Raw genomic sequence first — 114,535 nt, forward strand, 5'->3', positions numbered from 1 at the left:
CACATGAGCCAGTTCCTCAAAATAAATCTTTTATATCCCATTGGTTCTGTTTCTTTGGAGAACCTTGACTGATACAATCCATGTGCAGCCATAGGCACAAGCCCTGAGAGAGGAAACCAGAAGGATGGATTACAGAAAGTGGGGAGGGGAAATGTCCAGAGCTTGCAAAGCTTTGTCAACTCAAACAAGGTTTTTGGATCACATTTTAAAGTATCTAATTACATTCCAAGTGAAGCCACTGAAGCTTTCTGCAGAGGAGGAACATAATTACAAATGCAAGTTGAGAAGATAACTCTGCCAGCTCTACAGAAGAGAGACATGGAGTGGAAGTCCTGGCGGACACTTTCTGCGGCTGATATCTTTTCCTCCCTTACCTCTTACCACCAGAATTATAATTTAGTCTGGTGTCCATCTCTTCAAGGTGACTCAGGAAAAGTGGAATCACATTCCCAACTCCAAGGTTAAATTGATTGTCCAAGTCAGTACAATGGTCTCATTCTCCTTGTCAGTGATTGATTCCACTGTTGGCATGTGGACCAGTTCTCAGCAAGGAGTTTTGAGGGGAGGTCTATCACAGGAGACTTATGGGAAAGGTATTTTCACTTATAGGATTGCACTAGGGGACAATCTCTTCCTGTAGATATGGCCATGTCTGTGTATGAACATGCCTACAACACTGTCTAGCCATGTTCACCCATAAGGGTAGCAGCCTGAGAGTAAAGCCAGCAAACTAAGCATGAGCTGAAATGGTAAAGAACCTGGGTCTCTGGTGACAATGATGAGCCCCTGAGTCAACCAGCTCCCAAACTTGCTCACTTGCTGGCCTTCCTCCTTTGCAAGATAATGAATTTCTTTTAAACCAGTTTGCTTTGGGATATCTGTTTTTGCTTTCCATGACACCTTAAATATTTGGGGGGTTAGAACAGAAATAAGAGTCTAGTTAAGAGACTATTGGAGTGGTCAAGACAGAGATGATGATGCTTTGGATGGGGCTGGGAGTGACGAAAGGAAAGAAGTTGATGACTTAGGAGATATTCCAAAAGTAGAATCAACGGGGTGAAGAGTGGGTGGATGGAGGGATGGATAGATTAAATCCTTAGGAAAGGGCCGTCCATGTTAAGAATGACTGTCTTAGTCCATTTGGTGTGATCTAACAGAACTATTACATGCTGAGTGGCTTATAAACAATAGAAATTTATTTCTCATACTTGAGGAGGCTGGGAAGTCCAATTAATGGCACCAGAAGATTTGGTGAGTGGTGAAAGCCTGCTTCCTGATTCATAGGCAGCCAACTTTTTGCTGGATCCTCATGTGGTGAAAGGGGACACCAGAGCTCTTTGGGATTTTTTTTTTAATAAGGATACTAAATCCTTTAAAGAGAGCTCCAACCTCATGACCTAATTACCTCTCAAAGACTGCACCTCCAAATACCATCCCAATAGGAATTAGATATCACCGTATAAATTTTTGCAGGACACATTTAGCCTATGCTAATTTTAGGCTTAATATTACATTTGAAAATTTTTTGTGGACCAGAAATGATTGCACTTTAACTTCTGAGGTTCTCTTGCATCTACTTCATTGGCCAAAAATACTAACTCTGAGATAAAAGTTAAAAATAGTATCAGCACATACATTTCTTTGTTAATCTACGCCAGTGTCCAGAAGTCTAACTGGGAGTAGAAAGGACTGTGCAACCACTCTCAAGTGTTTCCTCAGAGCCAAGAGTGACCATTTCCAAAGAGCCAGAGTTTCTCGAACAAATAAACTTATCTTTTATTCTGAGGCCAACTTAAAGAGAAGCCTAGTAGAGGAGCTCCTTCTAGAAGTTGGTGGCTGAAGGTCATTTAGTGTAGGTGGGGCATCTTCACGGATGGTTTGGACAGGTTCGGGTATGTTTACAAGCATATGGATCCTGGCCCCTTCTTAGCCTTTGATTATATCTCGATCCTGGCAGGTGAGCCTGTCATATACTCAGTGAGGAGGGGACCACCTGAGGAAGCTCAGAGCACATTTGACATGTCCCCCAAAATGAATGGAACCACATTCAGCTTGTGTTGTTTCATAGGCAGATTTTCTGGCAGGTTTCCTGCAACAAAACGTTTTCATTGTGAAGTTTAGAATCATGATCTTCTCATCTAAGGAAAAAAAGAAAAAGCACAAATCTGGTCACAGGCAGGAAGCAGTTTTGCTTTGGCTCACTCTGTCTTGTGACTACTTTTTAGGTTGGTTAATGTTTTACTTTTTTGTAAAGCTGTACTAATATACATACCAAGGCTTTGATGGGGGAACCTTCCATCTGATAATAACAGGTGCAAGTTACTGTGAGGGCATTTTACAGCGGAATGCATAGCTCCCCTCGACCCTTTTACCCCCAAAATTTGTGTCCACTCAAAACCTCAGAATGCGACCTTATTTGGAAATAGGGTCTTTGCAGATAATAATTAGTTGAGATAAGGTCATACTGGATAGTCAAGGTTCTAAATCTAATGACTGGTGTTCTTATAAGAGGAGAAGACACAGAGAGAAGGCTGAGTGACTTTGGAGCAAAAATTAGAGCAATGGGTTTACAGGCCAAGGATGTTGGGAGTTACTGGAAGCTGGAGGAGGCAAGGAAGAGTCTTTAGAGGGAGTGTGGCCCTACCAAAGCCTTGATTTCCAAGTTTAGGCCCCCACTGTTGGAGAATGACTGTTGTTTAAACCACCAAGTTTGGGAAAATTTGTAAAGACAGACCCAGGAAATGAATACAGGCTTCAAAGTCTGAGCCGCAGACTCTCTGGAGGCCTGCACCTGTCACTTATTTCTTTCTCTCTGTTCAGGACTTAAGGATTTGACCTATTTTCCTTTGCTTTCCGCACCTGTTGTCACCCACTCACCTGCTCTCCCCCAAGCCTAGCAGCAGGGAGTGGGCGGGATACTCAGTTTGCCCAGCTCCCTATTTTCCTGCTGACAAGTTCATAGCCCTCTCTTTGTTTTCAGTGTTTTTAATTCTTTACTTCAGACAAATAGGCAACCACAGAATTAAAAATCCCGGGGAAATGACAATGTTTATAAAACTTGTTAAACCACAGCCCTGCTCTCTTGTTCCTGGATTTTTCTAGCACCTGCAATTAAACTGGCATTTGGGGATTATAGCTTTCTATTTGAAATAAAGACAAAATTTGAGTTTTATACATCTATATAGTTGTCAAGTATTTTTAAATTTTCCTAATATAAGCTGCACAAACTGGAAATACCAGTTTAAACTGCATTTTTAACCACCACCACAGGTTTGCATCCCGTGAACCCATCCCCCTCCTTATCTCAAACCAGGATTTTGGAAAAGCAAATCTGACAACTCTTTTCGTTTCTTTTTTTTAAGGATTTTATTTATTTATTTGACAGAGATCACAAGTAGGCAGAGAGACAGGCAGAGAGATAGGGGGAAGCAGGCTCCCCACTGAGCAGGGAGCCCGATGCAGGGCTTGATCCCAGAACCTTGAGATCATGACCTGAGCCAAAGGGAGAGGGTTTAACCCACTGAGCCACCCAGGTGCCCCGCAAATCTGACAACTCTTTTCTTAACTGCCTTCTGAGTTAGTCTCTGAGGAAGTAGGCTTATGTCTTTTTTATTCATTCTGGAGCATGGGGCTGACCAACTCCCTCCCTCTTTTCTTGCTGAGATGTGTCCTTCACTTCAGGAGCTCCTCTTCTCATTTGGCAGTTGTGATCATCACTGAAAAGGTCATGATGGCCCTTGGCTGACATCTGAGAACTTGATTTTAGGAGAGTTCCCACCATTCCTGGTAAAAGCGATTCACTGTATCCAAACTGCTTGCAGAAACAATATGGTTTATGCTGAACTCTTTCTTTGCTTTTAGGGATCTGGAGTTTTGATGGATGCTAGGCAGAAGGTACCTATATGAACAGCCCCAATAAAAACCCTGGGTCTGAGTCTCTCATGGGGTTTCCTCATAGATAATATTTCACAAATGTTGTCATGACTTATAGGTTAGAGAAGGTGTGAGGATCCTGTGTGATTCCACTGGGAGAGAGCTCTTGGAAGTGAGTGCCTGGTTTCCTCTACACTTCATCCCATGTAACTTTTTCCTTTCTTAATTCTGCTTTGTATCCTTTCACTATTATAAGTCACGATGAATATGATTATATACTAAGCCCTGTGAGTCCTTCTAGTGAATCATCAAACCGGGGGGTGCTCTTGGGAACCTCCAGCACAAATTATCTTGGTGATATTTGGAGAGCAGATATCAGTGCCATCAAAGAGGAGTTGGGGGTGATGGCTTCTACTACAAAATCCATTTACAGAATTCTTTTCAATACAATTTTACTCATTCATTCATTTGTTCATTAATTTCTGTAACTTTTGTCAAACACACTCTATGTTCTGGTCACTCTCCTAGTGGGAACTAGAGGAGGAGAGAGAGAACGATGGAGAAGAGAACAACACATTTCTCCTTGAAAGGGCTCACATCTTCGTGGTACCTTCAAATAGGGAAATAACCCAACTTCAGTAGGAGAGGATTCCATCAGAGTTCAGAGCAAGGGTTTGGGGAGAATGCAAGGCAGAGACATAATGATCTCTGTTTAGGAAACTAGGGATAGTATTCCAAAGGAATTGACATTAAACTAGAATTTAGATGCCAGGTAGATGTTAACCCAGTGAAGAAGAGGGTAAGGATATTCTAACAGCAAGGACAGACACAGAGACATGAAATATTCTAGATTCTAGAAAGAGGGAGAAGTTCAGGATGGCTCTAAGTGGGACGAGGTAAAAGATAAAGCTTATGTCAGAGGCTAGAGCCCAGTCTTTGGGAGGAATTACATGCCATAGTAAATTATTAGTTTGTGTTTTGACAAGCAATGGGATAGCATTAGAGATTAGTGACAATGATCAAAACTGTGATTCCAAAAGAACTTTCCATTGGTATCCCAAGGGAAGGGAGGCTGCATAATAGAGTGGCTTAAGAAGATGAAGCCAGACCACCTGTCTTCACTGTTAACTCTGCCACTTATGTGTGGGGACAGAGTACTTAACCTTTATATGCCTTAGTTTTTCCATGGGCAGAGAGGGGATAATAAGAATCCTTGCCTCTGTAAGTTGCCGTGAGGGTGCATATGTTAATAAACTCAAAGTACCTGGAACAGCAGCTGACTTTCAGTAAACTGTAGACTTCATTAATATTGCATTAAACCAGCATTTTATTTATACATAAGTTTTTGAGGACAGATTCTGCTTAAAGCAAGATCCAATATTAGTGTAAGATAAATTTTGAAAATGAAGGAAACTGGGAATTCAGTTTTCCTTAAATATACCTGTATTCTAATTACAACATGCACATGTAAATGTTGAAGTAGAGCAGAATACAAATCAAAGGGCTTATCTAGAAGATCTCTGTGTTTTCTCAATTTAACAATAGATTCCCCATGAAGCAGAAGTCCACTGCAGCTAGATCAACAAAGCCAAAAACAGATTATCAACCTGTGGCTATTATCAAATTGACTCCAACAGTAGTGTTCTCTGTTTTCTGCATTTACTGATTGCATAGCAGTTGAACCACAACCTTTAGAATCACATCTCATTAAAACTTTTGTCCTAGTCAAATAGTTCTTGTTTTTTTTTTCCCATTGCTGTAGAAACTTTGTATGCCCTAAAATAATTTTGAACATAATTTTTTGGTTAAAATAATTCAAATGGTGTGAAAGGTATACAGAAGTCGAAGCTCCAGAATTGCTTCTTTTTTTTTCCCCCTCAAAATTTCCATATAGAAAGAATTAGTATATTTGGGAGATTCTCCCAAGAGCCTAATAGCTATCACTATCACACTCAATTCTATCAAGATTCTTCTGGTGTGCTTGACTATTGTACTTGTTTCTTTTGGCTGTTGGCATTCCTTGGCTTCCCTGACTTGTGGCCACATCACTCCAGTCTGTGTCTCATCTTCACATCTGTTCCCTTTTGTCTTCTCTCTCAAACCTCCCTCTGTCTGTCATTGCATTTAAAGCCAACCAAGATAATCTAGGATAATCTAGGATAATCTCATCCCAAGATTCTTAACTTAATCACATTTGCAAAGATCTTTTTTTCAAATAAAATAATGTTCACAGGTTCCAGGGATTTGATGTGGGCATATCTTTTGGGGGAACCACCATTCAACCCACTAAAACTACCTTATTATGTAAGATAGCACATACCCATTCACACCACCATCATTCTGTATTCCTCACCCTGCATTGTCCTTTTTCCTTACATGTGTTATCATTTTATGTGCTAAATCCTCTTCATTATCTGTTATTGTTTATCTCCCCCATGAGAATGGAAGCTTCTTGAGAACAGAGATGTGTTCACTCCTCTCACTCTAGCACTAGGAGAACACCTGTCACATAGTAGGGGAATAAGTTTTGTTGAATGAATGAATGGAGAAACTAGGACATTTTGAATCTGTATTTGCTTAGTAAGTATGGTTTTCAACTGAGATTGGGGAGCCTTGAAGGAAAGAGGGTTGCTGATGGAGCCCAACCAGTAGCAACAAGCCACTCATGGTCCTGACACTTGTATAGAGAGAAAAGTAGATCTCCTGCCCACCCCAATCTCTAATTTCTCATTCCTTTTCCAGAGGCAAACATGGTTATCACTTTTCTGTGTACATTTATAAAAACATTCAATGCATGTATGTATACATGCTTAAGATTAATCTTCAACAGTATTTTAGAGTTATGTATTCTGTTCATTTATTAGAAGAATCAAACTTTTGTTTAAAATCCTTTAAGCTATTCTTAAAATACCTTTAAGCAGGAGCCTGTGTGGCTCAGTTGGTTAAGCGACCTTTGGCTCAGGTCATGGTCCCAGGGTCCTGGGATCCAGGCCCGCATCACGCTCGCTGCTCATGGAGAGCCTGCTTCTCCCTTTGCTTGCCACTCTGCTTACTTATACTCTCTCTTTCTCTGTCAAATAAATTAATTAATTTTAAAAATACCTTTAAGCAAAAGCTGTTATCCTTTTTGAGAGAGCTATGGACTCAATGAATTTCCAATTCAATCCAAGCTCTCCTCAGACCCACAAAGTCCAGCTTCATAAATGCCCTAAGTCTCTAATCTCATCTTTTGCTATTCTCCACCCTGGGTTCTAGCCAGAGAATGGAGGGGCAGTCAGAACCTTCAGCAAAAGGGTGAAAATCTCGCATGAGATTTGTAATGAAAGGCAACACAATAAAGACCTAGACTACCTTTTGAACACAGTGTCTTATTTCTCTCTCTCACCACCACCACTCACTCTGTTCTCTCTTTGGCGCCTAAATCACAACAGGCACTCCTCAGCGTCTTTGCTCAAGTTGCCTCTTATGCCAGGATTTCTCTTTCTCCCATTCTTTTCATAAACAGCTATTTCTCAGCCTCCAAGTCTCCTTCTAAATGTGATTTGTCCTTGAGGCACCGAGATGGCTCAATCAGTTGAGCATCTGCTTTCAGCTCAGGTTGTGATCCTGGGGTCCTGGGATTGAGCATCACATAGAGCTCAGTGAAGATTCTGCTTCTTCCTCTGCCCCTCTCCCTCACTCATGCACTCTCTCTCTCTCAAGTAAACTTAAAAAACCTTAAAAAAAAAAAAAACTAAACTAAATGTCATCTGCCCTGAGGGCCTTCCCTTTCATCCATTTGCCCAGCAAAAGAAAACAGCTGGATTGCTGAAGGAAATGTCAGAAATTTCAGGAGGAATTTTACTCCAGCCAAGTCTCTCCCCTACTCCTAGATTCTCTTTCTTAACGTCCTTTCCTGATCTTTGCCCCTCTTACATGAATTCATAGTAGTCTTCACATGGTACTTAGTGTACTGTATTGTAATTACTTGTTTATCTGCCCGTAAGTTCCATGTCCTTGTAATCTCCATAAGGGAAAGAACTTCGACCTCTGCGGAGTTCTGTGTGTTATTCTACATATTGCAGAATCTGAGGGAGTCATGGGATCCCCCCAAATTTGTAGACAGTTGGTCATAAATGCAAGTGGCCTGGGGGCCCCCTGAAATACGGCTGGCTTCTGAAGTGAGAGCAGGTTTACATAGGACTGACCCCTTAACTTATGGGTTCTGTGCTAACACTGGATGATTAGTGCCAGAATTGAACTGTAGTATGCCAGTTGGTGTAGGAGTATCTCTCCTGAATCATCTAAATGCTCCTTGCTTCAGGGTGTAAAAAACCTGAGGCTCCTAGCAAAGATTAGAAATACAGATTTTGGAAAAGTCTCCTTAGACAAAGGCCCATGAGATAGCAGCAATTATTCCTGCATTTTCTTATTAAAGGAGCATTATTTTAAAAGTAATGGCCACATTAGACATGGTGCATTTAGTCCTGTGTTAAGATGTCCTGAATACATAGATATTGTAGAATAAGTTTGTGGGAGTGGTGGCAAGTTTCATTTAAAGATCTTGCCTCTTCTAGACCCTGACTACTGATAAGAACAGATACTACACTTGATCTTAGCCAAAAGGCAGAGGGAATATTCCATGGAAACAAAACAAATATCTGTGAGAAACACTGAAGGTAGCAGAGCCCTCAAAACTGAGATGTTGACACAGGAACATATTTTACCATATTCATGTGAATTTTTAAAAGTCTGTTTTGACTTATTGATTTGATAATGCAGCCTGGCTTTACCAGTTAATTTTTAAGTTAGCTGTTTCACATATATTGAATGAGTCAACCTATAGTTCCAAGGTTTTGATAAGATAAAAGTCATTTAGCAAATAGTATCATATTATTTAGCAGATAGTATCATATTATATTTATATTTAGCAAAATATATTTATTATATATAATGTATAAGTTTATCTTTATATCTAGCAAAATATATTTGCTACATATATAAATATATAAATATATTTATATTTAGCAAATAGTATCATATTATGAGTTAAAAGATAAGGTACCTTGAAGTGAAAGAGTTACAGTGCAATTATTAATAATTGGATATGTTTTTAAAAGGCTTTTTGATATATTTTCCAGAAATTGAGAAAGTAAAAAACTCAAAGGAGAACCTGAATTAGGTATGTGATGATTAATCATAAAAATAATTTTTGGTAATCAGATAAAATACTCAGTGATCTTGGTACATATTTTGAAAGAAAGATCAAAGATTTGAGTGACATTGCTATTATAAAATGTTTCCCATATTCATCTATTTATTTCAACAGATTTTCTCAGCATTTATGTCTTTGAAAACTAAAACTGCAAATAGAACTGATACTGAATCCTGCCTTATCAAGCAATAAGTAAGAGTCCAGTACTAACATGTAAACTACTGACAAAAATATAGTACCATTTATCTCATTAAAGGATACATTTCCAATAAAATATGTCAAAGGAGGTTGTATTAGACTAACCCATTTACAGATAAAAATGCTAAACTTTAGGGAAAATACAAAAAGAATTATTTGAAGATACTGGAAAGCAACCAAAAGCAGGCAGGCAGTAATTGAAAGGATGGCTGTTCTTCGAAACATTGAAATACAGTAAGTATGATTTGTGCTCATACATCTTTTCATGGGGGTGGGGGAGGATTACTCAGTCTGTACTGTGAACAGCACCTGGAAGTCAATCAGAAAGCCACAGTCCTAATGGCTTAAGGTTAGAGTCTGGAGCTACCAGAACACCTAGAAATGGAGGAGGAAAATCCTGAAAAGGAAGGACTAACAGAAGGAGAGAACTCCAAAATCTACACACACACCCTACCCAAATCCTTGGTTGACTCCTGAACTCAGTGCATGAGGGAGACTCCAAGGAGCCCAGGCAAAAACAACATCAAGATTGTTGAAAGAAATGATCAAAAATTTCAGGTGGAATTTGACTCTGGATTACTTTACTACATACTAGAATATATCAACACTCATCAGAGGAAGAAAATTGAATCTAGAGGTTCCACAATATATCATCCACAAAATCTAATATACAATTTAAAAAATAACAAATACATTAAAAAGGGAAAATTTGACCCATAGGCAAGAAAAAAAGCAATCAATAGAAACTGACTCTAAGATAACTCAGATACAAGAATTAGCAAAGATTTTCAAACACTTTATATATACTCAAGGATTTAAAAATATATATAGTCATAATAAATTAACAGATGGAAAATGTTAACAGATTCATAGAAACTCTTAAAAAGAGTCAAATGAAAATTCTAGAACTGAAAAGCACAAAATTTGAAAATACACCCCCTGGGTGGGTTTAACAGTCAATTAGAAGTGGCTGAAGACTTGGCAAATTTAAAAACAGATTAAGAGAAATTATATAATCTGTAAAACAGAGATAAACTTCTTGAAAAAATTAATACAGCCCTATTGATCTTTATGACATTATCAAATAGTCTAACATATATATAATGAGAATCCCAGAATGTGACAGGAAAAAGTTTGAAAAAATAATGGCTGAAATTTTTCCAAATTTGTTGGAATACGTACACCTACAGATCCAAGAAACCCAAGCAAAACTCAAGCAATATATATATAGAGAGAGAGAGAGAAAGAGAGAGAGAGAAATTTATATCAAGAGAATCATGGTGAAATTATTGAAAAAGCAAGGATAAAGAAGAAATCTTAAAAGCATCTATAAAAAAATGACATAGTGGAACCTGGGTGGGTGGGTGGAGGGACACAATTCAGAAAAAATGAAGGGTAGAGGACAATGAAATTACCTTTTTAGACTTGAACTTGGAGGGGGAGCAGAGGGACAACATAATCCAGAATTCTTTATCTAGAGAAAGTTTATTTTTAAAGTGATGGTGAAATAAAAATAACTTCAGATAATTGAAAACTTAAAATTTATCACCAGCTGATGTCTATTACAAGAAATGCTTTTAAAAAAATTCTTCAGAGGAAATTTATACTAATTGGAAACTTGGGTCCTCAGAAAGGAATGAAGAGCACTTAGGGGGGAAAAAAAAAGAGCATTGAAAATGGCAAAATATAGGTAAATACAAAACAGTATAGGTTGTTTTCTTAATTTCTTTATAAGACATGTAATTGTTCAAGACAAAAATTATTGACTATATTTAAATATATATGGATCTAATATATGACAATAATAACATTAAGGATGGGAGATAAGTAGAACAACACTTTCTCAAGGTTTTCACATTTTACATCAGGTACTATGATATAAACTCTATGCACACTGAGATAATTTAAGGATGTATACAGTAAGTGCTAGAATAAGCACTCAAATTAATGTAAAGAGGTTTAGCAGAAGGCCAATAGAGGACTTAAGATGAAGTATGAAGAAATAATGATTAACCCAAAAGAAAGCAAGAAGGGACATACAGAAGAACAAAAAAAAAAAAGGATTAAACAGGGGTGCCTGGGTGGCTCAGTGGGTTAAGCCGCTGCCTTCAGCTCAGGTCATGATCTCAGGGTCCTGGGATCGAGTCCCGCATCGGGCTCTCTGCTCAGCAGGGAGCCTGCTTCCTCCTCTCTCCTCTGCCTGCCTCTCTGCCTGCCTCTCTGCCTACTTGTAATCTCTCTCTGTCAAATAAATAAAATCTTTAAAAAAAAAAAAAAAGGATTAAACATATAGAATATGGTTGCAAATGGCAGTAAATCTAAGTACAACTACAATATTACATTAAAAATAAGTAGACTAAAATCTCCAAATGAAAGCCAGAAATTATCAGACTAAATGTAAATAATAAAATCAAGATTTTATTACCAACTATAAGCTATTACAGGAGATGCATATTTACAAACATGCATACATAAAGATACAAATTGATTGAAAAGGGTGGAAAAAGATTTATCAGGCAAACAGTAAGCCTAAGAAAAGTGGAGTGGCTATATTACTATCAGACAATATGGACTTCAAGGCACAAGTATTACAAGAGATAAGGAGGGACAGTCCATTACAAAAGGAAGGAAGGAGGGAAGAATGAAAGGAAGGTAGGTAGGAAAGAAGGAAAGGATCAAATAAAATCATCAGGTAGAAATAAAAACCCAACTGAAGACATAAAGATCCTGTGTATGCACCTAATAACACAACTTCAAAATATATAAAGCAAAACTTCAACAAACTAAAAGAAGAAATAGACAAATGTACAATCATAGAATGTAACCCTCATCTCAATGAGTGATGGAACAACTAAATATAAAAATCCAAAAGGATAGGAGGACCTGGGTGGCTCAATCAGTCAAGCATCTGACTCTTGATTTTGGGTCGGTTTATGATCTCAGAGTCTGGGGATTGAGCCCCACGTGGGACTTGTGCTCAGCCTGAAGTCTGCCTGTCCCTCTCCCTCTGCTTCTCCCCCTGCTTTCCTCTCTCTCTCAAATAAATAAGTAAATTTTAAAAAAAATAAATATTTTTTAAAAACCCATAAAGGTATAACTGATGGGAATGACACTATCAATACTGAACTGATATTTATAGAAACAATAGTCAGTTACAGAGTCACTCACCTGCAGAATACACATTCTTCTTAAAGAGCACATAGACTGTTTACTAAGGCAGGTAACATGCTAGGGTATGAAATGTCTCAATAAATTTCAAAAAAGTTTGAAATCTTGATTTATCTTCTCTGGCCACAACAGAATTAAATTAGAAAAACACCTAAATATTTGGAAATTACACACACATTTCAAAGAAATGAGTCTAAGAAGAAACCATAAGGGAAATAAAAAAATATTTTGAAATGATGAAAATGAAAATACAAAATAACAAAAATTGTGAATGCAGATAAAGCAGGGCATAGAGGGAAAGGCATAGCTTTAAATACTTCTATTTTTAAAAAATGGAAAGGTCCGGAATCAATAATACACTCTTCTACTCGAGCAGTTGGCAAAACAAGAGGAATCAAATTCAAATTAAGTAGCAAGAAGGAAATAATAAAGCTCAAAAATCAATGAACTAGAAAACAAAAAATCAGTGGAACCAAAAGACGGCTTTTTAAAAAGATTTTTTTAAATGATAAAGTTCTCACTAGGCAGCCAGACCAGCTGGAGGGGACCATGGCCAACAGTGAACGCACCTTCATTGCCATCAAGCCTGATGGGTTGCAGTGCAGCCTTGTGGGAGAAATCATCAAGCGTTTTGAGCAAAAGGGATTCCGCCCCATTGCTATGAAATTAATTCAGACTTCTGAAGACCTTCTCAAGGAGCACTACATCGACCTGAAGGATCGTCCCTTCTTGGCTGGCTTGCTCAAGTACATGCAGTCATGGCCCGTGGTTGTCATAGTCTGGGAGGGCCTGAACGTGGTGAAGACAGGCCGAGTGATGCTTGGGGAGACCAACCCTCCAGACTCCAAGCTTGGGACCATTCGTGGGGACTTCTGCATCCAAGTTGGCAGGAACATTATCCACGGCAAAGACTCCGTGGAGAGTGCGGAGAAGGAGATTGGCTAATGGCTCCAGCCTGAAGAGCTGGTGTATTACAAGAGGTGTGCTCAGAGCTGGATCTACGAGTGACAGGAGAGGAGACCTCCATGCTTTGTTCATTCTGTTCCCTCTCCCTCCCCTGAGCAGGGGGCCAGGCTCTCACAAATCCACTTAATTTTGAGAACTTCCTTCTAACCTGGAGGGGATCTCCTGGAACTGGGTGTGCTCACTGTACAGTATTATGTGCTGCCGTCAGATTAAAATATTTCATCCCCTCTCCCCAAAAAAACTTCCAGCTAAATTAGTTGTGGGGAGGGGGGAGAGACAAAATACAAATAACCGAAGTCCAGAATGTCTGAACAAAAGACAAGGTCCCCACTCTCGTGGGCTTGTAGTAGGTGTAACAAATGTTAGTTACTGAAATAAAGGTGTAGGTATGGAGTGTTGTAAATTCTACGAAAGAATTCTGCAGTGTAGGATAGACTGACCTACGTTGGATGGGGGAGCCTCGGCGGACGTATATTAACGCCAACCCCAGCGCTCCTCAAGCGCACCCACTCCCACCTCGCAACTTCCCTCTCCCGCCGCGGCAGGTGACAGCCGCCTCACGCCCCGCCCACTACGCCCCCGCCCTTCCGCGCAGGCGCAGGGTTGGCGCGAGGTGGGGCGCGGCTGGCGACTGCGCGGGGACAACCGCCTGGCGGGCAGGGAGTCTGTGAGGTGTCCTGGACCCGCCACAGCGGCTGCAGTTCTCCGCGATGCCGAGGCCAGAGCCGGGCAGCTCGCCACTCTGAGCCGGTCTCAACACGGAAGGCACAGAGGGAGGCCATGGCGGAGTCCTCCGAGTCCGGGCGGCTGGCGTCGGAGGACGGCGGCGGGAGCTTGGAAGCGGAGGACGACGAGGAGCGGGAGCCGCTGCTGCCGCGGACCGCCTGGGCCCAGCCACCTAAGGGCGCCCCCGGGATCGCCGTCAGGCTCGTGGAGGCTGCCGGCCAGGAGGGCGCGGCCTCTCCTCGCGAGGCTGGAGACAAGGAACTGCTGCTCCGGTCTTGGGACGCGTCCAGCCGGCCCTCCCGGAGCGTGAGTGTCAGCCGGAGCTCGCCCACCCACCCCACCCGGAAACGCCCCCGAGGTGCAGGTGCGACCCGGCCCTTACACGACCCCGCAGCCCCCCTCCCGGTCCCCTGCCGTGAGCGCGTCGCCGCCCGGCCCCTGCAGGGTCCCATCTCTGTCCCACACCAGCACTTGCCTGGGAGGAAAGGCGGTCATTCAGACAACCTTCCCGTCCGGAGCACGGACCAGGGGGCCCGCCGGCAGCCGAAGCTTGGACCCCTTGCCTTTCTCTCCGCTCCCCGGTGTCCTCGCATCTTTCCCAGGGGGCATAGGCCACTTCACCTAAGGCCTGTAGTTGTCACTCTGATCCTGGGGGCCTCCCGCAAGAGTAAGCCTAAACTTTTGAAATCAGACACTGAGAAAAACTTAGCACGGTGAAATGACGTAAGTTGTTTGCTCAAGTTTGGACTTGAGGTTTGGCTTAAGAACCGTGAACTGTCAGGAAGGTTCCCCGAGTTGTGAATTTGCCAGGCAGATGGATGACAGCAGAGAGATGAACAGCAAGAAAATCTAGATGCCATCCGGACACATTTCAAAACTTTCTGGTTAATGTTATTGTGACGTTAGTCAGAGGGGGCAGAGGCAGTTGAATTTCTCTAGCTGTGATTTCTGTTGCAAAGTTTTCTTTCTGGAGCCCTTTCTGTTCTTACACTTCGAGGGGGAGGGGGGCACTTTTCCACTATTAAGTGGACCGGTAGCCTCAGATAGAAAAGAGGGTAATTGGTACGATGTTGAAGACCAGTAAAAAGTGTAGGCATGCTCTTGCAAGCATGGATATTCCTTGATAAAGTAAGTTTTTTGGCAAGTTGAGTCGAGTTAGGCTACTTTGATAGTAAAATAGGGTACATTTGTATGAATCATAGCTGAAGATGAGATGGGCTCGTTTGTAAAATTATGGTTACATCTATTTGTTGGCGGTTTGGGATGGTGTAAGTGAGATGAGGTGTGTACTGTGCCTGTAGTAGAAGTCTGTATGTGATGGCTTAAAGAAAAGCTACAGAAAATGCAGCTTTAATTAATACTGCTTGCTTATCCCTGAGTTTTTAGATTTTACATGTACTGCTACCACTACAATAATGGGGCTCCTACAATTTAAGGAATTTGGGATAGAATAGGTTATTCAAGTTGTAGTTGAGCTTACATTCAAACATCCTCTCAGGTAAATCGGAGAGGCCCCGGAGAACCAAACTTTCCCCTTCAGGTCTTTCATGAATAAAGCTTTAGCTAATTGCTCTGACATGCCAGGTCTGCTGTCATTACGTTAGCTAACAGGTGCATTGACCGTACAACACTGAACAGAACAAACATGATGATCACAAAGGGACCCACATTCACCTAGCTATGTAATTTGTTTCTGTATTACCTAGAATCCTTCTGTAAAGTAACTAAAATCTGTGTGGCTAGTTTGCTTTTTTTTCCTACCCTAAAGCTACCTGGGTAGCTAGATTTTAATGGAGCCTAAAAGAGTGTGGTTATTCTGTGTGGTTATTCTTGAGTGTGGTTATTCTATGAAAGTGAGGCTTTGTTTAAAAAAAAAAGAAGAAGAAAAAGTATTAAGTCTAGAAAAAGTAACAGTAGTATAGACTGTAGTACTCTGAATAAAGATGGGTAACTAAAGAGAATTCCTCCCGTTTTAAATGGTAATAATTTATATCACAGTTTACAGTTGGCTAAGATTTCTTTTTGTGTAGTTCATTAATTCTCACAACAGCACAACAAGTTGTTATTCACCCTCACCCATGTTATGAGGATTGAAAATGAATAATACTGTGATGACTAGTAGTAGGTCATAGAACTTCAGCGGTAAGCCGAAGTCAAGTATACAGGAAGTGGTAAAGCCAGAACTGAGCCTAGTTCTTTTTATGCCCTGCACTTTTTCCATTTTGCTGTAGATCCCGAGTATTATAAAGTAATTGTTACTTGTGGTTATTAATGGAAGTCTTATTTTTAATGGACTAAAAAATAGTTTTGAGTTGTAAAAAGTATTTTAAAAATTTCATACTAGTCTCCTAAAAAGTTTATGATTGAGTAATATAACTAGATTTTTAAGTTATTTTTTAATGAGTTATTTTAATAAGTTAATGGTAACTTCCTTTGCCCTTTACCACCCAACTTCCATGAAGCCACCTCTTTAGTTCTAAGCAATTCTTACCTTTAGGTTGATATTAACATGATTTATCTTATGCTTAAAGCATATACATTTATGCTTATCTATTTTTTTTAATGTAAATAGGAATTTTATGTACTTCAGCCAGTGGAAGAATGTCTGTAACCTTCACTTGAGCAAGACACTGACAGAGTCTGGAACCAGCATAAACACAGTGTTGGGTCAGTGTCAAAGTAGAAAGATTAGTGGCATTCCTTGTTGTAGTTGTCATTTTAATCAGTGAGTTGGAGAGTAATAAAGATGATAATAGTTAATACCTAGGTAGCAGTACGTGTAGGGCATAGTTCTATGTACTTCAGTTCCATTAATTCATACTAACCCCATGAAGTGTCTACTATATGTTAGTCTCATTTTAAGGAAGCACAGAGAGATGAAGTGACTTCTCAAGGTCCCAGTTAATACAAACCAGGAGCACTTAACAGTTTTTTTAGAGAGTCTACAATTAGGGAATGGTGTTAGAACACAAAGAACTACCAAAGGAAAAGGAAGTGTATATTTATAAGCCTTTTAACAATTCATGGTGCTTTATAAATGTTTGAACAAAATAGCATCATTTAAAGTAAGGAAGAGGGGCGCCTGGGTGGCTCAGTGGTTTAAGCCTCTGCCTTCAGCTCGGGTCGTGATCTCAGGGTCCTGGGGTTGAGCCCCGCGTCAGGCTCTCTGCTTGGCGGGGAGCCTGCTTCCCCCTCTCTCTCTGCCTGCCTCTCTGCCTGCTTGTGATTTCTCTCTCTCTGTCAAATAACTAAAAAAAAAAAAAAAAACCTTAAAGTAAGGAAGAAAGACGTGGGTGGGAAGTAAGGTAATGGAGGCTGGCATAAGAGTACACAAAATGCACATTGGATGCTTGGTGCAGGCAGCCCACAAATCTGATCTCTAAAGTTCCTGAGGAGCCAACTTGAGGGGAGCACAGTCAATGTGCCCATAAAGTTAAACCAGTTATTTGAGTCAAAACAGACCTGACAAAGGAAAATCTGTCATGTATCTTTTGGAGAAGAGACTACATGATGAATAGTATCTTTGTAATAAAAGTGATGAGTTTCGTAGGGGTATTTCTTAGAACGTCCCTGAAGCCCATTGTAATAGAAGAATTTCTAATGGATGGTGCTGTAAGTATTGCTGGATCTGTATTCTAGATGCTGATCATCTGGCTGAATTTAGAGGAAGGTGTTAGAAGAGTAGATGCCCTATGTGTCTTGACAGTCCTCCATAACTGACCTTTTGAAAGGTACTGATTGAGAAGCCACTTCTCTCTCTCAAGAGATTATTCTTCAACTAGTAATATGAAGACACCTATTTTTTGTTTTCCATTTATTGCTGAGATAAATCATTCTCAAATGCTTGAGTGCCTGCTGGGTGCCCGTGGGAACTGAGGCCTTGGGGAAACAGTGGTGACCAGATATCAGATGCGTGTTCAATTAGGAGCCTTGTCCCCACATAGCTTTTTAGCCTAATGGTGGAAACAGTCAATTAAAACAGTTTCAACAGCCAGTGTATTTGAATGGGGAAAACTGAGGGTTCCTTGAACTGTGTCCTGGATTTAGGGGCCAGGGAACACTTAGCAGAGGAAACAGTATCTAATTTGAGACCTGAAAAATGGCCCTGGAACTCCCAAGAGCAGGGTTCAGATCACCAAACCAGTAAGCTAACTACTTATCTTTTTAGAAACTATTCCGGTCATTGGGTAAGATAGAATTCCAACCCCTGAAGTGAGGAGGGGCTCATTTTGGTTTATTTATTAAAATGAGACCTTGATAATTACTACATGTAATTATATAAAAGGTTTATAAAATGAATTCTCTTATTCTGTTTTCAGTTTTGGTTACTACGAGGCCAGTGATAACTCTTAAGTGTGTTCAAGGGGATAGTTTGTTAATAAATAATTGTGAGATTTATCAAGGGCCTGCTAGGTACCAGGCACTGTTTTTAAGTGGTTAGAGTATACCAGAGAGCAAAACAACAGTCTCTGCCCTTCTGGAACTTAGGTCATTTTGTCCTAGTGCTACAAGTGAAGAGTTGGAGTTCAAGGATCAGTAAGAATTAGCCGTGGGAAGGAAGCTTGGAATATACATGGGGAATAGCATAGGCAAATGTTGAGAGGATGTGCTGGATATCTTTTGAAAAGTGAGGAGCTCAAATAGGACTGGAACTTGAATAGAAGATTGACACATCTTAGAGGAAACCAGAAGGGAGTACACAGAGGTAGAAGTGATACTTTCCTCAGAAAATTCTTTGATACACCAACAAATCAAAGCCTTATAGTTTATTTCTTGAGGGATAACAGTAATTTTACCTGAAAAAAAATTTTTTTTTTAAAGATTTTATTTATTTGACAGAGATCACAAGTAGGCAGAGAAGCAGGCAGAGAGAGGTGAGGGGAAGCAGGCTCCCTGCTGAGCAGAGAGCCCGATGAGGTGCTCCATCCCAGGACCCTGAGATCATGACATGAACTGAAAGCAGAGGCTTAACCCACTGATCCACGCAGGTGCCCCCCCAAAATTTCTTTTAATTAAAGAAAATGTGGCTAACCATGCCCCTCTACTATTAAAAATCAAAACAATGACTACAAACCTTCAAACCAAATCTCCTATAGCATGTACAACTTGAGGCAGCATAACTTTTGGAAGCATCCTCCAAGTTAAAGTAATTGCCAGATGTACATTTCAGAAAGTAAAATGAAGAAAGATTTATAATGTAATTGTGAGTTATGACTTAAAGAAAAATTATCTCCTAAAAAACAGTTTCTTTGATTTTAGAACAGTTGATATGTGGTCATTTTTTCTGGCTGATCATTTAGATGGTAAGACCAGTTGTCTTTTAAGTGTCATTCTAACAAGTGATGGTAAATCCATCTCAAAGAATGCCCATTTTCATGTGGGGAGATTATCTCATTTATCCAAAAGACGAGTGCTCAGTAAGGGACAAATTAAAGAGAAAGGGATTAAGAATATGCTGACTGATTTTATAGGAATGGTTCTACTTGATCTGATTTTGTTTGAAACGGAATTTTTAACTGTTCAGAGCATGCGCATGGGATCCATAAAAGCAACAAAGGTAGGTTTTATGATGAACTCATAAAGCTTAGCCCATAAAACAATTTGATAACATTTAGTCTGCACATAGTTTCCACAAGAACTGCTCAGGTATGGCATGGGACAGACCAAGAGTGGTCTAAGAGTTTAGCTAGCTCAGTATGTGTTAGTGGTATGACCAGATTCCTAAACAACTAATGTAATACTAGAATGCTTCTCATTTTGGTATACTGCTGAACACTGACAGGCATCTCTATTCTCTGCAATGGGTTTCTGGATTCTGAAGACAATATTTTAATGGGGCACATTGAACAACTGAGGCATGAAACAAGAGGGCAACTCACATGCTGGAAAGCCTGAAAACACTTCCATCTGGAAGGAGATGGAGAATAGAGGAGACTTAGGAGAGCATGAAATGATCTTCAGCTATTTGAAGGGCTACCCCTGGGAAGAAAGGAGTAAGTGGACTTTTGTTTTGCTCCAGATAGTAGGTCTAGGACATTCAGAGAAACCACAGGAGACTTACTTCGAGAAAAAGGAGGAGCTTATATTTTTTTCCATATAAGAGGAGCAAGTAAAAAGCAGTGATGTCTCCTTGAAAGCGTTGAAACAGTTGCCCAAAGAGCCCCCTTCTAGTGATATATTAAAAGAGTATACTGGTTGGGGCGCCTCGGTGGCTCAGTGGGTTAAAGCCTCTGCCTTTGGCTCTGGTAGTGGTCCCAGGGTCCTGGGATGGAGCCCTGCATCGGGCTCTCTGCTCAGCAAGCTTCCTCCTCTCTCTCTGCCTGCCTCTCTGCCTACTTGTGATCTCTCTCTCTGTCAAATAAATAAAAATCTTAAAAAAAAAAAAAAAAAAGGTATACTGGTGCTAGGAGCAGGGTTGAAATAAATAACTTTTCAAATTCTTTCTTATTAAGAGTCTTGGCCTAGAAGAAATACCATTTGACTAATGATAATTATTACTGGCATCTTCTAGCACATAAATAATACTTCATTTATTCCATTAAATATTTATTAACTACTCAGTAAATGCTGATCCCTTATCCAGGTACCAGGGATATACAGTGATTAAAGAGAAAGTTCCTCCATTCTTAATTATTTTCATGTGGTAAATGAGGATGATTATGAATTAGCATATCAATTGTATTGACATGACTAAAATACTTGGATTATTTATTCTTCTTTTAAGTAAGTTAAATATGTCCAATTGCCTTTTTTGTGGCATTTTTCTTACCACATACTTTTTAAAATAAATAAATAACAGTTTTATTTCTGCCTAAATTAAGGCAAATTTTAAGTTAAGGTAAGTTTATGTTTTGAATTTTCATAATGTTGAATGCATGTAATAGCATTTAAATACCTTCCAAAGTAAAGTATGAATAATTTTTGCCTTGTCTGTTGCTTTAAATGATAAATTGTTAATTCATTCTGCAAGTGTGTATTGAGTGCCTATTATGTTCCAGGAACTATACAAGTATAGTGAAAGAAATCCTTGTCTTTTTATAGCTCACAAAATAAATAAATAATTTGTTATGTATTATACATTATTCCAAGTCATAAGTGCTAAACAGGTCATTAAAGTGGAAGTTAGGGAGGATTGTATAGGGCCTTGGGGCCATTATAAGGATTGGACTTTTAGTGAGATAGGAAACCATTGGGCTGTTTTGTACAAAAGTAACATAATCTGACATCTTTTTTTAAAAAATATTTATTTATTTATTTGAGAGAGCGTGAGCACGAGCTGGGTGTGTGTGTGGGGGGGCGGTTTAGGACATAGGGAGAGGGAGAAGCAGACTCTCCATTGAGCAGGGGGCCCAACTGGGGCTTGATCTCAGGACCTTGAGATCATGACCTGAGCCAGAGGCAGGCGCTTAACCAACTGAGCCACCCAGGTTCCCCAGATCTGACATGATTTGAAAGAATTACTGCTATAGTTTCTCTGTCGAGTATAGAGAAGGCATGGGTAAAGACGGAGAGTGGTTAGGAGACTCATAATAATCCAGGTTAAGAGTTGATAGTCACTTGGAACACATTGAGGGGATGGAGATGGTTGGATTCTGGGTGTTTATGTAAGATAGAGTCATGCAAAGTGCTGATGGTTTAAATGTTGATGGTAAGAGTTTTAAGATGATGGATGATTCCAAGGTTTCTGGTCTGAGCAGCTGAAAGATTTGGAGTTGCCAGCAACTGAAATAGGGAAACTTGGGAGGAAAGCAGTCAGGAAGGGTGACAAAGATAAGAATTGAGTTTGGCGGAGTAAAGTTTGAGCTGTCCATTAAACATCCAAGTAGAGATATTGAGTATAGTAGTTTGGAGTTCAGGGCAGAAGTCCAGGCCCAAATATAAATTTGGGAGTTAATCAGTGCTGATGAAGAAGAGAAAAGGACCATGAACTGAATCTGAGGCATTGCAAAGTCAGTCTGTCAGGGAGATAAAAATGAGCCAGCAAAGAGACAAAAAGAGAAGCCAATGAAGTGGAAAAACCTGGTGAAGGGGAATCCTGGAAGACAAGTGAAGGAGGAGGGAGTGACCAACAAGGTCAAATGTTGGAATTGGGCAAGGAAGATGAGTTTTGAGGTTAGATTTAGCAATATGGATGACTGCATACCCCAACAAAAGCTTTATGAATGGAGTGGTTGGGACAGAAGCCTGATTTAAATGGGTTCAAGAGAAAATCGGGGAAGAAAAATTGGAGATGGAAAATATAAATAACTATAGAGACCATCAAGAAATGCAGAACATTGGGACGCCTGGGTGGCTTAGTTGGTTAAGCAGCTGCCTTCGGCTCAGGTCATGATCCCAGCGTCCTGGGATCGAGTCCCACATCGGGCTCCTTGCTCTGCAGGGAGCCTGCTTCTCCCTCTGCCTCTGCCTGCCATTCTGTCTGCCTGTGCTCGCTCTCTCCCTCTCTCTCTGATAAATAAATGGAATCTTGAAAAAAAAAAAAAAAAGAAATGCAGAACATCTAGGAGTAATGTGGGAGTTAGATTTAGGATGAGAAAAATTATAGCATGCTTTGCATGGTGATGGAAATGATCCAATAAAGAGGGAAATATTGATGCAGGGAAGAAATGCTGGAGAAATGCTCTGGACTCATCAGGAAGAGATAGGGTCCGGTACACAAAGTGGATGCTTAGACAGTTCATCTATAGTAACAGGTGGAAGGCAGAGGGTATCAGAACAGATGTGGTGCAGAGGGCTGATGATAGTTTTTTCTGACTGCATCTCTTAAGGCTCATCTGAGGGAGAGGAAGTGTTGAAAATTTGAGAAGAGAGGAGGATTTGAGAGTTGTCCAGAACAGTGGGAGAGACTGTGTACCTGGAGATGTGTTAGTTCAGGATGCTAGAACAAAATACCATAGACCGAGTGGTTTAAACAACAGACATTTATTTCTAACAGTTCTGGAGAATGGGAAGTCCAAGATGAGAGGGCTGTCTTCCTGGCTTGCAGAGAGCCACCTTCTCACTCTGTCCTCATGTGACACAGGGAGAGAGAGAGCATGCCCTTGGCACTAATCCTGCCCTGGCGGTCTTACTCTCATCACCTCACCTAAGTATAATTACCCTCCACAGACTCTATCTTCCAATATAATTCCATTGGGAGTTAGGGCTTCAACATATTTTGAGAGGACAGTCAGTCCATAACAGGAATGTAATATGCTTCCCAAGCATTATGAAGGGCCCTCCTGAAGTTTCTGGTGATGAATTTAAATTCAAGTGAGCTATCAGGCATTGTTGTTTGTGTTTGTCTAGTTGAGTTTAGCTGTCTGGGCCTAGGCATACTCAGCAGACAGTTCAGTTTAACCAGGACTGGGATTTTTCCAGGTGGCCATGATGAGGGGAGGGAGGAAAGGAAGAGTGGTTATGTGATGACTGACCATAATTTAAGCTGGCCAAGAAGGGAAATAAGGACACAAAGATTAGCGACAACATGGTAGATCAGTGTTTTGTATACCCTAGGGGGTTGGAAGAATTTTGGGGATTCAGGGTACCAGAGGGAATGAACTAGGAAGAGAGAAGTTACTTGAAATTGAAAGGTATGGAAAGATTGCAGGTATTAGTAATGACAGATCTGAGGTATGACTTTGCGGTTGGAAGCTGAGGTAGGCTGGAGCAAAACCACTGGAAGAGGAATTCAGAGTAATGAGGTATTGGTGTGATTATTTCAACAAATAGGGATTTTCTTTTTCATGTTCATTACTTGAAGTTTAAAGAGAAGTGGGGTTAGGGAGGAAAGAAGGAAGAATCCAAGAAACCCATATGATGCTTGATTACATTTTTTTCTGTACCTTAATGTCCTAATGCTAATAACCTAACCCAGTATTACAGGTCCCCATCATGAGCATTCTCATAGCTGAACTCTCATAGTCTGTATTAACATTAGTCGTTTTTTGTTTGTTTGCTTGTTTGTTTGTTTGTTTGTTTGTTTTAATGCGGTAATTGTTGGTTCTTCAGTATTGAATACATTCTTGGATGATCCTGAATTTGCTGATACTGTGTTGAAAGCAGAGCAAGCAGTAGAATTTGGAGTTTTTCCAGAAAGAATCTCTCAAGGTTCAAGTGGAAGTTACTTTGTGAAGGATCCTAAGAGGGTGAGAATTTCATAGATCTAGTATACATAACAGAAGTTTTGGAAAACACTAATTTAAATGTGAAATCATTGTGAGGTTCTGAAGATATTTTCCTAATCTGATTGCACCCTTTTCAAAAATAAAGGTTAGGTTTTTGTTGTTTTTAACTAAAGCACTCTATTATTTAGAAATAGAGCTCTTCATTTTAAGTCATAGTTTGCTGTCTTATTATTTTAATACATGATCTCAAGCATTTATGGAATACTCATATTCACAGCAAAAGATTTGTTGAGTTTATATTCATAAGTCCTAACTTTACAGTAACTATATTAGCCAAGCAGAGTAGAAATTTAAACTTTAAAAACATATTCAATGTAATTTCCAGATCTTTTTCAAAGGCTTATTTTGCCCAGAGGAAAATTTTTTCCCAGAGGAGCCTGGGCAATCTGAAAATTGAAGGCATTGGAATGTGACATAGTGAAATGAACCAAAGTATAATTCGAGGGCAGAAAAGAGAAGTTGATATGGGACTTTGTTCCACTTAGTCTAGAATTTTTCAGAAATCTATGTTATTATCTCTAAAAGCTTTCTAAATGATACATAGCCAGCAGTTCTTTTTTCAGGAGTAAGAAAGATTATGATTTCATCCTAATATTTTTTACAAAGATCAAAGTTGTATTTTAAAACATAGTCTTTTTTGAATTTTAAATGTATATGTAAGTCATGTCAATCTATCAACCTTTATTCTGAGTTTGATTTTGTAATTTGTTCTTGTTGACTTTTTTACTAGTGATTTAGACTTTATTGCATTATAAAGCAATTATATACTTAAAATTATAGTAAGGCTTTTAAATCTTGTCTAAGGATAATTCACCCTCTAATTTAATATGAATATATTTTATTAGACTGGTAATAAAGATTATAGACTTTAGACATCCATGAGCAATTTTTTTTAAAGGAGAGAATTTATTTAAAACTGATTCATTAAAAAAAATTGGAAAATGATTAGGGTAGGAGAATCTCACAGCATAGAGGTTCACATATAACTATCATTACCTTTGGATTTAGAGACTACTTTTTGTCATTGGATTTATTAGTTCATTTAACAAATGCTTGAATGCCTACTGCATACTGGGCACTGTTCTGAGTACTTGGAATATAGCCCTAACAAGCAGTCTCTGCCGTTATAGAAGGTACATCTAATGAGAAAGTAGATGATAAATAAACATATAATTTTGATAGTTAATAGATGCTGAAAGATAAAATCATTTCACCTAGAATAGTGGTTTTCAGATATTGTAAAATTGCTGTAACCCTTTCATAACTTGGAAGTCCAGTAATAAAACAGATAAAGTCAGAGTTGATCCAGTTAAGTGGCATGGGGTCTTAGAACCATACCCTCATCTCTACTCTCACCTTCCCTAGTATTTCTCAGAGCACATTTTGAAAACTACTAGCCCAAGGGATTATTGATTTTAGATTGTTGAATGAGAATGAATATAAAAATATAATTAAAACTGAACCTCTTAATATGTAAGAGTAACGCCCAAATCTGGTGGGAAGAAATACAAAAAGATTTCTCAAAATGCATTTTGTGGATTATTGTCTCTCTATATCAGAAGTCTAACAAAATTTCTACTTTTTTATATAGAAAACTATAGGTGTGTTTAAACCCAAATCAGAAGAGCCTTATGGTCAACTGAATCCAAAATGGACCAAATATGTTCATAAGGTCTGCTGCCCTTGCTGCTTTGGTAGAGGCTGCCTGCTTCCTAATCAGGGATACCTTTCTGAAGCTGGTGCCTCCCTTGTAGATGAAAAGCTTCATCTGGGCATTGTACCTAAAACAAAGGTAAAGGAGAAATTGTTTTTAATTATGTACTTCTAATTTATAGCCTATTTCTCTGTGAACACTTTAGTAATATTTCTAATGACAGCCTAAAGTTGAGCCTTTGGTTTGGTATCCAGAGTCATGAAAAACTAATTGATTCTAGTGGAAATCCACAAAGTGTCCAAGGGGAATATCCCACACTCATACAAGCTTAGATGGTGCTGACAAGGGGAAAAAGAACTAACAGTTTGAAAGCAGAAAAATATTGAGGTTCTAGAAATTCTCCTGAAGGTAGAGATAACTAATGCGCTCGAAAGACTGCTATTTTTTTTTTCTTTTTAGCCTTTATAAACTTTTACTTGAAGACTTCCTCACAATATTTGTTCCTAAATCTGCGGATGATTACTTTTTGCTTCCACCAGCCAGTTTTTGATTGTCTCTCCCAGAAATACATGCCATTTAATTGAGTTTGCAAAATCCCTAAGCCTTTCTCTTTTAGATTCTCTGAGGCATTTACTATAGGGTTAAACTCTGCTAATTAATGGTTTTAAAGTACATTTCACGTAGTATATGAGTAGAAATATTATAATGCCAATTCTAATAACCATTTTTCTAAAACTGTGTGTTTCTAGGTGGTTTGGCTTGTCAGTGAGACATTTAACTACAGTGCAATTGACCGTGCAAAATCTAGAGGCAAAAAGTATGCTTTAGAGAAAGTGCCTAAAGTAGGTAGAAAATTCCATCGGATAGGACTCCCTCCTAAGGTAAATGGGTAAATGATTGTGCTAAGTTTTATTTGGGGGGCAATTCAGCATGTATTAACTGAGCACTGTGTGCTGTAGGCTGCAGATATAATAGGAAGGAAAATGGGTTTTTCATCCTCAAAGAGCTTATAGTGAACAAACCATCTCAGTGCAATATGATAAGAGAGGATAAAGGATGGGTGTCTAACTTAGTTTGGACAGGGAGTGTTTCCAGGAGTTTGCACCTATAGCTTTATAAAGAACCAGGCCTGGGTTTTCCTCCCAGCTTCTCCACCAGTTAGCTCTGAGACCTAACTGTCCAAGTCCTACTTTCTAAGCCCTAGGCTCTATAAAATGGAGGTGAGAAAAACTACCTCCTGGGGCTGTGAGATTAAATGAAGAAATTCATGTCAAGTACTTGGTATGGTGCCCAGCACACAGTGTAGTAAGTTGTAGTAACTATGTGTACTGGCTACATACTAGATACCTTCTTTCTTACCACTGTAAAATAAAACGTCAGGAATGATTAGCAGCTAGCTAAGCAAGAGTGGGGACAGTAAATGGGAAAGCATTCTACAAGAACTTTGGGCTGTTTTTTGTTGTTGTTGTTGTTGTTTTTATTGTGATTTTGTTTTGTGGTTGCAATGCATTTGTCTAGATAAAAGAATCTGAAAAAAATTAATGGTTAACTTAAATTGTTTTTAAAATTGTACTCCAGGTATGCAGGAAGTTTGAAAATCTTTATAAGGCCTGTTATTCCTTTGATATGCTGAAATTAAGTGTAACTGAAGAAGGCTATTGTTTCCATGTTTATGACAACTAGGACTTAATTATAAGTGTTTTAAAGAAAACCTTTTAGAAGTAGTTAAAATTTCATGCCAACAACAAGAATATAATTTTAGGATAAGAAATAGATTTTCTTTATGGAAGTTTATATTTATGAGGCCAGCTAGGTGACCTGTAGGTCCTGTGCTGGAAATACATGTAGTAATTTTAGTGACATAAATGGATTTTATTTTATTTTATTTTTTTAAGATTTTATTTATTTGACAGAGAGAGAGAAATCACAAGTAGGCAGAGAGGCAGGCAGAGAAAGAGAGAGGAGGAAGCAGGCTCCCCGCGGAGCAGAGAGCCCGATGTGGGGCTTGATCCCACTACCCTGGGATCAGGGCCTGAGCCAAAGGCAGAGGCTTTAACGCACTGAGCCACCCAGGCGCCCCCAGAAATGCATTTTAAAGTGGACATATTTTCAAGGAAAGGGTTTTCTTAAAAACCACTGTAGAGTTTATGACTGATTGATAAGTTCTTTAAAATTTATGACAGGATCTGTAATCTGCAAAGTCAAAGAATGCATTCTTTTTTAAAAATAAATCTATATTCTGTATTTTGTAAAAAAAAAAAAAATCCTGAAGTATTTCATTAGTAAGATAAAATTGCACTGTTATTAAATGACCAGGATAGGTGTACTATTTGGCTTCCATAATTAAAGTCATTTTAAGGAATATTTTTAGAAAACAGCATTCTGAGTTGAGATTATCACCTTGAGAGGCATTTTTTTTTTAAATTATCCTAAAATAGTTTCTGTGCTCCTTAAAAACCTAGGGTTGAGCACTTTTAATTTGCTATGTATTCTTTGTATAATTATTTAAAATTAGTGTATAAAAATAGTTTTGATAAGTGTGGTTATATAAATTAGGGTTAACTTTTTTGTTTTTCTTACTATGTTTATAATAAAACATTTATGATAATACTGCTGAGAAGTTAAAAAAGTAATCCCTTTGTTCTTGTACTTTCTTTTCTAACTATAGTTCTTAAAATTATAGATTGGTTCCTTTCAGTTATTTGTTGAAGATTACAAGGAGGCTGATTATTGGCTTAGGAAATTTGAAGCTGACCCTTTGCCTGAGAATATTAGAAAAGAATTTCAGTCACAATTTGAAAGATTAGTTATTTTGGATTACATCATCAGAAACACAGGTACTGAAGCTCTCTTATTTGTTCACTCAGATCTTGTTAGCTTGCAAATTATTCAACTCTTTATTTTTTTTTAAGATTTTATTTATTTATTTGAGAGAGAGAGAAAGAGTACAAGCAGGGGGAGAGGGAGGAGCAGACTCCCACTGAACAGGGAGCTCCATGTGGAACTCAATCCCAGGACACTTAAAATCATGACCTGAGCCAAAGGCAACCACCCAACCAACTGAGCCACCCAGGTGCCCCTATATATTCAACTCTTGATGCAGAAGTCTTGAGGCCACTTTTTATCTACCTGCCTTGGAAAATGGAGATGTAGTACTGACTCCCCTGGGCAAAGTTAATCCTGTACTTGAGATCCTAACTCTTAGAAGGCTCCTGCTGAGGTGATAGAGGTCAGTTCCTGTCCCTACTGGGGAATTTCTGGGCAGTAGGACAAAGCCAGAAATGTTATCTGCATAATATGAATAATTAAAATTATTTGTGTAAATTACTTGAGATGCTTATTTTGACATTAGATAACTGTTAGTATAGTCTATAAATACATTAAACTCTAATTTTTTCTCTTCTAGAAGGGAGCCATGATGTAGATAATCTAAACAGTGGTTTCCAAATGTGGTTCCCTGGACCTTATTGGGTCAGCATTATATGGGGACTGATTATACATGCATCTTCTCAGAGGAGTGCACCCCAGCCCTACTAAAGCAGAAAATCTGCAAATGGAGGCCATCCGTCTGTTTTAGCATGTCCTTCAGATAATCTGATGCACTCTGAAGTTTGAGAACCCCTGATTCAAAATGTTTACTTATTTATTTTAGTTTCTGGAAAAGCATGATTATACTTTTCCAGAGTTACCTTCTTAATTAATGTGGTCCTGGATTAATGTTAAAATTGATGTAGAGACTAGAGTACTTCTATGTAGACATTAGGTGAGAAACTACCCAGAAATTTGCCTGGCAATAGAGGTAGATTTTTTTTCTTCCTTAGGTAGAGAAATTATTCTGGATTTTAACAACCTTGATTTAATAGTTTTTCGGGGGGGAGTTTAAGATTTTTTTTATTTATTTGAGAGAGAGGGAGAGAGCGGGCACTGAGCATGGGGGAGGAGCAGAGGCAGAGGGAGAAGCAGACTCTACACTAAGCTGAGATCCTGAAGTGGGGCTTGATCTCAGGACCATGAGATCATGACCTGAGCAGAAAGCAGACACTTAACTGACTGAGCCTCATAGGTGCCCCAATTTAATAGTTCTTAATAATAATTATATATATATCTCACAGAGTGGTTATAAGGATTTAATGAATTAGTACATGTCACATACTTAAAACAATCCCTGACACATAGTAAACTCTCAAAAAATGTTAGCTAACATTTGTAAGTATTTTTTAGTTTGTGTGTGTTAAATTGGAGCTCTTAATATGTAAACATATGCCACAGATAACTAGTCGAGGTCTTGAAAACCAAAAGGCAACTAGATTATTCCCTTTGATATTAAGCTATGATACCCATAAAAAATGAAGTAACAGGGATGACAGGGTGGCTCAGTGGGCTAAGCCTCTGCCTTCCGCTCAGGTCATGATCTCAGGGTCCTGGGATTGAGCCCCACATTGGACTCTCTGCTCGGCAGGGAGCCTGCTTCCTCCTCTCTTTCTGCCTGCCCCTCTGCCTACTTGTGATCTCTCTCTGTCAAATAAATAAATCTTTAAAAAAAAAAAAAGTAACAAATTTGTTTTCTTTTGAAAGACAGGGGAAATGATAATTGGTTAATCAAATATGAAAAGCAGAAACAGGGAAAGGAAATTAAGGTAAGGAAATTTTAAAATTCTACACATACACACAAAATTTCTATAAAAGATTCCTTAAATTTATGTTATCCTTCATTTCTTCATTTCCTTCACTTAGATCCTTGGTTTTATCTCCTTTTTCTGTCTTTCTCATCTTTTTTCTTTCTTTCCTCTGTTTACATTGTATTTTTAAAATTCTATTTTTCTAAATCTCTGTAGCTTTTTTTTTTTTTTTTAATGTTGTATTGGAATGGAAGAATGATACCAGCTGGGTACTTATTTTTTAGAACTTGGGAAATTTGTTGTAGAACCACTACATTTATTTTGCCTTTATGTAATAAAAATAAAGGCATCTGATATTTTTTGGTCAACATGTTTATATTTTAGTAATTCACTTCTTTTTGAGTCTTATGACTCAATAATGTGGATGAATCTCAAAATCCTGCAGAGTGAAAGAAGCTACACCCAAAGGGAACACACTGTCTGATTCCACTTACATGAAAACCTATAAAGTGCAAACTAATTCCTGGTGACAGAAAGCAGACCTGGTTGCCTGTGGGTGGGGCCGAGGGAGTGAGGGAGGGAGAGACTGCAAAGGACACCAGGAAACTTGGTGAAGGTTTCACATCTGCAAATGCTTATCAAATTGTACACTTTAGTATGTGAAGTTTATTGTGTGTAAATTATACCTCATAAAGTTGTAAATAGAAAAAAAGAAAAAGAAATGACAATTGTAACAGAAATGGGTTTAAAATACACACATAAATATATATATTCATAATAGTTTCTAAATATATTTTATTGGTATATCTTAAGCAAGTAGATTTTCTTGAAAACTTCATTCTTTTACTCTTAAGTATTTTGTGCACTTCCATTGAGTTAAGATACTTGATATAAACTAAAAGAAACAAACCAGACATATATCAAACAGACCTTCATGCTAATACTTTTAATTTTAAAGTTATCTTTTTCAACTTTTTGTTTTTATGCAGGCCACTTAATAATGGCAGCTGTTTATGTTTACGTAATGAGTATTCCTTAACATGAAAACCCTCTTGCTCTCAAGGTCTTTGTTTCAGCTATGGAAGACTGTAGAAGTTAGGAATGGCCTGCATTCTGTAATTAATAGTATCTTGAAGATTCCTTTTGCTAGACCTTAATTTATTTGGTTTTTGGGGAATTGTATTTAGAAACATTTTGTATTTGGACTAATTATTTCTAGGGGACCCTAGAAAAGATTAAGTTTTTAGTAAGGTAACTTTGTTAAGTTCTCTTAAAAATATCAATATTTTGCAAATGTCATACATTTAAGCAGTGCACCTAGCAATAAATTGTCTGAAACAACATACTTGTAAACCTTAATAGTTCTAGGCCCTCTTCCCCAAAGAGGAAAAAAAAGAAACCATTACTACCTAAATTATAATAACATTTAAAAAACAATGATTATAAAATCCTTACTGATTTATAAGACAGTTTCTCCCCTTTGAGGGTAAAAATTTTTATTTTCTGGCAACTTATTTTTTATTTTTATAGGCTCTTCAAATAAAATGTCATAAACCTCAGTAATTTTTTTAAATTAATTTAATGCTTGACCTTTTGGAAATATTCAAAAAAACTTATCAGTAGACCATCTTTTTCATCTTTAGGAAACGGATTGGATTGATGATAAAGAATCACTTATTAAAATAGCTGCAATTGATAATGGTCTGGCATTTCCCTTTAAGCATCCTGATGAATGGAGAGCATGTGAGTATTTAGAACCACCTATGGATTCTATAACTACCCTATTCCAGAATAGGAAGGCAGCAAAACTTATTGATATCAAAAAAGGAGAAGAAAACCTGGGTGAAGGATAACCATTGATTGGGGCTCTCTGTTCTAGAGGCTGGGGATGGAGAGACGTGTACTGCAAGGGTCTCGCCTTGTATTGTTTACTTAGCTTTGAATGACTGGGTCTGGTTTTGGTTTTTTGGCTTATGTTAGTCTTATAGAATAACTTTTTACATGTTTACAACCTGAGCATCATCTTTTTTAATATTTGGATGGACTTTAACTTTAGTGTTTTGGGTAGCATTCACTTACAAAACAGTTTAGGCCTACCTCCCTGCCTTCTGCCTTCCTAGTAAGTGACTATTGTTTTACCTACCTGACCAGTCTCTTTTGTGGTTAAAGGGCTGGTTTGCTACATCTTCTTGAGCTAGTTTAAGACATTTTTATTTTCCTTAAAATTGTTCATGACATCTTGAGATCTAGATTTATGAGTTCAAAGTTTTTTATAGAATTCTCTTACAATTAAAAATAAAATCCCCTCTATGCATGTGAAGTATTAAGGGATGAAAGGAAATGATATCTAATTTGCCTTAAAATATTTAGGGGGAGGGAGAACAGGGATAAGTAAAACATGTTTTGTAAAAATTTAAGAATAATTAGATTATTCAAAATATAGGAATTGTACTAGTTTTTAAATTTTTTTTGTTATTTGAAATATATGTAATATATTTTTAAAATAATCTCATATTAGAGCACTTGGGTGGCTGAGTTGATTAAACATCCAACTCTTGATCTCAGCTCAGGTTTTGATACTAGCATTGTGAGTTTGAGCCCTGCACTGGGCTCCACTTTGGGTGTGGAGCTTACTTTAAAAATAAATAATAGGTAATCTCTGTATCTATGACTATGCTTTTTTAAATACCTACTGTTTATTAGTGGGCTTTTTTTTTTTTTAATCATTAAGCTTGTCACAGACTTGTCTATTATAAAGCATTGGCCTTTTTACCTTTATTTATTATTTACTTATTATTATTTATTTATATATATATAATATATTTATATAAATATATTATTATTTATTTATTATTACCTTTATTTTTTGCTTTTTTTTTTAAGATAATTGGTTTGTGTTGGTCAGTTTTTCATTATGTTTCTTTGCTTTTTTTCTCATTGATTTGTGTTTTCCATCATTATTCTTTTCTTCTATTGTACTCATCCCATTTTGCTTGCCTATATATTTTTCTCTAGGCATCCTTTTGATTAAGCCACAGATTAGATAGGGGCTGTTCTGTTGTTTTGCTCTGTATATTCTTGCTATCAGATTTACCCTTTGACGTGAGTAACTTAGGATGATTTTGTTTGGTTTTAAATTTTCTATGCCAGTTGATTTAAAAAAAAGAACTACCCGTTGTTATCGAGTTTTATTGCTTTGTGATCTGTGAATGTGGCTGCGTGAATTCTGTTTGAAATTTGTTCGTAATTCCTTTATAATCTTGTAGATAGTCAGTTTGAAGGTACTTGAAAAGAATGCATTTGGACAAGTTCTGCATCTGTCTATTAATTAAAGTTTATTAGTTGTTAGCCAAGTCATAATTTTTTTTGATCTGTTAATTTTTGAGAGTTAAAGTTGAAGTTCACTGTGATTGATTCTGGCAATTTCTTACTGCATTCTATACCCTTTTTGCAGTGTATTTCATGTACATAAAGGCTTAGCATTTTATCTTGGTGGTGGCTTGTTTTATGGGTGTGAAATATATCCCACTTTATCCCTCTCAGTGTTTCTTACTTTTCTTATTTTACCTGTTGTAACATTGCTATACCTCATTTCTTTTTATTAGCATTTACCTGGTATTATTTTATACTTCTATTTTTTGCTTCCATCATTTTGTTTTAAGTATATGATTTATAAACAACACTTAACTGGATTTTTTTTTTTTTTTTTTACCAATCTGAGATTCTTTTAATAGGTACATTTAACTCTAGTTAAAGTCTCAATAAATTACTGATGTGTTTGAACTTTTCCTGCCATCTTATTTTTTTCTATTGACTCTAAATTCCACTTGTTTGTTTGTTTTTTTTTTCCTTTCCTATCCTTTGTTGAACTGACTTAAGATGTCTTTGTTTCATTGTTTTTTTTTTCCCTCTAATAGTTTGGAATTTATATGCAAATTTATCTTAAAGTGTTAAGTTTAAGGTTCCTATGATACACTTGGGAAACTCTGCTAAATATACTGATGAGAATTAAGAATCTGAAATTTGAAAGAGGAATTTGTGTTGAGGATATAGGTTTTAAACTGTCACCTTGGTAGCAGAAGCCATGTCGTTATTGTCCAGGGAAATCATGGTAAACAAATACCATCACTAGGACAATGCGAGGTACACAAATACTCAGTAAATGTTTCATGGATGTTTAACAAATGAAGGAGAGAAAGGGGGGAGTGCTGGCATTGAATACAAGAGGAAAAGCCAGCAAACCAGAGAAGTAGCTTAAAAGATAGAAGAAGGTACGCTTTGTGAGAGCAGTGTTTCCAAAGCCACACAGGAGAGGATTTTATGGAAGGAGATGATCAAGAATAGCACTACTTGCTATGGAGACATTAAGTAGCATGAGCACAAATGGGCCTTTGGAGAGACTCTTATGAAATGACTGGTGGTCTTAGGGGAGAGGTTTTTTGTTTGTTTTGTTTTTTTATTTAGGTAAAGAGTGTACTTAGCTGGAGAGAGGCAGAGGGAGAGGGAGAAAGAATCTCAGCAGACTCTGCACTGAGTGCGGAGATGTAGGATTCAATCCCCCAGCCCTGAGATCATGAACTGCGCTGCATTTGAGAGTCAGATGCTCAATGGACTAAGCCACCCAGTTACCCCTAGGTGAGAGAGTTTGAACTGAGGGATAGGGATTGGAAGTAAAGGCAGGCATGGAATAAGGACTTTTGTGTGGATTGGTCAGGAAAAAGTGAAAAGGAAATTAGATACAGCTTCAGGGAGATGTGGGCTAGAGGAAAGGCTTTCTTTGGAATGGATAGTGTACTTCCCACAGTGCACAAGCAAATAGTAAAAAAGAAGTTAAGAAGGAATGACTCTAGATAGATTTTTTTTCTTAGGGCTTTCTAAATGGTAGGAGCCATCAAAGCTGGAGGTTGTCATTGGATGAAACCACAGTGGTTCTGTGGGCGATCATATTGTCATAAGCCTTACACTTTCTTTCAGGAATCTGAATATGCCCCTACTTTAGAAGATTCTACTACTTTACAAATCTTTCTGATCCTAGTACTATGTAGATTGAATGGTCTTCTCAGAGAAAACTAGAATTAGCCTGGAATATTAGATCTTTGATCCCTTAAAGCCAGTTACCTGATTACCTACTAATGATTTAAAATTTTGGAACATCGTATGTTTATGCACATGGTCAATTCCTGATGATTTGTTACGAAAAGGTCAGGGAAACGTCAGCGATGGCATTTGGTCTAGGGCTGTGAACAAATTATGTGTGTCCCGTAATTTCCAAACTCAGGAACCAGAGATTCAGATATAGTTCTTGATGTAGGGCTGTTTGAGATAGGCCCATTATTGAAATTCCTACTCTTTACTATTTAAAAGTCAGGAACCTGATTCGTTCCAGTAATACCTTCCTGTGCTTTACATCTGCACTTGATCTTAGCTGAAAGGCCAAGAAGAGATTGTGCTTTACCATCTAAATTGACTGTCCAGACTTGGAATTGGGATGATCATTCTCTGATAACTTCTTCCTCTCTTTCTTTCTCTCTTTTGTTAGATCCATTTCACTGGGCTTGGCTCCCTCAGGCAAAAGTTCCTTTTTCTGAAGAAACAAGAAACTTAATTCTACCATATATTTCTGACATGAACTTTGTGCAAGATTTATGTGAAGATCTTCATGAACTTTTTAAGGTAAATGAATTTTTAGTCACTTATTGCAGAAAATGAAATCTTATAATAGAAGAGATTTTCTTAATAGACCTAATTTGCAGTTTAGTGCTTCTGGTATCACTACTTGCAATAGAACCTAACTTAAGAAGGAATTAACAGTTTTACTTTACAGGAGCATAAATTTGTGAGGCTAACACTGATTTTGAGGGTTCTCTGAGACTATATTAAAACTTGACAAGTTCTCTTCAAAAGTTGAGGTTTTACAAAAGTATTATTTATAATAAACGCTTAGTGAGCTGCTATGATTTAATCGCTCAAAAAAGCCTAAACCCATTGGCTGGAAGGTCATTTTAAATCCTTTTGGATCCAGTTGGGGTATAAATAAACTATTATTGTCATTCTAGAGGCATCCAAATATAAATCAAGTAAAAACACTCTTTAAACGTTGTCCTTTTAACTATTAAGAAGGCTTCGAAATGGCCTTACATGCTAAGTTGAAGAGTTCACTTGTTTTCCAATATATGTTTCAAAGATCTTGATTTTTGAAATTATAATAACATGGGTTGTTTTTTTTCTTCCTATTCCATGAAAGATTGACAGAAAATTTAACAAAGCCACTTTTGAAAGTCAGATGTCTGTGATGAGAGGTCAGGTAAGTTAATATTATTGTGATCTTTTTCATTAAGAAAAAAATCTTTCTTTGAAACAGTTGTTAACTTTTTTCTCCATGGTGACCCAAAGATGCAGTTCTTTTATGCTGAACCAAAATAGCGCATATGATTAAAAATGAAATGGATTTCAATAGTGGCTTTCCTCTTGTTCTAAATTAATTATTTTTTGAACTTTTTGTATATCGTTTGTTAGCCAGTTTCCCTCTCCTTTGAATTCTTTGTCCTCATTTTGATAACTCTTTTCCTGAGTGTTACTGTATTTTTCCTCCTCAAATCTACTTGCTTGGATGTTTCAGTACCAGGTTCTGTCGCATGTTGATTTTTCTCACAGAATGTGTTTGGCCTTTCCCGGAGCAGTCAGTGAATCACCATGTCACCAAAGCTGAGCAGTGACTGAGGCATAAAAGTACTAATTGTAACTCAGTCCTGTCATCCTTTATATCTTCTTTACTTAGAGATACAAGGTGTTAGGTCTGCTGGTGTGGACCTGCAGGCTGGCTGACCTACCGACAATGTCTGGTCCTTCCACACTCTCTTAGTACTATTTAGATTCCAAAAGGAAGACTTGACATTAAAATAAATTATTGTAAATAATTTTGTAAATATTACAAATTATTGTAAACACTGTCTTTTTCTTCCTAAAGTATGCAGTTAATTTAAGGTAGCTATATGCTGCATACCTGGGGCAAAGAAGTGTAACTTTAACAAATACATATAATTAAATTAGATAAGCGTTGATTCACCAAATATTTATTGCCAGAAAGTGTTCTAGTGATAGAAATAAAACCATGAGCAAAACCCAGTTCCTTCTTTCCTAGAGCATGAGCTATGAGAAGGAGGCCAGGAGTCATGGAAAAGAGATGGATTATTATACCTCTCTGTGCTCCATTGTATTTATGTGGTCCTTTGCTGGAATCATAAGTTTTAAATAGTAAGCGAAATGGCTGGAAAAATAGGCCACAGCTAGATCTTGTAGGCCGTCAGTGCCAGAATACAGATTCCATGTGGAAGGGTTTGGAGCCCTGAGAAATTACCATTCAGAAACGTTGTGATGAGACTAATATTTCTGGAGAGGGCACCTCCAGTGTTGCTTTTGTGAACTCCCTGAACTTGTGCTAAATTCTGTTTATATGTGCATTTTGGGGTGGGGGTAGGCAGTAGGATTTATGTATCAGCAAAAGGAGTCTCCAACCCAAACAAAGATTAAGGACGACTGCAAAAGGTGAGGCTGGACAGTGAGGTGCAGATTTGCTCAGCAGATGAGGCGGCTGAAGCCGGGGAGCTTTGGAGGGAGGTGAAGTAGGTAATGCAGGCATGTATGAAGGGCTCTGGTGATCAGTGACTATAATTATATTGAAGAGTTACCATCCCAAACTATAGTTGAACTAAATTTTCTGGCATAGATAATTATGCCCTAAGTTAACCCTTTTGCTTGAAACAAAATTGATTTATTAGTATGCTCCATCTTCAAGAATTCTCTTATCCCTAAAGATATATCTTATCATAGGAATTCTTTTTAAGGGAAAGCTGTAAATAATTGTGTCAGTTTTAATTGTAGATTAAAGTACCTGAGGGATTTAAATATAAATTTTAAAATATTTGTCTGGAAAGATACGGAGACATTCCAGTTCTGAAGTCTGTCACAAAGTTAGACCAGAGGCTATCTGCTATTTTAGGTTTACTTACTCAGATCCTGTCTCATTCACAAATGCAATAAGATAAAAAATGACAAACTCAAGATCTGGGGGAAGAAAAAGATAAATGATGCCTCGATTATATGTTTTAATTTGATTTTGCTTTTTAAAAAAATTTTAATTTGGTTTTGTCTTTCTGATAGCGAAAAAGAATAAGGTATCCTGACCATGTACATGATTACATATGTATGTATATATGTATATTTATTTATATATGCATATGTATGTGTGTGTGTGTGTGTGTGTGTGTATCTTTCTTTTTGGTTTTAGCGGTTTTTTTTAAAAAGGATGTCTGAAAAGTTAGATACTACTTTATGTCCTAAAGTAAATTAGTAAAGTTTGAGGACCAGTGAACTAGTCTAAGAGAGAACAAAGTCTGTATGTGGAAGTTTGTGAGTGTATATAACCTGCCTTTGGCCTAACCACCGCATCCCTACCCAGTTCTCAAATGTGGCATCCATGGAGACTAGAGTGTTTCTCCTTGCCTGCAGTGTTTAGGCTATTTCTAAAAATAGTCTTCTCTGATTTAAATACACAACAATAGATTTGTTTGTTCTCTCAAATGAAAAAATGGGTGATATGTTAGGGAGGGAATCAGATTTTAAGTCAGTATAGGGTCCTTTGTTGTTCATCGCTTTTCATTCCAGTTATTTGTTCATATGGCTGTTTCTAGAATATGTGTAATGTGTGTTTCTAGAATATGTATACTTCAGTGTGTTTTTTTTTCTCCTGTATAGTCTTCTCTCTGCCCCAACACAGTACATGCTCTGTAGATGTTTCTTTAATAAATAAATGCTAGATCATCAAGTGTCTTCTCAACTTTCAAAGAATCATTAATATTTAGGATAGCTTTAGGACTGAGTGATTTTTGCTATTATGTGTTTAAAGATTGTTAAGCTTGTAGAATGGCTTTCATTTTCTTTATACCATTCTGTTTTCCAGATGCTCTATAACAATCAGGTCTTCAGAGTCAGGAAAATACTAGATACTACTTAAATTAGTGTATTTAGGGGCACCTGGGTGGCTCAGTTGATTAGGCGGCTGCCTTCAGCTCAGGTCATGATCCTGGAGTGTCAGGATGGAGTCCCACATCCGGCTCCCAGCTCCTTGCGGAGTCTGCTTCTCCCTCTGACCTTCTCCCCTCTCATGCTCTCTCTCTCAAATAAATAATAAATAAAATCTTTAAAAAAAATTAGTGTATTTAGAATAACATTTTTAGAATTCAATTTTTAAAAAACCAGAAGAAGAAATTAACCAGAACATTTCATTCCTCAGCCATGCTGGTTTTTATTTTCGTGATAAAGACAATGCTTATAAGTGTGAATTTTGTGAATTCACACTTTTTGTGAATTATCCAAGTATAGCCAGCCTAGAAGATTTTAAGGCAAGAACTTAAAAGGGATCCTAAAACATAAATACAATGAGTAACTACTGTAGATAGTAAAGATTTATTTTCCTGAGTTGTTAAATACTTCAGATTTTCTAGAATCTAAACCATCCAGTTTTATTCTATTCCAAGTATTTGAATTTTATTTATTAGTATGGCTTTATGTTGAAACCTTTATGCTATCACCATTAAATAATCTTTACAAGAACCACTAAAATGTATACTATCCATATATTAGATATTTTCAAATACCCGAAGGAGCATCTTTGTTTCTAAAGTATATAACAAAGGGGAGTTTTTTATCTGATATGCAGAAAAAAAGAAAATGAATTATTAAAATTTTATTTTATCTGAACAGAGTAGAATAGGCTGTAAGCTCTGCATTAAGTTTTATACCTTATTTATGTGCTCAAGTAGCAATTCTGAGAGTATGTTTAAACATGGAATGTAATATATTTTAATCTTCCTAGTTTAATTTTTTCCATATAAGAGTATAAACTCTTAAATGAAACTTTATTTTAAATGGCTAGCTTCCCTAAATTTTTAACTCCCTTGGCTTTCATCATGCTTTTCCATCGCACTTTTACCCTGTAATGCTTGGAATCATTTAGTGATTTGTGCTTATTGACTCCTCTCCCTGCTAAAATGTAAGCTCTATGGAAGCAGGGGTTTTGTTTGTTTTTTACTGATATGGCCCCAGCACTTAAAGCCTAGCACGTAGTAGGCATGCAATAATTTTTTTGTTTCTGAATGAGTTTATGAAGGCAAGTATGTAGTTAAAAGCAGACTTTTTTAAAGTTTCTATTAAATTCCACTTAACATACAGTGTAATATTAGTTTTAGGTGTACAGCTGAGTGATTCGGCACTTCCATATAACACATCACAAGTTCACTCCTTAATCCCATCACCTGTTTCCCTCATCACCCTCCACTTCCCCTCTGGTAACTATCAGTTTGTTCTCTATAGTTAAGAGTCTGTTTCTTGGTTTGCCTCTCTCCTTTTCGCCTATGATCACTTATTTCTTAAATTCTACATATGAGTGAAATTTCTTACATTCTACTTTTGAGTGAAATTACATGTTGTCTTTCTCTGACTTATTTCACTTAGCATAATGCTCTCTAGCTCCATCCACATCTTTGCAAGTGGCAAGATTCCATTTTTTCTTATGGCTGAGTAATACTCTTCTGTATGTATATATTCCACATCTTCTTTACCCATTCATCAGTGGTGGCCATACACTGCTGGTGGGAATGCAAACCAGTGCAGCCACTCTGGAAAACAGTATGGAGGATCCTTAAAAAGTTAAAAATAGAACTATGCTATGATCCAGCAATTGCACTCCTAGGTATTTACACAAAGAATACAAAAATGCATGACTTGAAGGGTTTGAAGGGTTACATGCACCCTGATGTTTATAGCAGCACTATCAACCATAGCCTAATTGTGGAAAAAGGAGACAACTTGGACCAGTCTACGTTTAGCTTCTATGTCATATGGAGAATGTGAAACCATGTACTTTATTCAGTCTGTTGGGCTGAAATATGGGATGGAATAAAAACTCTAGTTATGAATAAATGGTTAAAATAATGTCAGTGAACTGAATGAAGGTTTTTGTCTTATGAACTAGTGAAAATATCTCTTTCCACAGATCTTAAATCTTACTCAGGCACTGAAGGACGGGAAGAGTCCTGTTCAGCTCGTACAAATGCCCTGTGTGAATGTGGAACGCAGTCAAGGTAGAAATCACGGTCGGATTGTCCATTCGAGCAGTTCTTTCACCCAGACTGTCCACTGCAGGAAGCCATTCTTTTCCTCCTGGTAGCAGATGTAAGAGTAAAAGAAGCAAACCGTTCGACATTATTATGTTGTTAAAACAATACAGTAATGCAAATCTGTTAAGAGCTCCCATTGCCAAAACCTCAAATAATGTAAGTCTTTAAAAGGTTATCTTTTGAATGTAATCAAAAGTTTACAGCTTTTTTGTCCAAATATTAAATTTCTATTTTAGGGAAGAAGTGATAGGTCGCCTATATTGTATTTTTGTAGAAAAATTGTATTTTATGTTGTTGATGTTAGTTTAAAAGGTAATTTCTTGGTTTACATATTCTGAAATGACTGTAATTACTTTAGAATCCAAGTAGAAAAGTAAGGTATTTGTTAACTTTGAATAACTTTTTATATTCTTTTTAAACATTGAGAAGGATGTTCATGTTCACTCTTCTTACATTATAAAAGGCCTGTGAGGGTGAAACTGCTCTTGTGAGTTTTAATAAGTGGTTAATAGAAAAAACAGGTAAGAATAGAGCAATGTTGCCTTAATTGAAAAAGCTGCTATTTTAGAACTTGAATAAGTGTTCCTAAAGTGACCATTGCTATTAGGGACCAGAAAGTTATATTTTGGTTGAGTAGAAGGTGACCATTTTATTTTCTGTACTTCAGAATATTTTTGGTCAATTATTTTATAATAGTAAGGAAACAAATCTAAAGATATTCTCCCTTTAGAAAAAAAATGGAAACACTCAGCTGAGACTGGAGGGGACTAAGAGGAAATTAAGGCAGATCTCTAATATTTTGAAATTCCAAAATAGCATTAGAAGTCCCTTTTGTTTCTTGCATGGGATCAAATACTTAATCTATTAGTACTTTAGAGTACTGATCTTACTCAGTTTAGTAGTTCAGTTAGTATTAACTTTACCGAAAAGTAAACCAAACCCCAAAGTATATATTGGATTGCATTTTGGGGTCCTAGGGCATAAGTCCTTAAAAATAACAGTCATATTGTAGAGTACTTGAAATCACCATGTTAATATAATGAACGGTCAACTTTAGAATATCAGCCCTAACTAAAGGGGAACGTGACAGAGATAACCATGAAGTCATTTATAATTTGATTTTGAAAATTAATATGCCAGACATCCTAGGACTTTGTAGGACTTTGTAGCACCTTTAACTCACCAAGTGATTTAAATTGAGACAAGCCGAGTATGAAGATGTGATTGCAAGGAACTAGAAGCTTCATTCTTTTCCTTTAGGCCCAAACAAGTAACATCACCACTCAGACTAACCTGGCATTTGTGGTCTGGGCCTTTTGGTTTTTTAGCTCTCTGTCTTGTAATTTTTTCTTTTTTAATTAAGTATTTTTGGTAAAAAGTATTTCATGAAGGATAATTAGGACAGAAGACAGGTCTGCAGATCCCTCTTCCTTCACCTTTCTCCCGGTCTCCATGGATGCGGCAAGTGAGAACACTGCCGCCCTCAGTACAGCCCCACTGGACACCTGTGTTCTTCTGCCTCCCCCGAACTTCCGCCATCTTCATGCTGAGAGCATGGGAAATTGACTGGAAATTCAAAATGCAGCTACCATCTTTAGATAAATACTTGTAATTAAAATGTGCCTTTTGAAGATGTGTTCTAAAAGAAATAAGTTGTTATGATGTGGGTACTGCTTTTGTAAAACAGTTTTTTTGGTATTTTGAGAATTGCTCTATTAATTTTTATAATGGAAAACTTAGTAAATTCCTACTGTTTTATATCCTGAAGTTAAAAATAGTGTGGAACTATTTTTTAAATGGCTTGACCCAGGCTAGAAGAGTAAAGTTGAAATATTTAAGATATGATCATAAGTCAGAATATATTGGTTATATTTTGTAAATTTTCATGAAATTGATTCTTATTTAAATACTGTGTTAAATTTTTCAGTGAGTATATTTATAGTGTCAAACTTAGTAGACTAAAAGTAATAAAAATCATTGTCTTAAGGTCACGGTTCTCCTAAAGTATATATATTGAATATTTAGAATGTTTGTGAACACATTTATGTTTATAAATGACATCAAACCATCATTTCCCCTGTATATTAGTGGTATAATTTAATTCTTTAAAATTTCAAAAGCCTTATTTAAGTGGAACCTTTATAATTGGAGACATTTTGCTTTTGTTTAATTATATGCTTTCTTATTCTCCCCCAAATTTGTCAGCAATTGGCAGCTGTGGAAAACCTGTGGTAGGTTTTTTGCAGACTTGAAAACAGTTTGAGTCACAATTTTTTTTTTATTTAAAGTTCTGTACTGATGGAATTAAAACCTTATTAAAAACAGCAAGTGTTCTTTTATCACATTACATCTGAAATCCTTTTACAGACGCATGAAGAGATAAGGTCTTACGTTTTACAGTCTGTTTTTGCTCCCAGAGTTGCTTGGGCAATGGTACAGAGTTGTGGTCGCTCTACCTCTGCCAGCCTCTGTCATGGCTCGTCTGTCATGACTGAGTGCTGGCCAGTGAGATGTGGGGACAAGTGATCGATGTGACTTCCGGACCTGGCAATAAAACTCACTGCCCTCCCCTGCAGTGGTCATGATTGACCACTCTCTTCTCTTCTTGTTTGCGTGTATACAAAGAATTGGCAGAATGCAGGCAGCCGAGGCCTGTTGGTCACAGCTTGGGAGACTTCCAGGGGAGCATGCTGTGTGGACTGTGATGTGAGCAAGGAATAAGTGTTTCTTTTGCGTCTCCAAAGTCTGGAATTTATGTATTGTTGTGGCATTGTCACCCTATCCTGGGCATTATAATATAAATAGAAAAATACAAATCATTTAAAAATAAAAAATCAGTTTTAGGAGATACGATGGTAGCAGCAGCAAGTGGTTTTTTCCTCTCCCCGAACCCCCAGGTGTGCTATCTTATAGAAAAAAAACTAAAATAAAATAACCATCTTTGCTAAAATTAGATGGTTGAGAGGTAACCCTGTGAATCCCAGAATCTGAGCAGTTTGGGCTGAAACCATCAGTCGCAGTAAGATCACTTGGGAAGAACGGCTTTCGAAGAGTAAGCAGAAGCAAAGCAAGGGGACTTTTAGTGTCTGGCTCCAAAACCACAGTCAGAACAGGGCTATTCAGCATTCAGTTGGCAGCTAGGAATAGGAGCCCACAGAAAGGTCTGAGGGTGCTAGGGCAACCCACTCTGCAGAGGTCCCAGCAGTAGCCCAGAAGAGCACATGCAACTGCCCTGAGGGAAATGATCAGGTGTAGAGCACAGATTGGCAAGGGAGGGAAATTGGGGGGGGGGGTGTATAGGAGAGAAGGTTCTGACACTGTTTGAAGAGGGGATGCAGTGAGACCGAATATAGAAAGTACTAACGCGGTACACAGAAAACCATGTCCTCCCTCTGCACAGTAACTGCAGGGAGAACCCTCAGACCACAAAATTAGGAAACTATCCTGCCCCACCTCACCTCCTACACAGGAATCTTCTAAAAAGACAGGGAAATCCTTCTTAAACACAACCACATCTTAACACCGTGCTCTAAAAAAGAAAGATAACGGTCTGTATAGCATACGCATGGAGAGCGAAGATCCCAAACATTCGTAAAGCAGAGGAAAACTGATCTAATATTTTTAAAAATTATGAAGGAATTGAGGAATGATAGAAGCTCAAGAAAGAAGACGAACATCAATGTTGGGAAAGCTCAGTTTAGATAAGCAAGCAACGGGAGGAAATAAGATGAGAGCTGACAGGGCTCAGAGCAAATATTAGAGTTAAAAATACACGTCAGACATAAACTGGAAGGACTACAAGAGCAAACAGACAACATATCCACAGAAACCCTACAGCAAACATCATACTGTTGAAAAGTCTCAGAGATCTGTATTAGTTTCCTATTGCTGCTGTAATAAATTACCATGAACTTTAGTGACTCAAAACCAATACAGATCAGTTCTGCAGGTTTGAAATCTGATATGTTTCACTGGGCTAGGGCTAAAATCACGGTGTGAGCAGGACTGCGTTCCTTTCTGGAGGCTCCAGGGGAGAATCTGTTTTCCTACCATGGCCAGTTTCTTGAGGCCTCACACATTCTTTGGCTTGTAGCCCTCTTCCTCCCATCCACAAAGGCAGCAACAAGAGGTTGAATTCTTTTCTCATCACATAGCTCTGACACTGAATTCTGCACACCCCCCCTTGCATTTTTAAGGACCCTTGTGATTACATTGGATCCATGCGGATGATCTAGGTTTTTTCCCTATTTTAAGGCCTGCTGATAGACAACCTTAATTCCATCTGCAGCTTTAACTCCCCTCGGCCATATAACGTGTTCACAAGTTCTGAAGAGCAGGACATGGGCATTTTGGGGGAGCTATTCTGCCTTCTATACTTTCCCTCAGAAATCGGTTACGTGACCAGGATGTGACACACACACACACACACACACACACACACACACACACACACACACACACACACACACAGCAAACCTTCACCTTCTCCCCATATATAGACCTAAATCAAGAGCTGAAACTTGTAGGAGAAAACCTTAGTGACCTTGCATTAATAGAAGACTTCTCAGAGCAGAAATGGCACAAACCATAAAAGAAAAAATTTGAGAAATTGGTCTTCATCAGAAACTTGTACACTTTAACACATACTTAAGAAAATGAAATTTCCGGCCACAAACTGGGAGAAAATACTTGGCAAACATATCCAATAAAAGAGCTGTATCCAGAAATCCAGAATACATAAAGAGATTATACTACTCAAGAAGTAAAATTACCCAATTAAGAAATGAACAAATGATTTAAGCAGACCCTTCACCAAAGAAGGTATATGTCAATGGCCAATGAGCACCTGAAAAGGGGCTCAGGATTGTCATCAGGGAAATGCAAATAAAAACCATGGGTGTAGTTAAACATCTACCTATCGTGCCACCCAGGCTTTATCCTTACTGCACAAACAAAAACAGACAGCCACATAGAAATATTCAGAGCAGCCTTTTTTGTAATACCCCAAACTGGAAATAAAAATTCACCAAAAGGTGATATGCCCAAAAAAAAAAAATGTCCATAAAACAAAAGGGAACGGTCTATTGGTACACACAGCACCTTGGATGAATTTCAGAATCATTATGCTAACTGAAAGAAGCTGGAAACAGAGCATACTGTAAGATTCCATTTATATAAAACTTTTCTAAAATGAAAATCAGTCTTGTTAAAACAGAATGGTCTTTCTAACTTCAGAAGAGTTGTGAGGGCTAGGAGAGTCTGGAAGCAGATCTAAAGGGCACCAAACACACGTGAAGTATAAAATTTATTTCTAAATGATCTGAAGCAAATACAGACTGTCCACCTTTGTTAAAATCTGAGTCGTAGGGAATTTTTTTTAATATTCTCTGTTACTTTCCATATGCTTCAATTATTTCATTTTTTTATAAAATAAGCTTTCATATGGGAGCATATTGATCTGCATGCTGTGTTTACCAGCCTTTATTAATGTGCTCCAGCTACCATGACAAGACTGAGTGGCTTAACCAGTGGAAATTTATTTTCTCATAGTTCTGGAGGCTGGGAGGCCAAGATAAAGGTGCTGGCAGGATTGGAGTCTGGTGAGGCATGCCTCTGGTTATGGAAAGCCTTATGTCCTCACATGGCCTTTTCTCTGTGCACTCATCCTGGGGTTTCTTCTTTATTGATTTATTTGTGAGACAGCACTCACTAACAGGGGTGAGGGGACAGGGGATGAGCAGAGGGAGAGGGAGGAGCAGACTCCCTCCTGAGAGGACCTTGAACCCAGGACTCATAACCTGAGCTGAAGGCAGACACTTAACCCAAATGAGCCACCCAGGTGCTTCTCTTCTTCTTCTTATAAGGACACCAGCCCTGGTGGATTAGGTCCACTCATATGGCCTCCTTTAACCTTAATTACTTCTTTAAAGGCTCTATCTCCAAATATATAGTCATATGCCTAATGGAAGAGGAAGATCATCATAAGATCTTCTGAAGTAAGGTTTGAAAGGCTTTTTTCTTAACATGCGAAACTTTGCAACTGGATTTATAATAATTATTTTGACTACTGAAATACCTTCTTGCTTATTGCTGGGTTCATGGTGAACAATGAGTTGTGAACCAGGACGGCTCACTTCTCAACATTGGCAGATACATGAATTTGCTCTGGCTCTTTTTCATTTCCTAAAACCCCAGCTCCTGGCTGGATAATAGTGTGTATAATAAATATAAATCACTCATTGAATTCAACAAACATTTGTCAGGTACTCTGTATGTGAAATTCTCTAAAAGCTAGTAGGACTACAAAAATCAGTAAAATATATTTTCAACTCTTGGATTCTCACTACAAGGACTGCTCAAAGAGAAAAGAAAAACCCGAAAATGATAATAGGACTAAAATCAAATATTTTCTAGAGAATAACGTTCTAATCTTTGTGTGTCTTACACTTGCACTTTCCTACCTTTGCCTCTTAGCTTGTAAATTCCTTGCATACAAGGGAGAGAGAGTAAATGCTTTGCAAATTAAATGCTTAACTGCCTTTGGCTTGAGCTCTCAACATATTATTTCTAATAGAAGCAAATGTCTAGATTTCTCTTGGACTGTGGAGGTGTGGCTTTTGTTTCCAGCACTTGATGTATTTTTTGGAGGTGGAGAGTAGACTGTCTCCAAAGATGGTTGCCATTAGTTCCTTACCACTTTGTAAGCATGCGCTAGTCCACCCATCAGGAAGTGCTGTTCGCCTCTCCTTTTCAGTCTGAGCTGGCCTTGCAACTGCTTTGAACATCAAAATGGAGTGAAAGTAAAGCTCTACCAGTATGGGGCTTGGCCTCCACCCTCATCCTGGGAAGTCACCCATGTAAGATATCCAACTCCCCAGAGTCCACCACGTTAATTACGTGGAGAGACCATACTGAAGGAGAAAGAGAGTAAAGCCATACTATTTACCACAACACCATCTCTCTGAAGAAAATCAACAAGTGTCTGTTGTCTCTTATACCAACAACATTCAAATATCTTCAATTATTGGCCAAATACAAAATTCTCCAGCTAAATTTCCTTGAGTTGGGATCCAGTCAAGTTTTATTCATTGTCTTTGTTTGTCCCATCTTCTAATACAGAATACAGAACAGTTCCTTCACTTTCCCCACAACAGTAACTTTTGGAATATCCTCCCTTCTGAATTTATCTCATTATTTCCTCCTACTGTTTGGCTTGATCTCTCCTCTGTATTTTCTATAACCTGAAGGTGAGATCTGAAAGCTTGACTAGGTTCAGGTTAAACATTTTTGACAAGAATATTTCATAGATGACTCTGCACATTTCATATTGCATTTACATCAAGGGTTAGATAAAAGAGATTTCATTTTTATTGAAGAATTCATCATGGTGGGAGAGGAAGTCCCAAAGGATCCGGAGAGCTGTGGCAGCAGGAACTCAGTTCACAAATGAAAAAATATTCTTGTCTATGCAGACGGTGGTTAGATACCCCCCATTTCTTTGAAAACTTAATTTTTGTCCCATCTTCTTTATCAAAGACTTTTTCCAAGTTAGCTCTCCTTTTCAATGATGATGATGATAAAGGATGGATGATAATGATGAGTTGGTTTTCATTAGGCAAATGTACTAATCTATCACAATATCAAAAGAATATTGTCATGAATGATATTCATTAAGCCTAAAATCTCAAGAATAAAATTCTTAGCTTACAACAAAGCTGTATTTCACTTTTGTGAGCTGTCATTCTTTGCTGTGAGCTATTTTGCTATTATTCAGTGCTTTTCATAGGAAGATCCCTAAATATTAAGTGGGCTCATGGATTGAACAGTGAAAGTATATAACAAAAATGAATTTATCTAAGCAAACTGCATTATTAATCAGAATCATTTTATTCAGTAAGTTTTTAGCCTGTTTCAAAATCCATGTAAAGAGTTCTTTGAGAAAGTAAATCCTTAAGCTTTAGAGTTTTTATTCTAACACCAAGTAATGCAATAGATTTGACTTTTGTCATTTCAAAATACTCTAAACTTACTTATGTTCTAATATCGCTTATCTTCAATAAATGGAAAGCATGCCACAATTCTCTTTTGACTAAGAATTTTAAATTGGAATAGACCTGTATCTAAGTCCTGGTTCTGCCCCTTATTATCTCTGTGTCCTTGGATAGAACTTGAAATCTCCCCAAAACAGCCTTCTGGCCACATGTGAAATATATCAGCTAATGGTGACTTCAGGGGTTTGTAACAAGGACATTTAAGATATATTTTGTGTGTGTGTGTGAAAGGTGTGGTACAAATTCTGGTAGTTAGGGGTGCCTGGGTGGTTCAGTCCTTTAAGCATCTGCCTCCAGCTCAGGTCATGATCTCTGGGTCCTGGGATGGAGCCCCACATCAGGCTCCTGGCTCAGCTGGGAGGCTGCTTCTCCCTCTCCTGCTCTTCCTGCTTGCGCGCTCTCTCTGTCAAATAAATACATCAAATATTGAAAAATAAATTCTGGTAGTTATAAATTGGGTTTCTATCCAAGCATCTGTCTGTGTATATTAACAGTATTTCTGGATTTTCTGCTTTAGATGAAATAAAACTATGTCTGTGTTTATGGGTTTGGACTATTGCATAAAGAGAGTATGTGCACATGCAAATATATGGATTTGAAAACATCTTTGTGAGGGCATCAGCCACAGATTTGGAATCAAAAGACTATCTTAAAGCTTTTCATGGTGTGTGACATGGGCTTGACTTGGGGTTGAGAGGAAAACGCACCTGAGGTCACTGGATAGAAGAGATTTATCCAAAACTGATCCTCTGATAAATGAAATGACATCTCAAAAGGTATTTGTTTCTGGGGCGCCTGAATGGCTCAGTGGGTTAAAGCCTTTGCCTTTGGTTCAGGTCATGATCTCAAGGTCCTGGGATTGAGACCCACATCGTGCTCTCGGCTTGGCGGGGAGCCTGCTTCCCCCCCCCCCCTCCCGCTTGCCTCTCTGCCTACTTGTGATTTTGTCAAATAAATAAACAAAATCTTAAAAAAAAAAAAAAAAAAAAAGGTATTTGTTTCCAATCCTGACGCCAGGTTCCAGCCCGTGAAATGCAAACATGGCCGTCCATAGCTGCTGCTTCATTCAGCCTGTGGGTTTTTTAGCCCTAAAAATTGAAAGCATGTGAAATCAAAAAGCAGCAGCAAGGCTACTTTGTATACAAAGAGATGTGTTCATTTTTCCTTTGACTCCACGAAGCCTGTCTGTGCCTCAGCTCCATTACACAATTCCCACCTGACAGTTCAGGCTTCTGAAACTACAGAGGCTTGAGGGAAGAGCAGAAAAAGCAGGGTAACCCTGCTTCTCCCCGTTGTATAAACATTCAGGGCTGATGCCTTGGCTGCCAGGGAACTGGTTTAACCAGATTCAAAGATGCTTATGCCTGAATGCCTGTCAGGACAAATAAGACTGCCTTTTATCTCGGTGTGGCTTTGGGACCCAACCAGAAAGCTATTCTATCCTTCAAGTGTTTGTTTTAAATTGCACTACTCAAAGGTAATCAGGAACTGTATTTAAACCAAGGTACTGGTTTAAACCAAGGTCACTACCGCCCTTAGAATAGTTTCTTTCCTTTTCCTTTTATATTTTTTTAAAGATTGTATTTATTTATTTGACAGAGAGAGAGAGCAGAAGTAGGGAGAGCAGCAGGCAGTGGGAGAGGGAGAAGCAGGCTCCTTGCTGATCAGGGAGCCTGAATGCAGGGCTCAATCCCGGTACCCAGGGATCATGACCTGAGCTGAAGGCGGATGCTTAAAGGACTGAGCCACCCAGGTGCCCCCCGCCCCCTAGCATAGTTTCTAAGCGAGTTAACATCTCTGTGCACAGTTATTATCCGTGCTGCATGTGAGGAGTTGGAAATGCATAGTTCCTGGAATCTCTAGCTAACAGGATGCTTGTTTTTTCTGGACAGCAGACCCCTTGATATGTTTCAAGGACGGATATTATCTTTAAGTTTCAAACACCGGTGGCTCAGAGAATTCAAGTTGTCATTGTTGATGCAGAAATTTGGCACAATCTGTAGAAGAATGCATAAAAAAGAAAAAAAAGCCTTTGACTGGGACTTGAAGAGGTTGAAAGGTAGCAGAATAGGCCACTTCCAAATGTGGAGCTTTGGCATAAGGCTGATTTTGAGCTGAAGGCAATGAAAGAATGCAGATTTAAGAAGAGCCCTCTGCATTCCCCCTATATTTGCCTAAAAACAGGACATAATATGTAAAGATGCCACCCCCTCCCCCAACCCACACCTACAAGGAGGGAAGCTAATCACTGCAGACAATTCTAGACCCTTCCTTACCATTAGGTTTCCCATGTACCTTGCCTTTTCCCAGTTTAAGAAGCTCAAAGTCCTTTTCCTTTGTCTTGTCATGTCCTAAAAATACACCGTTCCTTTGTGAAGTTGCCATCTAAGCCCCATTTCCAACCAGCCCTTTGAGATACTTATCTCTGAGCTCCCCAGCCTAAGCTAAACACACCTGCTAATGGACTTCTGCTGGTTTTTTCTCTTGCTAGTGTGCTAGGGTCTTTTGTTAGTCTGATATATGGGACGTGAGCAGGAGCATCCACGATGGTAGAATAAAAAGAGTTTTTTCCCTCCCCTCCAAGATCAGGTAGCTTCAGGTGGAGATTCTATTCATAACTTGGGGAGGTATTTGCGTTTCTCATGCATGTATGTGTGTACGTGTGAGTGTCCCTCTAACAGTACTACCACTTATAAAGTCCTTGTAGTCCACCTACAAAGCTTGCCAGGGGCTGTGTTGAGTGTTTTTCATGCTGGGCATCTTCTCATTGTCCATCCAGGTCTGATTTCCACATTTCCGCTCCAGCGCTACACTCTGGCAGGCCGACTTCCATGGATGCCGTCAACAGGCACCCCGGTATCTCAACTCCGGTGGTTTTTGCCAGTAGGAGCCACTGAGAGATGAAAGCTCTAGGGCCCAAAGAAGGAGGGTGAGGTTGGAGTATTTACCCCCCAGCTTCTTCCCTGCAGGCTAGTCATGGTTGACTGAGGTCTTGCGCTGAAGGTCATGGCTCTTTTAAAGCTGCCCCTTACATGTCTCCCCTCTGCCCTAGAGACCCGGGGCAGGAACAGCTCCCTGCTGCTAATAGCTCTAAGAGAATGCACAGTCCCTGGGGAGAGGAAGGGAACTCGGCCCCCAAGCTGGTGAACAGACCCCTTATAAAACTCCCCTCCACCTCCACCTCCCTCCTGGAGTATGTCCTCTGTTTCCCGCCAGGATCCTGACTGTCCCATGCATGATCTCATCCCATTCTTTCTGCAAGCTGGAAGACTTGTATTATTATCCCCACAGTACATCTGAGAAAGCCTCAGAAATGTTAAACAGCCTGCCTGAGCTTACATAATTCATTTGTAGATCATCTGGCAGGATTCGAAGGAAGGTCTTTGTGACTCAGCTGGAGTGTCTGCCCTTCACCCGCCTGGACAATATTGCATCACCTCTGTGGTCCCAACCTTTTCCCTTTGTCCTCTCTCTGTAAGGAAGGCTTCATAGATGCCCCTGGTTCTTGTGAAACAAAATTCATACATAATATAATCTACCTAAGGGCCCACTTTTAAATAAAATATAAATTTTTTTCTTTCTTTTTTTATTTTAAGTAGGCTTCATACCCACTGCAGAGCCCAACATGGAACTTGAACTCACGACCTTGAGGTCAAGACCTGAGCTGAGATCAAGAGTCAGACACCTGGGATGCCTGGGTGGCTCAGTCAGTTAAGCATCTGCCTTCAGCTTGGGTTGTGCTCCCCCGGGTCCTGGGATTGAGTCCCAAGTCAAGCTCCTTGCTCAGTGGGGAGCCTGCCTCTCCCCTAGCTTGTGTTCTTTCTCTCTCTGACAAATAAATAAAAATCTTAAAAAGAAAAAAAGAGTCAGACACCTAACTGAATGAGCCACTGAGGCACGTCTGTAAAATATTTTAAAATAAGAGGGGAGTTACTTATAATAAAGCATGTGTTTCCTATGTAAATACTTAGCATGAGTTCCTTGTTACAATATAACAAAGTAGTCAGAGGCATGTGCTCTCTTATAATGAGGACACTTGGATTTAAGAAAAGTAAGGCAAAACTGAATTTTTTACTTATAAGGACATTTTTTAAAGACTTTATGTGAGGCAGAGACCATGAGAGAGAGAGCATGCACAAGTGGGGGTTGAGGGTAGGGACAGAAAGAGAGGGAGAAGCAGGCTCCCTACTGAGCAGAGAGCCCAATGTGGAACTCGATCCCAGAACCCTGGGATCAGGGCCCAAGCCAAAGGCAGATGCCCAACTAACTGAGCTACCCAGGTGACCCTATACAGGACATTTTAAAATCAGTGCTAAGTTAGGAGATGAGTGTAGGATCACTCCTCTAAGGTGGATTCAATTCTTTTGCTCCAAAATATTCACTCTATCCCTCCACCTCCAGGGCAGAATACTTTTATTTTCCAGCCTTTGATTTTTGGGCTTGCCAACGTGGCCTGCTTTGGCCAACTGGCATAAAAGCAGACAAGACTGGAGACAAACCATAAGTGACTCTTAATCTCACAAAACAAACTGAGGGTTGCTGGGGGGAGGGGGTTTGGGAGAACGGGGTGGGATTATGGACATTGGGGAGGGTATGTGCTTTGGTGAGTGCTGTGAAGTGTGTAAACCTGGTAATTCACAGACTTGTACCCCTGGGGATAAAAATATATGTTTATAAAAAATAAAAAATTAAAAAAAAAAAAAAAGCAGACAAGACTGAAATAAGGCTTGAAACATGTCATGCAGTGGGACTTGCCCTCTTGTACTTCTGCCCTGGTCATAAGAAGAGCTCCTCTCAGCTATCTGCTGGCCCAGCAGACCGAGTTTGAAGCAGAACCGCCCAGCTGAGCCCAGCCTAGATTGGCCAAACCCCAGCCAACCTGAGATGCATGGGGGAGAATGACTGCTGTTTTCTGCCACTTTGTTTTGGACTGGCTTGTACCCCAGAAATTGCTGGCAGATAGAATATGGTGACTGTGACAGCTATAAAGGCAAATAAAGAGGAGATTTGGGTGGGGGGCACTCAGATAACATGAGCCGTGTTGCTCTCATGCATTTTTTCCACAATGGTGCACGATTCTTTTTTTCTACCCAGACAGAAGCAAAGTATAATTTCTCCTTTATATGCACAGCAGTTGCATTCCTGGTGTATTCTGGTACGTTAAAATTGTACAAAAATATTTTGTGTTTGTGTAAATCAAAGTTAAGAGTCTAGGTTCAAATAAGTAGAAGCAGGTTATTAACCTACATAAGTGTCTTTCCAGATCCTAAAAAAAAAACAAAAAACGTTGTGCAAGATTTATTGGAATTCATTCTTCCTGGAATAGGACTGTCCCAGCTGTTACAGATCATTTGGCACCTAACCCTTACCCACAAATTCTAGTAGGGCACCCCCAAACCCTGTGATAACCAAAACACCTCTGCATATTTCCAAAATGTTCCCTGGGAGGTGGCATTGCCCTTGTTGGAATCACTAGATGAAGTGACTCAATGGTCCCTTCTGTGTCTGATTTTAGTTGTCATTTAATCAATAAATATGTATTAAATGTCTGTTACGTGTCAGCATCGTGGATAGAAGAATCATATACAACCATTGCTGTCAAAGGGCTTACAGCATGGAGGGAAACATAAGCCAGCAATTGGGCAATTTTTAATGTGGGGTGATAATTAAAACACTGAGGTACATTTGGGCTGCTTCAGGAGCACCTAGAAGGAGCAAACAACCTAATCTTGGGGGCTTGGGGCTAAATAAAATCTTAAAAACAAAACAAAACAAAACAAAAAAACAAAACAAAAGTGGCTTGAATAGATGAGGGTTTATTCTCACATACAAGAAATGTAGTTAGACCAATTCCTCCTATCTTTTTGCCTTCTGTCTCGAGTTTACCTCAAGGCCCAAAATGGCTGCTGAGCTTCAATCATCACATCTGCATTCCACCAGAAGGAAGGAAAAGGGGTGAAGAATAAGCTGATAAATCTCCCAGTGGAGTCAGTTCCTTTAAGGGTCTTACAGAGGACATCTGCTTAGTCTGAGGTTAGAAATGAATGATGGTGAGGTACAGTAGAGCTCCCCTGAAAGGCAACGCTGCAGGGCTGGTCATGCATCAGAGCTCTCTGTGCATAAGGCTGAGGATCAACTCAGACTGCAATGACATCTCTGCCTTGGCTCTACCCCTGCCCTTTCCAGCTCCCCTCACTTCTTTACAGGTTTTTTCTTCCAAAGATCACTTGCAAAAGAATCTGCAACCCAGGGTCCACATGCAGGAATTCTATGTTCCTTTTTAGCTTAAATCGGCCTTCTTATAATCTCACCTGGGTTCTGCTATGTCCAATGATCTGGAATACATAGAATTTTCTTCTTTACAGAGGCTTCCTCAAACCTTGGGGCATAGCCCTAAAGGAAGAGTGTAATAACTAATGTGTACATATCACTGGGCAGTTGACAGAGTCCTCTGTGTTCTTTTGTCGTGTCCTCCAACTCGCCTAGTCCTTGATAGCAGTCACGGTTATTTTTACAGTGGAGGACATGGTTATTTTTCAGGAGGATGTTCAGGTAGTGACCTTCCCAAGGTCACTGGGAAGATAAATGGCAGAGCTGGGATTTCTGGGAGGAGGACTTAAAGCACCAGACCAGGTGTGTTAGTTTCCTAGGGCTGCCCTAAAAAAATGCCTCATACTGGGGGACTTACAACAACATGGAAATGTATTTGCTGCTTTGGAGCCGTGAGCAGCACTATGCTACTCCCAAGGCTCTGGGTTCGATCCCTTCCTGCCTCTTCCTAGATTCTAGCAACCCTAGGGTTCACCTGTCTGGTGGCTGCAGGGCTCCCATCTGTGCCTCCCTCAGTCTTCACCTGGCTTTCTCTGCATGTCTCTCTGTGTCCTCTCCACTCCTCATAAGGACACTCTTGTCAGATTTAGGGCTCCTGGAAGCCAGTAGGACCTCACCTCTGTCCTTAACCCATTACATCTGCAAAGACCCTATTTCGAGGTCACATTCCCAGGTTCTAGGTGGGTGTAAATATTTGGGGGGAGTCCTACTTAACCCACTACCCATGGAACTTTGATTTTCATAGATTTATTTATTTTTAAGTTTCATTTCTTTCTTTTTTTTTTTTAAGGGTTTTATGTATTTAAGAGAGAGAGAGAGGGGGTGAGCAAAAGAGCACAAGCAGGGGGAGCAGCAGAGGGAGAGGGAGATGCAGACTTCCAGCTGAGCAGGGAGCTGCACACAAGGCTCCATCTCAGGCAGGACTCTGAGATCATGACCTGGGCTTAAGACAGATGCTTAACCAACTGAACCACCCAGGCACGCCTTAAGTTTCATTTCTCTGTGTTCCCAGCAACAGTCCCTGTCATGCATATAAACACAGATTCTCTTCTGTCCCTTGTTCTCAGCTCTCATGCTAGAGGGGCAAGCAGAGGCAGGAGGAGACGAGTTGGCAAAGCCCCTTCAGAGCCCCTGGAGTGCTTCCCAGGGGCTCCTTGTCTCTGTTTTTCTCTGAGGTCTCTTCCCCTGGGGGGGCTCCTCTCTGTCTGGCCCCAGGATGCTGGCCAAGCCAGGCACCTCAGAAATGACCAGCAAGTCTCAGTAGCTTACCCAAATGTCCTTACTTTCAGTATGTTCAGTTCAGAGTGTTGCTGTTTTTCAAAGATCCGAGGAAAACCACGCCAAGTACCTTCGGATCCAGGTCCTTCCCCAGCCAGGTTGTCAGAATGCAGGCTTCTCAGGGGGTGGGGAGAGGGTTGGTGAGCTTTCCCCTTAGGAATCAAAGCAAGAGAGGGAAAGTCAAGGGTATGCATGACTGTCTTGGTCAAGGGCAGCCACAGCAAAATCCCAGCTCTGTGGCATAAGTAGCAGAAAGTTATTTCTCACAGTTCTAGAGGATGAGAAGCCCAAGATAAGGTGCCAACAGATTCAGTCCCTGGTGAGAGCCTGCTTCCTGGCCAGTGGGTGATCTGTTCCTTGCTGTGTTCTCACAGGGCAGAGAAAGAAAGAGAGAGGAGGAGAGGGAGAGGGAGAGAAGAAGAGGGAGGGAGAGAGGTAAAGAAGGAGAGGGCAAAGAAACTCTGATGTCTCATCCTTTTCTTGTAAGGAGACCAGTCCTATCTGGGGGCTCACTCTCAGGACTTCATCTACCTAATTATATCCCAAAAGTCCCATATCATAACACTGGTGGTTTAGAGTTCCAACATATCAATTTGGTGGGGGGTTGGCGGTGGGGGGAGAGGGACACAATTCAATCCATAGCACTGACCCTGTGAGCAGGGAAGTTAGGATCCATAACCAGAGAGCAGAGACAGCCAAGGTAAAGTCTGTAGATTTCCTTCATTTTTGGTGGTCTCCCCTGGCAGCTTTCCCTTTAAAAAGAAGTAGGTCCATGGGGCGCCTAGCTGGCTGTGTTGGTGGAGCATGAGACTCTTGCTATCAGGGTCCTGAGTTGGTGTAGAGCTTACTTAATAATAATAATAATAATAACAATAATAAATCAGGCATATGTTCTTGCTTTGGGGAAGCAAGAAGAAGAGCAGGTCGGGGACAGGGTTCCATGACAAAGGCTAGAAGAGATAGATAGGGAGAAGGGCAGGCAGACTGACAGGGGGAGTGGCGGGGAGAGAGGAGAGAAGGGTTCGTTGGTCTTGACTGGTAAAGGGTTTCAAGGTGTATTAATACATGATACATCCATCCCACGTTATGGCCGTAGCCATAGAGCCATGGAGTTGGCATTCTTGGGTGTGGTTGATGGAACCAACTGCATCTCAATCTGGCTTAAGGAGACAAAGGAACTTAAGACCCCTATAACTGAAAACTTCAGGCATGGCTGGATCTAGGTGCTCACATGGTATCCTCACACATTCCCATTTCCTAGTTCTGCTCTGGCTTTTCTGCCAAGGCAGGGGCTCCTTGAGTGGTGGGAAACTGCAGCAACCATAACTACCGCAAATAGAAAAGGCCCGTGGTTGCTGCTGTGGAAAGTGCTTCAGGGATGGATTGTGCTGCCTGCTCCACTTCATCACCCCCTTCTGACCCATGCCCTTTGCGAGGTTCACCAGGCTTGGGCACATGACTCGCCTGACCCAAAAGCATATGGCGGAAGTGACAGGGGCAGCTCCAAGCCTAGGTCTCCAGATGCTTGTCCCTTTCTCTTAACTCTTGTGCTCCAGCCATTCCCATATGAAAACATGTCCAGGCTGGCCCTCTGGTTCCAGGAGGGGGATGAGAGACACATGGGGCAGAGATGAATTACTTCCGCCAAGGCAACCCTAGACAAGCCAGTCTCCTGTCCCAGACAAGGTGGGAAGGCTGAACGTGTGTGACACATGAACAGTCAACATGACAGATGCCACTAAGATGACAAAATGTAACCCTTGTAGTTTCTTTCCCAAGCTTTCCAGCAGCAGCCCCCAGTCATCTGCCCGAATCCAAGCCAGCCCCTCTGGTCCTTTGCATTTCTCCCACTACATGGGCTAAAATTGGGAAGAGTTGGATTTTCAAAGGGAAACTGAGGGGTTGATTACAGAGAACACAGAGAAGTCACTCAGGCATTACTTAGAAAATGTTCCTCAGGCACGAACCATTTTCTCTGTAGTAGATTTGAGGGTGGAAGTCCTTCTGCCCCATTAACAAAGTAAGGAGCGTGCCTTCCTGGTCCCTGTGGGGGACCTCATCCTCATCCTCCGGTGGGGGAATTGCCGAGTCTGCGCCCATCTTAGTGATGTGGGAGAGTCGGCTGTGTATGAAGGCGTGCACCCAAGTCTGTCTCCACGCTCTGGCCTCAGAGGACCCGTTTCCAGCTCTGCCCCTCGTTTCTTTTGAGCATCCTGCTGACATCCTTCAGCTTCCTTCTGCTCAAGGATTTTCCTGCACACATAGACAATAAAAAGAAACATTCCCAACTTACTGTAGTGAGCCCCTCTCTATGCCCCTCTCAGCAAATATTCAGAGAACATGAATTTTACCATATATGTCTGAATCTAAGGTGAGGTTTTTTCTTTTTTCCTTCCCAAAATTGAAAAGAGGGAACTGCCTTATTTTTGAAACTGTCAAATTATCTCCCACTAAGGAGTACTCTCTCATTTTCCTTCTTTGGGTCAACTCTTGCCATGCTCTTACTGTTTGGGGAAGGTGACCTGTCAAGGCTGCAATTCCATGCTGGTTTGGTCTGCCTCTCTAAGTCACCCCACAGCATCAGAGTTGTTTAAGACGGGATCAGAAAATATAGATGCAGTGACAATTTTTGGTGGTATGACTTCATGAACTCAACTGCAAATTCTGTAAAGAACTCTTTTAATGATCACAAATCTGTACCTATAAGAAAAATTTTTAAAGATTTTATTTATTTATTTGAGAGAGAGCAAGAGTGAGAAAGATCACAGAGGCAGAGGGAGAAGCAGATTCTTCACTGAGCAGGGAGCCCTATGCAGAGCATGATCTGAGTTGAAGGCACATGCTTAAGACTGAGCCACCCAAGTGCCCCAAGAAATTTTTTAAAATAGAAGTGTTAATGGTAATGAGAATGTGTAGTTAAGTCTTGAGATAAAAATTCCCAAAGTATCAACATAGCTAGATCTAGAGTTTTCTATCCAGATGACGAGCTCGTGCAGATAAGGTGCTCTGGCAACTTGTGCTGGGCAGTTTGAATAGGGCCCTTATTACATCAAAGACCAGATACTACAGGTGAAGGTGAAGGATTTAAGTGAAACTACTAGATGAAATGTGCATGGAAAAATGCAGTGTTTCTACATTAAGACTCCACAGAGTGTAAGTGTGTGATGTTACCATGGGTGTGTAAATCAATTCTTCAGTACTGTAAGAGACATTTGACTAGTCCATCTACAACTCTGTGCATGTAGGTGTGTGTATACTATCATGTCTTGAAATTGGTTAGACTGATTCCTCCTACTTTAATATTTTTCAAAGTTCCTGTAGCTCTTCTAGTTCCCTTGCTTTTCCTATGAATTTCAGAATATCATTTTTATCCACAAAAATCTGGCTGGGATTCTGATAGAAATTGTGTTAAACTTTTTGTTTCTGAAGATTTTACTTAATTACTTGAGAGAGAGAGAGAAAGAGAGAGAGAGAATTAGCTGGATGGGGGGAGGGGCTGAGGGAGAGGAAGAAGCAGGCTTTCTGCAGAGCAGGAGGACCAACGCAGGGCTGGAGCCCAGGACCCTGGAATCAGGATCTGAGCCAAAGGCAGACGCTTAACCAACTAAGTCACCCAGGCACCCCTGAAATTGTATTAAACTTGTATAGGCACTAAACCTGGGGAGAACTGATATCTTCACTATGTTGAGTTGTAGTAACGGTCTCTGTGTTTATTCAGAGCGTTGATTTTTTTCATTAGCATTTTGTTGTGTTCTGCATACAAGTCCTGTACATATTTTGTTTGATTTACACCTAAGCATTTCATTTATCTGAGCAGTTGTGTTTTATTTCTAGTTTGGGTGTTCATGGGATCATTCTTAGTACACAGAGGTATGATTGGTTTTTGTGTGTTTGTTTATCTGGTATCTTGCAACCTTGCTGAACTCAATTTCAGCTGGAATTATTTTTGCAGACCCCTTGGCATTTTCTATATAGACAATCGCGTCTTATGCAAAGAGGGACAGTCTTCTTTCTTTCTGATGTATAAATGTCGATGGATACGCAACTACAACATGCAACGGGAAGCATTGCGCAAGAGGTAGAAGAGGACAGTGTGACTCTGACTTTGGCGGGAAAAAAAAAGAAGAGGATTTTTTCCTCAAACGGGGTTGTGGCAGTCATTTCTGTTGTCAGGTGCTGGTGGTGGTGATGCTGACTTTCGGTCTGAAAACCCCACCAAATCTTTGCTCCAGTAATCTCATCTTTAGGCTGTATTCTTATGAGAGGAGGGTGCTAGAGGTGCTGAGGGTAAAGCAGAAGATAGGTGAACTTATTGCACAGGTCCAGTAAATTGCCGGCAACCCCCCAACCCCCGCCCACTTCTCCCCAAACCCCTACCCCTGCGGGTCCACCAGGGAGGGATCCCTTAGGGGAAGCGTGGGCAGAAGGGACTGCTTTTTCGGGGCTCAGTTCCTCCAAGGCGCATGGGGGCGCTGTGAGTCCTCGCGGGGCACGGCGGCACTCTTTCTCAGCCTCCTCGGTAGGACTGAGACTTTCGGGACGGTGGCGGGAAGATGGCGGCACCCAGGGAGTGGCTGGGAACAGTAGAGGCAGAGGGGATCGCGGGTCGTCAGGGAAGCTCGGGAGTGGAGGTGGTATTTCCTTCCGATCCCGCCACCCCCGCCCCGTTGTGCCCTCACGGTGGGTGTGCGTCTGGGTTCAGCCGAGCGGTCCGGCGCGAAGGGCGGAGGTTAGCCTGAAGATGCTTTGGGCTTCTCAGGGGCCCCACACTGTTTTCCCAGATTTTTACCTTCCTCTCTTTTCACCACAGGTGATGCCGAAAAATGCTCTTTCCCGGGGACGTAGTGTTTTCACTTTCCTTAAGAAACTGTCATAGAAAGTCCTCACTGTGGTGGTTTTGGCTTCGCGGCTGTTACATTTTATTTTTCCCCTCATGGGAAGAGGCGAGCTAGGCAAAGGCGATGCATGTTACTGAGTGAATCCGTTGTCAGGTATTTGGGGGATTTCATTGGTTGTTTTGCTATCCTTTTATTTTAAAAAGTTAGGAAGAAGGATAGCATGAATTGCTCAGAAACCAGACCTAGTTTTTCTGTAATTTGTGTAGAGAGGATGTGTCCAACTCCAAAAGCCCAGATTTTCACCGAAATGATAATTGGATGGAAGTGGCAAAGTGCTCCGTTCTCTGGATCCCTTCCAGATTTTAGTCTCAATACCGGATCATTCACCACGTAGACAGCAACAACGGCGTTTTCTTTCTGCAGAGACTAGTTTTCAAGAGTTACATCTCAAGTGATCAGTGCCTAAATATAATAGGTTAAAAAAGTAATTAAATGGAGTGGTGGGCTTAATTATGACATCTTGTGCATAAAACCAAATCAAGTTTTATTTAAGGGTGGTGAAAACTAGGTACTTGATGTAGATGACTCTAGTTTTACATTTTTTTCCCCCCCATTCTGGAACTAGGACCCACTCTTCTGTTTGTAAAGGTGAACCAAGGGAAAGAAGAAACACGGAGATTCTATGCCTGCTCAGCCTGTAGAGATAGAAAAGACTGCAATTTTTTTCAGTGGGAAGATGAAAAGGTATATCAACTTCTTAAGCATATTTAAAAAAAAAAATTTGAAGTATGTGACAATTTGAGAACATTGGTCTAAACCAATAAAAACATGCAACTTGAGCATTAAATCAGATAAATCTCTTTAGATAATTGAAGATACTATTGTTTTTGGTTTGAGAGATTGGAGTTTATGCTTACTCTAAACTTAATCTACTCTGAGTACTGATGTTGTAAACTGTCTCAAATACCATTCGTTTTTAAGACAATGAGGTATCAGTACTGGTTGGGTGATCATTTATTTATTTATTTGCAAATACAGATTTCTCCATATAGAGTTTAGGTTGTGATCATTCTAGGCAGTGTTTTAGAAAAACATTTTTTTTTTTTAAACATTTGCATTGAACATCCTTTATACAGCTACTGTATAACCAATGAAGGCACTTAGAGATTTGGCTGTGAGCTTGGTATCCTCTTGGACTCAGCTCTAATTAGAGTTTCGGAAAGTTTTGCCTAGAAAAATTTCAGCTGTCTTAGATTTATTGGAAAACAGTCTTGTTTACCACTTCTGCACACCTGTTAAAATCACCATGTGTGAGATAATCTCGCAGTGCTTTAATATGTTAGGTATTGCTTCATAGTACTCTAGAACTTTCCCAGTTTAATGTGTTCTGTTTTTATTTTCCCCTGAAACAGATGCTTGTTTACAACATTGAGCTGCTTTAATTGGCTTTTTAATGTTAGCATGCAAAACCAGTTTTTCTAGGATGGTAGCAAGTTTGATAGTTTATTAAATGGTGTTTTTATTCCTTTTCAGTTGTCAGGAGCCAGACTTGCTGCCCGAGAAGCTCATAACCAAAAATGCCAGCCTCCTCTCTCCCGAACGCAGTGTGTGGAAAGGTGCTGATGTGTTATCATTTTTATTTATTGTTTTTGTTTTCTTTTTCCCTGTATCTTTGCATTTACTTTCATTTAAAAAATTTATTGTGGTAAAATATATATGATGTAAAATTTGTCATTTTAATAATTTTAAGTATACAGTTCAGTGGTGTTAATTATGTCCACAATGTTGTGCAATTTTCACCATTACCTATTTCCAAAACCTTTTCATCACTCCAAACAGAAACTCTGTTATTATTAAGCATTGACTCCTCATTCCAATTCCTCCCAAACCCTGGTAACCTCTTTTATACTCTGTGGATTTGACTATTCTAGCTTCCTCATGTAAGTGTAATAAAATATTTGCCCTTTTATGCCTGCCTTATTAACACGTTTTCAGGGTTCTTCCATCTTGTAATATGAGTCAGAACCTCCTCTTTTTATGGCTGAATAATATTCCATTATATACACATACACCACATTTTGATCTGTTCATCCATCAGTGAACACTTGGGTTGTTTTTCCCCTTTTGGTTGTTGTGAATAATGCTCCAGTGAACACTGTCAGGCAAATATCTGTTTGAGTCTTTGTCTTCAGTTCTTTTGCGTACATATCTAGGAGTGTGATTATTGGATCATATTGTAATTCTGTGTGTAGTTTTTTGGGGAACCACCAAACTCTTTTCCACATTGGCTGCACCATTTTACATGTCCCACCAGCAACGTACCAGGGTTCCACTTTCTCCGTATCCTTGTCAACACTTACTATTTTCTGTTTTTTTTTTTTTTATTATCTTAGTAGTTGTGAAGTGATATGTCATTGTGGTGTTGAATTTTGGGTCCCTGATGAGTAATGATCTTGATTATCTTTGTGTGCTTATTGGCCATTTGTGTATCTTCTTTGGAGAAATGTCTGTTCAAGTCCTTTGTTCATTTTTAATAGGATTGTCATTTTTGTTGTTGAGTCATGGAAGTTCTTTATATGTTAAGGGATTTATGCCCTTAACAGATGCAAGATTTGTAGAAGCTCTCTCCTGTTCTGTAGATTGCCTTTTCACTTTCTTGATGATGTTCTTTGATGCACCGGAGTTTTTAAATTTGATGAAGTCCCAATTTATCAGATTTTTGCTTTTGTTTTCTTTGCTTTTTGGTAATATAGCTAGGAATCCATTGTTATATCCACTGTTAGGAAGATTTACCATACTATTTCTTTTTTGAAATACTCATAAAACTAAAACATTTTTTGAATGCTGTGAACATCACTTTTTAAAAAGCTACATTGTTGAAGTGTTTTATTGGGTGGCTGGGAGTTGAATCCTAGATTTATCTCTTTGGAGACGTGTGAAAAGCCACCTCTTCCTATGTCATAGGCCTTATTTGTGTATGCTGGGAGAGGCTCCTTAAGAAGCCCCGGGTTTGGGTTGCTGGAGGTTTTTCCTCTCAAGGCAACTCCTTTGGTTACCTGGGCTGCCGTGTTCAGAAGGATTCTGAGGTCTTTTCTATGTTAAGTGGAAAGGAGAATTGGGCTCTATTAAAAATACCTTCTTGAACTTTTTACATTTTGAAGTCTTTTGATGGAGTAGGCTGTTTCTTAAGATAACTCGATCACTCCTAACCAGAGTACTTAATCAGTGATAACTACTTAATACATGGAAATCCAGTCAACAACAAAACATATTTACAAGGGAATTGTAAATTTAGCACTACTGTGAGCTGGCTAGTGTGCTGTGTTTGACATGAGAATTACTTAATCTTGCTAAGGTAGTTTACTTAGATGAGAAAATTGAGGCCTGGAGAAGTTGAGTGACTTCATTAAGCTCTTACTGCTAAAATGACTTAGCAGTGACTCCGACTTATGCCTCTGATTCTAAAATGTTATTTTTAAACATAAAAGCAGATAGTAATTAACATATGATGTGTAATGATTTAAGGAGAGTTAAGAAGTTAAAATGTGAGTTATATAGAGATATAATGAGATTATCATAATGACATAAAATGGAATATCAAAGATGCAGAAAGTAGAAAGCAGAAAAACGTCACCGGTGGTTTCTCCTTTTGAACCCATTACTTTGTTCATTTTGTAGTATTTTCTCCTGATTTTTTTTTTTTACCTGTACCAAAGTTTATTTGTTTGACAAGGTCATTGCCTTAATGCATGCATAGTCTCCTGTACTCTGTTATGGATTTTATCTGATAAGCCTGTTTCTATGTTATGACTTAAGGATATTGATTTAATTAAACTCTATAAGAAATCTAGGTGATCTTGTTTCCTTGTGTAACCAAATTTTAGTCTGGAGCTAAACCACTGTTCTGTCTTTGTAGTGCCAGGGTGTGTTTTTTTGGAATAATTTTGGAAATTCATATTTCATGTTAATTAGAAAAAAAAACTTGCTAACATGTGAAATATTAAAGAATTTTCAAAAGTTTATTTCTTGGAGGTCATACTCTCATCTCTAATCTAGTCTTGATTCTTGAGAGCATATCTTAATATTTTAAATCATCATTTTAAATCATCTGTAACCCATTAACCTTGGATTTTGTTACCCAGGCTTGCTTGCTTCCTTCCTTCCTTCCTCCCTTCCTTCCATCCATGTATTCATTCTTTGAGGACTCAAAAAGAACTTAAACTGCTAGTAGTGGACTTGAGATATGTACAGATAATGCAGTGCTAAGAAGAATATGCTAAACATAGAAAATAGTTCTAAGAAAAACCGAGTGCTCTAGAAGGTCAGCAACCATGCTGCTCCTTGTGCCATCGCTGATCAGTACAGTTTAGCGACACGGGACTTGAACAGGTCTTGGAGGATTGGGAGAAGTTGAAGGTTTTTGACAGGTAGTATCACTGATTTTGCTGCCCCCCCCCGTGATTGATGCTGTCATGCTTGCTTAGGGGCTTTCTGTGGAGTAAAACATTTAAAATCAGTCATTCCTCTAAAAATTTAAACTTTTGGCTTTTTAACGGACTTACTCCATGTTATTAAGTTACCTAACGAACTTACTCCATGTTATTAAGTTACCTATTCTCTTAGATGAGAGAATTGAGATTAGCTGTTCATCCTTGTGTGTAAAGGAACCTAAGAATGGTGTATTGTTACTGTACTGTTTTCAAAGTTAACTTTCTACAACTCATTTATAAATTATATTATGAAATAAGTAGTCCATTTGAAAGTATTAAAATGCATTTAAACATGATTTCTCTTCTATAATGCAAGCCTTCATCTGTCACTGTGGAGTCACAATAGCTTTTCACTGATAATTTCTCTTCCAAATTGTTAGAAAGGAATTATGGTAGCGAGCAAGATTAATGGGCCCGTGTTACTTGATTTTTATGACAGAGCTGGGACTGCTCCACAGATGTCTAGGTGCTACAGAACAGGATTTGATAATTCGTTTCTTTAATCTCACTCTTTGAACCATGCTTTATATTACATGTGTTCAGTTGACAGATTTACCTTTTGTGTCTGAGATTTGACTTTCCTTATAGTTGTTAGCTGCCTGTTATGCCCTGGAATGTTATTCTATTATGTAGTATGTTGGCACCTTATTGTGACCTATGAAGTCTTAGAGAAGATCTATTTTATTGCTAAAATAAGTATTAATTTATGTGCATCTATAGAGTTTTGTTTAGTTGATATTTCATTTGGTTATGTGTTTTCAGAGCTCATTTAAACTCAGATTTTCAAGGTCTGCTATTAGGGAAATGCCATAAACATAATTCGTCTACTCTAGGAAAGGCAAATGGAACATCAAATGGAGATCAATAAAAATGACATTTCAAAATGCTAGCCTGCAAATTGTGAATCATGCTGAGCCCTGCGGCAGACTGGATTTCTTCTGCCCACCCCGGGTCTGTGCAGAAAGGACAGTGAGGAGGTGACGCTGAGTAAGCCTCAGCCTTCCACTCGCATGTTCTTCCTCCCATACTTCGAAAAAGGCTTGTTTCTGAGTGCAAAATGTAAAGCAGTGTACTTGAATGATTGTGATGTGATTTTGAATAGAAGTATGCACGAGATCTCTATTTATCTTTTGTCAGGAAAAGGTTAATAAACTAGCAGGAAAGCTTTCTGAGGAACAGTTTTGACAAGGCACAAAGATATATAAGTGGAGGTTCATTTAACAGTATTTTTCCCCCTTTGTTTAAAAGCGATTAAACTTGGAGAACTAAGCGCTGTCAGACAGTCCCGCATATGAGCAAATTATACCCCGGTCCTTCATGGTTTCAAACTGTCTTTCATCTCTTCCTGAGATGAAAGCTTCTCCTGCCCTCAGTGGGTATCACGAGGTGAGGGCTAGGCAGTCCTTCTGATTGTGTTTAAGTAACAGAACCTGACACAGTTCTGTCTATGGGGATCTTCCCTCTCTTTTTTCCTGTAAAGCCCTTGATTGTTGTCATTCTTTCAAGGATGAGTATTTGCTTCCCTAATATCAAACGTACACTCTGTTGCTCAATTGTGGTTCCTGACTGCATGTATGATACCTTTGTGTTTTGGGACTGAAATTGTAGGTGATGGCAGTGACCCTCGCTTGTAGTTCCAACAGTCTGCTGTGCTGAGTTGAAGAGATGACAGCATGAAGGGCTGGGACAGGTTTGCCATTGGGGGACCATCCCACCTACCTCATGACCTCAGTCTGGCTGATGGCTTTATATATCCTATCTCTGTGTTGTGGATGCTAAAATGTGAAAACGTGGGGTGCCTGGGTGGCTCAGTGGGTTAAGCCACTGCCTTCGGCTCAGGTCATGATCTCAGGGTCCTGGGATCGAGCCCCTGCATCAGGCTCTCTGCTCAGCGGGGGGCCTGCTTCCCTTCCTTTCTCTCTGCCTGCCTCTCTGCCTACTTGTGATCTCTCTCTGTCAAATAAATAAATAAAATCTTTAAAAATCAAATAAATAAATAAATAAATAAATAAATAAAATGTGAAAACGTGCGTCTTAGAAGTGATGAAATGGTATGGTTGGATTTTGCTTTGTGATCTGGTCCATCAGGGTTCCTTTTCATGGGTAGATTTAGCTCATTCGCAGACTGGATATAACAGATGTGCTTGATCTTGGTTTTGTTGTATTATTTTATGCTTTCTGGTTTCCTTGCTTCTCTTTGCTCTTTCACTATGTGGTGTATCTTTTCTTTTTTTAGTATTTGTTTCTTTTTTTCTTTGTTTTTGTTTTTGTTCTTATAATTGCCTTTGTAGCTTTTTATGCTCTATTTAAATGTTTTGTTTTTTAGATTGTCTTCATACATCTAAAAATGAGAAATGATAAACTTATATTTCATCTTCTGATCTCTTTCTCTACAATGACTATCCAGTTTTGGTTATTTATTTTAAGGATAACCTTTATGCCTTTGAATATTGCTTACAGCTTTTACTTGATTTTTCTGTTTTAAATATCTTTTGGCCTTTGACTCTGACACATGAGAAAATCAGTATACTTACAGCATCTCCCACTTTTTCCGGGACTTCCCCCACCTCTTATATTTGGATTTATATTATTTATATTTTATATTGTAACTATAATACCCATATTGTTCTGTTTTCATTCTGTGGCTAAATGGATTTGGTACTTACTGATGGCCCCATTGCTGTAGTTCCTTCATTGATCTCCTATTTGGCTAAAATTCATCCTCTAGTGGTTTTTGCTTTTTAAATAAAAGTCCTATATTAACCAAAAATTTTAAATCAAAATCCTGTGTGGCTATCATATGGTTCCACTTACATGAAATATCCAAAACAGGCAAATCTATTGAGACAGAAAATAGATTAGTGGTTGTTAGAGGCTGGGGGTCAGGGAAAGGGGAGTGACTGCTGATGGGTACAGGGTTTCTTTTTGAGGTGATGAGATTGTTCTGGAATGAGATTGTGATGATGGTTACCCAACTTCATGAGCATTCTAAAAATCACTAAATTGTATACTTTAAAAGGGTGATTATATGGTTCATGAATTAAATTTCAGTAAAAAAAAAACCCGAAATCTGTATGTGGCAGTGGAATCAAATAGTTGAAAAACAAATAGAAGCTTTGCAGAGAACAATCAATACCCCTGTCTCCACCTGTGCATTTTCCCCTCCCCAGAAGCAACTATAGTCAGCTCTTCTGGCTAATTAGTTTAGAATTTTACCTTCCTGTCTATGAAATACAAAACATGCTTATATTGCTACTTCTTGATTAATCAAGTTGTGAATTATCTATGTCCCGTGGAAGTTGAGGGTTTATCTTTCTTTCTCTCTTCTCCTGCCCTCTCCCCTCCACCTCCACCTCCCCATAATCCATGCCTTTTTCCTACCCCATTTGTATATGGTTATATCATAATTTTAGTTAGATTCATATTTTATTGTTTGCATTATTATAACCCTTACATGCTGCTCAGAGCTAAACTGTGTAATACATCAAAGTAAGTTTTTTTCTTTCCAACACAACTTCTTGGGTTTTTTGGAGTTAATAATAGACTGGGATTTTTTATTATTGTAGCTGCTGTTTGCTTATTTATGTACATATCACTACTTCAACTGCAAACTCAGATGTCTGAGTCCTTTAAGAACATTCAGATGAAGCATAATCCATTGGTTTCATCATCATAGAGAAATCCGTCCCAGGGCTTTCAGAAATGCTCCTGTCTGGAATGGCTCTTTTACCTGATACCCAGCTATCCTGAAGGTTTTTCATTAAGGACCCAGATTCTATGACTACATAAACCTGAGTTCTCCCAAGTCCCCAAATATTTATTTCCTTCCTTTATTCTTGAATGGCACTGATCCAGCTATAAAATTATTCAGATTACATATTTTCCTTGGAATAAATGCAGGATTGCTTCAAGGCCTCCACAGTAGTATTTCTTAAATGATCTCTGTGAAAGGATCAGTCTTTTGTTTGCTTGTATTATGTTCTTGTTTTTATTCCCTACCCATTAAGATCAGATACTTCTGTAAATATAATGAAAATAAATTACTAGGAAATTAAATGAAAGAAAAAAGAAACATACAAACTACAAGCCCACATTTTTTATTAGTTTGAATACGCATAAAAATGCTCTGATTGGTATAAAAATTTCTAAACGTAGACTCTTAATATCTGTCTTTGTCTCATCAGGAACTGGTAACAGTTAACTGCCAGCACTAGTGCATGGCCACTCTGTGAGGAATACTGTTCTAGAGTTAAATTTGGTATTGTAAAAATCTGAGGCCAACCTGATTTTTACTACCCAACAATTTTGAAATCTGTGTTTCTGAAAAAACTTCTCTTTGCTGATACTTGGTTGATCCCTGTACAGATGGATGGAATTCTGGGTTGGAAATATTTCTCCCTCAGAATTTGGAAGGCAGGGTTCCATTTACTTTTGTATTCATTGTAGCTATTGAGAAGTTTAAGTTCAGAAGGTTCATTCCTGATCTCATAAATGAGCTGTGATCTGTTTGATCCCTTTGTCTTTTTTTTAAGAATCTTAACTATTCCTGTGGGTCTGACATTTTATGATTACCTATCTTGATGTGAGTCTTTTAAATTCTCTTTTGCTGGGTATTGAGTAAATCCTTTCAAACTGGAAACTCATGTTCTTTAATTCTGAGAAATTTCCCAGATTATATTCCTGTTGCCAAAGAATGAAAAACCAAATTGCATGTGATTTTGGGCTGAATACAACCCATTTCTTGCTTAGTATTTTCTGGGGTCATCTTTGCATGTTTTCTTTGAACTGAATTCTTGCCTTTTCTTTAAAGCACTTTTAAAAATCAATTATTCTGGAAAATTTCAGGCGTACACAAAAGCAGAGAGAATAGTATAAAGAATCTCCTACACCCACACCCAGCTTTATCAGTCATCAGTATGTGGCTAATTTTATTTCACCTATACCTTCTATCCTGACTTCCAGTATAGATATGTATAATTTTACCCATAAATGTGTTTCTATGTATCTCAAGAAATAAGGCCTTTTAAAAAAACACAATTACAATATTATTAAAAATACCTGAAAAATGAACAATTCCTTAATATATAAATGTGATTAGTATTCACATTTCTCTGATTACCCTATAAATGCCATTTTATAATTGGTTTTTCAAATCAGATCCATACAGGGTTTATGCATTGTAATCGGTTGGTATCTTTAATCATTTGTTGAAGAAGCAGAGTAATTTGTCCTATAGAATTCCTCACATTCTGGGTATGTTGATTATATGCTGCAATGTTTAACATTTATTCCATCCCTGTATTTCTTGTAGCAGTATGATCAGACTTGTGTTCAGTTTTAGGGGAGAGTATTCTTTTGTAAGTAATGGGGTATATTTCCTTTTGTATTACATAGATAATGTCTGGTTATTCATTTTGTGTGATTTTTAAGATTGATGACGTGCAAATTAGCCAGTCTCTAAGCAATACAGTTGATTTTGTATATTAATCTTTTATCTTGTAATCTTGATGAGCTTACTTTCTAGTTGTAGCAACTACTTAAAAATATTTCTTCAGGACTTCCTACATATAAGATCATGTTGTCTGTGGATAAAATTTTTTTTTAAGATTTTATTTATTTATTTGACTGAGAGAGACACAGGAAAAGAGGGAACACAAGCAGAGGGAGTGGAAGAGAGAGAAGTAGGCCTCCCACTGATCAGGAAGCCCGATGTGGGTCTTGATCCCAAGATCTTGGAGTCATGACCTGAGCTGAAGACAGATGCTTAATGACTAAGCCAGCCAGATAACCCTGTGGATAAAATTTTTATGTTTCCTTTCCAATCTGTGCCTTTTATTTCTTTTTCTTGTCTTATCAAAGTGTCTGGAATCCCCCGTCAGTGTTGAATAGAAATGGTAAAAGTAGACATCTTTGCTTGTGTCCCAGTCTTGGGAGGAATGTGTTCAGTCTTTTACCAGTATGGTGTTAAACTATAGGTTTTTCTCAGATGCCCTTTATGAGGTTGTAGAAGTTCTCTTCTGTTCCTAGTTTTCTGAGAATCTTTCTCATGAATGAGTAATTTTTGTCAAGTTCTTTTTTTCTGCACTTGATGAGGTGATTTTTTTTTTTGATGATTGTTAATATGGTGGCTTGTGTTGATCGAATGCAAACATTGAAGCAGCTTGGCATTCCTGGGCTAACCTACACTTGGTCATGATCTGTTACCTTCTTTATATACTGTGGTTTTGATTGTTAAAACTCTATTAGTTTCTGAGTTTGTGTTTATGATGTTTATTCATCTTTGTTTTTCTTATAATTTTTTTTTTCTGGTTTGGTAGTGGGGTCATGCTGGCCTGATGAAAGGAATTGGGAACTGTACTTTCCTCTTTAGTGTATTGGAAGGGTTTGTGTGGAATTGGTATTGCCCCTCTGTCTTCTGTTTTGCATTGTTTCCAGTGAGAAATCTGGTATTGTTCTTAATCTTTGTTTCTGTACATATCTTTTTTTCTTCTGATTTTAAGATTTTCTCTTTTTCACTGATTTTGAACAACTTTATTATGAGGCATTTTGTAGTTTTCTTCATGTTTCTTGTGCTTGAGGTTCTCTGAGCTTCTTCAATCTTTTGATGTAATTTTTGGAAAATTTCAGCCATAATTTTTTCAAAAATTTTTCTGCCTGCCCCTCTTGGGGGTGCATTTTCATGTATTTTGGTCCCTTGGTGTTTCATTTTGGATAATTTCTAAGGCTACATGCCTTCATATACACTGATCTTTACTCTGTAATATCTAAGTTGCTATTAATCCCATCTAGAGTATTTTTCAGTTCAGACAATTAAAAAAAACTTTTAAGTTCGATTTGGGTCTTTTTAATATTTTCTGTGTTTTTAGTTAACAGGCTCGTCTTTTTTCTACCACTGGAACATACAGAGTATAGTTACAGTAGATGGCTCTGATGTCTCTGTCTACTGATCATAGCATCTCTGTCATTTTGGACAGTTTGAATTGATTGTTGGTGTTTTGCCCCTAGCCATGGGTCATGTGTTCTGTTTCTTACATACCTGATAATACTTTGATTCAGTGCTAGCAGTGTCCATTTTACCTTCTTGTATCCTAGGGAGTTTTTATTCCTTTTCCATATTTTTGAGCTTCGTTCCTGGAATGCCGTTGTTACTTGACTGTAGTTTGATACTGTGGAGCAGGATTCAGGAAACTGCAGGGCGAGGGCCAGCTGTGGTCAGGCCTGTTCAGTAACACTGGGTTTTGTGCTACAGTCACAGAGTGGATGAGACTGAGAAACCAGATGGCCTGCCAAGCTTGAGATTTATTACCTGTTCCTATACAGAAAAGGTTTGTTATTCCTTACTTTTAAAGGCTTACTTTAAGCTTTTTGGCAAGACTGGGGCACCTTGGAGGGTAGGGCTAGTTGCTCCCCACTCTGAGGCAATTACCCTCCTTAGCACTGTACCTGATGCTTGTGTCTTAGAAGATTTCTTCATTCGGGCTTGTTAGTTGGAACCTTTCTGTGTCCTGTTGGGTATCCGGTGATTGTTCCGCCTGCTCCTTTCAGCGGTTCTCTCCCTCGCTCTGAGATCTTTCTTCACATGCACGTGCTGCTCACTGCTCAGTACTCAGCAACAGACTTGAGGGGAATCATGGCAAACCATGGAGCTCCCTCTCAGTGGCCTGCTTTCTGGCCTGTGGACTCCAAATGTATCTTCTCCAGTACTCGGCCTTGTGGATTCCAGCTGCCCTCGCCTCCAGCACTTCTTAACTCTGCCTGGTCAAGTCATTGAGCTGTGTTTGGGTTCTCTGTGCCCGTGTCACCAGCTCTCCACAGGCAGTAAACTGGGCAGGTGTAGCAGTCCCTCATGTGTTCCCTTTTCCTCTTCACCATTGGGGCTGCTTGTCATCCATGATGTTATAACTGTACTTTCATGTATTTTGTCTGTTTAAAAAATTTTTGAGGGCCAGGATGGGTAAATCTGGTCTCTGACTCCATCATGGCTGGATGTGGAAGCCTTCAACTCTTTACCTTTAATAATGAAAGGTAGTAGTCGTAAATTCAGTGTTTCTGTTGCTGGAGAATGTGTTGGTTCTTTCTACTGCATTTCCTGTCTTAGGGGCCCTTTTCTCTACTGACATTCTTACTTTGAATTACTAGAAAAGTTTCCCCTAATACCGCTCTCCCTTTTTCTTTCCAGCCATAGATAAAGCTGTCAGAAGCACAGTTATCATGGAAATAGAAACATTTAAATTACTGGCACGATAAGCTTATTTCTTGCTGTAGCCATTCAGAGTATCGATTTGTCACTGCCTTGGGTGCTTTCAAGTGAAGCTGTGCTTAGATATAAAAAGTTTTAAAGCCCACTTTGATTCTATGTGAAGCTCACAGTTTTTCCAGTGCAGTTCTAGCGGTTAGTCAGTTGAAACTGTGGGCTTCTCGAACTCTATAAGAACCCTTTCGTGCAGTATTCGACATGCTTAGATTTGGACATTGCCGACCTGCTATGGGCCTTGATACTGGTGTTTGTTTTTCTTTGGTTTTCTTACTCTGATTTCATAGCTGCTACTGCATGTACAAAATCAGCAGTTTTAAAATAATGTGCTGTAATTATTTTCTCTAATTATCTCTAATAAAATGAAAGGGGGGAAAAAACCCCAAAGTGGTAACTTTGAAATAAGATAGGAGGATGACTTGAAAGGGATCAAATGGGATATCAGTACGGGTTTTTTGTTTTTTGTTTTTTTTTAAGGCTTTGGATATTGTCTTACATTTGGGGGGGATGAGCTTTTTCAGAATTGCTTTCCTTGGTGCTGCTAAGAATAGAGGAACTTTGTAGCAACGTTTTTTCTCCTAGGAGGTAATTTTTCTTGCTAAGTATGCCATAAAAAATTGAAGAATGATCTTAATTTCTCATTTTAAAATGACTGTCATACTGAGCCAGACTATTTAACACTTCAGAGTTAGAACACATGGATTTGTCAATAAATTTAAACGTGATGGTAGTCTCCATTACTACTAAGTTGTTTGAGTAATATATTATATTCACATTTTAAATGGATATTGATCCTCATTCAGTGACTGAATTAGAGCATCTCAATTCTTATAAAATTGCTGATTCTTTTCTACTTTGTAGGTATGCAGCTGGACATCAATTCCAGCCAACATTCCATAGATTTTTCTTACCTTTGCTTCTTTACACAGTACTCTTTAGGAGGTAATAGTACTTTGTGCCTCCCAAAAAGAGCAAACAGAAATTGTCTTTAAAACATCAAACTTAAAATCTGTGATTTTGTGTTGACTTGTGTCTTGAAGGTACGTGAAGTTCATTGGGTTGCCCTTGTCTCAGAGGAAGTTTTGTCAGAGATGTCAGCAGCTGCTGTTGCCAGATGACTGGGAGAAGCATCAAGAGCACCGGGTGGTAGGTGATATTTCTATCACCCAGTTGAAAAGGCCCAGTCAGCTTCTTTATCCACTGGAAAACAAGAAGACAAATGCCCAGTATCTGTTTGCTGATCGGAGCTGTCAGTTCTTGGTAGACCTACTTTCTACCCTTGGATTCACAAGAGTCCTGTGTGTTGGAACACCGAGGTATGCTATATGATTTTTTGAAGATTTCTACTATCCCCACTATTTAAGTTGTAAGAAAAAATGATCACATAGTTATTTACTATGTTCTGGGAAATCGCATGCAGTTTCAAATAAGCAAGAGAAGTATAAAGCACAGTCCCTCTCTTGAGGAGTTTGTAATCTACATTACATTTCAGAGAAATCTTTGTAGATTTCTGATATATGACAGGAGATTCCTTCTGATTTGATTTTTTAATTGCTTATCATTTTAGACTCCTCTTTTTCAGATAAGTTCTACCTTTTAAAAAAAATGTTTGAAAAACCGAAACCTTGGTTATATCTGCCAAATTCTCTTCAGTGTTTTATTGAAATATTAGAAATACCAGGAGAACATTGGTGGGGTTGTTTTGGTTTATTTGCTTATTATCTGTGGCATTTGTGATTCCTCATTAAGGAATCACATTCCTTATGTGGAATGATTCCTCATTCATGCTTTCATGAATTGTTTTAGGTTGCATGAGCTGATCAGATTGAAAGCATCAGGTGAAAAGAAGTCTAACATTAAAAGCCTTTTATTGGATATTGATTTTAGGTAGGTTTATAAAGTCTGATATTTATTCTCGTTTACTGTCTCCTGTTTCTGTTTAATGTTTTTCTCTTATTTGTTGTTTATTACCTGTTGCAGTCCTTTACTGTTCAGAAGTAGTAATTGGTTAGAAGCCACCTTTTTAGTCATATAAACTCCCCTTGTAATCTTCCATATTTCAAACAGAAAGGCAGTGGATTTCTTTTGTTGTTGTTGGGTGTGCTTCCTAAATTTTTTCAGTGAATGTGTCTCATTGACCTGGGCTTGTATTGTAGAGGTAAATTCGTACTGACTGAAATTTCCTCTCATACACTTATTTTTCAAAAATAAATCTGAACTTCTCCCAGGATTTTGTTTCATCATGATGTTTTAATATATTTATTTAATGCATATGTATATTTATTTATTTTAATTCATTTTATTCTAATTCTTTTACTGTATTTTACTTTAACACATTTTATTCATCTGGTAAAACACATTTTACCAGATGATGTGCATATTGGCTTTTATTGGATATAGCTTTCACTGGATATAGACAGGTCTTAAAGCATAAGATTAGCAGACAGCTGGAATCTGTGGGAGAAGGTCAGAATTAAATAGCATCTGATGTGTTGGGACAAACAAAGAGGAGCACACGTGGCCCTTAGGTGATAATTTAGAAGCAGATGTGTCCACCCACAGTCTCTGGGATCCTGTAAACTTGAAGTACTTTTCCAACTTCAGTTGTTTGAAGTTTTAAATTGAGACACAGTGCACTGAAAACCCACCAAGTTAAGGTGTATGTGCCAGTGGTTTGGGGTATATTCATTATGTCTTGCAGTAATCACCCCCATCCAATTCTGGAACATTTCCATTCTTTTCCATTCCGAAAAGAAACCCTCTCCCCACTTGCTGTGATGGTCAGTGATCTGGCTTCTGTCCCTGTGGGTCTGTTGGTTCTGTGTGTGTCCTGTAAATGGCAATCCCCATATGTGACCTGGGCTTGCGGCCTCTTCCATGTGCCGCTGTGTTCATCCAGATCACGGAATGGAACAGTACTTTACTCCTTTCGAGGCTGTATTGATGTTCCACTCGATAGATGTATCAGATTCTTGTTTTAAATACCACATTCCTTTCCTAAAGAATGACTGTTAAATTATTGTCAGTGTATTATTTTAAGGGTAGAAGTTTAACTCTGGGGTTCTTATAACAGTGCAAACAGTAGCTGGTGTTTGCATTGGGTGTTCGCACTGAGTGCTTGTCCTGGGTGAAACCCTGCTCTCCCTCAGTCAGTCCTCACAAGAGTCTCCGCTGTACAGTACGTGCTGTTATCCTCCTCGCTTTCCAGATGTGAAAAGCCAAGGTACGAAGAGGTGAAATAACTTGACCTAACAGTGATGAGTGGCCAAGTCAGGATTCAAACCCAGTCATTGTGGCTCCAAAATTGATACCCTCTGGGAATAACTTGCTTTTAAATTTGTACAGAAGCTTTTTTTATATGGCCCATTTCTCTCTTGTCCCAATGTCTCTCTCTTTCCCCATTTTCCTTCGTGCCTGTTCCACGAAGGTTCACATGAGTCAGCAGTGGGTTTACAGGTTATTCATATATTTGGAATATGGCCCTCCTTCATCAGGCACCTTTCCTTGGAGCCTGGAGATCTATTTATGTCAGACAGGACGTATTGGCTCACATGACTGGAGCCTAGGATCTAGCAGGCCTCCCTTCAGGCGAGGTCCTGGGCCTTGCCTGGTGTAGTTCAGGCTTCATCTTTCTCTTTCCGCCTCTCGTTCTTTCTTGGGATTGGCTTTTACTTCCTGCTCATTGCCAGGGATTTTGGTGACAGCAGATTTCAGCTTAACTGTCTAGGAGACAGCTCTCTTTCCTGAGAACCCTAGCAGCATAGCTCCAGGGAGGGACTGGCTTGGCTGGAACTGTATGCCTATTCCAGAACCTTCTCTGTGGCCTCGCAGGTAGAATTCCCTGGCAGCCCTGACCAAACACATTGAGTGGGTTCACCAAAGGAAACCCTCTCTGACCATAGGTGCAGGGGAGACACACACACACACACACACACACACACACACACACACGTCACGCGTCTCGTGTCCAAAATTGAATTAGTTAACATAATGTGTATCAGTTGTCAGCAGCACTCATCTTCTCACCTTTGGGACTTTTACCTCAGTGAAAATGGTACAGGGTTGTTTTTCTAATAGTACAGTTCTTTGAAGTTACCATACAGTTTGTTTTTTATTTCATTCAAGTCAAGCTTTTTCCAAGCTAGTTGTGGTGGACTGGTTTCTACACAAACTAGAAAAAAAAATCAGTGATTCATCTTGACTTGTTCAAATTTCAAGGATCTCCAGTTTACTTTTTTTTTTTAATAGCAGCTTTTTAAAGAGACATGGTCTTTAATTCTGTCACCTAAAACCTTATGGATTTTGGCTTTTTAGAACTTTTTTATGCATATAATCATTTTAAAAGGTAAGAATTAGTCTTTTTTCCCCCACCAAATATCAGGCATATTTTTGTCTTTTAAATTGAGATGCATTTCACATAGAGGAAAGAGGTTTTTAGTATTCTTCACAAGGTTGTGCAGCCATCACCGCTACATAATTCCAAACATTTCCATCATCTTTGATGATGTCTCCATCATGGTCCCCATGAGTGACCTTGCCTCTTTTCCCCCTCCCCCAGCCCTTGGCCATCACTAATTTACTTTCTGTCTCTAGATTTGCTTATTCTGGATATTTCATAAAAATGCATTCATAAAATATGTGGCCTTTAGTATCTAGCTTCTTTCATTTAATGTTGTATTTTCAAGGTTCATCAAGTTATACCTTCTTATGGCTGAATAACAACTCCATTATAAGGATATACCAAATTGTGTTTATCCATTCATCAGTTTACGGACATTTGTGTCACTTACGCATTTGGCTCTTTTGACTAATGCTGCTGTGAACGTTTGTGTGCAAATTTTGTGTGAATATAGGTTTTATTATCTCTTGGGTATTGTGCGAATTTTTTAGGGCTGCGATAACAAAATAACCATAGATAGGGTGGCTTTAACAACAAAAATTTATTGTCTCAGTTCTGGTGGCTAGAAATTCAAGATCAAGGTATCAGTAGGTTTGGTGACTTCTGAGGTCTTTCTCCTTTGGTTGCAGGTGACCTTCTTCTCACTGTATTCTAACATGGTCTGTCCTGTGTGTGTGTACATCTCCAGTTTCTCTTTGTGGGTCCAGATTTCCTCTTTCATAAGGACTCCAGTTATCCTGCATCACAGACAACCCTAATAACCTCATTTTATTTTAATTGACTTTTTAAAAGGTCTTCAAATACAGTCATAGTCTGAGATACTGGGGATTAGGGGCTCAGTAGATTAATGTTGAAGAGTTACAGTTCAACACACAACAGGTATTTATCTTAGGAGTAGAATTGCTGGGTCACATGGTAGCTCTACTTTGAACTTCTTGAGGAACTGCTAAACTATTTTTTAAGGTGACTACCATTTTGCATTTCTACCAGCAATATATGCAGATTCCAGTTTCTCCACATTTTGTCAGCTCTTGTTATTGTCTATCTGTATTTTTAAATAAATTAATTACTTGTTTTTTTGAGAGAGATAATGGACACAGGCAGGCAGGGGGAGGGGCAGAGGGTGATGGAAAGAAAGAATCTTAAGCAGGCTCCATGCACAGCATGGAGCCCAATGCAGGGCTTGATCTCAGGGCCCTGAGATGATGACCTGAGCTGAAATCAAGCTCAGCTTGGTGAGCATAACCAGCTGAACCTCCTAGGTGCCCCTGTTGTTTGTCTTTCTAATGTGGTATCTCATTGTGATTTTGTTTTGCATTTTATTAATGGCTCATGATGCTGAACATCTTTTCATGTGCTTATAGGCCATTTGTTTATCTTTTTGGAGAAATGTCTATTCAACTGTCCAATTTTTAATTGGTTATTTGTCTTTGTTTTTGTTAAGTTGAAAAGTAAATATATTCTGGATACTAGACTATTAAAAATTAATTTTTTTTAAAAATTTCATTTTGTATTGTTCATTCCTAGAGTCCTAATTTATTTTTTAAAAAACAGTATAAAACACACATTGGTTAAAATTTACCACGTTAGTTATTTATGTGTACAGCTCAGTAGTGTTAAGTAAGTTGAATATCTTCACGTTGTTCTACAGCCAGTCACCAGAACTATCCCATCATAGCTGAATTACTTTTAATTTGAAAGATTTACATGGACCCTTAACTCTTAATTTAAGCTATATGTCTTTTAGTTTTATCTTTCTTGAGCCTGTATATTAAAATTTCCTGGACAGAGTAGGGGGATGTGGTTAAAGTTATTTTGTAACTTATTGAATATACTGATACTTTTTTCTTTTTGTATCTATAAGCTTCTGTGTATGTGTTGGAAACAAAAACTGAAGGTATTGTAATAGTTAGCTTAGCTTCTTTTATAAGGAGTCAGTTCTGTAAAAGGTTGACATTGGGTATTAAGAGAGAGCTTGTTGGGGTACATGGGTGGCTCATTTGGTTGAGTGTCTGACTCTTGGTTTCGGCTCAGGTCATAATCTCAGGCTTATGAGACTGAACCACACACTGGGCTGGTGTGGAGCCTGCTTGGTATTCTCTCTCCCTCTCCCTATGTCTCCCCCCAGTAAATTAAAAAGAGAAAGAGAGAGATTTTATTTTACTGAAACACGTTAGTGGCCAGAGTGAACAGTCTGTTGCCTGTACTGACGATATTGTGGGGTATGAAGTAGCTTCAGATTTTTCACAAGGACCACAATTAAATCAGGAACAAATTCCTATGTGATATAGAGTGACAGCAAGTTGTTACTTTGGGCACTTTGACTTTAGTTTGTCATCAGTCTACAAAAGGTCTGTCCAAGGCTTCAGAGAACTACCCCAACTCCAATGTTACATATGCTATAAATATCCTCTTCAGGGGGTCTAAGATACGAAGTTAACATTTGCTAAGATGGATTTTTATATGCTCCAATTTTAGCATGAAAGATGTGAAACTCTATTTGGCAAACTATCATCCAAATAAAGTTATATCAAAAAAATGGATTTCTTAGGTTCATTTCATGGACTAATTTTATTCAGCTCTTGATTACATTTCCTGTGTATAGAGCATGTTTCACACTTGGTAACTGACTCTCATTTAAAGAGAATGAATGGCCAAATTAAATGAATGTCCTTTTGCAGTTTTCAAGTGCATGCATTTCTGATTGGTTTTGTTTGCCTTATTCAATACAGAGAATAATTCTTCGAGGCCAATTTCATTTTAAGAGGGTAATGTTCAGTGATTTTTCATAATTTAAAATATGAAAAATTATGCTCCCTTGTTTGTATTTGATGGAAACTCGGAGCTGAAATCTTGGCTTTTTTCTCTCTCTGACTCTGCCTACTGCTGCCCAGAATGTTTTGGACAAGTGTGCTGTGCTGAATTTTATGTAAATAAAATTTTCTTTTTTAATTTTTAGAAAAAGACTATTGTATCTTTGAGAAGCAATACAAAAAATGGAGAGGGGGTAGAAATATATTTTAAAAGGAATTCTATTTTCCTTTGTTCACACTTAACAACAATGCAAGAAAGAAGAAAATCCTCAAATGATAGTCAGTCCACAATAGTACTGGTATTGAGATATATATAAAATAACTGATATATCTATATTATCCATTATTTGGAATTTAGTTAATTAGGAAGACATTTGTTTATTGATGGCAATTGACATTTTTTTTTTAAAGATTTTATTTATTTATTTGACAGACAGAGATCACAAGTAGGCAGAGAGGCAGGCAGAGAGAGGAGGGAGCAGGCTCCCTGCTGAGCAGAGAGCCCGACGTGGGGCTCGATCCCAGGACCCTGGGATCATGACCTGAGCCGAAGGCAGAGGCTTTAACCCACTGAGCCACCCAGGCGCCCCGGCAATTGACATTTTCCCAGCATTTTGGAATGTTCATCAGGTTACAGTCTATTTCAAATGTTTTTTCAGTTATTCAAACCTTTTGTTTATTTCTTCAGTGCAAATTTATGTTTTATGAAATCCGCAGATGTACTGACAGTATCTCAAATGATATTAGGGGACATTGTACTTAGAATGAACAGCTGTTCTTCTGTCTCTACAGAACAAGAGAAATGGGTTTAGATTATAGGAGGAGAAATTTTGCTTGGACATAAATGTAATTCCCTAACATGAGGGGCGTTAAGACGTAAATCTTTACAGCCGGTACTTACTAAAGTAGTGATGCCTAGCATTTCAATAAATGCTATGTAGCTGCTTTGTATTAAACACTTTACATATATTTTCTCATTTATACTTACCAAGTCCAATGAAGTAAGACACTATTATTTTTTTCCATTTTGTAGATGAAGAAACTGAGGCTCTGGTAGGATAACTAACTCACTAAGTTTACATAGGTAATAGTGAGACACCTAGTGTTTTGTTTTGTTTTAAGATTTTATTTGAGAGAGAGTGTGTGTGAGAGAGAATACAGGAAGGAGTAGAAGGGGAGGGAGAGGGACAAGCTGAGTGCAGATCCCTGTGTGGGGCTTAATCCCACAGCCCCAAGATCATGACCTGAGCCAAAATCAAGAGCTGAATGCCTAACTGACTGAGCCACCCAGGCCCCCCAAGACCCAGTGTTTGAAACCATACTGTCTGACTACAGAACCTGTATAACTTTTAACCATAGTGTAATATGAAAGGGATAAAGCAGGTCTGTGCATTAGACTACATGCTCATCATGGGCGGCAAGTCAGTTATGGACAGTAAGGGAGGAGTAGAAGTAGAAGCAAAGTGTCACTCTCACGATTTGGTTAAAGAAGTTGTATAAATAAGCATGTGCCCCTGGATTTTTTTCACTAGGTTATGGATTCTGTACAAGGATAGTGTGGTTTGTATGTGAATTGTTTATAGCAAAATTTTGGAGGTTCACAATGCTATCCTGATATTATACAAAAAATTCAGAATTCAGCAAGAGCTAACAAGACCCATATATATATAAAGGGGGAAGATGCAGAGACAGACAATACAAATACAATTAGGGTGTAAAGAAAACTCAGTCTTGTAAGAAATCAAGTAAATGCAAATTTAAACCATAATATGCTATGAATTTTTAGTAAATTAGCAAAAATTTATGAAATGTTAATGCCCAAAGCTGGTACTTTCATTCATTACTGATTGCATTTTAAAGTAGTATCTTAGAAGAATAAAATTGTTCAATCAGTAAATAAATATCTCTCTTTCCTGACACTAATTCAGTAAATATGAAATGCACATGCTTATTTTTCTTATATATTGAGAAGCATATTTTACTGAGCTAATCTGCAATAGACAAGAAATGCTTTGTATTAAATATTTTTTTTTGTTAACCACAGAAGAAAATAATTAACAGCTGTTGAGCCAAAATGTTGATTCAGTGTTTTTCTTGAAATTATTAAGTATGAGAGATGCATTTTAATTGCCATCCCATCTCAAACTTAAATTATATAACAATCTATCAGTAATATCATTGTTTCTGTATAATTCTGTAGTTTGAAGGAACATGTGAATTTTGTATGTGAGTCTTCTGTAGTTTTCTCACTGGCTTATTAACTTGGGAACATAATTTAAGTTTGATATTCATTCATTGTTACTGACTCCCTGAGAGTTTGGGAAAATATTCTTTATTTCAAGAAACTAAGGAATGATGAAGTTGCTTTTATTAAGGGTATGATTTTATAGTTTTAAAACTTAGTTTGTATTTACTTACTATATAGCCATAACTAAGCAAATAACTACAGTAATAAATTATTTTACAGGTATTCACAGTTTTATATGGAAGATAGCTTTTGCCATTATAACATGTTTAACCATCACTTCTTTGATGGAAAGGTAAGAATTACAACCGTTATCCTTGTCACTGTGGAAGAACAAGTTCCAGAGTACCTCGTTTCTTATTTTTTAGAATCCCTCAAGATCAAATCGTGGCTGTTGCACCATTTATTGATTGGCTATTTCCCCGCTTCATCCACTGAGTGTGTATCGAGTATCTAGAAGTGATTGTGTATTCTTCTTTTGTGACTTTTCACTGCTTTTTGGATATAGACACACTTTCTTACCATGGCCTCCAGGGCTTTGCCCGATCTGACACCTGCCACCTTCCAGTCTCTCTTCTCGTTACTGCTCTGGGGTTTGTGTTTGTGTTCTGCATGTATGACTCATCTGGGACTGTCTTTTCCACCACACAGGCTTTTGCCCATGCTGTTCCCTCTGCCTTCTAGTTTTTGTTAACTTCACCTCGTCCTTCAAAGCTCTGTTCCAAGTCGCTTTCTCTAGGCTGCCCTTAAACCCAGACGAGGTCGGGCTGTCTTCTCTAGCTATATGATACTGTAATTAAATAACTGGTTAGTTGTTTGATGTCTGCCTCCCTGGTAAATTTCATGTCCCGATTAAGGGGACTCATAGTTTTATTAGACTAATTCTTAAAAATTAGACAAGTTTGAGAGTGACCCCTTATCTGTGAGCTCTGGGTGATAGTGATGGTGATAATGGCAGAGGCCCTCAATGGGTAGCAGGGGGTAGCTTCTTTCAATAATACGATGTTAGTAATGTCACTATGAATAAGCAGCATAGCAGAGCTGATACTTTTACTCCTCGATTGAGCTCTTTGTGAGTCATATTACAAGATAAAAACTATACCCAACCAAGTAATCACAGCGGACAGGAAGTTGGCCACAACTGTTTGAAATGATCAAGACTACCTGAAGCACATATCCATATATGCATGTAAATCAATTTTTCAAAAATTGTGAACCCTGTATAAATATATATTGTTTCTTAAAATGTTAATTAATGATAGAAGAAAAACCAAGCAAAACTAAAAAAAAAAAACAACTAGTATCTAGGAAATGAAAACAAATTCTAAATTGTTGGTTGGGATTAAAAAACGAGTCTTCTGATTCAGTCTAGCCAGTCTCCTTCCATGAGACTCAGTCAGCATTGGGGTATATATATTTTTAGCTGTGATCACCATGAAAACCAAGTATTGAAATAAATAGCAGTTAGAAATAGACATAGGTCAGTTTCCCAAAGGGCTTATGTGGTCGATAATCTCTAGGATTTGAGAACTGATTAGATGAGTGTGAAGAAGAGAGAAGAATTGCAGACTCACTTGGCAACAGATGATGATGGACTTCTCAGCTAGGCCAGTGGTGGTGGGGAAAAGAGAGGTGGGTTCCGTGGGCGTTTCACAGATGGAAGCCAGAAGGCTTGGTGGTAAGTGTACTGGGGTAGAAGTCACAGGTGACTTGGTTGTCTGGCCTGACTTTGTATTTCATTCTTCAAAACAGAGGAGGGAAAGTTGGAAGTGGAAGTTGGAAATGTTGGGTTTGTGAGGCAGGTGGAATATTGCTGTAGAGGTATTCAATATGACTTCTTGGAACTCTGGGACCTCAGGCTCCAGGGTGTGGTCAGGGGCATGTGTGTCAGGGCCAGCATCAGAGGAGGTGAAATAACTGAGTGTCTCTTATTGCTAGATGCTGGTTTGTGTATGTGCGTCTTGTTTTTCTTACCATGACTTTGCTTTCTATCTTGAATGGTAATGGTGAGATAAGAGTGAAATGACATTTGAATACCTAATAGTTGCCTAACCATTACTTATATTTTAAGAATAACATGTAGGGGCACCTGGGTGGCTCAGTGTGTTGGGCATCTGCCTTCAGCTCAGGTCATGATCCCAGGTTCTGGGATTGAGCCCTGCATCGGGCTCCCTGCTGAGGGAGCCTGCTTCTCCGCTGCCTGCCATTTCCCCTGCTTGTGCTTGCTCTTTCTCTCTCTCTCTCTCTCTCTGTGTCAAATAAATAAATAAAATATTTTTAAAAATGTAATATGTAATTAGCCTTTTCCTAGAAAATTCTTTTTAACTTTTATTGAAAGCTTATGGAATTATCTTTTAAATTTCTAAAATAATGGTTGGAATAAGCTGCCAAGACTGAGCTCCACTTTATTTTTCCCAGAAGAAAACAATTGTGTAGCCCAGGCTTTCCTTTCTCTATATTTTAGGAGCAGCCTTTACATAGCACTGCAACTGTAGAGATTGATCTCCAGAAAACTATTGTCTTGGATGATTTTATGATGGGCCCTTTTTCTGCCTACTTCCTGAGTCAAGGTTTTCTGTGGAAGCTTACCATCTACTAATCAATCGCTGAATATTTAAGTATTGGCCAGGTGCCTGTGAAGGTGTGCAGGGTGCTTTGGGGGATATAAGCCCCTTCACAGCCCACTGGATTAAAAAGCAGGAGTTACCTGTGCAGGATTTTCTCATAGAAAATCATATAGTCTTTCAGGTAATAGAAAATATCATATGCCTTAATGGGCAAGGAGTTTGAAGTATGTACAGGGGATCATTACTTAAAGTACCAAACACCTTGGGGGCACCTGGGTGGCTCAGTAGATTAAGTGTCTGCCTTTGGCTCAGGTCATGATCCCAGGGTCCTGGGATCAAGCCCTGCTTTGGACTCCCTGCTCAGCTCCCTGCTCTCTCTCCTTCTCCATCTGCCCCTCCCCCTGCTCATGTGCACACATTTGCGCTCTCTCTCAAACAAGTAAGTAAATAAATCTTTAAAAAAAATAATGAAGTACCAAGCTCTTTTTTAGTGATGATTGAGATGAAAGACAGAGTTAAGACACTGTCAGCATTGGTGGTATAAGCAAGCATCTGGTTTCCACGGGTGGCCAACATTAGGACCCTCAGCAGGTCATGATGGGACATCATACCATTGATTCTTACCTGGAAACAAATGTACTCTATTGGTTTTTTAATTTGGCTAAGACTTTAGGTTTCATTTACTTGTTTATTTTCTTTTCCTACTTTTAAGTCTAAGGAACTGGAAGGTTTTTCAATAACATCATCTGTACTTTAAGTCCTTGTTCATGTAGGCAGGTTAAGGAAGTGCCAGGCAGCACTTGAAAAATGATTAACCTTCCTGACACGCCATCCCTCGCTCCAGGACTTCCAGTGGGAAGTTAATAAAGACTGTCCCCAGGAAAGGGGATTAGGATGTTGTCGTTTTTCCTCTCATCAATTGAATCTTCTAAATTGATTTAGTAGTAAAACAATATATTTTTTATTATAAAGTACATATGGGTTTATTAAAGTTTAAAATGCCATTAAACTTTAAAGTCTTAGGCTATTCTGTATACTGTTGATTTGCTTTTATAGGTGAGTGCTTGAAAATGACTGCAAAATCAGTAGACGGGGGTTAGTGTTACAGGTATATCTCTTATTATCTGTTCTCCTGAAGCAGAAAATAATAAATATGCTAGACAGTACATAATGTTAATTTTACAGTGGCTAAAAACACTTCGTTAATAGCCTGGTTTCGTGGCTTGGCTAAGCTTTGTTGTTTGTGGACTTTCATTCATTTACTTAGTGTGTGTGTCCAAACATGTCTATCCAACACCTGCTGCCCAGCGACGTGTGCGAGGTGACTGGTAACGCGTAGCTCTTATTAAACTGAACTTGTGGTGGACAAACCAGACAGGAAAAAAATAGGTCTTACTCGTCTTTGTGTCTCCAGTGTTTAGCTCAGTCCCCGCTTCTGTTTGTGGGATTGAATTTAGCGTTTTAGATAGTTTTCATGGGTAATGAGTTTTTCTCTCTTGGGTTACTAAATTTAGTTTTTTAATTTAACCATTTGAAATGTGTAGTCCTCTGATAGTGATGGTGCTTGAATTTGCAATTTTAAAAACCTGCTTATCAAGGAACCCAAAAGATAAAATCTCCTGGGGGCTGAATGAGAGAGGCTTCTGGATGTCACTGAGGGACTCTGGGGTGGCAGGATGGGTGAAGTTTCAGGACAAACAGTGGGACTGAGCCTAATGCATTCTCTGAATAGGATGGAGTGCCTCCCTCTAGTCCTCATTTAGAAATGAATTTTTATTTGTTCCAGGCTGCCCTTGAAGTATGCAGAACATTTTTACAGGAAGATAAAGGTGAGGGAGTCATTATGGTGACAGATCCTCCTTTTGGTGGCTTGGTTGAACCTCTGGCTGTTACATTCAAGAAGTTAATTGCTATGTGGAAAGAAGGTCAAAGCCAAGGTGTGTAATTTATTACTTACTGCAAAATAAACATGTATCTGTGTATCTGCTTTCTGTCAAATATTAGCAGAGCTCAGTGAATCAGAGCTCTGATAAAATATACATGTCTTGAGTTGTGTGTGTGTGTGTGTCCTTTTTTTAAACAGGTTTATTTGAGAATGTGGGAGACTTCATTATCATGATACACTTCGTATTATCCTAATCACGTGTTCTCAACATGACTTGTAGGTGAACATAAGGGGACCTTATAAAGAATAGGAATAAACTGTTGTCATTTATTCAATAAATACTTACTGAGTGGCCCCTATGTACAGGTACTGTTTAGGTGCTAGAAATAGAGACTGAACCAGACAGATACATATTCCTGCCCGCATGGATCTTACATTACATGTTCCTGAAGTCTTGCCCACAGCTCTAAGAGGGGGCCCAGTCTCTGGCTCAGAGCTCTAAACTGTGCCAAGATTTGGGTAGGAAGATGGGATATGGACGAACCATACAGTGGTTATCAGTGACAAATAGATACCCACATGGACAGATACCCACGTGGGTTAATGGCTGGGGGTTATTATTCCGTTTAAAGTGCCTTAGGCCTTCAAAATAGTTTATTTAATTAACTGTCTAATTGGTATGATCATTTTTTTAGATTCCAGTTAGCAAATTGATAAACTGAAAGAGTGTCAGGAATTTGTGATCAGGTTTCTCCTTTAATTATGCTACATAAATAATGTGCTTTGGAGACAGAATGCAAAAGAAATCTGAAACATGACTCATAGTGTTAAGTATTCCACTTATTTTCAGTTCTTAAGTCCACTGATCAGAATGGATAAAGTAAGTCAGTGTTATTGAAGAAGCAATGAAGAGATCTTTGAATTTCAATGGGCTTGAATTTCAGTTCTGCCACTTATTAGCTGCATGAACTTGAAAAAATGACTTAAATCTTATGGCTTCAGTTGCCCTTCTATGAAATGGGATTATTAATATCTAACTCCAGGGGTTACTATAAGGAGATAATATATAGGAAGTACCTGGCATTGGGCTCAGCCTGTACGAGGTGCTCTGTAAATAATAGCTATGTCCCCTGTCATTGAAGTTAATTTTAATTGTTTTTAAGAATCTCCCATGCTTCAGGAAAGATTGATTCATCCCTGAAAACAGACATAATGAGCTGCGGCAGAGCTGGGATGCTGACCTGAGGCCTTCTACTTTCTGGCCCAATGCTTCCTGCCACCATATCGCAATGATCTTGGGACTTCTTTGGGATATCTTTGCTTTGAGCTAGAATATAGAGATTGTGTGTGTAAGGACTACTCTTACATACCATTTATACCTGCATTTAATGTAAATGTAATATTTCCTTTAATGAATTTAATTAATTAATTAATTCATAAATAAATAAATAAAATGAATATTTCATTTAATATAAAATGTAATGTATGGTAAAATAATATTTCCATTGACTTTTGGGAAAGGTCAAGTTGTAAATGGCACTCTGGTAAACATTCTTTTCTTTAGTATGATTTAAGTGCATTGAACAATTGTAATTTCTCCCAATATTAGAGGTCTTTCAGTTACAGCTCTTTTTTTTTTTTTCAATATCAGTTTCTTATTTTCTTTTCCTTTTTGTGACCCATTAGATAGCAGTCAAAAAGAACTACCTATATTCTGGATTTTCCCCTATTTTTTTGAATTCCGAATTCGTCAGTTTTTTCCAAGCTTCTGCATGCTGGATTACCAGGTATAGTAAATATTCTGTTTTCTGGCATGGTTGATAAATGGGCATTCTGCTTAAGTAAATATTCTGATGAGACAATCCATCGATTTTAGTAAAGGAAAATATCATAAGCTGTATTAAACACTAAAATTGAAACATACATCGCTTAGTCCAGAGGTTCCTGAATGTAATTCTTAGGGTGCTGAAATCTATATTAAAAATATAGATTCTTAGGTGCCAAAATACACATATGAAGTCAAAATTAGAGGGTACAGCCCCAAGAAACGACATTTTACCAAACTTCCAAGGTGCCTGCAGCGCAGCCAGGTTTTAGACCAGCTGACCTCACTGGCCCCAAAGTCATTGTTATGAACAGGACTTTTGTCTGTTCAGAGGTTGTAGAGAAGTCAGTTGCTTTTTCTGGTCGGTGGAATGTCAACTACACTTTACTGTGCCACTCAGAGGATGCCAGGAGTTCTGAAGGGAGGTGTGTCTGAGGTGGCAGGTGGCAGAGAAGCAGAGAGGCTGAGGTCCGTGTGTGTGGGCGAGTGTGCTGATTTCAGGGTGGAGTTGACTAGCCCTTCTTCCCACCTCTGCCCTCAACTCTTGCTGCTTCAATGTCCACTTTCCTGTCTTCATTTCCTTGGGTTCTGAAGTTAACCCCCTTGTCACCATCACCATGTGGGGTCACCAGGTGGCCACTGCTTCTTCTTTTGTAATGAGATCTTTCTATTTGAGCTTTCTGAGCAATGGACTACCTTGATGAAGGCTTTTTCTGCCCTGGAACTAAAAATGAACATGTCTTCACTACCCATTCCAAGCTAGCACTTGGGTCTCATCTTTCTAATCTTAAAGGCATTTACTATTATGAAAATTATTTAGAAATTCTTAAAGAAACAATGTTACCAAAAATGAGAGGGCAGACCCTACCTGTGATTCCATCCCAAGTAGCAAATATAATAATTTGACACGTTTTACGGGTTTGTAATCATAGCAGATGAATCTGAATTCTGCATTCTTCACTGTGTCTTATGTAAGTATACATTTTAAAATGTAGCTCCATAGTCTTTATGCTATTAATCAATTTATTTTCTTTTAAAGATTTTATTTATTCATTTGACAGCATGCACAAGCAGGGAGGAGCAGCATGCAGAGGGAGAGGAAGAAGCAGGCTCCCCACTGAGCAGGGAGCCCAATGTGAGGCGTGATCTCAGGACCCCAAGATCATGACCTGAGCTGAAGGCAGATCTTCACCAACCGAGCCTTCCAGGCACCTGCTTTTAATCACTTTAAATTATTTCATTATCAGGTTATATTATCAATTGTTAGCTTTTTTTTTTTTTTAGACATACAGGTTGCTCTCACCTTTATGGTACCATAAATAACACTGCCTTAAACATCTCTGATGCACATAATTTTTTCCATATTTTACATAACTTCCTTAAAATAAATTTCCAAAACTGAAATAGTGTTCCAAAAATTATGTTATCAAATTTAATGGACATTTTTATGGCTACTGAACCATGTAACAGTTCCTTTCCAAAGTTTATAGCACAAGCTGTTTTAACCTTGATTTCTTGAGCTCTGCATTAGGCAAAGTCCACATCCTTTCTTCCCAAATCTGGTTTACTTTCCTTTTCTGGAGCACATAGTTTTGTTTCTTGTCTGAGGGGTACTTCTAGTATTGACATTTGCAGTACAGAGATAGCGGGCATATCCTAAAGACGTTAACTAAATAAACTATTTTCAGTTGTTAGGAACACCTGCTGCCTTTGACAGTGAATAATCATCTAGTACATCTAATACAATGTCTGGCACAGAGTAATTGAATTTTTGAAAACAACGTGAACTCCAGAATTGAGAAGGACCTGAGTTTTAATCCTGGTTTTGCCACTTACTTGTGAGGCCTACGCATTTTATCTTGTGACTTGTTAAATGAGCAGAGTAATAATATATCTGCCTCATAAGGTTTTAGGAATTATTTGAGATAATACATGAAGAGGCTTAGTGTTGTCCCTAACACACAGCAAATGTAGACCAATGGTTATTGCTCTCAGCATTGTCAAGACCAATCAGGTAGTCTCTGGGTGCAGGTAAAACTCTTCTTTGGGGATTTTTTTTTTTTTGTACAGTATATGAAACATAGGTCCCTCAAAAAACTGTTCCATGCACATTTAGAAATGAGTTTTCACTGTAGGCAAGAGTTTGAAATGGCAAAGAAGCCAAAGAAGGCAGATCCAGAGTAGAGTGCACAAGAGAGGTTCATGTGGAGAAACCAGCCATGGCTTGTTTCAACGGTCTGTGTTACTAGAAAGGAACTTGTGGAAATTCTGGAGTCTCAGTTTTGAGAAACAGTTCCAAGGTCCAAGTTTATTAAAAATAATTACCCAATTCAGTGTATGGGTGAGAAAACTTTCTCTAACTAGGCCATTTCAGACTGGGTATCAGACAAAGTGAAAAAAGCAGCCTTTAGAAAGGAGAAAGCCAAACTTTGAAAAGAAAAACTAGAATAAGGTCTGTGAAACAAAACAAATCTTCGTTTGCCCATCGCATGCTCAGTTGGAGAAACTGATTTTACCATATCTCCTGTTTTGTTTAGAAGCCTTTATTTGTCATACCTCACCTTGATGTTCCGTCTTTCATTCTTTTCTTGATTTCTTTCTTTCTTTTTTGAAAATTTCTCTGGAGTTACTATTATCCTTTCTGAAACTTTTGCTTTCTTTCTTTTCTTTTGTTATTTTAACCTTATTTTATAGTAATTTCTTTTCTGGTGTATATTAGTTGCCTTCATCAAATGAAAAATTTGGAAGTCTCTTGTCTCCTTCACAGGTCTTCTGCCATAGACCTTGATTAGACTTCTTTCTCACATTGCCCAAGATGGTTATAAGCCAGCAAACCACAATGCAGTAAAAAAAACAAAATCACTAAATCTCTTTTGTTTGAAATACTTTTCAGGTAAGAGGGAGGCAGAAATGTTGCAGATCTTCATAAAATGTAAATTATATAGACTCTTCAGTGATAAAGCACTTGATGAGTACAGAATAAAATAGTCACCAAAAGGGCACCGGGGTGGCTCAGTGAGTCAAGTGTCTGCCTTCGCCTCAGGTCATGATCCCAGGGTCCTGGGATCGAGTCCCATATCAGGCTTCCTGCTCACTGGGGAATCTGCTTCTCCCTCTCCCTCTGCCTGCCATTCTGCCTACTTGTGCAGAATCTCTCTGTCAAATAAACAATATCTCTTATCTCTCTGTCAAATAAACAATATCTTTAATAAAGAAAATAGTCACCAAAGACCTAGAAAAGCAAGAGTTTTTATTAAGGGTAGATTAGAAAGGAAGAATGTAATGAAAAGAAATTTTGACCCAGAGTCAGAAGTGTGAGTCCTAGCACACTGCCTTTTAAAGGCTCTTTAATTTGAAGAGGGAAAAGTCAGTTTATCTTTCCTGGCCTCTGTTTCCTTACCTATAAAATAAAATGATTGAATGAGGAAAGAGATGGCAGATAAGTTTCACTTTTAGTGCTAAGCCTGATGAATTCGTAGTGACTTTCTGGAGAATTTGTTGAGAATACCAGGCTCAGTGGCAGGGAGTAGTGTGTGATTGATTAGTGATGTCTGCCGCAGGGGCCCGGTTGGGGGGAGGTGACATTCAGATCCTGTGTTTAGCATATCTGAACTAGATCACCTCACTTCCCTTCCACCAGGAACATGCTACATCCATCTCTTGTTTCTCCTTAATCCGGGACATTTGTCTGGATTGTTAAAAGTAGAGCTTTGTTTTGTTTTGTTTTAAAGCTATCCTTAAAAAATCATCCTATGCAGAAAACTGTTTTTCAAGGTTAGTTTCGTGTTCAGAAGTTAAGATATTTTGACAGGAATTTCTGACAAGTGATTGCAAATTATAAGATGACAACTGAAATTCTTAAACCTGATGTGTAATAAATATAAACTTTTAATGGGTTTGGAGTGACAAGGGGAATAAAATATATACTATATATAGATAGCTATTATTTTATTTATTTTTTAAAGATTTTATTTATTTGACAGAGACACAGTGAGAGAGGGAACACAAGCAGGGGTAGTGGGAGAGGGAGAAGCAGGCTACCTGCTGAGCAGGGAGCCCGATATAGGGCTCAATCCCAGGACCCTGGGATCATGACCTGAGTGAAGGCAGACACTTTACGACTGAGCCACCCTGGCATTCCTAAATAAGAGGTATGTGGGATATGGGGAAAATGACTAAAAGACCTTTTTGCTCTGGTGGAAGTTGACTGATGGCGATCTTTTGATGCAGTGAAATTAAGTAGGTCACAGTCCCGAAGAAGTTAGGAAAATACAAGTACTCTGTCTTATTTCATTCATCTTTGCTTCCCTGCTGGATGCCTAGACCATAGTAGGTGCAAAATGAATGTCTGTTGACTTGAACGTCTTGGTTTCTGTATAACTGGTTTCAGTCTCATGTCACAGAAGAAATTTGCGTATAGATAAAATTAAAAGTTTAGAATTGCAGAGATTCTGTGCTTTCCCTCATTTCTATACAGTACTTCATCACATTAATCAGTTCCATGGGAGAAATTTTCTATTTGAAAATGCCTCTCATCATCATTGTGAGTGAAATGTCAGAGATAATGATGGGAAAATGGTGTATCAGCTCTACCACTAGTGATATGCAATTTGCAAAATTGTGTTTGCTTTACAGCGCTTCCATAGGACGTTTATTTGTGTGGATGAAGCTATGAAATATGGATGCATGTTAGAGGTACATTAATTTACCCTAGCAGCATGCGTTTTACATACCATATGTTTATAGTTAATTAGCACAACAAACCCGCATTTAAAAATAATAATAATCTCAATTAGGTTATGCAAAATCAAGCAACCAACCACCTTCCTGACACATACGTTCTCTGACTCCTTGGGAAACCATAAAGAGATTGTTCTTTCTTTCCTTCTTTTACATCTGCTATGTATTGTATTGCATGGAATATTCCATTTACTAGAAATCTTTCTAAGGCCCTCCTTTCCAGCATTTGAAAATCTTGGAAAGGTTCTCTTGGGAAGAATTTTTTTTTTCCTTAGGACACTCACAAGTGTTCAAAATATCTTTGTTGAATTTAATAAAGTGTCATATATTTATTTAATACATAGAGGAGTGCTTAGGGGAAATTATGAATTGAAATCATTTAAAAAAACTACTTGTGGTAATATTTTAAGGTGATTTTGAAGTAAAATCTGCTTTGTATCTTAGCCTCTAATAGGTGACATATATTCATAGAAATTTAAAGTTGGAAAGAACCATTAGGGGTGTAACATAGGCTAACTTCCCACCGTAATAATCCCCTCCACTAAATTCATGACAAGCCGTCACCCGGCCTCACTTGAATGCTTTCAGTGAGCAAAGTCCTGCAGCCTTACAAGGCAACTCAATTTATTTAATAGCTCTAATCGTTAGAAAATTTTCTCATATTGAGATAAAATATGCTCCCTATTAACTTCTAACCATTGGTCCTACTTCTGTTCTCCAAAGCAATAAAGGCTGAGTCTCATTTCAATTCCACTGACACCCCTTCAGTTATAAAATAGCTATCAGATCCTCCTAGTTTGCGCTTTTCTTAATAAACACCCCAACACATTAAATGACAAATCCTCTTCGTTCCCATTACTTTTGGTAGAAACGAACTGATTTTATCAGCATCTCCCTTCACATGCAGTGACTGAATGTAGCGCTTCATGTGACCTAACCTCATCCTTTGCTTGTTATGATATCGTACTTCCATACAGGGTGGCTATGAGCCCACAGTTAGTTAGACTATGGACTCTTGCTGTTGACAGTTAACCGGAACTCCAGGGTTTGTTGTTTTGTTTTGTTTCCCCACACTGTCTCCTGTCTAGCTGGGTCTCCTATGGCACTTCCCCCCCACCCCACTGCTATAACTTGTTGATCTCTCTTCCTGAACTCGCTCACCTGCTAATGTGGTGGCTATGGGCAAGGCCGTACGGAGAGCTTAGGAATTTCTCATTAAAGCCCTCTCCTTCCATTGTCAGTTAGTCCTTAAATTTTTTTTTTTTAATTTTTTTATTTTTTATAAACATATATTTTTATCCCCAGGAGTACAGGTCTGTGAATCACCAGGTTTACACACTTCACAGCACTCACCAAATCACATGCCCTCCCCAATGTCCATAATCCCAACCCCTTCTCCCAAACCCCCTCCCCCCGGCAACCCTCAGTTTGTTTTGTGAGATTAAGAGTCACTTATGGTTTGTCTCCCTCCCAATCCCATCTTGTTTCATTTATTCTTCTTCTACCCACTTAAGCCTCCATGTTGCATCACCACTTCCTCATATCAGGGAGATCATATGATAGTTGTCTTTCTCTGCTTGACTTATTTCGCTAAGCATGATACGCTCTAGTTCCATCCATGTTGTCGCAAATGGCAAGATTTCATTTCTTTTGATGGCTGCATAGTATTCCATTGTGTATATATACCACATCTTCTTGATCCATTCATCTGTTGATGGACATCTAGGTTCTTTCCATAGTTTGGCTATTGTGGACATTGCTGCTATAAACATTCGGGTGCACGTGCCCCTTTGGATCACTACATTTGTATCTTTAGGGTAAATACCCAGTAGTGCAATTGCTGGGTCATAGGGCAGTTCTATTTTCAACATTTTGAGGAACCTCCATGCTGTTTTCCAGACTGGCTGCACCAGCTTGCATTCCCACCAACAGTGTAGGAGGGTTCCCCTTTCTCCGCATCCTCGCCAGCATCTGTCATTTCCTGACTTGTTGATTTTAGCCATTCTGACTGGTGTGAGGTGATATCTCATTGTGGTTTTGATTTGTATTTCCCTGATGCTGAGTGATATGGAGCACTTTTTCATGTGTCTGTTCGCCATCTGGATGTCTTCTTTGCAGAAATGTCTGTTCATGTCCTCTGCCCATTTCTTGATTGGATTATTTGTTCTTTGGGTGTTGAGTTTGCTAAGTTCTTTATAGATTCTGGACACTAGTCCTTTATCTGATATGTCGTTTGCAAATATCTTCTCCCATTCTGTCAGTTGTCTTTTGATTTTGTGAACTGTTTCCTTTGCTGTGCAAAAGCTTTTGATCTTGATGAAATCCCAGTAGTTCATTTTTTCCCTTGCTTCCCTTGCCTTTTGCGTTGTTCCTAGGAAGATGTTGCTGCGGCAGAGGTCAAAGAGGTTGCTGCCCGTGTTCTCCTCAAGGATTTTGATGGATTCCTTTCGTACATTGAGGTCCTTCATCCATTTTGAGTCTATTTTTGTGTGTGGTGTAAGGAAATGGTCCAATTTCATTTTTCTGCATGTGGCTGTCCAATTTTCCCAGCACCATTTATTGAAAAGGCTGTCTTTTTTCCATTGGACATTCTTTCCTGCTTTGTCGAAGATTAGTTGACCATAGATTTGAGGGTCTATTTCTGGGCTCTCTATTCTGTTCCATTGATCTATGTGTCTGTTTTTGTGCCAGTACCATGCTGTCTTGATGATGACAGCTTTGTAATAGAGCTTGAAGTCCGGAATTGTGATGCCACCAACGTTGGCTTTCTTTTTCAATATCCCTTTGGCTATTCAAGGTCTTTTCTGGTTCCATATAAATTTTAGCATTATTTGTTCCATTTCTTTGAAAAAGATGGATGGTACTTTGATAGGAATTGCATTAAATGTGTAGATTGCTTTAGGTAGCATAGACATTTTCACAATATTTATTCTTCCAATCCAGGAGCATGGAACATTTTCCCATTTCTTTGTGTCTTCCTCAATTTCTTTCATGAGTACTTTATAGTTTTCTGAGTATAGATTCTGTGTCTCTTTGGTTAGGTTTATTCCTAGGTATCTTATGGTTTTGGATGCAATTGTAAATGGGATGGACTCCTTAATTTCTCTTTCTTCTGTCTTGCTGTTGGTGTAGAGAAATGCAACTGATTTCTGTGCATTGATTTTATATCCTGACACTTTACTGAATTCCTGTATAAGTTCTAGCAGTTTTGGAGTGGAGTCTTTTGGGTTTTCCACATATAGTATCATATCATCTGCGAAGAGTGATAATTTGACTTCTTCTTTGCCGATTTGGATGCCTTTAATTTCCTTTTGTTGTCTGATTGCTGAGGCTAGGACCTCTAGTACGATGTTGAATAGCAGTGGTGATAATGGACATCCCTGCCGTGTTCCTGACCTTAGCGGAAAAGCTTTCAGTTTTTTCTCCATTGAGAATGATATTTGCGGTGGGTTTTTTCATAGATGGCTTTGATGATATTGAGGTATGTGCCCTCTATCCCTACACTTTGAAGAGTTTTGATCAGGAAGGGATGCTGTACTTTGTCAAATGCTTTTTTCAGCATCTATTGAGAGTATCATATGGTTCTTGTTCTTTCTTTTATTGATGTGTTGTATCACATTGACTGATTTGCGGATGTTGAACCAACCTTGCAGCCCTGGAATAAATCCCACTTGGTCGTGGTGAATAATCTTTTTAATGTACTGTTGAATCCTATTGGCTAGTATTTTGTTGAGTATTTTTGCATCTGTGTTCATCAAGGATATCGGTCTATAGCTCTCTTTTTTGGTGGGATCCTTGTCTGGTTTTGGGATCAAGGTGATGCTGGCTTCATAAAATGAGTTTGGAAGTTTTCCTTCCATTTCTATTTTTTGGAACAGTTTCAGGAGAATAGGAATTAGTTCTTCTTTAAATGTTTGGTAGAATTCCCCCGGGAAGCTGTCTGGCCCTGGGCTTTTGTTTGTTTGGAGATTTTTAATGACTGTTTCAATCTCCTTACTGGTTATGGGTCTGTTCAGGCTTTCTATTTCTTCCTGGTTCAGTTGTGGTAGTTTATATGTTTCTAGGAATGCATCCATTTCTTCCAGATTGTCAAATTTATTGCCGTAGAGTTGCTCATAGTATGTTCTTATAATAGTTTGTATTTCTTTGGTGTTAGTTGTGATCTCTCCTCTTTCATTCATGATTTTATTTATTTGGGTCCTTTCTCTTTTCTTTTTGATAAGTCGGGCCAGGGGTTTATCAATTTTATTAATTCTTTCAAAGAACCAGCTCCTAGTTTCGTTGATTTGTTCTATTGTTTTTTTGGTTTCTATTTCATTGATTTCTGCTCTGATCTTTATGATTTCTCTTCTCCTGCTGGGCTTAGGGTTTCTTTCTTGTTCTTTCTCCAGCTCCTTTAGGTATAGGGTTAGGTTGTGTACCTGAGACCTTTCTTGTTTCTTGAGAAAGGCTTGTACCGCTATATATTTTCCTCTCAGGACTGCCTTTGTTGTGTCCCACAGATTTTGAACCGTTGTATTTTCATTATCATTTGTTTCCATGATTTTTTTTCAATTCTTCTTTAATTTCCCGGTTGACCCATTCATTCTTTAGAAGGATACTGTTTAGTCTCCATGTATTTGGGTTTTTTCCAAACTTCCTTTTGTGGTTGAGTTCTAGCTTTAGAGCATTGTGGTCTGAAAATATGCAGGGAATGATCCCAATCTTTTGATACCGGTTGAGTCCTGATTTAGGACCGAGGATGTGATCTATTCTGGAGAATGTTCCATGTGCACTAGAGAAGAATGTGTATTCTGTTGCTTTGGGATGAAATGTTCTGAATATATCTGTGATGTCCATCTGGTCCAGTGTGTCGTTTAAGGCCTTTATTTCCTTGCTGATCTTTTGCTTGGATGACCTGTCCATTTCAGTGAGAGGAGTGTTAAAGTCCCCTACTATTATTGTATTATTGTTGATGTGTTTCTTTGATTTTGTTATTAATTGGTTTATATAGTTGGCTGCTCCCACATTGGGGGCATAGATATTTAAAATTGTTAAATCTTCTTGTTGGACAGACCCTTTGAGTATGATATAGTGTCCTTCCTCATCTCTTATTATAGTCTTTGGCTTAAAATCTAATTGATCTGATATAAGGATTGCCACTCCTGCTTTCTTCTGATGTCCATTAGCATGGTAAATTCTTTTCCACCCCCTCACTTTAAATCTGGAGGTGTCTTCGGGCTTAAAATGTGTTTCTTGGAGGCAACATATAGATGGGTTTTGTTTTTTTTATCCATTCTGATACCCTGTGTCTTTTGACAGGGGCATTTAGCCCATTCACATTCAGGGTAAGTATTGAGAGATATGAATTTAGTGCCATTGTATTGCCTGTAAGGTGACTGTTACTGTATATGGTCTCTGTTCCTTTCTGATCTACCACTTGTAGGCTCTCTCTTTGCTTAGAGGACCCCTTTCAATATTTCCTGTAGAGCTGGTTTGGTATTTGCAAATTCTTTCAGTTGTTGTTTGTCCTGGAAGCTTTTAATCTCTCCTTCTATTTTCAATGATAGCCTAGCTGGATATAGTATTCTTGGCTGCATGTTTTTCTCGTTTAGTGCTCTGAAAATATCATGCCAGCTCTTTCTGGCCTGCCAGGTCTCTGTGGATAAGTCAGCTGCCAATCTAATATTTTTACCATTGTATGTTACAGACTTCTTTTCCCGGGCTGCTTTCAGGATTTTCTCTTTGTCATTGAGACTTGTAAATTTTACTATTAGGTGACGGGGTGTGGGCCTATTCTTATTGATTTTGAGGGGTGTTCTCTGAACCTCCTGAATTTTGATGCTCGTTCCCTTTGCCATATTGGGGAAATTCTCCCCAGTAATTCTCTCCGGTATACCTTCTGCTCCCCTTTCACTTTCTTCTTCTTCTGCAATCCCAATTATTCTAATGTTGTTTCGTCTTATGGTGTCACTTATCTCTCGAATTCTCCCCTCGTGGTCCAGTAGCTGTTTGTCCCTCTTTTGCTCAGCTTCTTTATTCTCTGTCATTTGGTCTTCTATATCACTAATTCTTTCTTCTGCCTCATTTATCCTAGCAGTTAGAGCCTCCATTTTTGATTGCACCTCATTAATAGCTTTTTTGATTTCACCTTGGTTAGATTTTAGTTCTTTTATTTCTCCAGAAAGGGCTTTTATATCTCTCGAGAGGGTTTCTCTAATATCTTCCATGCCTTTTTCGAGCCCGGCTAGAACCTTGAGAATTGTCATTCTGAACTCTAGATCTGACATATTACCGATGTCTGTATTGATTAGGTCCCTAGCCTTCGGTACTGCCTCTTGTTCTTTTTTTTGTGTTGAATTTATACGTCTTGTCATTTTGTCCAGATAAGAGTAAATGAAGGGGCAAGTAAAATACTAAAAGGGTGGCAACAACCCCAGGAAAATATGCTTTAACCAAATTAGAAGAGATCCAAAATCGTGAGTGGGGAGAAAGGGGATAAAAAGAGGTTCAAAAAGGAAGAAAGAAAAAAAAAAAAAAACAAAAAGAAAAGAAAAAAAAAAAAGAAAAGAAAAGAATTTTTTAAAAAAGAAAACACCTAAGAAAAATGTAAAAAAGAAAAAATATATATATTAGATAAACTAGTAAAAAATCGTTAAAAAAGAAAAAGGTAACAGTTAAAAAAAATTTTACCCGAAGGCAAGAAAAAAAAAAATGAAAAAGAAAAAATTAAATTAACTGCAAGACTAAAAAAAATCACAGGAAAAAAGCCATGAGTTCCGTGTTTGGCTTTCTCCTCCTCTGGAATTCTGCTGCTCTCCTTGGTATTGAAACCGCACTCCTTGGTAGGTGAACTTGGTCTCGGCTGGATTTCTTGTTGATCTTCTGGGGGAGGGGCCTGGTGTAGTGATTCTCAAGTGTCTTTGCCCCAGGCGGAATTACACCGCCCTTACCCGGGGCCGGGGTGAGTAATCCGCTCGGGTTTGCTTTCAGGAGCTTTTGTTACCTGAGCGCTTTCCGCAGAGTTCCGGAGGACGGGAATACAAATGGCGGCCTCCTGGTCTCCGGCCCGGAGGAGCCGAGAGCCCAGGGCCCCACTCCTCAGTGCGCGCTCAGAGAACAGCGCCCAGTTACTCCCGTCTGCCTGACCTCCGGCCGCGCTCCGAGCTCACTGAGCCTGCGACCGGTTCAAGGTAACACGGAGCTGCGAGCTTACTGTCGGCTCTGTCTCTGTAGCCGGCTTTCCCGTTCCAATACCCGCAAGCTCTGTGACACTCAGACACCCCCGATCCTTCTGTGACCCTGCGGGACCTGAGGCCACGCTGACCCCGCATGGGCTTCGCCCCGGTTTAGCCTCTGGAGTGATGTCCCTCAGCGGAACAGACTTTTAAAAGTCCTGATTCTGTGCACCGTTGCTCCGCTGCTTGCCGGGAGCCGGCCCCTCCCCCCGGGGTCTATCTTCCCGTCGCTTTGGATTCACTTCTCCGCCGGTCCTACCTTTCAGAAAGTGGTTGTTTTTCTGTTTCCAGAATTGCTGTTCTTCTTCTCTTCGATCTGCCGATGGATTTTCAGGTGTTTGCAATCTTTAGATAAGCTATCTAGCTGATCTCCGGCTAGCTGAAGCAGTCTCAGCTTGCTACTTCTCCGCCATCTTGACTCCTCCCAGTCCTTAAATTTTTGTGCTTTGCTTATTAAATAGAGCTAGCTTGCAAGCCATTTCTTTTGAACAACTCTTAAGTGTATTCTTGTTTAGAATCTGAACAGTTCATTTTAACATATTTGAAAGTGGGGCTGTACCTTTACCGACTTCATAAATATCTCACAGTATTCTTGTGGATAATCTAGAACAATGGTGCTCAAACTTTAGTATGCCAGGAGGGCTTGTTAAGAATACAGATTGGGGGGGTGGTGCCTGGGTGGCTCCGTGGGTTAAAGCCTCTGCCTTCGGCTCAGGTCATGATCCCAGGGTCCTGGGATCGAGCCCCGCATTGGGCTTTCTGCTCAGCGGGGAGCCTGCTTCCCCCTCACTCTCTGCCTACTTGTGATCTCTCTCTCTCTCAAATAAATAAATAAAATCTTTAAAAGAAAAAATAAGAATACAGATTGTGGGGCTTGACCCCCAGGGGCTTCTCTTTTAGGAGGTCCTTCAATGGGGCAAGAATGTGCTTTTCTAACAAGATCTCAGGGGCAACGCTTATGTGGCTGATCCAGACTCCGCACTCGGAGAATTACTGATCTAAAGAAAGATGGACCTAGTGACTAGGTGGATTCTGAGCAGGTTTGAATCCAAAGTGAGAACGTGTATGGATAGCAGAGAGGCTGGAGGAGATGAGAGCAAGAAGCTAATAAACATTGAGCCTGTTAGCTCCAGCTTCAGATGCTCTGCCAAGGCTGAAAGCTGAGGTAGGGTTCTTGAGGAGAGGTAAATGTTTGAAATAGTCACAACCGTTGTTGTGAATTTCTCTCTTCATCTGCATCTTTCTGTCTCTACCATATATATGCCAGGGCCCCGAACTCGGCATTTTATGCACATTGTCTCATGTACCCTTCCCAGCATCTCTGAGGCAGGGCTCAGTAACCTCCTTTTCTAGGTGAGAATTATGTAAATTTACCTCGAGGCACCAACAGGTGAGTGGCAGAGCTGCTCTGTGGTCCCCAGCCCTGTGTTTGGCCAGGGCATAAAAGGTCAAATGGTGAATGCTGGGGGGTCGAAGTAAGGCTGTACTGGGACTTGGTGACCTGCAAACTGAGAAGCAGCCGATTTCACACGCAAAAATGAAAAGCTCCAGCCAAGTCATCACACATCTTCACGTTTGGAATTCTTTAGCACCAAAAGCTGAATTTGTAATTCCTTAATAGACCTTCTTGTCAAGTCTGTTGTTTTTGGATAAAAGATTATAGTTGTTCTCTTAAGATCAGGCTGTATGAATTTATCATAACAAAGTTTACCTTTTCCATAATGGAATTTCACCGCCACCGAGGCCCCTCAGAGTCTGTCGATTAAGAAGTAAACTTTAGCTTTTAAGAATTTTGTCTTAAATACTTTGGTTTAACTCCTCTCTTGGCACCAGCTTGTTCTTTATTGGTTAAAGAATCTTTGTAGATGTTGATTCCTTTGAGTAAATCTTCTTTTTCAATTTTTTTAAACTTTCTAGGTAGATTATGATAATCATGCACTTTATAAACATGGGAAGACAGGTCGAAAACAGTCTCCTGTGCGTATTTTCACCAATATTCCACCCAACAAAATAATCCTTCCTAGCGAGGAAGGGTACAGGTAAGATCTTAGTGAGGCCTTGTAATACATGAGTTACTGAGAATCAAGTTCCATATGTCCAACCTCAAAATGCTTTTAATAGTGACTCATATAGTTCTTCCGCTACCTTTAAATTTGGTCTATAATTTTGCATTGAATTTGGATTACACTTAATTTTTTGTAACAAGTGCCATTTACCTGCTCTGTGAATGTTCTTGAAAATATGCAGCTGATTTAAGTCTTTCTTCCTTAGATTTTGCCCTTTGTGTCAACGGTATGTTTCCCTAGAGAATCAACACTGTGAGCACTGTAATTCTTGCACCTCCAAGGTATAGTTTCTCTAGAATGCATTCTTATTTGTATGTATTTATTTTAACTTACTCATTTCATTACATTTGCTTAATGTTATTTTTTTTTTTCAATTTTATTTACTTGAGAGAGAGAGAGTGAGCATAAGCTGGGGGGAGGAGAAAAGGGAGAAGCAGAAGGATACTCCCTGCTGAGCAGGGAGCCCAAAGTGAAGCGCAGGGCTCAGTCCTAGGACCTGGGGATCGTGACCCCAGCTAAACGCAGACGCTTAAATGACTGAGCCACCGAGGGACCCCAATGCTATTTTAATAACATTACAATTTGTATTACTGTATTATTTATTATTGTATATCATTTATTATACTTTAATACAATGTTTCTAATTTTAAAGTATGACAGGCTTTAAAAAATAAGTGCATTTAAAAAAAATAAATGCCTTCATTGTTATTAGCAGTTAATTGAGTTCACTTTTTTTTTTTTTTTTTTAAGATTTTATTTATTGGGGCAAGAGAGAGCACAAGGTGGGGGGACAGGAGGGCAGAGGTAGACTGAGAAGTAGCCTTCCCCACTCCCCCCACTCCCCACCCCACCACGCAGGGTTCAATCCCAGGACACCAGGATCATGACTTGGGCCAAAGGCAGATACTTAACCGACTGAGCCACCCAGATGCCCCTAAATTCACTTTATGTGAGGTACTGTATGATTACTAAAATTAGGAGTGTCTCAAAGCATGAGGTGAGTGCTGAACTTAGTTGAGGGTAAAATTAAGATGTTTCAAGTAAGGAACTGAACCACAAGATACCATCCCTATTTTGATGAAACAGTAAGAACATACACTGTGCACTTTTTATGTACCAGGGCCTTCCCTGAGGGCTGTCCATGGATTAACTCAGTTACCACACAAAGCCCTAGTGGAGAAGTACTCTCTAATTTTTACAGGTCAGGAGGGACTACAGGAATATACCTCCTACTCATTGTCTTAAGGAGGTAGGGTAGCCCTTTAGGTGGCCTTAAATCCAGTCAGAAAGAACAGGTGAAGTTTAGATTGGTTAATATGTACAAATGATTCACCAAAGGAAAGGCTGTATTTTTTATAACCATCATAAAGTACATTTTGCATAACTTTATCATTTTGTTATTGGTTATACTTGTTTTTAACTGTGGTAGCACATCTAATTACATGTATTTTCAGTCAGCGGAGATAATATCTGTGTCCCTTATTTTAAAAAAATTATGCTCAGGTTATTTTCATGAAGCTCAAAATGAGGAAAACAAAATTTTATTATTTAGAGATACACACATAAGTGGTAAAAATAAACAAAGGCAAGGAAGTGACCATCACAGAAATCAGAGTACGTGTTACTTGGTGGGGCAGAGGAATGCTGGATTGGGAAGGGTACCTGGGGGAGTGTCTAGGGGGTCAGCAGTATTCTCTTGACCTATTGGGATTCATCAGTGTGTACTTCATAACTCTCATTAAACTGGACATGTAAGAGTCTTACATACTTTTCTAGGTAGTTTTAGTTCACAGATTTAACATTACCCAAACATTACCCTGTAATCTCTGTCTTTTTAGATGATCTAAAGTTCTCAAATTCGAATTTCATTAAGGATTATGCTGTATAGGCACGTAAAAGTTATGAATCATTAATTCTCTTGAAATTTTCATTGAATCCTTCTTTGTGCAGTTTGGGTTGCTTGAACTGGAGTGGACTTTCAAGTTCATGTAGATAAATACCCTAGTTTTCCAGTTAAGGAAATTGGGGCCCATCAAGGAGGTGTTTGAGTTGAGTGGAGAAATGCATAGATTAAAATCAAAGTATTTAATTGTGAAGCCCAGGAAAGTGAGAAATAAGGAATGAATAATTTACACAGATTTTAATAAGACATTTTAATTTTTAATTGTGGAACTTGATTTTTTAATGATACATTAAACATAATTTAAAAATTATTTTTGTAGGATGGCAGGAAATGGAACCATTGCTTTCTCTGCAAAAAGTGTGTAAAACCTTGTAAGTATTTAGACTTAGTGTTTGAGATCCTATGAAAACATTTTAGAGTTTTTCTTTACCTGAATGGGATTTTTATTGAATTATATTTATAAGAGAAAAAAATTAATATAGAGATACATTGATTTACTTTTTAATTTTTGCAGTTGCCAAAACACACACTCTCCTTCCTGGGGAGACATGACTTTGTAACCTGCTTCAGTGTGGCATTTGGTTTGGCTCATTTTAATAAGGCTTTGTGTCACTCATCCAGTCCCCATTGTGTCAGTGGCCTGCTGCTCATGACTCATTGAAGAAGGGCTGCCCTGGCTGCCATGTATCAGAAAGAAGTTAGTTGCTTTATGTGGGATTCTGATCTCTTAACCTTGGCGTCTTTAACCATATTATAACCAGTTACACAGATCGGTCACGATGTTTGAAGTAAACACTGTTCATGCTGCCCCATCATAAAGGTTGATCAAATGAAAAATTAAATGAACTTCTTCTAAAACTCAATTTTTATTTTATAGCCTGGATCCACTGTAGCATTTGTAGTCACTGTGCTCTTCCAGATCATTCTTGCGGGGGCCCTAAAGATGGCTGCTTTATTTGTGGTGAATTAGACCACAAACGTAGTACTTGTCCTAAGATCACTACATCTAAGAAAGTGAACAAGTAAGTTGAATTCTTTTATTGCCTAGAAAAAAATTTTCTTTGTGTGATTTGTGTAAAGCAGTCCTCCACAAAAGTATGCAATAGAGGATTCAGAAGTGCTGAATTATTTCCTGTTTTTACTGTTACTTATTGTTTGCATAGATGGGAGGAGGGAGGGCACAAAGATAAGTGAAAGAGTTTAACATTTTACAGGTAAGACATGAAAATCACCAAAGTATAAGGTAGAAACTGGTTAACTTTTTATCTCCTGTGGTTCATATGAAATTATAATTTGTGGGGAGGGAGTCCAGCCTTTATTGACAGACATGATATTTAAGTCAGGACAGATCAGATACAGACGTATGACAGCAGGTGAGTCTGGAGAAGGCATTTCAGGTGGAATATAGTATGTAATCCCACAGTGAACACATCGGAAAATGAATTTATCTCTGAATTATATCAGACTTCAAAAAAACATTAACTATTTTAGTATATAAAATTTTAATTTTTACCATTTTTTTTCCTATGCTTATTTTCACTTTCTCCACCAGTATTTGGTGTTGGTTATCACTCAGAGCAAAGTTATACCAGTGATAACAGCATATTTTAAAAAACCATTGCTATTTCAACTGGGCACAGTTGAATGATTACACTTAAAAAAAACTAAAAGGGATGATAGTTATTGAGTCTTCTTGTTTTGTTGTTATGAAAACTAGATAGACAAATTAACATTATGTGAGAATTGGGATCAGCATAAAATTTCTGAGCCATCTTATGACTTGTGATTTAAAAAAATTCTTCATATTTGAAATATCTGATGTTATTGTAACTATTTATGGTTGTATTAGAATTATTTTCCAGTTGTTCATTTTTTTTGGTCAGTGGCAATTAGTTTTTCCCATTAAGACCCAGCCATTTGAATTCTGCCTACTGTTTTATTTTTCCATTACTTTTCACCAAATTTACTCTAAACAGTTATTTCTATTAAGTAATCCAGAGTAGAAATGGAAGTTTCTAAATTAAGAAATGTATTGAAGAATCTTCTAAAAGATTTTTTCTTAGAAACCTTTTAAGAATAGAGACCCCCTAATAAACTATTGGTCTGGGTTTGTTGTACCATGTACAGGGTAAATCTGGTTGCAAATCAAGTTAGTGACATGCTCAGACTTTGAGTCTGTGATTTTACGATACAGAGGAACTGAATTTGCATTTTGGTAATGTATTATAGGCTCTATGTTGGTCCTCCGTAGCCTGCGCTAGTTGGCTTGGTGGTATTGTACTGTTTCCATTGAAGGAAACCATTTAGTATCTTTCAATATTAGATTTTATCAAGTTCAATTCAAGTAGCAAATTCTTTATGATGTGGTGTACCTGAAAAGTCTTAAATAGTATTACTTTTTTCTCTCAGAAAAGACTACTAAACTCCTATGAACAGTTATCTTCAGGTATTGCTTTCAAAAAAATTTCCTAATGAAATTGACAAGGCAAAATAGTTTTTTTTTCTTTACAATAGTAAAAAATAATTCTAATCATCTTTTAAGCATATATGGCATAAAAGATATCTCATAGCTGTCTTATATTAACTTGTTTTTCTTTAATTTGCCTTTGCTTCTGAACTGGAATGGTGCTGGCTCCCTCTTGTGGTTAATCGTTTTATCATTACATAAATACCTTTAATTTAGAGGACAAACACTAGGTCAATTCAATTTTAAGGCAAAACAAAATAATGAATTGATTTATACTCAAGCAGTTCAATTTATACTGCGTTGAAAGACTTTCTCTCTGGAAAGTTTGTTTATTCATATTAAAATGAATATTTTTTTTCTGCTTTTGTTTACTGTGTCCTCTAGTGAGGTCTGGTTCATGTTTAGTTCTTCTTATAAGTGGAAAAGCCAAAGAAAATGTCTGTAAATTTTGTATACAGGCACATACAGCTTCACTGACTATGCCGTCAAGAAATTATACTTCATTAAATTTGCTAAATCACTTATCAGGACATTAGGCTTCTTAAAATAATGGCTGGAGGGAAAAGAGATTTATGTAACATACACAGAAAAGTATAAAGAAGGCTGTGGTATTTGTTTTATTTATGAACCAATAGGTTATTCCAGTCTATGATCCAAAATCTAAATATGGAAAAATGGAAGTTGTCAAGCAAAATTCTGAAGAATAGTCATGTGGTACTACTAATAGTAGGTAATATTTGTTTAGTGATTACGATATGCTTAGCACATTATATATCTGAATAATTTATAGCAGAGTATATAGTACAAGGTAATTAAGAGCACAGGTTCTAGAATCAAGCTGGTTCTGCTACTTCCTCAGTGGAGGATTTCATAGCCTCAGTTTCTTCCCCAAAAAAAGAGTTGGGGGAAGAATAATGAAAGGCGACTTCTAGCTTGTCTCAGTCTCCCAGATCCTTAGAGTCAAAGATGATACCCACTCATTTTTGTATTTCCAGCACTTAATATGTATGTTGTGTGAACCAAAAGTGAGGCCAGAGTTTGCTCCATGGAGTGATTCTATTCTATTTGTGAATTGAAGATTTGGGTCCTGGGAAGATCAAGAGTAAGCTTTTCCCCAGGACTTCTGGTTTAGGAGAAGGGAATCTAATGATTGATATGGCTAGGTACCTGAGGGGATTTCCCAGGTTTGAAGGAGCTGGCAGCCCCAGCCTTTCCTTGGTTCACTATATGATGAATGGCGTGATTCTGCTAGCTTGGAGAAAGTGAATGAACAGACCAGTAATCTTTCTCAGCTATAGGTAGTCTGTAACTCAGTGCAGAGAGCACCAGAAACTAAGTATCTGTTTTGTTCTGGTGTGGTTTAGTGTCCTCACAGCGTGAGTTGAACTTGTTCGATGTGAAGCTAGTCTTTCTGGAAGACAAAGACCACAAAGTGTGGGCATCCTGTATGGCACTTGTTAAGACTTTTAGGCCCACTGAGGAAAGGAGAATTAGCTGTAGAACTTATAAGATGGGCGTCTGTAAGCATTGTCTATTTTTCCATTGTGTTATTTCATTTCTCTGCCTCTGCTAACTGGCAGATGTGTTGGTCCTTTTCCTGAAAAATGTCATTCAAGGATTTGGAGATTGAAGTGCTCAGCTGAACAGGACGGATGTACCAAAACCAAAACTGTAGCCCCCCAAATAAATAAATAAATAAATAAACCTTCCTAACTTACTGGCTTTATGATTTTTAAAATTTAAGTAATATGTATCCCAAATGTTATTTGAACAATCAACATAAAAACTATTGACAAGATATTTTGCATTCTTTCTTCAATATCCAGTGTGCATTTTACATTTAGACACTTTTAACTTGCTCTCACCACGTCCTAGGTTTCCTGGTTGCCCCACGCTGGCTAGAGGCTACCGTGCAGCTCAGCACAGCAGGGGCTTTTCCTGCCTTGACTCTGTGCTGGGTTTGTTGCAAATAAATCTGTGGTAACCGTCTTTCAAAGAAATTTCTTTACTCAAGCGTTTTGCTTAGTCAGGCCTCTGTCTGTCTCCTTGTTATTATGGTTAGGATCCTGAGGATTTATGCTTATGATACAGTAAATTCGTTTCCTTCTGTTTTCTTATTTGGTCAGCTGGTTAATTAAATTCCAAGATAATTACATAATTCACTATGCTTATTCTACAAAATAATTTAGCACCTTGTTTTTCAGAGCTGTCAGAAAGCAGAAGCAAAGAAAAAGTAATAAGATGAAAATGGGGACCACTAAAGGACAATCCATGAATCATACATCTGTTACAAGGAAGAAGCGCAGGAGAGAAAGAGCCCATCAATATCTTTGCTCTTAAATGTCCAGTGACTTGAGAATAAGAAAGATTTATAGTCCAACCTTTGATGCCATTTTCTGAAAGTGCCACACTGGACTTAAATTCTTTCACTTTCAAAGGTATGCACCTTTCTAAGGCAGATAATGGGCAGGTGGTATTTGCTGGTTTATGGACCCCTCTGCAGCCCCTCTGGAGACCTGGGGGAGGTGTTCCATCCTGAGCTAGTTGACCAGATCTCTCTGTATGCCTTTTTTTTTTTTCTCTCTCTCTTTTAATTCTCTCGGAATCATATGATTTTGGCCTCTTTTGAAAAAACGGGCATGCAGTGTTCTTTTGTAGAAAGTGTCAGAAGAAAAATGAAAGTGAAAACTTGAGCTCTTGTTTACATTGAATGCGGGTATGTTAAATTAGGTCCAGAAATCTTTTAAGTTAAATATCAAAACATTGTATGATGACTTAAACCCCACTTGCGAAGTAAAGTACAATGAACAATTATTTTTAGGCAAAGATGATGGGAAGAATTTTGACAAAACTAAAGATATAAAGATTATAATTATGATTTTATTATTAAATATTTGTCTCTCAAGTACTTTTATAGTGTCCTTTGATATAATAGAATCATTTAAATGTTGTAGGATAAATGAGACATCTAGAATTATGACTTGCTCTGTCATCTCAGTGTCTTTTAATTTAAGCAGTAAGGTTATTTCTCTGTAAAAGTAATAGAAGGCAGGAGAGTTTGGGGATTAAAACCTCTCATTCCTATTCTGACGAATGCTTCTTGACTGTAAATCATTGGCCAGGTCGTTCACTTGCAGCCCATTTCTTATTATTATATAATTATTTGATTATGTAACAGTAGTTATACCACAGGCTTGTTTCCGTGATGACGTTAAATGGGGCACAAGTGCCTGGCTCTCAGTTCTATTGGTGAGAAATGTTACCATGTGCAGATGGCTGGAGCCCTAGTGGTAATCATCTGGTGGTCCAGGATCATAGTGGTGAAGGAACCGGGCTTGAACTCTGAGAACAGTCTCCCCGTGTCTCTACTATGTACCTGACATGATCTTCGGAAGACTGCCTACTTTGGAACTGCTTGCATTTGCATAATGACTTTTCTCTTCTTCCCAAACAGCTGCTTTAGAGCAGGTTTGGAGGCATGCTTGCTTGGGCTTAGCTAGAGTGCTTGAGTGAAGGTACAAGAGCTGCTCCCCATCTGGCCTGGAAAATCCGTCTGGTCTTTAAGTTAGGACTGTTTGATGCCTGATGGGGAAGCACAAGCATGGCTCTGATCCATGGTTTGGGGTGTATATTCAGTGACATCAAAAGATGAGCTAAGCCCCCTGGATTTAGCAAGCATCATAAAACTCTTCCCTCACCCCCTTTTCCACGTGGGTTGCTATGGTGATCAGAGGGGTGGATTCAGAGGTGACTGGGTGAGATATGAACCTTTTGCAGAATCATTGTGAGTGTTCTCCCCCATCCCCTGATTCAGCCATAGGCGTGGACTTTACTTGACCTTCATGGTGCCCCGCAAACCATGGTAAAGTCTCAAAATCTCCCCTGAAATTCAAGACACCTGAGGGGACCGTGATTCCTGAAGAACTAGGTCCTGCTGATAAATGGGTTATTATCATGACCCCATTTCCTTAGTTTTAAGGTACCATCAATTGAAAAATGCACTATTGATGTGATTGTGGCTTTTCTGGGAGAGAAACCCCATAGCTCATTAATTGTGTATATTAAATTTTAGATGTATCTTATTTTGGAGATACTGAAATGTTAAAAAAAAAAAAGTACACCTTAGAATTGAGGAAGTAGGCTATTACTTACAATCAGAAATTATGTACTCTAAAACTTTAACTGCTTAGGAAGTTAAAAATAAGAAATTTGGTAATTCTGGGGGCACCCTGGGTGGCTCAGTTGGTTAAGTGTACAACTCTTATTTTTGCTCAGGACATGGTGTCAGGGTTGTGAGATTGAACCCTGTGTTGGGTTCCACACTTCGCGGGGAGTCCACTTGAGATTCTCTCCTTCTTCCCTACCCCCTCCAACCCCTGTTGCCAATAAATCTTTAAAAAAAAAAAAAGGAAATTTGGCGATTGTATTTTTTGTTTAATTAATACTAATTTTAAGGACCTTCTTCTCTCAGGGAATAAACTAATAGGATGTAAAAATGTCTCTGGAAGGTAAAGTGTGATGCGAGATGAGGTCATTTGTTCTAATTAGGAACCTGCGTATCTGAACATTAAGATACCTCCTCAAAACAGCCATAGAGGAAAATCCCTAAATTTGACACATAAAACTTTCTAAGCTTTTTAAAAGGATGTTTTTTCTTAAATTATTACAGTTAAATTTTACTGTAGTTCTTGCTTATATTACAAAATTTAAGGAAATCCAGAGTTGCTTTGTAGGCCCTGAATGATCAGATTTCAGGCTTTTCTTACATTTAGTTTGATATTTAGACTAATTTATTTCTTCAGGATGCCCCACTGTTTTCATCTCATCCTCTTCTTTCTGTTTGGACTATTTCAAGTCTCACTCGCTTTGGGAAGTCTTGCCTGGGTCCCTGCCACCAGCTGGTGCCTTCCTCTGAAGCCTGGGTGTTCTGCAACCCATTTGAGGCACTTTTAATATATTATTCTGTGATTAAATTTGTAGATTCTATTTCCCCCAAAAGATTTTAGTTTCTTAATATCAGTACCCATTTTATACCATCTTATATCTCTCATGCATTGTAGGTGCTCAATAAAAATTTGATGAAAGCACGAAATTTTGTAGGTGTTTTCACATGGTGGGTGCATTAGTTTGTTAGGGCTGCCGTAACAAAATACCAGGGTCTGGTGGCTTAAATAGCAGTAACTTATTTTCTCACAGTCCTGGAGGCTGGAAGTCCAAGATCGAGGTGTTGGCAAGTTTGGATTTTCTGCCTCTCTCCTTAGCCTACCTTCTTGCTCCTCCTGTGGTATTTCTTCTGTGTGTATGCTTCCCTGGTATCTCTGATATCTCTTTGTGACCAAATTCCCTCTGCTTATAAGCATACCAGTCAGGTTGGATTAGGGCCCACTCTCATAGCCTCATTTTACCTTAATTTCCATTTTAAAGGC

General features: G+C 38.7%; 3 protein-coding genes and 1 pseudogene across 8 annotated transcripts; 3 read left to right on the plus strand and 1 right to left on the minus strand.

Moving 5' to 3' along the window:
* Positions 1–8,388: 8,388 nt before the first annotated feature.
* LOC123391224 lies at positions 8,389–8,491 on the minus strand (annotated as a pseudogene).
* Positions 8,492–12,982: 4,491 nt separating this feature from the next.
* On the plus strand, positions 12,983–13,378 carry LOC123390975 (nucleoside diphosphate kinase A-like). The gene has a single exon (XM_045076149.1). The coding sequence runs from the start codon at positions 12,983–12,985 to the stop codon at positions 13,376–13,378; it is 396 nt and encodes a 131-aa protein (XP_044932084.1).
* A 607-nt stretch (positions 13,379–13,985) lies between these two features.
* On the plus strand, positions 13,986–44,065 carry PI4K2B (phosphatidylinositol 4-kinase type 2 beta). 2 transcript variants are annotated; one of them, XM_004762672.3, is made up of 11 exons: positions 16,707–16,792; positions 19,947–20,118; positions 24,116–24,252; positions 25,883–26,083; positions 26,695–26,826; positions 28,629–28,782; positions 30,521–30,582; positions 32,208–32,307; positions 36,104–36,237; positions 36,809–36,868; positions 41,618–44,065. In XM_004762672.3, exons 2-11 carry the CDS (start codon positions 19,983–19,985, stop codon positions 41,789–41,791), a joined length of 1,290 nt encoding a protein of 429 aa, XP_004762729.1. In that variant the 5' UTR covers positions 16,707–16,792; positions 19,947–19,982; the 3' UTR covers positions 41,792–44,065. The 2 variants fall into 2 exon arrangements, with proteins under 2 accessions (XP_004762725.1, XP_004762729.1); XM_004762668.3 differs by lacking the exons at positions 16,707–16,792; positions 19,947–20,118 and adding an exon at positions 13,986–14,489.
* A 17,866-nt stretch (positions 44,066–61,931) lies between these two features.
* ZCCHC4 (zinc finger CCHC-type containing 4) lies at positions 61,932–113,519 on the plus strand. 5 transcript variants are annotated; one of them, XM_013061518.2, is made up of 14 exons: positions 61,932–62,080; positions 62,864–62,982; positions 63,772–63,854; positions 76,023–76,298; positions 76,789–76,869; positions 84,662–84,734; positions 88,793–88,943; positions 90,578–90,678; positions 95,352–95,411; positions 104,591–104,712; positions 104,945–105,020; positions 106,962–107,013; positions 107,520–107,664; positions 111,299–113,519. In XM_013061518.2, the coding sequence occupies exons 1-14, from the start codon at positions 61,954–61,956 to the stop codon at positions 111,447–111,449; spliced, it is 1,617 nt and encodes a 538-aa protein (XP_012916972.1). In that variant the 5' UTR covers positions 61,932–61,953; the 3' UTR covers positions 111,450–113,519. The 5 variants fall into 5 exon arrangements, with proteins under 5 accessions (XP_012916972.1, XP_012916973.1, XP_012916974.1 ...); XM_013061519.2 differs by having other exon boundaries at positions 111,314–113,519; XM_013061520.2 differs by lacking the exon at positions 95,352–95,411.
* The last annotated feature ends 1,016 nt before the right edge of the window (positions 113,520–114,535 follow it).

Source organism: Mustela putorius, unplaced genomic scaffold (genome assembly GCF_011764305.1).
Source record: "Mustela putorius furo isolate JIRA1106 unplaced genomic scaffold, ASM1176430v1.1 tig00000083_pilon_pilon_pilon, whole genome shotgun sequence".
In the NCBI taxonomy this organism is placed as follows: Eukaryota; Metazoa; Chordata; class Mammalia; order Carnivora; family Mustelidae; genus Mustela; species Mustela putorius.

Bases quoted from the DNA above. Each gene is read 5' to 3' on its own strand.
- LOC123390975 (XM_045076149.1), top strand. From the start codon at position 12,983: ATGGCCAACAGTGAACGCACCTTCATTGCCATCAAGCCTGATGGGTTG.
- PI4K2B (XM_004762668.3), top strand. From the start codon at position 14,180: ATGGCGGAGTCCTCCGAGTCCGGGCGGCTGGCGTCGGAGGACGGCGGC. The intron at 14,490-24,115 runs GTGCGACCCGGC...TTGGTTCTTCAG, and splicing joins GAAACGCCCCCGAGGTGCAG to TATTGAATACATTCTTGGAT. The intron at 28,783-30,520 runs GTACTGAAGCTC...TTCTTTTGAAAG, and splicing joins TTACATCATCAGAAACACAG to ACAGGGGAAATGATAATTGG.
- ZCCHC4 (XM_013061518.2), top strand. From the start codon at position 61,954: ATGGCGGCACCCAGGGAGTGGCTGGGAACAGTAGAGGCAGAGGGGATC. The intron at 62,983-63,771 runs GTATATCAACTT...ATTCCTTTTCAG, and splicing joins TTCAGTGGGAAGATGAAAAG to TTGTCAGGAGCCAGACTTGC. The intron at 95,412-104,590 runs GTACATTAATTT...TAAACTTTCTAG, and splicing joins AATATGGATGCATGTTAGAG to GTAGATTATGATAATCATGC.